Genomic DNA, 110,009 nt, shown 5'->3' on the forward strand with positions numbered 1-110,009 from the left:
ACAAGCACGTTTCAGTAATTATTATCTTTTGGCCCCATAAATTTCAGCGCCAATTGCATCGAGCAGGTAACTCGTTAAACAAATTAACAAATTTTCTTATTTCATCCATACCTTATATGCAATTGATAGAATCAACCTTGTTTTTCAACCCTGACAAACTTATGGTTACTTTTTGGCCTTCGTCTCCTCGATTGTTAAAGTTGTATGTTATTTATTTTTATGCTCAATGCGTGTGCGAGCACAGTAGGATAAAGTGTGTATATAACATTATATATATAATAATATATAAAAATTTCTTAAAAATTTAAGAGAAAACAGATGCATATATAGAGTCTAGGCAGAAGATAAATAAAAAATAAAATTAAAATTAAAAGAAAAATCTAAGTTTAACTAAAAATTGTAAGTTCTTAAATACAATTATACCTAACTGCACCCATATAACAGTGACAAATGTACTTTATCATAGGATTGGGCATCGGGCCGGGTACCCATCGAGTATCCCATACATGATCGACTCGGGCCTGAGCACAGGCTCGAACCCAAAAAAAATGTATCGAATTGGCCTGGGTTGGTTTGACATGACTCAATTCAGCTCCATATGTTATTTTTAATATTATTTTTATTAATTCATATATATAATTATATATATTTTGTTATGATTAATTGTACTTATGTATTATTTCATATATATATATATATTTTTTATTTTAACGGGGTTGGGCTGGGCTCAGGTTTTGGGTGTCATACCGAGCTCAGGCCAGATTTACAACCCATGTGACTTGGTTTGTTATATTAAATTTGACAAGTGAAGCTATTTTTGTTAATAAAATGTTACAAAGTATGGTATGTGTGACTTAGTTTGTTATATTAAATTTGATAAATAAAACTATTTTTCTTATTAAAATGTTACAAGTATAAATTGTCGATACAAAGATATGCAAGTGGCTCTTAGATGACCTAGTACGTCGTTAATTAACATCAATTGTAAGGGAAAAAAAAAACAGCCGTTTTAAAATCTAAACTATTGGAAATAAAAAACACAATAACATATTGGGGCATAAACTTATTATGTGAAAACCAAAATTGTTTATTAAACTAAAAGAGCTTGGAGTATTGAGACTGGTCAGAAAGTCAGGGATGTAAAGTTTAAACGTTAGGTAGACTGTTCATTAAATAGTAGCCACCACCGGACAATTACTTAGGCTGGCAGATATTTAGTTTTCAACTGAGCCCACCACCTGACCATCGGTTCCTAAAACAACTGCTGACCGGACCACCAAGGCATGGGGTGCGGGTCCAAGCAAGCTGCCAAGGCGTGGGTTTTGAGTCCATGCCTGCACACACACACACACTCTCTCTCTCTCTTGGATGGCCCATATTAACTTGTGGATTTCGAGCCCATGCATATTTATAACATCAAAATTTTGATAGTAGAAATATCATTTGCTTTATAAAAATGATTGGACATGATTTATATTAAATTAGTTTTTATAAACACATTAGAATTCATATCTTGTTTAAAACACTTTTTTGCATGAATTTAAAGGTGCCTAGATTTTATCCCTTACCCAAATGGTCTGGTAACTACCAATCAATTATATATATATATATGAGAGAGAGAGAGAGAGATGTTACAAAAAGGGTCTCCATGTTGATAAATATGCAAATCAATAGCCAATTGCTTACACAATACACAGGCTCACAGCACACAAGATGGTTAAACACTGAAAATTCCATGTGTAAAAGGAAGACGGCATGGGCAGCTACAATGCAATAGGCACTTGTGTTTAATGGGATGCTCTTGGATTTCATGGGCTTAGCCTGCATCATTTGTTATCGTGGTCTTCGGCTTAAGCAGGGTTTGTAACTTATTGATGTTCACAAAACGTTTATCTTTGTTATGTTGTTGTACTTGGTCTAAATATCAGTTCAAAACTTAAAAAGTGTTGCATTATATGATATGTCTATGTGGGTAGAATGAAAATATGTCATGGGAGACGCATATGAAGTTTGCCTCTGCTGCATGTGTTGTCATATTGGTGCTTAAAATGCTACATGTGCATGCAGTAGCCCTTGATCTTCCTGCTCAACTTTGCCATACTGAAGCTGATGTGGAAGATTCTGTTGATACACAGGAAATTCTGGGTTAATATAATGATATATTAACCAGCGCAGATGTTGAATTTTGGAACACTTGAGAAAGTATCTATTATTAGCTTAAAAGACATGAAGTATCAAGGGAGCGTGACCAAGATTGGTTCTCATACTGGATGACGGTATCAGCATTTGCACCCATAGCAGCCGAACCAGCTTTTGGGCGAGAAAGAAATGGGAGTAAAACTTTGAGAAATGGTGAAAGAATATTTCCGTTTCTTTTTCTTCAGGTCACCGAGAAAGAATGAAACATACTTCATTTCTTATTCAGAAGATCATGTCAGAGGTAGAAACGCTGAGCAGTGGACAACAATCTTCCAACTGATACGGTCTCTGTTAAGCCATTGACAATGACAGAACGGAATGGAGATACCATATGCAACAGAAAGCTTAAAAGAACTCCAAGTCCCAAGTTCAAAAGCTCCCAAATTTTGCCTTACTCGAACCTGGAACAACATGGTGGATGATGCAACCATCAAACTGTTGATTGATTATCCAACTGCAATCCTCTTATAGAAAAGTCCGGAGAATTTGGCTCTTAGAGCCTGTGCCCATAACAGAATAATCCCAGAATATAAAATCTGTGAGTCACTAGAATTATTGACAATATTATTCCACATCAAAATTTCAGCTAACCAGATGGTACTTGGATATTAATGAGCAATTGCAGCTTCAACCAGCAGATATGCCAAGCGAGCTCAACACATCTTCGAATTCAAAATCACGGGTTTCCCTATTAAAGCGTTCAACTAACTTGTACCTTGTATCATTCATATAAAAAGAGTGGGTTGTCTCCAAAAGCCACCGTGCTTCTGAGTCACTTAGCTTGCTAGTGAATACAATGTCCCCGCGAACAAGAACCACACCTTTTGTCTCTGCGAATTCCTTATAGTAAGTTACAGTAAAATAAGGAGCAGCCTGTGTCCCTCTTGCCTTGTAGTCTTCAAGCCCAGTGAAAAGTATGTGTGGCATTTTAGCTGCAACAAGGTAACACATCCATGATGGTATGCAACAGCAGTAAAGTGCCTTTTTTTCCACCAAAAAACTATTGACACATCATATGATCAGCAGACAAGACAATGCATACATAATTTTGCATGCATCAAGAATAACATCATATATCCAGAAAAAAAAAAAAAAAAAAACAAAGAAAGACACACTTGCCATTGTACAAGCACGTATTTGTTTTCTGAATTTTACATGAACATACACATCCATTTCTGTTTTCTTGGAAAGTAATACTAAATGGGTTCTGCATCCACTTTTGTGATGAGGCAGAAAAATGTTTGGGTTACCTATCCCTGCATCACTTCTCCTTGTACAGAAGTCATACTGTAAATTCCATAAAATTTGTCAAGTCCCCATCTGTGCACCCACATTCATGTGATGTAGGCCCAGCATTACTAGTAATCATGCCCAACCCAGTGTCACCGTTGAATACGATGGGCAGCCCAGGATGGCACAAGTACAGCCTCAGCTTGATAATGAGTGTGCAGGACCAGGACTTTGTTGAGCCCTCTTCAGGCTAACCACTCCAATTTCCATTCTAACAACCGTGACTCCTCAGGCTCGACTACATTTACAAATTGATCATAGAAGGATCTTCATATACACTTCAAGATACTAGTGCATATACCTGCAATTGCACAACCGCTCACAAACTGTCTAGGAATCCCAAAAATTTGTTTCTATCTCCATATCATATTATGTAAGTTTAACAGTATAGACAGGAAGGACCAATTTTGGATTAATCATGCCATTATGCACTAGAATGCAATGGTAGCAATTACTGTCATGGAATAAAGTAATGGCCATAAACAACACACTATAGTTATGCAAGCCGCTAAAAGGATTAAGCATATTTAATTTTTTTAACATAACAAAATTTCTTAACATAACAATGAAAAATGAAGATATTAAATTTGAGGAAAATTTGACATCATACCTTGGCTAAATATTGTTGTATAGCCACTCCCCCTTGGTAAAGGAATTACAAAGTGCTGACTGCAAACACAGAAGACAAGAGGCAGAAGCTATATAAAAAAGCCCAAAAAGAAAACAGCTCATGATAAGATATAACAGTAAGTTTGACACTCACCAAGTGATAGCCCGTTGGTCCAGTAAATGATATAGTTTTTGGTCCACAGAAGCACTTACATGACCTCTTCCCAAGTGGTACTACCAAAATATCATAACAGACAAGAATTTTACATAAGGTTGGAGAAGAACCTTTCACAAACTAAGTCAACATAACGAATGAAAGCAACAACAACATCAAGCGAAAGAAAAGGCAATTTTATCTAAACATGTGGAATCTCCAACAGAGTACGACGGCAGAAAACAAATATTTCTGCTGAAATAAGAATCTTCTAACTGCAAAGTTCTTTCTAGCTAAAAGCACTGATGCAAATACTGTTTTACTTCCAGATGATTCTCATGCAATAGTCTCTAAATGAATATACTACTGTCAAATGTATGGGGCATGTCATGGCAGTTAGGCAGGTGATCGATGGATCAATCTCCATGGGCACCAAACCCTTGCATAAGCCAAAGCAAGTCCCTACCATCGAGGCAGAGCAAAGGAGCAGCACGATTTTAAGCACCTAGTTAGAGAAGATTTTTAACTAAGCTTGTAGTGTGTAAAATAACAAAAAATAAATAGACTAAACAGCAGTGAACAAGAAACAAAACTGAACTTTATTGCTAAATTATAAATAAAGAATCAATGGTTTAATTTAAACAACTTGTTCATGCCTTTCTAAGGCAGCATGTCTTTGCTGCTTCTCAAGCAAAAGCATAACAATAGAACATGTGGAAAAATCCACTATATATAGTCAGAACCTGGCTAAGCATCCATTATACTAATAAAATTTACATCTTAAGATGCAACTAACGTGTCAAGAGAATTGTTTAGACATCCAATTTAATAAATTATAACAAAAGTAATTGTCTTCTGAAAAATTAAAAGAACAACGGTATAATCTAAATCAGTAGCTGGGTTGCATTGCTTTGCAGATCTGGCAGAAACCTGCCTAACCCAGATGAGCACACACACCCCAACAAGAAAGAAAGAAGACTAATTCATGTTGGAAATATGTCCAATCATTTTGCATGCACATGACTAATTAAATAAGCATAACATTGTAACAGCAGTAATACACCACTTAACGGCACAAGTTTGGAAAGCAATAGCACATCGAACACCAGCTTCTCAAACAAAGGCCTAAAAATTTTATCATCAAGTTCAGCATAATAGAGCAGACCAAGTACATTCAAATCAAATTGCAAAAAAGAATTTGGACACCCTCTCACACATATGCACACAATCTTGATGATGGACCACAATACAAAATAAACCAATGGATTCCTTTGTTTTCCAACTTGTTTTTGAGAACCAACAGCACATTATGGAGAAAGGGCAAAATGGAAGAAAGTTCAAAGAGAACGTGATGAAGGGTGTCTTACATCATCCCATATCTTGACCAGCTCTTCAGCACTGTACTGGCTGACCCTCTGGGTGTCAATGATGGAGTCCAATGGCTTGAATTGAAGAGGCGTGAAGCCAGTGGCAAATCTTGAACCTCTTGGCAGACCAAGAGAAACCCACCTCTTGAAATCATTCAGGTCAGATGAAGGTGACTGCCGTGGTGGACAAATTTTCTTGAGCTTCAAGAGCGTCCTACAAACTCGGTGCATGGTGAAGCTCAAGGAGAGAGACAGACCTTGACAGTGTATCTGCACAGAAAGCAACAGTTACACAGGACAAAGATGTAATATCTTGATCTTATCATATGATATATATTGAAATAATGGTAAATATGGTATGTAAGATGCCTTCTCAGGCTAGCAGATGACTGTGGAAAATAATGGCTGGTAGTCTCATGGCCAGTAAACAAGACCCTGGTTGCCATAGTTACAGAAAAGACAAGCTGCTTTGGATTCTATAAATCAGTGTCCTAGTTTAAGGAACTGACTCAAACTGCGACCAACATGGTTTTAGCATACCATGTTATGCATAAATTAAAATTTTCAAAACTAATCTTCCTTTTGTAAAAGTACAATTCGAGGGTCAATTTATATGAAATAGGCAGGTGCTAAATCCATCCAGGTGGCCTACTTTCATTGAAGTGACTTGTGACTCCAATTGTTTGGGCAGGGATGAACAGAGGAAACAATGACAGGGTACAAAACAAAAGGGTTCGGATTCAGGGGAAAAGGGAACAAGGTAGTCCAAATTTGGCCTGCAGTATTTTCCAGAAAGAATAGAGGATAGTGAACAAAAAAGAGATGAAAATGCAAGACAAGCACTGAACAGACTGAAACAAGAAAACTACCTTTCTTCAAATCCCCAACAAAAGGAATACCAACAGAAGTCAACAGGAGAAGGGTGCAGATGATAATGATAGACAATGAGGTAGACGTGAGTGACTTGCAGATGAAGAAGTACCACCAATCCTTCCTTCACAATGACCTACTACATCAAGAAGCAGAGAGAGAATGGGGACCAAAATCTTGGAGCCAGAGGTCCCTCCCTGAGGTGAAAAAGTCGGATCCCTCCAGGTCCCACTTTTGGAACTGGATTTTCAGACACCAATAACTTGGATATGTTTATCCAGTGTTCGAGCATAGCCTGCTGGTAGACCCAAAATCACGGATATTTCACCTGAAATAAAAAAAAAATGTTTAGAATCTAACGATAAAATAGTAGAATATTCAGTGACACAATCCAAACAAAAAAGAAGAGAATTAAATGCTCATTCCTAGACGTAGGAAACAAACCAGCTTAGCTACTCAACAACTAATGAAAATCAGGAAGCCCAAACACGTAGTTCAAACACAAGCACAGTCTAGAAAGCATCTCTGGCCTCCTAACTATGATGGCTCTTATGGAAGAAAAGAAGAATTATGCAGCTGATAGGTTTAGAACTCGATTATTTACAGTGAAGGAAGATAGTCACAAAATCATGAATCCCCTTGCTTCCTATTCATGAGTTTCCATCTCTACTTGCTCTCTTTAGGTTGATCAGTTAGATCAAGGACTGTAACTCCTATTGCATGAGGCTACATGAAAAAAAGGAACAACTTAACCAATCTGATTGGTCATACTGCTCCGGTTATTGGTTTGGGTGGGTGCAAAGCATGTCTTGAAGAAATGCAAATTTTTTTTATACTGCTACACTACCAACTTGCAAATTGGGTTGTATATATTATATAAGAGATTGTTTGCTTCAAACAGTTCAAAGACATTTTCCTTTTCCCAGTATAATTCTCTACCTTTTGGACAGATCCAAATTACGTGAACCCTGTCAGATTGAAATTAGAAACAACCAGTTTGACTGATGTCCAGCCTGTTGAAGCCTGCCTTTTTCTTTTGAGGCCATATAGGTGAACTTTCCACATCTCAACTGTCCCTCATTTGGATCAGAACTCCAGGTAATTAGGAAAAATATTAGTAACTATCATCTGGGCAGAGAGGACTGTGGGTTATGCCCAACAAAAAAACTTTCTGGCGAGAGCGGAACTGCCCCAGAGATGGCTCTGAGAGATCATAGCATCAGGGATTTCTGAGAGTCATGTCCAACAAAAAAAATCCAAAGAGAGGGGAGACAGGAGAGAGGGAAAAGGAGGAAGAGGTTACCGAATGGTGGGTTTCTGGGTTTACTGGCAGCTGTCTGATCCTTCAGCGGACGTGAGCTCTCTCTCTATATATCCAAAAATGAGCTGTTTGTTCCTACAATTTGTTTCTATTCCTTATATATATAGAGAGGGAGTTAAATAACTTCTTTAAGATTTTTGCTTGTGACCCAACCCATAAGAAATTAAGAATAAATGAAAAAGACAATGTTGTTAAACGCAACAAAGAAAAGCGAGGTATAAAACTCAAGGGATTGAAGTATAAGCTTCAGGATCATAGAGTGAAATATATAAAATATACATAAAAATAAAAAATATATAATATACATAAGAATAATGAAAATTTTGAAAAAAACAACTAAAATAACAAGTATATATAAGTAACAACAATACAAGAAACAAATTTAAATTGTTTGTGCTAATCATCTATCAGAAACACAATCGTGCAATTAAGAAAGTTGAGATGGGGAAATTTTGCCACTCAACTTGACAGCTGATATTCATTAGCAGATAGGCCTTAAACCTTCAACAATGTTCAACGAGATAAGAGATTAATACTCCAATTGCGTTTTACTCTTTTGCTGTTCCAAATATAATGTTCATCCTAATCTCCCATGTTGAGGGGTTTGAGGTTCCTTGTACCATGAAGCCATTGCTCCAAATTCCCGGTATCTATGTATTACTAAATGATCAATCTGAGATCATCTGAAAAAGATGACAGCCATTAAAATATTTTGATAACAATAATAGAAAACAAACCACGAATGCAAAATGTACACGAAATGTGATCAATATCATTTGCAAATACCAAATGTGATCTTATTGACTAATGGACCACGACCGTTCATGGGGCACAACTCCACAAATACAACACATAATCTTATGAAGCACAATTCCGCCAAATCAGAGATTCAGAGACGGCGGTGATTAGGATGATAAGAAAGATAAGAAGAATTGACATGCATATGAAAATTACTAGCCCTTCCTCGGCGTCTTTATCTGGCAGCAAGCGTTTATGTTCACTCATATATCCACGAAAATTATGAAAAGCTGTGACTTGCATTTGAGGAAGAAAGGTTCTAAGTGGCCCCGTTTGTCTAGATAATGGGTAACCCACGATACAGCGAGCAACATAAAAATGATCACGGCTTTCTTCTGCCGTGAACGGCAAGCTGCATTCAGAGCATGCTTAAAAGAAGAAGAAGAAGAAGAAGAATAGATCACACAATCTTCCGTTGCGCACCATTATGCAACATTTTGCACCATTGCACAAGATATACTATTAGAGACAACATTTTCATCATTAGGCCAGAATGCGGTTGAAGGAGGGGAATCAGATGCTACATAATTCAAAGACTAAACCAGCCCAAATTCACTTGACATGAAAGCGAATTGAAAGCTTAAATAAGATGGGACCTTGTCGACAGTAAAAACGCGAGCGAACTGCTCGCCGGCGATCCACTGGTAGACGGACCTCGCGCTGGTACTCATTGCAAGTGGTGACCTGAACGGCATTGCCACTGCTTCTCAACTCATTGTCATTGAACCGCCTGAGATTTGATAAAGAAAAAGATACGAGGGAGAAATAAAATCAGAAGCAGTGGCGAAGCAAATAAATGGATCTCTGATTGAGGAGAAACATAAAGATGCCATTGCCAATTGCCATACCTGCAGAGAAGGAGGATCTAGAGAGAGGGCTTACGGATTTCGACTTTTAGGTTTTGGTAAGCGCGCCCCTGCTAGGCACGCCTCATGGAAGGTTACGCTTCAGGTGCTTCGCCATAACGCTTGGATGCGTTCAGGGTGGACTCCGCTTCTCATCTGCCTCCACATACAAGGTTCATATTTTATTTTTTAAGTATGGATGTCAATAAATCTGATTTTAGATCAATATATGACCGAACTACTTAAAAAAATCAGTTATGAAAAAAATTGATATGAAATTAAGAAATCAGATCGATTTTGGATTTCAATAAATATTAACCAATATCTTACATAGACTTAAATAAATATCTTACATAGGGATGTTAATAAGTATGACTTAGATCATCTGACCAAACTGCATAAAAATTTGGATATGAAAAAAAATGACATTTAATTAAGAATTCAGATTAGATTTATGAAAAATAACATCCAATCAGATTTAGAATTAAGTAAATATTACCATATTCAAATTGGATATAGTTTTAAATAAATATTTATATACTCAGTGTCTATAATATAACATGGTTTGGGTTCAATTTTTAAAAACCAGGTTCAGATTCGAACATTAATATAGAAATCAATTCAGATCAAATTCATATTACGAATTCAAATTTTGTTTTCGGATATGGTTTAGTATTTTTTTCATCTAAATGCGAATATGAATTGGAATCCAAATATGTAGAACTCCGTAAAAGCAAATATGGTAAAATGAGTTTTCACAAAACTCATTCAAACGCCCCTAAATCCCTAACGCCGTACGAAAGCACTTAAATAATTTTTGAGTGAGCTTCTTTTTTGGCAGTTGCCGAACAAAATCCAGCTTGAAATTGAGAACTCGAATTTTGTAAAAACCATACAATGTAAAAGTTATCATTTTTTTTTCAGTTTTTTGTTCTAAAAAATGCATTAGAAACAAAAGTTTCAAACATTGAGGATATTCCATAATGAATAAAAATTAGATTTAAAAAACCACTTAACTTTTGAACAGATAACAAAATGTTACTGATTTTTTTAACTATAAAGGATCAACTTTTAAAAAACTTCAAAAAGCAATTTACATGCAAAATATAAAACTTAGATATAAAACTTAGAGTGCCCCTTAGCCAAAAATTTTTTGGCTCTGCCACTAAGGGCAAAGTACTCCTACTGATCATGATTGTGACCCCCTTACCAACCAACTCAGGTGGAAAGTGTTCTTATTTATTGGAAGCACTAAGGACCAACTTGCATGCTCACCATTTAAGATTCAGATGCTACCCTCTTGCCTCTTGGCGAGGTCACATGCTCTTGGTTAGTTGGCCGATCTTCAAACTGTTTTAATGGCGGCTTAGCGACCTTAATCGTCAATTTCCCGGTGATTTTCTTTTTGTTGACATCACGATGAGAATTCACATCCTATCTTAGTTATGAACAGGGGTGGAACCATAAATTTTTCATGACGAATTAAAGTTTATAAATTTTGATTAGGATCAAAATATCATTTTTCAAAACTTTTATACAGACTAAGTGGAATTTTTAAAAATTTATATGTAATTTAAAAAAAAAATTGAGGTGGGTTCAAGGTCCATGCGGGCCCTACCTTGGCTCTGCCCTTGGTGGTGAATGATTTCGTTAGGATCACCTATTGGTGGGTGGCGGCAGTGGCGGTGGCAGGTGGCGGCAGACTGCGGCCGCTTGTCTGATGGTTCCCTTCGGGCTAGGGCACTCACCTGAAGGTTACTTTAGGTTAGGGGCAGAGGCGCCTGAAGGTTACTTTAGATATGGTAGTTAAACCGAATTCCAATACAAAAAAATACATTATATTATTTTTTTATGTAATCATTGGTTGGGGTGGGGCCATGGACTAGGCGCCCCCCCCCTTCCCTTCGCCCTTGGTTAGGGGCTTCATGCTCATATGTTCTTGAACAGGTTCCTGCCGTCACTGAAATGCCATTATATCAAAATCAAGGCCTTCGTGTACATGAATGAAAGGTTGTTATCTTCAGGGAGCATGAATTTGTATAGTAAATTTTGACTAGTTCAATTCAGAGCAGTGGCGAGCGCGAGCTATAATTTTTTGGCTATGGGTACTTTTATACAAATTTTTATTTTTGAAGGGGCGCAACATATGTAAATAAGTAAATAATTATAAGAAATCTATGTAAAAATAAATAAAAAATTTGTTACTGGCATGGGCAACTGCCCCCCGCCAGCCTATATGTAGCTACGCTGGTGCTGCAGAGGTAGGTGTGGGTGTTGTGTCGGCAACTGTTATACAGACCAACAAACAAAAAATGCTTACTTTTATATTGATACTTCCGGGTAATTTTTTCTTTTACATATTAATGTCTTTTAAAATTTTAAACTTTTGCCATACTTGTGATAATATGATGAGTCCACTCTATCCATGCTTATTTGTGTATGGGAAATAAAAAATAACTTGGCATTGATGTCTAGATCAAAATCTTATGCCACGATCAACATGAAACCCTTCATAACATTTGATATAGATATTGAATATTGGATATGTGGATCAAATTTCATGGTACAGTCGATTTGAACCTTTCACTTTCAGCATTTTTCATATCTGATATAGACATATAGGTGACCATAAGCTGCGAAGAGACTGAAGCCTTCTTCCCCGTTCTAGGGTTCCAGGGTTGATTTAGGATTTGGGTGGACCAGTAATAGACCTGTTAACTAATGTGTCATACTACTACCATTTGAAGTTTAGAGGAGTAGCGGTCACATTAATAGAAATGACGACCATTGATCAGACTCTAGCTGACCAATTATGCTGCACTCCTATAGGCATACCTGATATAGATATTCAAGTTTTGTTATTCATTTAATATATATATATATATGTGTGTGTGTGCGTAGAGATAGAGAGAGAGAGAGAAATATGCCATCTTCAAGTCTTCAAAATGGAAAGTCAAGAGAATGGTGGTCTATAATGTTACGTGCCCTCTGCAATATTTTCAAACATTTGAACCTCTCCTTAGTTGAATCTTCCTTTTATTTCACTTTTTTGACTTCTTTAATTTGTGAAGAAAGAAGAAAAAAGGTCTCTCTCCTCTTTCTCAGTTGCCCAGTAGCCAAAATCACATGCTATGTCTTGTGTAACTTTTCTAAGGGACCACGTTGTTTTCATCATTGGTAAACAAAAGTGATTCCCCAAAAGAATGTTGATGTTGAAAAACTACAGTGAGAAAATGTGGCCGGATTTTCCTATGAAAATGACACGACCTATGGAAAATGAGTTCTCATTGAATTGGGTTCTTACATGTTTCCTCGATCCAGTGTTTGTGCAAACCCGTACAAAATTTTATTTTATTGTAAATAAATTGTCTATTGTGGTAAAAATATTCAAATAACAAAGAAGCAGGTATACCCCTCTTACCTTTTGTACATTTGAGCAAATTGGGATTAGATGGTAGGTGAGAGCGATGCCAACGAATTGGATTCGGATCAGATATATCCTTAATCATATCTGCTTTTTCGAATATTTACATATTCGGATTCAAATTCGAATAAAGAAAATTCATATCCGAAATCCGATTTTACAATTTGAATTCGGTTTTATATTTATAGCCGAATTCGAATCCGAATTTTGATCCGGATTTTGCCTATTTCAAAATTTAATAGCATTAGATACAAGATATTTGTCTAAAAATGAATTCGATCCGAATCCGATCGGATATTTATTTATATCCGAATCCGGATTTCGATCGGATGTCATTTACTAAATCCTAATCCGATCCGATTTCTTAACCGGATATTAATTTTTTTTTCATATCTGATTTTTTCAGATCGGTTCGGTTGGATATCTGATTCAAATCGGATATATTGACATCGCTAAATTGAAGCTACATTTCCTTCCTTCTGCCCTCAAGATCCAGGGCTAATTCAGGACTTAAGTAATCATATAATACACCTTTCAACTTTGAGTGTATCGCATTATTTGCAAATCAGATAAATAACACCAATGAGAATCAAATTGAAAGTGCATAGTTTGAAGGCCAACAAACTATGTTATACCCTTCTCGATGACAAGCATGGATTAGATTGGTCTTTAGAAAGTCAAATCAAACTCTTAAAGATATATATAACTTTGTTCTAATGCTATGTTCGTTTATATGTCTATGCTTCTTTTGAGCTTTTCATTGTAAGGGTAATTTGGTAATTGAGGAAAACATATATTTTTAGAGAATTTAAGGTTAAGCATAAACCTACCAATTTATGTCAAATAAAATAATAATTAGAACATTCAACTCTTAGGGCCTGTTTGATGGGCGGGTGAAATTTAACGCGGTAATTTTATCATGGTAAATTTTTCTAGAAAAATTTAGTGGATGAAATTTCACCCTCTTCCAAAACGAGGCCCTGTTTGATTGTCGGGTGAAATTTAACGTGGTAAATTTAACCCTGTTTGATGAACATGAAAAATTTAACGTGGTAAATTTAACCCTGTTTGATGCACAGGAAAAATTTAACCTGCAAAATGATGCACCACCAAACGAGAAAGATCATCACCTCATGGAACCACCACCAAGCCAAAACCAACAAACAAAAAATGGACTGCAGAACCCATATATTTCTTCATGAATCATGCCAAAACAAATCACCATACAACCAGTTCATTAAAGAGACGACCATTCACATGATATATGTAACAAAAAGCAAATTGGCAATACATGAAAGCAGACGCCTCCTTTAGCCACTTCATTTTCAGGTCGGCAATACATAAAAGTAAATGCCTCTAGCCACTTCATTGAGAATAAAAGTAAGTGAATGTGCAGCTGTTCACTCTCAGTTCAGTGGCCACAAACATGAGCTACCAGGAAGCTGCTCTGCTGAGACTGTGGGGTTACTGCACTCCAAGCCTTTGCAGAAGCAGAGATGATCTATACTTCTATTTGGCTTTTCTAGTACATACTTTGTATTCTTGATCGCTTTTTCGATGTTGAAATCATCCAAATCTAATATTTCTCATGATTGATAATCATTGGAGGTTGTTGGTGTGAACGCCAGTGACTCAGAAAACTGTAAGTTACTGTTCAGAATACCTAGGCCAGGCTCTTCATTGAAGGCAATAAAAAAAAAAAACAAAAAAAAAAAAAAAAAAAAAAAAAATCATTGAGCAAACCTGAGGCAGATCTCATAATTTCTATAAATTAAGAAGATGCAACGATACATAACTGTAACATGATATTTTCAGAAACTAGTATGAAGCAAAAAAAAAAAAAAACTATCTGACAAACTGAGGCAGATCTCATAATTTCTATAAATTAAGAAGATGCAACGATCCCAGTTGTCCACCGTTGTGGCATTTCCCAGTAGACAGGAAGAAAGGGAAAAAAAATGGTACGCTTGCATAAAAATGAATAATGCACTCAACTGGGAGAAACAATACGTCAAAAATAATGAAGAAAGGGTTGTTGCAGAAACGAGGAAATAATGAATAATGCACTCAACTTGGGAATGTAAAACTGCTTCTAAGATGCAACGATACATAAAATCAGAACTGATCTAATATGCAGAGATTAAACGAATGGATTGAGCAAGGAAAACGTAATCCCAATAATGAGCAAGGAAAACGTAAATGAACAATGACCGCTGCACATAATCCCGAATACCCTACTAAGAAAATCAAAACGCAAATCCCCAACTCCAAAGAGGAGAAAAATCAGACAACGAGAGCGAGAGAAACAGGGAGACAACTAAAGCAAGAGAGACGGGGAGACAACGAGGAGCAAGAGAAGAGAGACAGGGAAAAAAAATTTGGGCGTTCCTTGGGCGGAACGACGATGTGGTGTTGACGAACCTCCAAATATATCGCAAGAGAGAAAGGGAGAAAACGAGAGCAAAAGAGACAGAGAAAAAAAATTTGGGCGTTTCTTGAGCAGAGGGAGACAACGAAATCTTACTTGGCGGTGACTGTGGGTTGGCGAAACGGTGGAGGAGCGGAGCAGTGACGGCGGAGCGGCGATGTTGCCAGCGGAGATGGCGGAGGAGCAACGATGAGAGGGGCGACGCCTCTGGTGCGACGGTGAGAAGGCAAGAATGCGAGGGAGAAGAAGCTGCGAAGGGAGGACGTTTGTGAAAGCATTGTCGAGCGGGTGAAATTTCACCCGCTCGAAAGTCCGAGCTGCGAGCTCGGACTTTTGAGCGGGTGAAATTTCACCCGCTCCTTTTTACATTAAACGGGTGAAAAATCACCCTGTTTGATGGTTGTTTTGTCGGGCGGGTGAACAAATTTTTACCGCTCCATCGACTTTTTCTCGCCCATCAAACGGGGCCTTAGCCTCCTTTAACCTAAACATCTTATGTCAACTATGCACCACGTGCCTCATTAACTAAAGTTTATTGGCTAGATGACAAGATTTTTATAAATTGTTTGATAAGAAAAACATTAAATTTTCTGAATATATGTAAACAAAATTTATGATCCAAGGAACATTGTGTTTGTTAGAGAAAACATTATATGGTTATAAAATGTTGTTTAGCAAATGCTATACTTAATATCACATTTTCTAAAACAAAAAATCTATTGTCTTTCAAATACTTGCCAGAACATGTGTTCCAATAACACAATGACATATGCATCAAGCGCCTTACCAGTATAAAAGTTGTCAATTCTTTCTCTCTCTTATTTCAAAGCCGAAGTATTCCAGTAGTATTGAGCCCCATGAAAGTATAAAAGGGCAGTTTAGAGATAGAAAGAGAGAGAGAGAGTCACTTGTGAATCAAACTTACAAACTAAGCACCCCATATCTTAGAATAGACTGTCTCAAACTCACTTGAGACCTAATATACGAGGCAAACAAAGACAATCTTATGGTCTACTTGGCATTAGGAACACAATGTGAGTGTTACATAAATCTGTCCTTAAATTAGGGTACCGTTCTAATGTCAAGAGACCATTTAAATTTTTTAAATGTACTTTAAAAAAAATTGCCATAATAACATAAATATCAACTGAAAGATAAATTTGTAGAATATTTTATAGGAGCTTTCGTTTTCATTGAATTTTTTAAGGACCTTATGGCATAATTATTTCCACTATAAAAACAATTCATGCTATTATTAAAAGATGAGTCACAATAGTCACTAAATAAAGGTTAAAGATCTAGTTGAAGTAATTATTACACGTCTCTATTTCGATTCTCAGGATATTCATTTATCCTTTATGATGGTGGGACACCATACTTAAGTCGGGATGTACCGTTGTCATTACTTTATCAATGCCAACACAACCCAAAACCATGGAGATAAAGTAGAATTTAAGTTACTTTTAATAGCCGTGGAATTTAAGTGTGTTTTGAGAGATCCTCTGTATTTTAAATTTATGTTGAAAGCCATTGATTTAAATTCGACCTTAAATCCATGAATTTACGATCTTAAGCCTCTCAGATCACCGCGGATCTCTCAGATGTGCAGTGAAACAAATGCACCTTATAATAATGACACATCGCAGATCTTTTCATAAACTTTGTTGCTACTATTTATATACTCGTTTTATATTAATTAATTTAAGCAGATCCACTTTTTCTTTTAGCATGTCTCTTATGTTTTGTTTAAAAAATAAGAAGTTTTAATTTCAACGATAAAAAAAAAGTTTTGTTGGAATTCGTTTGGTTGCAGCATATTTATTTCTTAAGACAGAAAACTGGATTTCCACCGATTTCGATTATAAAATGGAAGAATCCAAGGTTATTTTGCATAATCAATGCTTAATGATCAGAACCGTTCATCACCAAAATCAACGGTCCAAATTTAATAATGAGAAGTATTTCAGTTTATATTCTCGTTAACTGAGAACAAAGTCTCTTCACTCACTCTGCTATATAAGGGAACTACGTCTCATCCCACACGGGCACATACTCTTCTCTGTCTCTCGGAGTGTCAGAGGGAGGAAGTGGGAGAGAGAGAGCTATCAAGAAGAAGAAGAAGAAGAAGAAGAAGAGGGAGACAAAGAAGAAGAAGAGGAAGAAATTAGGGTTTCAAAGGAGCCGGATTCGGATAATGGAGCTGTGGTGGCTGCTGCTGGTTCTGGGCGTCTCCTTCGCGCTCTGCCGCTTCCTGCTCATGCTCATTCCGCCCAACGTCCCCTCCATCTACGTCGACGCCTCCGATGGTGATCCGCTTCCTCCCTGCAGCTCCATTGCCCTAATTTTTCTTTCTCTGCCCCTGCTTTGCTTGTTCATTCTCTGTTAGAGGTTTTCGTTTGGTTGCTAATTCTTGTTTCTTGACGGCAGTGTTGGATGACGGGAATCATCCCATGGAGGACACTTTCATTTACGTGAGTTTTCTGCCTTCATGATTGAGGTTTTGGGTTTCGGTCTGGTAATGTGATTTTGAGGGTTCTTTTTTGCCAGTGGCGGATTCTTATACCTTTTCTAGATGAGTGAAGGATAAGTGTGCGTGATTCTTAGTTGGTGTTATTATGGCTCTGGTGCCAGTTAGTCGTGGAGTGTGTGCTTCTTCGGTTAAGTGCAGCACCTTGGAGTCGGTAAATGCATGCTTTTTTAGAAGATTTTGTTTTTCCCTTTTTTGCACAATGTAGGTTGCTTGTTGTGATTTTTTTTTTTTTGGTGTGAGGAGGATGCGTTTGAGGCTAGTTTATATGCATTTCGAAGAAGTCAATATATTGTTTATATGCTGTAATCGTCGTGGCGAAGTTGTTGAATGCTTGAGATTTGGGTATAATTTGATGCATGCAACGTTTTTGGGGTTGGTGTGGGTTCTTGATGGAAAAGTTTGTTCTTTGTGTTCTGTCACTATTTTCATTTTCCTAGTAGAATTTGCATGTGATTATGAAACTAATCCTATCATGTTATTTATATTTCCCTAACTATTTATGGCGGGGATCTCAAAGTTTATGTTGGTTGGCCGGCAAAACGAATTATGTTATAGCGTTGATCAGGTCACTTGACCTTATAGGCAAAACATGAAAAGTTCGGTCTAAATGATCCAAGTTACATCTGTTTTCTTATCCAACTTCTTGCTGCATATTCTCAATCTTATGTGTTTGCCTCGTGCTTCAAGAGTAGTGACCGGGATTCTAGGCGAGTTATCATTTTGGAGCACTTTAAGTTCATTATTTTTTTTTTTTTTTGTATTAGGAGGAAGAGATGGAGGTGTTTGAACCATTATGGTTTTTTGATATAATATATTACACTTCTGATCTGGCCCCTTAATTTTCATGCAGATCCCAAGCAAAGGGAAGGCTGCTCAGGCAGACAAAGTTCAATGCTATGAACCTGCAACAATGAAGTATCTGGGATATTTCCCTGCACTGACGGCTGAGGAGGTTTCGCATTTCTTATGGAAGTTTATGGATTTGTTGACTCAATTTTTGATTTTGGATGTCTCTGCTTGTATTGTCCGGTCAAAATATTTGCATTTGTGATTTTTAGGCAGCAACATATATATATATATATATATATATAAAATATTATATATATATATACATATATATAAGTGGTGGTACTGGTAGTTTTAAGTCATTGATTCCTAGTGGATGCCTCTGAATCAGTTGCAGATGCCTCCTTCCATTTTATTCTGAGGACAGAGATTAAATTGAATCTCAGAATTTTCAGGGCTCAAGTGGAATCAGGGGAGGTGAAATGGAAGGTTTGCAGTGGTTCTACAAATTGTTGAGCTCTAGTTTCCTCTTATATATGTATAGTTAGTAAGACTGAGATGGTGGAAAAAAAAAAAGAAATTACAGCAACTGCAAGTCACATTCTCACACATGATTGTTTCCATTAACTCACGTTTGAGTATGAAATTTGAAAGCACTTTCTGACCAATTTTGCCTGTCTTTTGTGACAACTCAGTTTCCATGATTGAGCTCTTTTTCCCAATATTGAAAATGAGATTTAGTCCAACTTATGTGTGAAAATAAAAGCTCAGCTTATTGTTGCTTGTTTCTGTGGAAGTTTACCTCTGGTTCAGCTGGTTAGTTTAACCCGTATTTGGCTTTGGCTAGGTGAAAGAGCATGTCGACCAGGCAAGGAAGGCACAGAAGGTGTGGGCAAAAAGCAGCTTCAAGCAAAGGCGCCTGTTTCTACGAATTCTTCTTAAATACATTATTGAACATCAAGAGCTTATATGCGAGTAAGAACTAGACCTTTTAACACCCAGAAGCTCATAATGTTGATTTGTAATTGGTAACCTGTGAAGTTTTTCTCATTTTCTTCATATCTTGTGAAAAAAAAAGGTATTTTATCATGTCTGGGTAACCTGTTTTCTCTGGCTCCAGTATTAGGGTACAGGTTATCGTCCTAATTATGAGATGCAAATTTGTCTTTGAAGAGTAATAGTTCATCTACATGTTTAATCCTCTATAACATTGCCTTTTATGCCACATTGACAGGTTCTTTTGTAATAGCACCATATTTATGCCTGTTTGTGTTTTATACTGAACAGAACCTCTTCTCGGGACACTGGAAAGACTATGGTTGATGCCTCTTTGGGAGAAATAATGACAACATGCGAGAAGATAACTTGGCTTCTGGCTGAGGGTGAGCGGTGGCTAAAGCCTGAATATAGGTTTGTATTTGGAAACTGTATTTACTTTTTCCAGTTGTTACTTCACAACCTTTCTTGAGATTAGGTCTGCATATTGTGGTTGCCATCCCAGTTTAATCTTTTTGCCATCAGACTCATCTTAATAATTGAATATATCATCTATTTTTTTTCCTTGAAATTTGTGAAAACACAAAAGAATTTAAAGTCCTTCTGAGAACAAGTGTTTTCAGTATGTTCCCTGATATGTTACTGGGATGCCATAACTTCCCTTGTGTCTCATTGTATGCCCTCATGAAAAATACACTGTAATGTCCTGTTTGTTGTCATCAACACATATGACCTAGCACATGAATATACAAATATTGATTCAAAAGCAACTCTTCCGGAGCAGTACACGACTCAGGTGTACATAAACACGACCATGCAGGGAATCCAGAAACGAAAGAAAAAAAGTCGCCATTACTTGATAACGATTGGATCCTGTTGGGGAATATTAAGGTCATTTCATATTTGGAGAAAATCATGTTTAGCTTGTGAAGTTGACTGTATAGTGCAATTGTTTCTGACTGGAAGATGTTGCACAAAAAGTTTATGTTGATACAAAGAAGTGATGTATTTAGCATATATTTTTCAACCCATCCGATTTTGGCGTCCTTATTGGGTGTTTTGTAAGTTCATGGTGTTAGGAAAACCAAGAGCAAAAGCTGCTTTCTGTTTTAAATTCCCAATATATATATATATATATATATATATATGTATATATATGTATATATATATATATGTATATATATGTATATATATATATATATATGTATATATATATATATATATATATACACACACACACATATGTATATATTCCTTGCTTGCAATCATATCGACCTCCGCATGCGTTAGCTTTAATTCTTGTGATCTAGTGACAGGAAAAAATCCTGACATTTTTCTGCTGTTTTATAACATTGTTGACTTTGAGTTTTCCCCATCCAGATCTTCTGGGAGATCAATGCTTCATAAGGTATCAAGAGTGGAATTCCATCCCCTTGGTGTTGTTGGTGCAATTGTTTCTTGGAACTACCCATTTCACAACATCTTCAATCCCATGCTAGCTGCAGTATTTGCTGGGAACGGCATTGTGATAAAGGTATGTACAAAGGAATTTTATGTTTTGAGAGTATGCCTGTCTGTTTGTCATAACTGATGGAACATTCGTCTTCGAGGAACTAATGAGGGAAGACCTTGGTCAAAATTTCCCATTAGTGTGCGTTCTCACGGCTTCTCCTTCTTTGGATCTCTCAATCTTGATCTCAATGTTGGTTGAGCCATCATCTGGTTATGACTACCTACCTGTAAATGAAGGTGTCAGAGCATGCTAGCTGGTCGGGATGTTTCTATCTCCGTATTATTCAGGCAGCCCTAACTGCTGTAGGGGCACCCGAGCATCTGGTGCACGTGATAACAGGGTATGCATGAGATCTTTTCCACTATTTTCGAAGGGCAGTAATTTAGGTTCAAATATTTTTTTTTTCTTTTCCAGGTTTTCTGAAACTGGGGAAGCACTTGTATCATCTGTTGACAAGGTCATTTTTGTTGGATCACCAGGTGTGGGAAAGATGGTATGCCTTGCTGGACTCTTCTGATCATCTGTTCAAGTTCCCTAAGAGAAAATATATCACATCCATTTGTAGCTAGACATGGTTTTGTTTTGATTTTTTTGTTTTTAAATCCAAACCTTTTCTCTAGCAGTTTAGTTTCTCCTGCTGCCTTTGTTTATCATTACATGACAAACGATAATCTGCTCTTGCGGCAGATTATGAAGAATGCTGCAAACAATTTAACACCAGTTACACTTGAGCTTGGTGGGAAGGATGCATTCATAGTATGTGATGATGTAGATGTGCCTCATGTAAGTAGTTCCTATCCATGAATAGATTTAAGAGTAAATTATACATTGTTTCAAACTTGTCTGTCTTCATGGTTTGAATGAAATAACGGTTTTTAACTCAAGAATTTGTCTAATCCATTATGATTTATCAATTAGGTTGCACAAATTGCAGTTAGGGCTGCACTTCAATCAAGTGGGCAGAACTGTGCTGGTGCAGAGAGATTCTATGTTCATGAGAATGTTTATTCTGATTTTGTTGCTCAAGTTGCCAAGATCGTCAAATCTGTTCGAGTTGTAAGTATATTTACCTTTACTGTTGTGTTATAGTATAGAATGCTTCATGTTTTCACGTGCTCTTTGCACAGAATTTCTAGAAATTCTTGATAATCCTATTGTGACAGCAGCCTAAATGCTCCAAGATATGCTGCACCAATACTGAGATAATCAGTGAAAAAGCAATTCAGGACTTTATGTGCAATTTATTATAAAATTGTGGTTTCTGGATTTGATGTCAAAAAACTGGGAAAATCATAAGTTATCAGTGTCCTAGAAATATGCCATTCTCAGATGCTCACACCACAATTCGATTCGATGGGCTATTTGTTACAAATGTTTTCCCAATTATCGGATTATATGAACATGAATGAATAAAATGGCTATATTTCGGAGCACAATAACATTGGTTTGAGGGAAAGGACATCAGCATTTTGTCCAGTGCCTCTTGTAGAACTTTCTAGTTGCTTGGATGGCTATATATATATATATATATATATATATATAATGTTTGACATAAGTAATCCTTGATAGTTTTGAGTCAAAAGAAAATATTTGCTCCCACTAATGGCTAGAATCACCTACAAACAACGTCTTCATATATTTTGATCACCCATCATGAAACTCAGTTTCTATGTACAGTAGATCACTCAGCATTTTTCCAAGTTCTTGACAACCACTTGTGGATGAGAGCATTAATAAGTCCTTAAAACTCAGTGGTGTTAAATATGCTTTCATACTAAACGTTTACCTGATAGCTTATCTATGTGTTTAATGATATTATTTTTGCTGGCATAAAAGTTGCTCACCCTTTTGCAGGGTCCACCGCTAACCGGTAGGCATGACATGGGTGCCATATGCATGCCTGAACATACTGATAGGCTCCAAAGCCTCGTCAAGGATGCCTTAGACAAGGGGGCTGAGATTGTTGTGAGAGGAAACTTCGGCAACCTGGGGGAGGAGGTGGTTGGCCAGTTCTTTCCACCTACCGTCATGATCAATGTTAACGATACCATGAAGCTAATGCAAGAAGAGGTGCACAATGATTTTGGTATTAATCTTGTAGTTTTTAAATGCCATGCTGTAAAAGCAGTGATTTTGAGCTGTTCCCATGCTGCAGACATTTGGGCCTATTATTCCGGTTGTGAAATTCAGCTCTGATGAGGAAGTTATAACAATGGCAAACGATTCAAACTTCGGACTTGGATGTGCCGTCTTCTCGGGAAGCCAACGCAGAGCGAGAGCGATTGGTTCTCAACTACACTGTGGTGTTGCTGCAATCAATGACTTTGCATCTAATTATATGTGTCAGGTATTTCTCATAAAAACTTAACTTACGCACCTATTATTCAAGTTTCAACCCAAAACAAGTCCTCAATAATCAACGTGTTCTTCCTGGTTGATTTCTTGCTAGTTCATGCAAGTGTAAATTTTGAAAAAATGGTTGCAGTTTCGAGTGAATGAAGATGGTAAACTAAGATTTTTCATATGGTTCTTGAAATTTGAAAATTGTCATATTACCTTGGCACGTGATGCTTATATATTAGGCATTTGGCTGTTGCAGTCTCTCCCATTTGGAGGTGTGAAAGACAGTGGTTTTGGACGATTTGCTGGTGTGGAAGGGTTACGAGCATGCTGCCTTGTGAAATCCGTTGTTGAGGATAGGTTTTGGCCGTTCATCAAAACTGTCATACCAAAGCCATTGCAGGTATGCATATGAAAATAAAACAATCGATTTAGGTGCTATTTACCTCTAATTTGATGCGGACCGTGGTGCTTTTACGTTTTGTGCTAGTATCCTGTGGCCGAGAATGGCTTTGAATTTCAAGAGTCGCTTGTTGGAGCTCTCTATGGCTTGAGCATATGGGATCGCCTTCATGGGATAATCAACACTTTGAAGCTTCTTTCAGACCAAAATACTGCAGGGGCAGCGGGACGTGGTCATTAAGCCCGGAACTTATCAGATGAACCGACCAGCTCCATGGATAGTTATGTGCGGAAGATTCTTTTGAAGAAAAGAAATGGACGCTCATAGCTGGAAGAAATCCAAACGCATTCGTTTCCAGACCTGCAAAAGCTTCCTAAGTTTTGCCCTGTAATTTCAATCATGTGGAATTTTGTACTGAAGCTCTGTTTACTGATTTTTTCTAATGTAGATGACACACGCTTCCTGCCTGCTTATGCGGTGCTTCTTGATTTCAATCTCAATTTAGAATGTCTATAGTTTTCAAAAACAGCAAAAAAATGTATTGACTCATGTAGTTGTGACACATCGAAGGAAAAATCTTACCTGTTTCACTCGAAATCCCAGTTTAGAAAGTTTATGGTTTCCATAGACAGCAGGAAGTAATTATTGAAACATATATTTGCATTACAGATCAAAGAAATAACCTAATAATAATCTGCAGTGAGCGAAAAGCTTCAATCAAGAGAAGCAAGAATTCTCAAGGAACAGCTCATAGTTGCTTATCGCATATTTACAACAAATTTTGAGGTCATCTCAGTTATAATCGAAACCAAATGATGTTACAGCTAATATCATATCACTACTAATCTGCATAAGAGAGAAGCCTCACATTTGCAACAAAAAGTTTAGTCGCACTTCAGTGCTCGTACTATCTCCCACCTAACATCATCTTCCGGTCCCAAATTATCTTCAAGCCTATCAAAACTGGGGCGACCGTGCTCCACTATTGCTACCATGAATTTTTCATTTTGGAGACTGTAAAGGTACATAATTTGTTCATCCTGAAAATTTAAATCAGAATAAGAGAATTAAACGGCTGAAAATATAATAATCAAATCTATGAGTCCTAGCATGTGCCACAATTATCTTGTAAACATGAAAAGTCACAACAATATTTTTAAGTTGAATGTTATTAGGAAAATAAAAAACCGTATGTATTAAGGTTAGAAGGAAGCATAATCGTCAATATCTGCAATGGTTTGAAACATAATGGTTAACATTGCCAGCTTGAAGCTTCCAGATAACATCTCGAAACTCTTGAGAGAAAATCAAAATATAGTGAAGAGAAGCTTCAGCATAATATCAGCGGTCACAAAATCAATTTGAAATATTTAAGCATAATTTTTCTCAAGATTTATTTGATGTGATGCCCTAAAATTTCCAAATGTCGCTCTTTGAAATTTTCTGACAAAGATGCCAATAATACATTTTTTAAACTTTCTGAGATAAGAACAACGGCGGTATGCCATTAAAATATTGATGCTTTAAAAGGTGAAGTTCTAATAGTTGTTTGGGTCCCAGGAAAATCTCGAAATTTAAGAACTAAAAAAAAAAATGCTTATTTGCTCTTGAGCTTTCTAGTAATTTCCTATCAAGACATTCAAAATTGTAATAATTTAAATGTTAATATTAAAACTGCTTAAAAATATCATGAAAATAATGTGATGAAAATGCAATAAAAATACGATTCCTTTGTCTTGACAATATTTTCAAACGTCACAGTTTTTCCACAATTTTTTGTTCCACTTTATTTGTCTTCTAATGCAATAGATTGAACAAGGAAAACGGCAATATTTATGACAATGCTTTGGACACTGCCACCTTATAAAGTCGGGCATCAAAGCCAAGATTTCGCGAGTTCTCAAGCATCTGTGCAACCTATGTTCCGAAGGCCATCACGCAGGAGGTCAAGCCACCACCCTTTTATTGGATCAAGGAATTAAATAATCAACAAACAATGATGATCAAGAAATAACGGTGCAACCTATGTTACAGAGACGCTTCTATAAGCATGAAATACCTATATCGCAAAATAAATGAAAAAAAAAAATAGAGACACACACGTAAATATATAAAGAAACTGGTAAAACTGGTAAATACCAGTACATAAAAAGACAAACTACACCCATTAAAAATGATTATTAAAGTATTTTTCATGCAATCTACCCTTATGGATATGATTTAAGAGTGGTTTGATAAGGAACATGTATTAAGCTAATCGTTTGTTGACTTTTTAGTAATGTTTTTCTCTAATAATAAAAAAATGAATGGCCCTTGTAGCATCAAAATTTTGACAGTAGAAAATCAATATTTTTTGACAAAACTAACTTGAATTAAAACATGATTACATTGAATTACTATTTACGAAGATATTAGGATGTTCATATTTTGTTTGAAATAGTTTTTAACACAAAATTAAGAGGCATGGTTTTTGTCTCTTACCTTAGTGGTCCGATATTTACTACTTCCTAATTCCTATATATATATTAGGGTGATTGGTAGTTGTCAGACCACTTGGGTAAGGGATGAATCAGACCCCATACATACCTGTTAAATAGTATTTTGAACAAACTGTGAATATAAACACTAATTTCATACAATTTATGCTTTAATTCAAGTCATTTTTTTTAAAAAATGATATTTCTACTACCAAGATATTGATGTTATAAGTAAATGATTAAATACAATAAACAGCTAACTTAATACATGTTCATCAAATCACTCTTAATATCATATCAATAAGGTTAGATTGCATAAAAAAAAATATTTTAATAACTGGTATCTGCCAATGACTGCTAGGGCAAGGATAAAAGCCAAACCCTTTAAATTTTTGTTGGAAAAATATTCAAACAAAATCAAAACATCCTAATAAGTTTATAAAAACTAATTTGATATAAAACATGCTTTTGTTTAAGGTGTTCTTATGAAAAGGGAGGATTTCTCCACGATCAAACTTTTGATATCATACAGACGTTCAGATTTACTTGTTATAAAAATATGATTAAATTTAAAAATGATTAACTTAATACATGTTTTCCATCAAGTTGGTCTTTTCATATATGTAAGATTAGATGGCGAAAAAACACTTTTAAGCGTTGCATTTAAGCATGCTGGTTTTTGTCCCTGACATAGTGGTCTGGGACCTACCAATTATATATATATATATATATACGCACACGTGTTCTCATATCAGCATCCAGGCAACTTAGCGTGCAATAAGTATACCCTTGTATGCATGGAGAAAATGAAAAAACAAAAGTGAACCTTAGCTATAATAATCACATACGATGACGTAGAATTAGAGAAGTTACTAAGTGGACAATTATATCTAGACATAATATTGGTCATATGACGACCACGTATTTTAAGACCAATTACAGGAAACATCTTTATGCCTTTAATATAATTAATTTACTAGTCCTTCTGGATCTTTTTTTAAATGTTTCTAATATCTATAAGATATTCAAATAAAATTCATTTCAGCTCTGATGGCGCCACTCCCAGCGCAAGCCTAAGCTGTAGTGTGCTTCCTGAGCCAGAAACGCACACCCAGGTGCAACCATGTGTTCTGTTTGAACTCGTTGATACTATTTAGAAGATTGTCAAATCAAACCGCATCAATGTCCTGCGGCTATATTATCGTGGCATAGCGTCAGATAAGCTCAACGAGGTACTGAACATGTAGAAGAAAAAAATACCTCTGGTAGTCCGAAAAACTCATCAGGGGAAATCTGTAGCAACTCCGTGGCAGTGCGACCAGAACACTGTGCGAAAATTTTACCACTGTCGTCTGCAAGAATCCCCGATACATGGAAGGCATGCAAAGTTTCTCCTTCACAAGCACAAAGGCAGAAACTACATTGGGAAGGTCCACTTGGTGTGCTGCACACGTACTGACCACAGAGGGAATGCAAAAGTTTTGACTTCACATGATGAGTTTCTATTTGTTCAACCCAAATGCTGCAGATCTGTAAACAGTAACCGTTAAGCATCCCAGCATGCATGGATGCCAATTTGGTACAATTGAAAATGAACAGAATTCAAAAGCATATGGGCAGTCATGGTCCGATTCCTGTGGGTAAATCCCTTTGAGAAAGCCAAGGCTGCGTATTTCTCCTGGGCTCAGGGATGACTTCTAGGGTCCCTTCGCCTCTACTCTCACGAAAAACCTAGGACTGGGTTTGCCCTACGCCTTTCTTGAAAAATGTTATAGATCCTAAGCTACTGAGGAAATGTAAACAAAGATGCATACACGAGAAACTGAGAACGGGTGGTTGAAAACATTTTTACGGTGACAAGGAACAACTCAAAGAGCGACAAGCCGATGCATTAAGCAACAATATGCACACATCATCAGCTAACTTGAAGCAAGCCCAGAACGTTCGTCCAGAATTTGAAAGGTCAAGAGGAAGAACAAAACCCACCAACTATAAGGCAAACATACCTACTGAATGACCTGTAAAGTTTCTTCCAAATTCTCTAGCATGTCTACGATGACGACCACTTTAAAGCGAAATGGTCTAGAGAATGAACTGAGACACGCGGCTTCCACACTTTAGGCTGCCTAGATGGATATTATTCTAGTTCATAACAGTAGTCAACGCAGTGAGTAGAATATCGAAATTGTTTCCACCAGTCCAATTGACCCGTGGACAAGGCAAAGCATTGAAAACCTTATTCTGTTCTTTCTGAGAGAAAGACAAATCACGGAAATAACTACTGGGCAGGATGACATTTATAGTAAAGGCTCATTTTTGTACTCAACCAGGCCGAAGAATAAGGTCGAGTTCAGACTCCAAGAAGAGGCACAAAAAATTGAACATGCAGCCCTGTGTTCAAGAAATGTGAAAAAAGATGCATGTCATAGCTGGATAGCATCTCATGAAATCAATGTGCATTGAAAATCAATTATGTTGAAAATTACATCTATCGTTGTTATACAAATATCAGCTATCATGCAACCATGAAACTAATGAAACCATTTAGATAAAGAAAAGGATGTCGCTACTCAAGATATAAGATGTCTAATTAATAATATTCTCCAAGAATTCACGCAGTCATGTCTGAAGACTCTAAAACTTTTTTTATTGCCTTGAATAACATATCTAAAGTCTTATGAAACAACTGAATGCTATCTGTGCCAGAAGGTACATACATGAGTTGCACTGCCCTGATATTGAAGTTCTGAAAGGCGTGATAACTTATGGAGACAAGTTGAGTTCAGCAAAGCGGGCAAGCAACTGATATTTACCAAAGAGGTTCCTGTATCCTTCTCGAACCACAATACCTCAAGCCTTTCAAGCAACAAAAGCAGTTATAAGACAAAGTACACACAACTATAACAAAGAATATTCTTTTTTCTTATCCGAATTCACCTCCGTACATGAAATTCATTTTTAAGAGACATGATGCCCCATTTTGTTATACGCATGAAAAATGGAATTACATAAACACATAATAAAGGAAACATGAAACTCACGATTTCTTTGGTGACATTGAGCATGTCAAGCCAGAGATGAATATTGTGTGGCCATGGCTCAACTTCCCTAATGACCTGAAACACAAAAGGTAGATCTTAGGAAAACCAACAAAAGAATTCTAGCATGACCTCAAAGTGAGAAATATCAAATTCATGAACGATGCCTCATAGCAAGCAGACACCTTCACAGATAACTGTGAAACCACAATGAACACAATAGTTTTCAAACTCTTAAACCTAAACAGCCAAACTGGATCCATGTCCCTTTGATGCTTAGCAGTGAACAAGTTGAACAAAGGGGATAGAAACTTTAATGATAAGATGATCACATGTTCTTAGTTCTTACCAAGATCTAAGAAAATGTAGCTTCACAACAACTCTCCCTGTAGCATCTTCAATTGTCATTGAGAATGTGATGCTGGGGTTGTCAATTTCTCTACGAATACTCTTAACAACACCATAAAGGCAGACATGGTTCATCTTGTCCCCAAGATCAGCCACAAATAACTGCAAAATGGTTATGCATGCAACCTTAATAACCAAAGATCTGCAACAACAGAAAACTACACTACAATATGAAAAATCAAATAGAAGATAATTAGAAGAAGAAAAATATTAGCACTAAAACAAACAATCTTGAGACCAAGGTTGTTAGTACAAAAATCATACGGATGGGCATTCAAATCCCAGCAAACTTTTCTCTATCAAATAGAACGCATATAGAAGTCATTGGACATGGCAACCATTGTGTGAATCAGATGAAATTCCTCACAGCATCACGAAAATTGTAAATGTGAAAAGATTGCATGTCCAATGCTTTGGATGTCTGAGTGATGCATTACAGTACCCTAATATATGAAAATTGTCAGCACAGTATTCTGAAATTTTTGCAGTAGAAGTGCAAATATTCATCGGTAAGGTCACATTTGAGTGATTGGTGAACCTTATCCTCCCATTTATCTCTTGCACTTGTGAAAGAAATACTGAAAAAACCCATATGTTTTCATTGTTCTTCGACACCTTCTACTGTGCTTGAATGGGGAGCACCTGGTCAAGTTAGAACGTTTCTCAGACTTTCCTCCCTTCAAGTGCACCTTAACTGATGGATTCTCCGGTTCTCTTTCACCAAAATAGATTAATAAAAATTTTGAATTGATTCCAACTAATGGATTCTCAGATTCTTCTTTACACACATGGATGAACATAATTTCATAGCAGTTATTTCTTCTGTAACCAATAAGCAAATGCCAAAGTAAAAACTAATATAACTCAAGTACAAGCAAAAACCAGAACTGGATTCAAGAAGATACAAAGTTGTTTCCAAAATGAAACCTACACTATGAAAACCTACTGATTCCCAAGACGTATTTGCTTCTATTCCACAATCAGGACCATAAATAAATTTTAAAAATGAATAAATGCACACACACACAGACACACACATATAGGCCTCCTTACACTCACAAATTCTAAGTTAACAACAATTATTTGAAAAGCATTAACCCATTACCATGTTCTTTTTTAGATATATGTACATGATTGGGGGACTTAAATACTTGAAACAAGCTTTTTTCCTTTCGGTATCCAATCACTGATTCCTACTGCACATCTAAAGTGTGCAATCTACAAAAAGAAATAAAAAAGTTGGAATCTACAAACAAAATAAGCTTAGAGTAGCATACAAAGATACACAACTTCATTAATAGAGTAAATGAAAGAATCTTTTCCTGGTATACTCACTCGTGAAGGATAGCTACTGAAATCAATAGATCCTTGAAAATCACAAGGTAACGTCACTTGGGTAACTTTAAACTCCTGACTGTGATCAAACAATGTATCTGATACCGATGCTTCTTTAAACCTATTTTGAGTGGGCACAACTACCTGGTATAAGTGATGAATGAGCATTAAGTCACATGTCTATAATTCAGCAAAAGTGTGGGAACTTGCAATAAAAACATGGAGATGCTTGCCTGTTCTTCGTGCTGGAGAAAGGGAAACAAATATAAATGTGTTGCACTGCCATATTCAAGGCAAATTTCTGCAGTTGTTTCCACATTGCTTTCTAAGGCATTAGCAACAAATGGCCTATCCAACGCCAGCATACTTCCAACACTGCAAAAGAAAGAATGATGATTTCGAAGAACAGAACGAGCAACGTAATCAACTTGAAATTAAAAATATGTACATATATATATCCACCTGAAGAGATCAGCAAGAACAATCTGCTCACCCCACAAAAGAAATTTTAGTTCATAACCCTCATTATCAACAAGAGTAATCTGTCTCCTTTTAAGCCCGCCAAACTTGCCATGACTCTCTAATGGCCCAATTGCTTCAATCCTGTCAAATTACATGTTTGTGCCTTAAATATGTATCTAACCTTGCCATTCAAAAAAGCACATCATAAGCTACAAGATATATCATGTCTGAATTCAAATAAACTGAAGATATGTGAGTGCTTCAATTACCGTTAAAACTCAAACATGTGGATGATATGCCAGCATTACATTAATGAAAATTTAAAAATCAAAGTAAATAGAGGGGTCTATATCCCATAAAAGAAGGAACCTGAAAGAGAGGAAACTATACTTCCACACAAAAATTCCCAGAGTAGCAATTGCTGGAACAAGTTGGTTTAGTTTCCTTGGCCCTTAACAACAAAAGAGACTGACATCTCCATCATATACATGAATTTTTACAGATCATGCCTTTAACAATACAAGTTTTCCAATGCAATCTTGCAGAATTGCATTCCTTTTAGTCTTCCAGTTTCTATTGAAGGGAACATTCACCTGCATACTGCCATCTTATTCTCAAATGGAAGATCAGAAGACTTCGGGCTTCTTTTTCTCATAACCACAAAAAATGTGATAATAGAATTACCAATAGCTGAGATTCTGGCTGGTTGATAATTGCAGAAAAGGAAGCATGGTTTTGAAACCAAGAAACTCATAAAACAAAGTGGCCAATTGGATCACCAGTTGAGTGCATCTAAAGTCTGAACGTATAAAAAGTTGGCACAACAAGATGGGAAAAGTAGTATGAGAACAATCAAACTGTGAAGTAAAATAATTGACCTAATATAGGCAAAGAATTTGAAGATAACCAAAACTCAAACACTTTGGTTACAATTGAGAGCTTAATCTGTTCAACACTGTACCTGCAAAAAGTTTGGCAAGATGAGCAAAAGACACTTTATAGTTTATTCATAAAATACAGCACTGTGATAATTTAAGGGTACCATAGGGCAGCGTGACATTTTTCTTGGCTATTGATCAACAAGGTCACTTTGGAACATTAAATGTTCTCTCATGAAAATCTGAGAAATTAAAAATTTACAAATATACAAATGATTAGTCGATAAAAAATATTAAATTTTTATTTATCCATTAATTTTCTTACAAAAGATAAAGATAAGGATTCGAATTAGTTTTTAAATTTAAAAAGAAGAAAAAAAGCTGGAAATCTACACTTAGACTTAGGGTACATAAGGAAAAGGACTTTTTGAGAAAATGAGAATCTTGCAATGTTTTTAAAGATATTTTGAAAATATTGCAACATTTCCCTGGTAAAAAAAAAAAAATTGTTTTTTGGTGATAATATCATGATATTTTCAAAATTTACTCCTATTTGTGACAATGCTGTAAGTTTCCCGAGGAAGTTATGCCAACAAAAGCAGATTCCAGTCGTCAAAATTTCATCTCGAAAGCACCTTCATAAATGCAACTTCGTCATAGTTGTCCAGTGTATATAGAATATAAATAACTAATGCAAAGTAACTGTGCTAAATAATCAATCAATTAATTTGTGTAGCTCACATTTTTGGTGCAGGTCATTACAGAACTTCAGTATAAGAACTGCAATAAAGTACAATCAAGTTCCATATTTTGAATGAAGGATTGAACTGGGATGTATTATTCTTGCCTTGCATAGAGTGAGTACATGGTCCCATGCATGGCTGCATCATAAGAAAGAGAACAGAAAGAATCATTGCAGAACTGAGCTCCTAGAATTAATGCATCTTCATCTTGGTCCTAAAATACCATCACATGAAAACCTAACCTAGTATTAGTCCTGAAAGTTTGCAAACAGGGAGAGACCATAATATGCATATATAAATAGATTGCATTTACTGAAGCAGGAACAAAAGCAAATGAAGTGTTATAAAGAACTTAAATAAGATGTATCTATTTGAAGCAAGAAAAGTAGAAGGATTACATAAAGTTATATCAAATTACATCAACTGTAAGGGGCAGCACAAGGTAAAGCAAGTTGAGAGGGAAAAGCAACAAGGTGATTGTCCTCTCAGAATATGATGTTCAGTCAGTACATGTACTCATTAAGGCTTCATCCACTTCTATTTGCAAAGTTAAATGTGAATTTTAAAGTGATATGAGCTCACATTTTCAAACTAAATAACCAATATTCCCAATATTCTTTGCCATTTGGAGAAAATCAACGACATAGCAATCACACTGCAATATTCTCAAAGTAAGTTTGCCATTAGAGAACGTTTTGCATAGTGGGCAAAATTTGTAAATGTGCCTATTTTAACGTTCACAAAATTTTCACCTGTTTGCAAAGATATATGAAAGTTAAAGTGAAATGTTCTCCATAACAGGGACATTCATGGAAATGATGGGTTCATTTGTGAAGGACTTCTAAGCGGTCCTCAATGCTTTGGCATCGAGATATATCTTATGGAAGGCACCTCTGCCCAGATATTTTATAATTAAACCTTAAAATGATCCTCGTCTTTCAAGTTTTCTTCAAAATTTATGCAGACATGATAAGTATCCTCATAACAACAATTACACGAAGAATGTTAAGGTATTCAATGCCTGGTGATGCAAGATGCAACTCCTGGATGCTTGAAGTTAAGCACCAGTTAATTTGAAAGGAAGAAAGAAAAACAAGAAATGAAAAACACAGTAAGCCCTGAGTCTATCACTTCTTCAGTACCTCACCTTTGGGTCATTTCAAATGGAATTTGCAATAACAAAGGAATTTTGCACCTTAATACCAAACAACAAGTTTTTTTTTTCCTTCATTTAGTAGTCATACTCCATAAATGCATCAAATCTACAGCTATGCAGAAGAAAATACATATAAATGATTATTGCAGTAAGAGGAAGAATAGAATCATTAGATACCTCGTCCAATATAATTACTAGATATTCTGTGGGTAATAGTCGCAGATGGCCAGATCCTTGTCTAGTATTACGAAGATGGCACCCTGTGAGATAGATTTCTCTACCTTTCTTGAGTAAGCTGTTCATAGGATCAACCAAGTCGTAGAACCTTGCACAACCATGATATTTGTAAATGCAGTAAATGCCTTGTTCATTTTTATGCTGTGTTTTGCAGACAAGCAATGAAAACAAAACAGCTTAGATCATAAGGGCCATTCATTATAAGCAAATCTGCACAAGGTACCTCAGCAATATTTTTTTAACAAAGGGCACTGACCTTATTAACATCAAGCAGTTTTGCTGACGGAAAAACAACAGAACTTGCCCCCATCTACATCAATAACTGAAATAAGTATTATTACCATGTATTTGATTGAGTGTGTTATGGTTATGTGGTAGATCCAGGTTTCATGAAGTGGGCTGTCCCGTCAAAACTGGGAGTAGTTAAAAGTGCTTTAATATGACATAGTTGTAAACCATTTCCTCTTTTTTTTTTTTTCAGTTGACATTATGTACTGATCAAGCGTTGAGCTGATAGGGCCTGCTGCAAGTTTTCCAGTTCTTTTTGTCCTTCATGTTCCACCATTTTTACGTACATGGCAGAGCTTCATGTTATTGTACCTTCCAAAGATACCATCAGATGAATAATTATGTAGGCAATATATATTTGCAGGATCACAAAATTACTTGCAATCTTCTGCTTAATTATTTTTCACACATGTGAAGGTAGCTATTTTCTTGTCCCACCACTTCTTTCCACCTGAAGAATCTTTGATGACATAAGAAGAAGTTTATTCTTGCAAGTGTTCGATCGCACTGATGAAGTTTTTCCAGTCACACTCACATATCAAGAAAGAAAAATTCACACAGTAATGGGTTGAGAAAAAATTATCTGATGCCTACAAACAGCTTTAGGATGCCGGTTTTGTCTTCATTTCTGGCAACTACTTTTCCAAACTCCTACTACATTATCACCCTAAACTGTGCACACCGACCAAGATGCACTGGAATTTCTGCTTCAACTGATAAGGATCTTGAGTCCTTGACTAGGCTATCATCAGGGATGAGATAAAAGGGAAAAGACTCAAAGAGAAAAAGAAATCTTCTACAGTTCTGCTTTGAGGCAAGTTTACCTAAATGGTCCAAGGAACTTATATAACCAAAAGCACTAGGCGGAAACATGCCTTAGGCAGGCCTAAGCCATAGCACCTCCACCCCCCTTTCCTCAAAATAAAAGCAAGGAAAATAACAAAAATAATAGTTGTTGAAATCATGAACTGGTATCGTTTATGATTTATCTTATATCATATATGTTCACAACAAATCCAAAAAAAAAAGAATAACTTGCATGTAAATGCATGCAACAAAAATCAAAAAGCAAAAAATGGCATGTCAAGAGAGTAAAATAAACAAAAAAAAAATTGCAAATTCACAGTTAGCCAGAGCCTACATCTGCTTTCCTTGAAAAGATAAAACAATGACAAAGTTTAAGCGAGGTACAAAAGATACCAAGATATTTACTTGTGATGGAGGTATAGCTCAATTGTGTTAGAACTCCATGCATCTCCCAATCTGAGCATATGTATGTTGGTACCTAACCATCAGACCGGAATGTCAATATGAGAGATAATGGTCTAAATAAAAACACTTCATTTCCCACCACTGACTTTTCTGTCATGACAATACTTTGCAGAAATTTTAAGTAGCAACCAACAGAAATAATCACAGAGCAGCTCAGAAAATTCCTGGCACCAAGAAAGCTGGCAGGATAACTAAGATAATTTAGTTTCAAAAGAAGAGGTTCATATGTGTCCATTTCATTACTGGTAGAATTTAATTTTCCTGAAGGTGATATCTCAATGCGGCAGAAGAGAAACTGGTAAAAGTACCTCCCATTTTTACATGAGAGAGAAAATAACAGCATGATCATCATGACAAGTTTGTTTGGTACTCTAAATCATGAAGAAATCTATGGCAGAAAAGATTTTGAATGAGAAGCTACATCTTAGATAACATAGAATCAATCTTTCAAACTGATCAATTAAGCTGTTGCAAAAGGAATTGAACATGAGTCCAAGTGGTTCCTAGAGAAAAAACTGATATCGTGAGCGATTAATTAACACCACCAAAACAATGAAAGAAATATAATACTACTCGCTGAAGGTGCATATTCAAAGCAAAAAATTTTGCCAGCCACTTGCTGAAGCTAGACATTCACGAAAGAAAAAGGAAATGTTAATTAAACCAGATAGACATAATTGGAAACTACATATAGCTAGCAAAACCCATTGTGCTATGCACATGCATGCATGTATTCATGTATATGTGTGGATGCTGAAATGAAGTTGATGAACATAGAAAGACAAGTTTCAGAATGGAAAAATAAGATACCAAAGGAGGAAAGACGGAAGAAACTGAAGCACAAAGTGGAGGTAGCATCAAGATTAAATCAACAGCATATTTTTCTTGACATACACAGTTAACAATGCATTAATGTGGAAGAAAATAATCTTGAATAAATTGGTCTGATTGTGTTAAATTTTGAAGGAGCAAAAAAACATACATATAGCAAAATGATCTGATAAAAGTTCTATGTTTCTGTATTACTATCTTTTTGGTGAATTTCACATCTAAATCCTGTTCGTAGGCTTTGGGATTCTGAAAATACATATTCAAAATGTCCAGAACTGATGACCACAAATTGCAGTCGCCTGGTGTCCTGGCATCCTTGGTTCATGTTATTATGTTTACATGCACTAAGATTCAAAAAGTCACTCAATTAGCCTCTTCTGGCAAAGCCATTTAATTAGTTAGCAGTTGTTGGTTCAAGAACCATGCTCAAGGTCTGGCATTGTATAGTAATACCTGTGAAGTGGAAGGATCAATCATCAAATACTAACATAAAAATAAGGACTTATACATGACAGGGGCGGGGAGAATCCAAGTCCATTCTTCACTAAACACTATCTATGTGCGGACATTAATAAGTCTCAGAAACAGACAACTAATCATCTATGATCGAACATGAGCAAATTAGTTCCAATGCATACGTAGATCCACTACATCTTCCTGCACTTACATTGTAACTTGATTTTCTGGAGAAAATGGAAACATGTTAAAAGAATAAATGTTTCCCTATTAGTTGATCATTACGGTTTATTACATACAAAGCCTTGTAAAAATTTCAGACATTAGCCCTTTTAATGGCTCCAATTTTTGGGGGTCAAGTATTGGTTACACAAGCTGCTGCCAGACTCCTATTTTTCTCAAGTGGCTAGACCACATAATCCCTATTTTCTCTTCCAATTTTGTCAGTTTTCATAACTTAAAGATGGTTATTGAAAGTTGAAACCCACTATGCAGGTTACTAGAGAAGAAGAAACGAAAAAAGAAAAAAGAAAACTTGAGGAACAAAAGTGAACCTAAAATGTGATTGAAAGGTGAAAACACTCATCATGAAATTACAATTTACAAGTTCAACATAAATCTAATATGAGGATCAAGGTCTTTTCTTTATGTCTGGATCTGGATCCATTGAGATTTGGATTTTCAATTTTGGGTGCCATGTCTCATGTGGATTTGGATTTTTATTCTATCAGGCCTACACATTTTATCATGTCCAAGCCAACAGTTCTGAACCAGTTCATCGCTCTTTTGAACAGATCCAGATGCTTATGGGACATTTTGATGTTTTCTAGAGTAGCTCGTGGGGTATTGAAACCGGAACTCTCACTTTTGAGTCAATTCATATGTGTTTCGGACTACGTAACAATGGTTCACGAGATGGTGACATACTCATGTCGGTAAGGCAAGGGCACACCAGACCATTTGAACATTTTTTGGATTGTATTTGGGTCAATGCCAGTCCAATCCAAATTTTTAAGAAATGTGTCAACTTTTCATTTTATTTTGTCATCATTTTCAACTTTAATTGAATGAGATTATATGTATGAATTATTGAACTTATAAAGTATGTTGTTTGATGCATTACACGTGAACTTGTGAATTTTTTTGCTTCAATGTTTCAGATCTTACATGATGTTATATATAATATATACATACATATATGCATGTATGTATATCATGTCCCCACATACTCATACTTTTAAATTGCCACATCCGAACCCATATTGTCACACCTCTACTTGCACCCATGTAACTTAGGTTTGGACCAGTTCAAAGGCATCTGGAAAGAGCTTTCAACGTTTAGGAGCCACTTCACACAGTTTTAACAACAATTCATAAGGTTTTTAGAATCTGCTCTATGTTCTTCAGTCTGGCATTCTGGGTCATATGATTTTCAGTTGTTTTGGAATGTTTTGGGCTTTTCTCCATTTGCAAGAGGCACCTGAAATGGCGGCTGACTGTTTGAGAAGGGCCAGTGCTGACTATGTTTCATATAAATCACCTCATTTGGCACATCAAACTCAATATGTCCAACCTGATTACTTGACGGGATCAGTTTAGAATCCACAACTGCAAAGGCACACCATCCTGGATGTATCCAAAGATGTTTTTTCTGGCCAAATGCAATAGTATGCCAATGCTACATCATAAGATTGATGTTGTGAACACACAATACTCAAAAGCACCTTAAAATTTGATAGGTAAATAAGTACAGAAAAAGAAGCCATAGAGGTCCAGGAGATAAAGATCAACGTGATCTGAAGGAGTTCATTATGACTATAAAAGCATGTATTTCATGACATACAGTCTTGGTCATCAGGCACTAATCAAGATCAGGTTCCATAAGGATTTGCAATCCACATTTCTAGAAATTTCACTATAAAAGAGTGTGACCTAATAGTTGTTTCTTCAGCATGGAAATTTCTTATCGCACAAGCAAAAAAAAAATGTATGGTATGGCTACTGAATTTGATCATGGTTTCTTGGCATATAAGAGTCCCTGCACATAGGAAAGCTTTTGAACATATACACCTTGCCCACAGTAGAACAAAGTTGCTTCAGATTGCATTTAGCATTAGGTAGAGCAAAGAGACCAGGAATTACACTCTCTTAGAGTTCATGAGACCCAAGGACTGGAACATCGTGCTAAAGAAGACATGAGAAATAGCAGGTTTTAAGATCCAAACAAACATAATGTGTAACAGTTCATCTATATTTATCAGAGGAGAAAAAACTATAATCCATAACCAAGCAGAAAAAGCTGATGCAACTATAAAAGTTAAGGCTTTTTTAAAGTGCTGTGAGAATGATAATGACGGCAGAGAAACTGTTCAAGCAAAATCCCGTTTCCAAGTTACCTGGAAGAAGGAATGCTTCGACTACAACAACTTCAAGCGTACTCTCTAAGGAAAGGAAATTCTTTTCATAAATGGTGTCAATGGTGATGGTCCTTGGAAGCCTTGCTCTATTTTGCTTTTTCTTGTCAATCTTAAATTCCAGCGCTTTAGTCAAGTCCCTTCCTTTATTCTGCTCATTCCAGGCCTACCAAAAAGTCAAAATAATTATTAGTACACAAGACTCTCTAGAAATAACATCAATGACCGCGTGATAGTAAATGCAGTTTATTTTGTGTTACAAATGACAGAGAAACATAAAAAATGGTGACAGTTTCATCGAAGACAATAATAAATGGTGACCTACTATATTTAATATTTACTTTGTAGATCAGTCAATCTGTTAACCCATCCTCTCAAAAGATTCAAATACTCGACTAAGATACCAGCCTAATCAGATAATACTTTTACCGCGTAATGTGTGCATGCCTCTGTTATCTCAGAAACATTTTGCATAACTGGAAACAGTTAAAATACATTTTAACCATAAAAATGATTCTGGTTCAACTGATTCTTGTTTCTAAGCGGCACCTGGTCCTCGTGTTTAGGTGGGAAAAACGAAACAATATTATATCAAAATCCCGTCAGATAACCATAATAGGTATCATCAATGAACGCAGTAAAATAGAAGAAGATAAATCAGGAAACAAAAAAGGAACAGAATTCCGAGATACAGACTTAAACTGCACGACGTGTCGTGTGAAATAGATAATATACGCTTAAAGCATCGAGTCCGATTGCTAAGTTAGGTTTGGATACTCAAGAACTTCAAACACATAATAAAATTTTTAGTCGATGAAACAAAACGTAATTCTACGCAACATAAGGTACAGGGGCGAACCAGAAAGAACAGAAAGTCTGGAACAAATGCTCACTAAGTTAAGAAAACGTGAACGATATCTGCTTTATGAAGGGAAGACAGGATTATAAGGACAGATACAACAGCGACACAATAACAGAAAGAGATTATATACGTGTCGCTAAAAAATAAAGCAAACACAAACGAGAATTACTTCTACGTTTCTATCCATAAAAATAATCAATCGTCGAATTCGTACCAGAAAGAGATCGGATAGAAGGATTCCGGGAGTCACGCCGCTCGAGTAGGCGACGCAGGTCTTCAATATCCGAAAGAAGACCCAGCCCCACGAGGGACCGAAGCTTTCTGTCTCGGAGTCGTCCGCGCCTTCTGGTCGGAACTCCTCCGCCAGTGTCCGTCTCGCGGAATCGACGAACCGCATAATCTCCTCTTCTTCTTCCTCCTCCGACACGATTCCTCCGCCAATTGCAAGGTGAGAAGAAGACATCCTGAAAGATTTACAGATCCTGGAGGCAGAAACCCTAGTTTGTTGGCATTCCAGGAGGCCCCTGGATGAGAAGTTTGGGCGGGAGAGAACGAAAGAAGCACAAATGAGAAAGAGCGACATCGAGTGGCGGGTTTCCCGCCATTTATACGTTTCTTTGAGATGAATAATTTACCAAATTATCCCTACTGTTTGGAACGGGACGACCGTGGCAACGGTTCAATTTCAGGGGCACTAAATACTCCACCGTGCAATTGCATTTTTTTTCTCGTATCAGTCCTGTCTTTCAGGTTATTGACATATTCGTCCTTTCTCACACTCAGAATTTTTTTTTCCATTCTCAGGGGCTATATTTTGTCTATGATGTATTAAAAAAACGCTTTTTATGTTCTTAGTCACATTTAAAAATATATATATATCATAAAAGTTTCAATTGAATTTTGGTTATCTTGAGAAAATAAGACATTGGCTGCATTTCTTTTTCAATATTACTTTATACCATCAAATTACTTGCTTACCATTTTAATTAGCAAATTTCTTCTAATTAAAACTTTACAAAAAATTAACATATAATTAGGAAATTAGGTCGAAATTGGATTTAAAATTAGACATCTCATCAAAATCGGGTTTGTATTTAAACAAATACCCAGTTAGAATTCGGATTTTGATTGGATTTAGTTTTAAGTAAATAATTTATATCTAATGTCTTTTGAAACATGGTCCTATTCGGACATCAATTTAAAAATCAGCTTCATCCCGGATTTGGATTATGAATTTGGATTCATGCATGGTATAGACTCTTCTTTATTCGCTTGTAAATATGAATATCTAAATATTTGCAAAATAACAGAGGTTGTAGTTGAGAGTATGTTCAATTCAAATTTGATCCGTTGACATTCATATATATGATATCCTATAATATGAGGAGATGTTGTAATAGAAGTTTGGCATTTCAAAATCACCATGAATCGCATATCGCCTTGACTGGATGCATTGATGTCAACGGATCGGACTTTAATCCGATATACCTTGAACCATGTTTGCTTTTTTGGATATTCAAATATTTGGATTCAAGTAAGAATAAAAAAAAGTCACATCTGAACTTGAATCCGAATCTGATTTCACAATCCGAATTTAAATACAAATCCAAATTTTGGACTGAATTTAGCTTAATTTCACAGTATAAGAGTATTGGATACAGATGCTTATTTATAACTAAATCCAATTGATGTAAATCCAATATGATTTCTGAATCTGATATTAACTTTTTATTTCCATGTATGATTTATTCAAAACGGTTCGATCGGATATCTGATCGAAATCATATACATTGACATCCTTAATTTATCATAATGTTATAACAGATATATGAAACACTCACGTATTATTACTACAATACTGCCAAAAGACCCTCAATTTTACAATGCCACAGTCTATTTAAAATTTTAAACTAAACACGGGCATGCAGTTTATTCACTGTCACCTCAATGCAGTTACCGAGTAACTTTCACTTCGTCCAACTAATTATTTAGGGGGCGGTTGGTGGCTTGGAATTTTGACTTAAAAAATAGAAATTTCATAATCACAATTTATCCTCAAACTATAATTAAATAAAAGATCCACATTTTAGTTTCCTAGTTTAGAAAACAAAATATCATGTTTGTTTAATGATTATATTTTTTTTTAATAAACATTTTGATTATAAAATTTTATGATTCTGGATATATCAAACCGGGCAAGCTTTCAGTACATTTACTATGTTTTTTTTTTTTCAATATATAGGTTAGAGACTATCTTAAATAGCTATAAAACAAATGAAAAGGTATAAAATAATGTGGAAATGATACCAATACAACAATAGTGTACGAGATTGGTATAAAAGTGTCTAGAGTTCAATTACGCCTGGGGCATCGAGTCGGTTCAATAAGAGTTGAGTTTGGGTTAGCCCGATGTCCAAAACCTGAGTTCAGACCCGATTGGGCTAGATTAAAATAAAAATACATTTATATATATATAATAAAATGTTATGATCGACCTTCTCTCGAGAGAGACATAGCCTATTAAAATATATTTTAACAATAAAACATATATTATTAATAAAATAAACTAATATTAAATAACTTACTAAGCCGGATTTTTTAAGCTTACCTTGGCTAACAAAATTGATATGAAATTGACATGAAATCCCTTCTATCCAAAACCTACAAGGTAAAACAACCACCAAATTTCACCACTATATAAAAACGGAATAAGAATTTGTGATCCTCAACACGCAGTCAAAACTTGAAATTTAATGTCAGTTAAGAAAAGTTTTAACCTCAAATTATCTGATTCAAATTCCCTAATTATGTAAAATCATCTCAAATCCTAGACAAACAAACACCCTATAAAGATTAGCAAGTTGCTAACAATGATTGAGCTGTTTGCTAACATTATTATGAACAATTTGTCTAAGTGGTGGAGCTTGCTGCCTAGCCTACTAGAAAGTTGTTATGTTTAAAATTAATTGTTTAATTAGTTATAGTGCCCCTTGAATATTTTAAGAAAAACAAAATGATTTCAAACGGACAAACGAGTTACTCAATTTCTTGTAAGATCAACGTCATAAATATTATTTTTTATAGCCAAAACTTTATAGCCCGACTTAAAAATGATAATCTTAAGCACATGTTTCTGAAAACGAGTAATCATTGAACAAACTTCTATAGTTTGTAAAACTAATTATGCACATTTACATTTTAAAATATAATTTTTACGTCAAATTTCACAAATATAGAAATAAACAACGCAAATGCGAAGACATTTGGATATTCACGAATCTATTAATTTCACAAGCCCACGTATATAAGAGAGAGGGGGGAGGGCAACCCCTGGACTCGAATCCGCCCGCCTTTTCTGCACCTCAAGTATGTCACGAGAAGGTTTTTGATTTCGATTTCAATCTTCTCCTCGTTGTTGGCAGTCTGAATTTAGAATTCCCTCCCTTTAATCCCTCGGAAATCCTTGTTTTGGCCGCGAAGGATCGCCTAGGGTTTTTGGTATTCGGGGTTTTCGAAGGATATAGGGTTTTGTAAGAGTTGGGGTTGGTAGATTACAGGTTTGAGGTTGCAGAAAATCGAGAGGCGTGGAAGAAGATGTCGAAGAGGAAGTTTGGGTTCGGGGGGTTCGGAATCAACAAGCAGGCGACCTACAATTTCGAGCGCTCACAAGCCCCTCAGCGCCTCTACGTCCCGCCATCGTCGCGTGGTGGTGGGCACGACCACTACGACGATCACGATCTCGATAACATCGAATATGCTGAGAGGGACGAGCCCGGTAATCAGGACAACGCTGGCGGCGGCGCCGGAGACGATGGCGAGATCGACCCCTTGGATGCGTTTATGGAAGGGATTCAGGAAGAGATGAAGGCGGCACCGCCCCAGTCGTCGCAGAAGCAGAAGGTGCGAAAGTTTGAGGAGGACGAGGAGGACGACCCCATGGAGAGCTTCCTCAAGGCGAAAAAGGACGTGGGTCTGACGCTTGCTGCGGATGCTTTGCATGCTGGGTACGATTCGGATGAAGAGGTTTATGCGGCTGCGAAGGCGGTGGATGCGGGGCTGGTGGAGTATGATTCAGATGACAATGTTGTTCTCGTTGATAAGAAGAAGATAGAGCCAATTGCTGCGTTGGATCATAGCTCCATCGAGTACGAGCCCTTCAATAAGGATTTCTACGAAGAGAAGGAATCCATCTCTGGTGAGTTTGTGTTAAAAACTTAATATATCTGCTTGGTTGGTAGTTCCCTGCTGATTATTGTGTTTCTTTCGTGCTTCTGATTCAAAATTGAAAATTCTGCTTATGGTGTGAAGGGCCATTATCGGCTGCTTTCTGCGGAAGCTTTGACTTTCTATGTTCCATGTATTGATACAATTTCCTACGATTTTGTTTGTCAGGAATGAGTGAGCAGGAAGTGGCTGCTTATAGACAAAGTTTAGCCATTCGAGTATCTGGTTTTGATGTATGCAGGCCAATAAAACAATTTGAGGATTGTGGATTTTCTCCTCCATTGATGAATGCTATAGGAAAACAAGGTTACCAGAAGCCTACGCCTATCCAGTGCCAAGCTTTGCCAATCGTACTGTCTGGAAGTGATATAATCGGGATTGCTAAAACCGGTTCTGGAAAGACTGCAGCATTTGTTTTGCCAATGATAGTTCATATAATGGACCAACCTGAACTCAGTAAAGAGGAAGGTCCAATTGGCGTCATATGTGCTCCTACAAGAGAATTGGCACAGCAAATCTATCTAGAGGCAAAGAAATTTTCCAAGTGTTATGGATTGCGTGTTTCTGGAGTCTTTGGTGGCATGTCCAAGCTTGATCAGTTCAAAGAGCTTAAAGCTGGATGTGAGATAGTTGTTGCTACACCAGGAAGGCTGATTGACATGCTAAAGATGAAGGCGTTGACAATGTTTAGAGCGACTTACCTTGTTCTTGATGAAGCTGATAGAATGTTTGACCTCGGATTTGAGCCACAAATAAGGTCCATAGTTGGTCAGATAAGGCCAGATCGTCAGACTCTGCTCTTTTCAGCTACCATGCCAAGAAAAGTTGAACGTTTGGCCAGGGAAATACTTACTGATCCCATACGAGTTACAGTAGGAGAAGTTGGCATGGCTAATGAAGACATCACACAGGTTGTTCATGTAATGACTTCGGATGCCGATAAGATGCCTTGGCTTCTCGACAAGCTACCTGAACTGGTTGATGAAGGTGATGTTTTAGTGTTTGCTTCTACAAAGACCAAAGTGGATGAGATTGAAGTGCAGCTACTCCAGAAGAGCTTTAAGGTTGCTGCTCTCCATGGTGATAAGGACCAGGCCTCCCGTATGGAGGTTTTACAGAAATTTAAGTCAGGGATTTACCATGTTCTTGTTGCTACTGATGTTGCTGCTCGTGGTTTAGACATCAAGTCTATAAAATCTGTTGTAAATTTTGATATTGCAAGAGATATGGACATGCATGTTCACCGAATTGGTAGAACAGGTCGTGCTGGTGACAAAGATGGAACTGCTTATACACTTATTACACAGAAAGAAGCACGCTTTGCAGGCGAGTTGGTTAACAGTCTGGTTGCTGCTGGTCAGCAAGTATCTCCTGAACTGATGGATCTTGCTATGAAGGTAAATGCCCTTGCTGACTACTGTGTTTTGACTTGTAGCACTCTTTGCCTCTTGATTCCACTATCGTCTCCCACTCATCATTTGTTGGTGAAATATATGTGCATGTATAGGTGATTGTGTAAATGATTTTGGAAAGATAACTAAAAGTACTTCTTGCCATGCAAGCAGTATTTTCTCTGGATATGGATGTCGTCTATAAACTGGACATATAACATGGTCTGTGTATAACATTGTCATGTATTTAACCTGTTAACAATAGGTGTTGAAACCGTATAGTCTTTCCATATCCAAAAATATGTTGCTGTGAACATGATGAGTTGGGCACCAAGGCTGTAAATGAATACGGGGAGTTCGGCTCCAAGGCTGTAAATGAATACGGGAATGCTAGAAGGGTGGTAAAGACACATTTATTATGAAATAAATAGATGCTTTCCTCAAAGTGGAAAATGAGGTCGGCAGATGTTTACCTTATCATGCAGATAGTTAATGGTGTGTAACTCATTGCATTGCATGTTTGTGATGCATAAGGTCACAAAGTACTTCCTGACTAATATTGTTTTAACCAATCGACTGTAATGTGACATGACATTATCAGCTAAGAAACTGAAGTGATCTGTATATTTCATGAGCCAATACAATAAAAGGTGAACATACTGCTAGTTGAGAAGTTGCACAATTTCTCTTCTTTAGAAAAGAAAATTTTCCTCTTAAAGGCAAAGGAACCACTGCTTGCGATACCACACGAGTTTAGGAAACATTCCTGATCATATGTTTAATTCTTGTTCAAGCAAGATGCTCAGATCCTTTTCACAATATACAAAACGTGGCGATGATGGCAGTTATGCATGCTTGTCCAAGAAACATATTTCGGCTCTATTGTTTACTTCCTGGAAGTTAATGATATTTACTAGTCTTCACGGTAGCATATGAATAAACTAGTTCCTGCTTAAAAAAAATGCTGTTGTTTGTATCTCCAAGCTGTCTGTCATGGCTTAATTTTAGACGCAATTGAGATGACAGGACTTGAGGTGAAAAAGTGGAGGATGAAAAGAAAAAAAAATTACTTCCTACAAATCAATTCCCAAGGGAAGAAATACGACTCAAGCTATCTGATAATTTCATTTTGCTATGTAGTGAATCCCAGGCAAACTGGAAAACATACTATCAAATATTCTCTTTGAGATTCCTACCTTATATACCCCTAGGCTAAAAGATTCAATTTCCAAATAGTTGCATCTTTTGTTTTTAGCTCCGGTGATGGGGCGACAGCGATCTGCTGTATTAGTAAAACCCATTTCTGACGTATCCCGAAATTTCTGCCTGCCCCACAAGTTGGATGGAGTTGATTCAACATAGATGGTTTTCAACTGCTCGTTGTTGCTGTTTTTTCTACACGTTTCTTCCCTCGGTTTTGTGGAAGAAACATATTGTCTGAACTGTCTGGAGTTCTTTCTTTCTTGGCAAAGAGTAGCTTTCACTATCTGTGCTGTTTTTGCATGATGAATTTTCTTAAAAATCTTAATTGCAATCTGTTGGAAACCCCTAGGATGGGAGGTTCAAGGCCAAACGGGATGCAAGAAGGGGATCTGGTACGTGCAATTATTTCATAGGAATTACAAATTATATAGTGTTGCTTTATGACATGCATGGTGGTGGTAGTCATTTGAAGCATTTGGGCAAATATGTATCCACCCACTGATGCACGCTTCTCTGTTTGCAGCTGGGAAAAAGGGAGGAAGAGGGAAGGGTGGGGGTGGAAGAGGCGTGCGAGGGGTGGACTTTGGCCTTGGTATTGGCTATAACCCTGATGCATCATCGAAGCCACAATCCCAATCGGCTCCCAGTCGGTCCGCTGCTGTCAATTCATTGAAAACAGGAATGATGGCTCAGTTCAGAAACAGCTTCGTTGCTGCATCATCTAATTCTGAAGGGAGCAGTTTTGGTGCTTCAAATGCTCCTGCAATCAAAAGACCGACACTGCTTGGTTTTGTTTCCGGTGGCTCAATTGGTGGGGAAGCCCCAAAAGCACAGTTGAGTGCTTGGGATTCTAGTTCCAAGCCAAGCAGGGTTACGGATGAGAGATCCGGGGAAAATGGGAGTCACAATTCATCTGAAAGGTGAGGAATCATCTTCTTGTTGCATCTAAACTTGATCAAAGTTTCTGACTATTGTTTTATAACTTCATTGACCAAATGGCTGTTCGTTATTGGTTGCAGTTCCAGGGAGAAGCCTCGTGAAAGACGGCGTCCATCAGGGTGGGACCGATGACCGATTGCTCTTCTATGATGGAATATGAATTGCTTTAACTAATTATCTGGTTGAAGTCTGCAAGAGATATTGTATTTTATGCCTAGTAAGTTCCATTTTGTATCATCTGCGTCTTCTAGGTTGAGTTCGTTGGCACATTCTTGCATTTTTTCCCCTGATCCTTTCGACTAACCTATCTGGTTGCCCTCCCGACTGACAATTGATCTGTTAACACGACATGGTTCATTCTCAATGTATTGCCAGTGATATTCTCATTGTGGCCACTAGATGTTGCACGTAGATACCCATGCGAACCTTCAATCAGGGCTAGTGTTTGCATAATCCTCGTTTTGTTGTAGGGGAAAAAGGAAGCGGAACTAGTGTACTGCTTTTCCTTTTCCTGTTGGGTCCTACTGGGTTGAAGCAAGACGCGGAAATAAATAAAAGTGGGAAAGTATGCCTCAAAGACAGACAATTAACTTTCATTTGGGCAACACCGTGGATAATTTTCAGCGGTTTTCTTTTTCCAGACATTTGGAAAAAGAAACGTAAATTAGTTGGTGTGGGTCGCTAGAATGCTATGTGAATTTCTCTCTATGCTCGTTCTCCAGCTGATCTTCTTAAGTACAGCCGTAAGTACCCTCAGTTTTAATCAATAGAGGAGCGAGCGCTATAAGCAAATTTGAACCTGAATGTATGAAAATTCGATCCACCCTTGGTTAAACAGATAGTAGTTTTGAATTTTAATGCATAAAACTGCGTTCACGCCCATCGATGACCAAAGAGCTCTTCTGGTGGAATGGAGTTAACTGGCCTATATTTTTCGTGGACATGGCATTTTTATACGTTTAGAGTGCTATAATGCATTTAATCAGCAAAATTCCGTTAAAACAGGCACAACAGTTTTCAGAACGATCTGGTTCGCCCTAAGGAGGTTCTGCTTTATGGATTGACGGGGCAGGGCAAAGCCAAGGCTGCTTAGTGTGGGCTTCACAGGCAGCAGGCCGCTGAGAAAGCCAAAGTATGCCGAGGCACTTGGGGCGTCCGAAGAATGCCAGTGGAAGCCATCTTGTCACTGTTGTGTTGAGTTAGTTCCCGTTCACTACGTTGATTCAGTTTGTTAATTGGGGCGACGAAATTTCTGTTCTTTAAAATCAAACCTTCTTACTTTTATCACATCCCTTTCAGAAAAATTGCAGACCCTAGGGCATGTACTCCTCCGACTCTAGCTTCAGGTGCTGGCAGCCTAACCAATTGCAGTTCTAAACATACCAGGAGACCAAACATAACTGGTTGGGTTGGTAGACCAGTGAAAGCCTTATCATCAGTTCAATTCTCTTATTTCTGTCAATTGCAATCTTATTTCTGTCAATTGCAAATAGTGGCAGACGCTAGTTGATGGGAGTAGCCATACATTCACCCAAACCCCAAGGGCCTAAAGCAGTCATGAATCTTGAAAGAGGGAAAAAAAGGAAAGGGCTTCAGCTTAAGTCTTAAGGCCTGACTGGTTGGTCGCCTTTCAATTTCTATAAACCTCTTTCTATGACCCATTTAGCCCAAAAAGGCTCTCTAAGTAAGCCATGGGGTTCCATGCAGCAAGTCTCTTTTTTCGAGGTCTGTCTCCATTATGATACCAAAAAGGGTAAAGCTGGCTCCCGCTGTTGGTCACGGGCTCAGCTTGGCCCACAAGCCACAACCTATTGGCAACAGGTTCGAATTTTATCGAATGACGGGTTCGGGTTGTTGCCCTTACAAAATGAGACCATGGCGAGGTCGGTTCAATTGATTTGCTCAAACTTGCAGTAATCAAAAGAAATACTATACATTACGGAGAGGCTACATGGACCTGGAATGGCCGCAGCAGGTCAAGGGCTTTTGCACAAGGAGGGAAGACCATGCGCATGACGCTTCATTGTCCACCCAACGTAAGCCCCGGCGGGAACTTTATGGTTGTATCGACTTTCATATTTTTGGGCAGGCGACCGTCTGTGTGACTTGAATATTGCGCATCTTTCGGGCCGATGCTTTTGGACAAACTTCTAGACAAGGCTCCTGAAGTATTTTATCTTCTTCTGCTTGGGAAGGAGCAACTCCATATTTGAACTGCCCAAGAAAGAGAAGAAGAAAAGTTGCTCAGTGTGATTTCTGCCTAACAAATCTCTTGGGGGAACCGAGAAGATGCTGCACAAGAGGATATATTGAGATGTACAATGAAAAAGCAGTGTGATGAAGATTCAAGCAGAGTTGTATCTAAAATCCAGAGAACAGAGAAACTCTTTCATATGATTTCCAGCAATAGGTCTCTTGATGAATGGTATAAAGAACGTATAATTGTAAAAAAGAGAAGTGGATTAGCAAGTCACCTGACAACTGAAGTCGGTGAATTTTGGTTCCATTACCAATGGAACCCCCATGTAGTCACTTATGAAAGTCTGAAGAAAGGAAAAGTTTTAGGAATGTTCAGATTACTTTATGATAGAATGGTAAGAAACTAAATCTGCCGACTTGGAAAGTTAACCTACTGACACTAGCGCAAACTTTTCACAGAACATCATAGCTCCATAGACCATACGTCTGCAAATATCCGTGCATACTTAACCAGTAAAGTAAATAACCAGTGAACCCTTTTTTATTTAACAAAGAAAACTTCCATGTAAACAGAATCCAAAACACCTTAGATAGTCTCATTTTTTATCAACACAACCGGAGACATTTCTTATTATTTAAGTATTGCTAAAAATTACAATATAAGAAAATTAGCATCTGAAGTAAAACCAAGTTCACAACAATTAACAATTGAGAATATAGACAATTTTAATATGAATTAATAAAATAAGAGGTGACTGAGAAAGGGAAAGAAAATACCGCTGCAGAAAAAGTAAAAAGATAAGAAATTGTAAAAAGACAAAAAGTAGAAGAAAATAAATTGAAAATGTCACAATGGCAGTCTACAAGTTCTTGATACTTGAAAATACAACGTTTTGAACTTTTTCAAACTCCCCGCATTGAAATTGTAATCATACAGACACGTGCAAAAGCATAATACAGAGCAAACTTGAGCAAATACTATAACCCAGATCACAAAGAGAATCAACAGACCTGTGTTGCCAGTTTACACGAGTGAATGCAGGTACTAACACATTTGCTCTCTTCTAAGTATCTGCACTTTTCAACCAAAACCTACGTTGCAATAAGGGAGCCAGCATTAAAGAACAAAGTAAAATCACAACAACTAGATGAGCACTAGGAAATTTTGGTGCCCCTGCAACAAGGGGTTTGACTGGTGGGACGAGCACCTGCAGCTCTAGTGATGATTTTTTTTTTTCTCAAGATTAATGCATCAAAAGGACATCAAAAGGCATTTCAGACTGATAGCAAGATGAATAGATCAATTCCACAAATTTGTTTTAGAATAACTTAAGAAAGACAATGCTTTTCCTCAATTTTATGTGGAGAACCCACAATCTGGGTTCAGAGGCATTGTTACTCGCCCAGGTGTGTAAAACCATGTGGATCCATCCCTCTAGCAGCCGTGCCCAGGCGTACTCAGGCAACATAAACAGAAATTCAGCATAAAGATTTCAGAATACATGCAAGCCACTGGCAAGATGAAGAGACTCCTATTAGCAAGACTTCATCTTGAGTGAGACGTAAAATAGAAAAACAGGGACATATATTTTGGAAAAGAAAATTGAAGCTACCGGAAAATTCAATGTAGTCAGCACAAAGGAGACTGCCTAGAGGAAATTAGAATATGTTCAAGATCTTACCCCACTGCTGCAAGAAGAACCGTCTGGAAGTTCGATGGAATTCACTGTGCAAGGTCCCAGAAGCCATTGACATGTACCTGCTGTCACCCGTGCTACAAAGAAGAAAAAAAGGAGCTCTCAACGGGAAATCAAATGATGAGCAAGAGAACCATGTAGGCACTAAAGATAAGAATACCAAGCCAAGAAAGCATTACTTTTCTAATAGAAGAAAACTAAAATAAAAAGGAAAAATAAACCATCAATCTCTGACCCTCATCATAAATGAGAAAAAGGGCCGAAGAGATTGGACCTGACAAATGATAGAATCAATTTTCTCGATGATTGATAACAAGCCACATGAATAAATTGTAAACATCTGTAATGCATGCCAGAGAAGGCAAACAATTGAATCAAATTTTTTTTTTCTGTAATCAATAATAAGCCACCTGAATCTATTCCAAACATTTGTAGTGCAGCCAGTCCAGTCTGAACAAAAGGACTTGGAAACTTTTAGACAAGTTCAAGCTGGACACAAAATATTATAAACAAGTAAAAAATGCTACCAATCATCATAGCAGCCAGCTTCCCTCCTCCTATTGGTGCAATAAGCTGTTTGAATAGATCTAGAATGATGGGAGGAAACAATGACCTAATTATCCGTACCTGAACAACATAAGAAGTATGAGATACAATCTCATAAGCTTGTTAAACAGTAATCTCCCAATAAGCTATGCAATTGCTGGAGATAATATGCTAATGGAACTAACACCAGCTTCAAATGGATCATACGTGCATATAGTTCTCAGTTGCCAAAGTAATAATAAAACAATAGCAGTTACAAATTCAATAGATTGTCTGCAGACTGAACCACATTCCACCCATCAATCTAGCACAATTTTGTTGTTAGTTCAACCTAAACTTTTGTTCTCTTGACTAATCTGACCTTGCCATAACACATAAGCTGATCAGAATGGGACAGTGTAATATTGGCCCTTGAAAAGGTCATAACTAACAGACCTAATATGAGCACGCTAATCTTAAGCGAACATGCTAAACAGATTAAATTGTAGGAACATTGTAGGAACAACTTCATTTTGGAGTAAGAAAAAGGAAGAACTGCAGTAAACCCAAGCCCTATGTTGCTTAATAATAACTTAATGAAAGCTTCATAGAATCACAGAAACTAAACAGAGGAAAAATGTGAAGCCCCTTTACAGAGTTTTCTCTATCAGAGAAGCTGAACCACTCCATTCAGGAAATAATACTTCAAGCTTTTAGCGAAATAATCCGTAACAACTATAGTGTAGTTCTAAGTTCTAACTTCTAACCAATGAAGAACCCAAACAGGATTGTACAATCATATAATTGCCTTCCTTGATATTGGAAGTAACAAACAAGCATACAGCTCCAAATTGTGACACACGGAGTCAAGGTTTGACATTACAAGCCTAAGACAAGCTTAATACTACTACATGGTGAGGTGATGACTTAGTTCTATGTGATTAACAAAGTACTATTGCATGCATTAACAAAGTACTGTTCCATGCAAATTATTCTTTTCTGCAGCCAGCTTCGCATGTAAAAAGCCTTCAAAACTAAAGTTCTAAACCTTTCTTTTTTATAGCTACAACAGAAGGAAGTTTACCGATGACTGCTGGATTGCTGAGTTGGATCCACCCTTTGTCATAAGACGATTGACAACTTCCATCAAGCCATCATAACCGGGCTTCTCTGAATCCCATCCGACCTCCTACAACTCTATTTGTGAGACCATGCTAAAACTGGTCAATAAAAAACCAAAGGATATGTGCAAGTAGTTATTTCATCATATGCATCTTCAAATAAATTGGATAAAGCAATTTGCACCCAAAGATATCAGATAATCCTAATTTTCAATTGATGTTTACCTAAAGCAATCAATCTAATAACAGGTTGATGATTATACAAATATTTGCACAACTTGGTCACCATTCATCACAAGAGAACGAGAATCCAACAATCACATGATAAACACTCAAACCATGTTGCACATTGTGCCCGTCCAATCCCCACCGCTCAGCAAATACTGCACTTAAATATCTGCTCAAGCCAGGTTCTATCTGTAGCTAATTAAAACTGGTGTCTCCAAAAAAAAAAAAAACCTTCTAATTCAGCTAACCGCCTAGGTACTTGGGTCATTGGTACAAGTGGATATACACAGATACTCTAAGTCACATGGCTTACTTGGGAAACTCTAGGGTACCAGTACCTCGGTTATGCAGGTAGGCAACGGGGACACTTCTGGGTACGTTTTGCTTTTTCAACAGTTTACTTTTTCATGTTTAAGCCAAATTTGCTGTGTTGTTATGTTTCTGAACTGTGGATGAACTATGAAATGTCATAATTTGAGATATAACAGAGTCTTAGGTTAATTTTGAATTTTCACACTGCCCCATGGGGAAACAAAACACAATTCCTCGTATCTCTAACCATGTTGCCGTCCTCGATGCAACATTCACGCCCATGAAACGAACATCCATTATCCATTATCATCTCGCCTCACATTTGGAAACGTTAGAAATAATCTGCAAACCACCAGCTTCAGCATGTACGAGAAGATGAACTGTCGCACAAATAGACGCACTATACCATCCCTACCTCACTTAACTGATCGCATGCCAAGAGATTCCCAATTGCAAAACTACGAAGAAACACATCAATCATGAAACCAAACGGCTGAACCGTAAAATCTGCCTCACCTGAACCATATTATTCCTAAAAGCGTTCAGGAAAAATTCGTCAAGAACCCCTAACCTGTAATCCTTCTTCGTTTCACCGCCTTTCAGATCGGCCTGCATAGCGATCCGTAAGGAAACTGAAGATCTCAACATTTTTTTCAAATCGAATCCATGAAAGAAAAGAAGGATCGCAATTCCCCGAACCGAAACACATATCGAAGATGACATAAAAGAAAAACTCACCGTTTGAGCAAGGACTCGAGTCGTCTTTCGACGGCAACGACAGCGAAAATTAGGGATAAGGATTGCGTTCTGCGGTCTCGAGACGAGAGGGCGGGGAGGGGAACAGCAAGGGGAAGGCGGGAAAGAGCAAGGGAGAGAGAGAGCCGCCATTTCGACAAGTGGACGCCAAGAGGATCAGGCGCAAATCGTTTAAATAGTGTGGGGAGCTGCTGTTCGTACAATCTGGCGTATCACATTCTAAATAAGATCTGAAATCTCTACCTTCAAATTTGGTCATGATAAACGGTCACCGCTACGAGCGCTCATCTCCCTTTAAGAACATTTCCAATTCCGCACCAATTTTGGACATAATGTGAAAAAAGAGCTTGTCATGTATAGATATTCGTCAACCTTTAAATTTGGAAATTTTAGAGAAAACCATCACTAAGTTTTGCTATTTACATAACGGTACTTTTTTAATAAAAATATAGCTAAAAGCTGCATTCTTGAAACAGTTAATCAAGCGAAGTTAAGGCCCTTAACAAGGGACCATGCGTTTATATATTAAAAAGACCAAAATGGTCATATTGGTTAAATGGAGAGCAAGTTGCCTGTGTTTTTTAAGAACTGACGTTTGCCCCCACTCATAAACATCTACCTTGTAATCAAATATTTAAAATAGCTTTTAAAATCTAAGTTTTTAACCAGGTTTTCTTAATCACTGGTTTTTACAAAATCAAGTTTTTTGAAGATGTCATCCAAGTGAAAATCTTTATATTTGTTGCTACTTAGAAATGGAACCAATTAATGGCAATACGATATGATGAGAGGTTGAAACCACCCACTTTTCACTTCATTTTCAGAATTTGGGGCTATTTAGGAACACCCATCAACTAGAGTGCAGTGAAAAATAATTATTAGATGCATTTCATTAAACGTTTATATAAAAAAAAGAAGAAGGTCACTATTTTCAAGGGCGGAGGGAAGGAGGGCCCGCCTAAGCTATGGCCCCACCTCAGCCAATGATTTTTTTTTTTTACATTGAAAAAAATAATATTTTTTAATTGCGTAAGGTATTTTTTGTATTATAATTCGGTTTGGCCCTACTCGGATCCAGAGGTCGAACGGCCGGCCCGCCCCTGAAGAAAATCTTGGCTCCGCCCCTGAGTTTATTTCCCTAGATCGGCATGATAAACTATTAAGAAATGGGTTTTCTACAAAGGTTGTCAAGCGCTTCCTAGCTAATTATATTTTTCACAATCTAAGTTCAATTTCATATCAAAGTTGTTAAAGTATCCATACACATTAAAAAAACCCACATAAGAATTGATTAGCAAAAGCATATGTGTGGGAGATAAGAGATGCATATACATTTGAGTTTGTAATCCCTTAGCTGCCCATATATTTTTTTTCATTTTGGGAAGGAAATTCAATATGTCAAATTTAATTTTTATTTTGTAACTTTCGCCACTTCTTAAAGGCCGGTTGTCAAGTCATGTGAAATATATCCCAAAGTCTACTTTTGCCATTATAAGAGAAAAAGTCTACCATTCAACAAACAGGGCTATTTTGGTCTTTGTAACCCATAATACATTACCCTTCATTAGGTTCCTAGCATATGGTCTGCTCTCTGGTGAATTATCCAAGAACGTTACTGCCCTTGCATTTTGTTGCTAAATGGTGGACCGGAGATGAAAACATCCCCAAGCCGATGCCTCGTCCAAAGCATAAACCCTGAACCCTGGTCTTCACTCCTCGTCCCAAATACTAAAGAGAGAGGCTTCACTTCTAGGGAGAGAGAGAGAGAGAAAGATCATGGGGAGTTTGGGGAGGGCATTGAGCAAGGGCAGCATCCGGTGCCTGACAACGGCTGCGGCGGCCCGAGAATCGGCGGAGGGTTCTCTCTTCCAGCGGCTAACCGCCCTCGCCGGAACCGACGGCAGCGCCGGTGTCGAGCTAAACAAGTGGCTGGAGGAAGGGAAGTCCGTCAAGAAATGGGAGATCGAGCGGTTCATCAAGAGGCTGCGTGGTTACAAACGATTCAAACACGCTCTCCAGGCGAGTTCTTTTAGGTCAAACTCGTCGATTCCATACGTCGTTTCCTTCGTTCACATAGACCGAGGTTTTGTCTTGGATCATTTTATATTGTGTTTTTTTCTCTGCGAACAACGCCCATATTGGTTTAATTTAGAGGATAAGTAGAACATATCTAGCTTCCATTTTCCATTCGTGGTTAGTTGTTTTCCACACGTTCCCCAAGTAGTTTTTGGTAAGTGTGATCCACATGATACGGATAATGAATGAAACATCTGGAACATAATGTTAGATTTTACAGGTTTCTTGTTGGTTAAACTAGGTTTAGTTTGTTGGGCGTTGTTCAAATGTTATCCAAATCTTATTTAGGCACGTAAAAGATCACGAATCCTATGTAGACATGTCAAAATTTCATTAATATCGTGTAAAGCCCTCGATTGAGTTTGAAAGAACATGCAGTAAATACACTATTGAAAACGACATTTATTGTAGAAAGAAAGATGAGCAAGAAACAAGCAAGATTTAACTTAGTTCGGTCTGCTCAGACCTACATCCACGACAGAGGCTCCACACCTCCCTCTGTATTTTTTGATTGTTTTTTTTTTTTTAGGCCAAAGGCAATACACGTGATATATGAGAGCTTCCACCAAAATGCCTAACGAATGAGGAAGGCTCACTCACAAGGCAATACAATAAAAGAAACTATAATAGTTTCTAAAACATGTACAAGGAGAGAACGACAATATGCCCAACAGGTGGGAACAAGAAAGGAAATTGGATTCTTCAACATTTATGCATGTTAATAGAGTATCCAGCATGCAGACAACCGGCGCTGTTGTGGAAATCTTTTCGACGTGCAGTCAGTTCGTTCAACATCCGATTGTAGCTCAAGCTTGAACCAGAGGTAATTAGAAAAGGGAATTGTGAGCTTGTTGTCTGCCAGTGGTCTTGATCACTGCTTGGGGTCAAACGCTTAGTGGTTACATTCCCTCCCTAATAAAAACTAAAGGCAATAGTCGAAGAAAAGAGAGTTGGACGGATTATGTACTTGAGAAAGCAGAATTTTGCAATCCTGGATTTGAGGCCGACCTTTGGGAGGTGGCAAACTAATAAATTCATACTTCAGCGAAAGTATAAATGGACGAATGTCTGAGTTTCGCTTTCCCTAAAGGGATAAATCGTCATTGTAGCTACCATCTTCCAAACAGCCGTTATCAAGGCAGTTTGACCAAGGTTCCATGAAATGTGTAAATTCGTATCCTGTCCACCTCCTTCCGGACAGAACCCAAATCAGGCGATCCAAGTGGAACACTATTGATTCTGAGTTCCTAGCTAGCACAAGCTTGTTTTGATTGATCAAACTTGAACGGGAAGTACCGGTGTATCTGATGTTGTGCATGATTTGGAGGGGACGAGTATGTGGAAAGGGTTCGAGAAAAATGGCACGATTTAGAAGGTTGACTAAAATAGTGAGAATGTGATCAAGTATTCTCAATTGTAAAGGATGATGACATTTATTCACAAGCAGCAGGTAGGACTTGGTGGCAATTATTGGAGAGATATCCTCAAGAGGCTGAAGCCCTTCCCCCTTTGCCCTGGAGGCAATTACTGGAGGTGGATGCTGTGAACAGGGGAAGGAGTATCTCAGCACTCATGATGACCTATACGATATTGGGTTTTGCCTATGAAGATGTGAATCTTATGGTTTCTCGGCAGAGAGAATAATGATGTGATTATTCTGTTATTTGCTCCAAGTGACAACTGCACTATTTAGTAGAAGAATGATGGTTTATATGAACGTCAGTTTATAAACCTTGTGCATGCTGATTATGCGCAATTTGTTGTTAAAATGTTCCCCGTCACGTCTCTTGGGAGCCTTTCTTCACCTTTGTAGTCTTTCCCAATTTTGGTTTTGGTGTTTCAATGCCACTAAAGCGTCATTTTCATAGTTGAGTAAAATGCAGTCTGTGAGATGAAACTTAAAGATTGTGTAGGATTATGCCAAATAACTTTCACTTATTGGTTTTAATGTTGAAGAGGAATACTTTGTGATGGAGCATCTTTCCATGGTGTCCTGGGTTTGTCTTGTTGATTTTTGTGAGACTTTCTTCTTCCTCAAAGAAATTGCTGCACTTGTTTCGTGCTTATCTTGTTTCAACAAAAAACCCAATTCTAATTGACATGCAAACCCCTCGTTATGCCTTATTGAATACCTAGCATAAAATGGCTATAACCTTTGGCATGTAATTAGTTATTCAGATAGATAACAAACTAACCATTCTAAATGTCATTCATCTGCTCATTTATTTTTGTTATCTAGAGGTCTTGCCCCCTTCCTTTTAGCAGCTCTTAGGTTTTTTTGTGTGTGTTTATGCAGCTTTCAGAATGGATGGATACCAAAGATATGAAGTTGTCTCGTGGAGACTACGCAGTCCGCATAGATCTTCTAGCAAAGACTCAAGGAGTGGACTCAGCAGAAAAGTATTTTCACAGCCTTCCTAAAGCAAAAAGGAACTGGGCTACCTATGGTGCCCTGCTGAATTGTTACTGTGTGAATAAAATGACAGAAAAAGCAGAATCCCTCTTTGGGAAGATGAAGGAAGAAAAATTTGCTTGTACCTCCTTAGTATATAACAACATAATGACCCTGTACTTGAAGATAGATCAACCGCAGCGCGTGCCTCCACTGGTACAAGAGATGAAAGGGAAAGGTCTGAAGCTCGACATAGTTAGTTATAACCTCTTGATGAACAGTTATGCAGCCATGAATGACGTTGAAGGGGCAGAGAAGGTTGTTGAAGAAATGAAAGGAGAAGGCAAGGCTGGTGGCTGGTCCACATATAGTAATCTGGCTGCAATTTATGTCAAAGCTGGGTTGTTTGAAAAAGCAGAATCTACTCTTAAAGAGGTAGAGAAAACAGAAGGCACCAAGAGTCGAGAAGTTTTTCAATTTCTTATGAGCCTGTATGCAGGTACAGGTAATGCTGCTGAGGTTTATAGAATTTGGGATGCTTTAAAATCTGCATTTCCAAAAAGTACAAACTTAAGCCATCTTGTCATGCTTCAGTCCCTCGTGAGGCTGGGTGATATTTCTGGTGCCAGAGTATTTTTTGATGAGTGGGAATCGAAATGCCTACACTATGATTTTAGGTTGACAAATGTGATGATCTCTGTATACCTCAACCGCAACATGATCAACGAAGCAGAGTCAATTTTCGAGGGAGCTAAGAAGAAGGGAGGCATTCCCACTGTCAGAACCATGGAGATATTCATGGACTATCACATGAAGAACGCTCAGTTTGATTTTGTGCTGAAGTTCCTGGATGAAGCCATCACTAAATCTTATAGTAACAACTGGAAGATGAGCGTAGAGAAGTTTCAGCCACTGAAAAAATACTTTGAAGAAAATGGCAATGTTGATGGAGCTGAGGAGTTGTATGAGAAATTTAAGAAGACGAACAGTCTTGAGGCTGCAGTCTATGACTCACTACTACGCACTTACATTGCTGCTGGAAGGACGGAGCCAACTATGCGACAAAGAATTGAGGCTGACAAGGTCGAGGTGAATCCAGAAATGGAGAAGCTGCTTGAGAAAGTTTGCCCATTGTAGTTTCTGGAAGACGGTGGAATACAAAATTCTGATCCTCAGGTGTTCTGTAACTTGGTCCCTCTGTGGAGAACAGCACCTGGGAGCTTTGGCTCTGAACTCACTGTGTAGTGATGCAGGAAGCTATGATTCCAAGTGATCGCTCCCACCTTGGTGTCATTCCCTCTCTCCTCTCCCCGCATTCTAAATTCTCTTGGAAGTACTTGGCCAACAATTTATTATAGCAGACGCAGTCTTGTCCTATGTTTTTGGGCAGTCGTGATTTCTCTGCTTCCTCCTTTATTTTTCCTTTCTGTTCATGGTGGTTTTAGAATTGGACTTGGTTGAGTTATTTGGGCCACTTTCACCAACTTTTTTTTCTGAAACAACCACAGTTATCTTTATTACCATGTTCCTAATGGCCTTTTGGAAAGTTTGAAATAAATCTTTTTAAGTATGAACGAGTATTTTTAGTAATATTTTTGTAAATTCCTTGGATTCTCTTGTAAATATTTGAAAATTTTGTTAAACAGGCAGAAGCAGCAGCGGTGATTCCGTTCGTCTGAGCGGTGAGCAGTGCCATGATCTCGTCGCTTAGCAAGCTGAACACGAAGGGTAGGAGCTTTTATCAGGTTTTTTCAGACCACAGTTACGGTAAATGATTAGGATTCCCAAAACGAAGTAAAGTTGCTTTGAGATTTTGTTAAGTTAGTGCAGCATGTCAATGAATTAGATTCAGATGGGATATTCGAACGAAGTGTCTCAAAAAATTCAGATATAGAAAAAAAAAATTGCCATCTTTTCAGACGCTGATCGGATTCAAGTTTGAGAATTGACATCCATCATACCCAACTTTGGTTGTAAATAAATATCTGCAAATAAATATCCGATCCGATTCTGATTTAATTTTAAATAAATATTTTATATTTAATATTTAGTCTGGTTAACATGTCAAAATGCGGTTTGAATTCGGATGCATTTAAAAGTTTGATCTGGCCAGGATTCAGATTGTGAATTTGAAATTCTGACAGAGTTTTCTTTGCTCTTATTCAAATCTGAACATCTCAAGCAGTAAACGGTACATCTGGTTCGAAATTAAAATATTTAAATTTATTCTAAAAATAAAATGTTGACAACAAAAACGTGTATCGGGCAAAGGCCGACACGCTCGGATGAGGAGTGATATTAGTAACATTGAGGCGTATCAGTAGGGGCCGTACCATGTGAACCAGAGTACCGGAACATAGAGGTTTGATTCAAAGAAGTTTCTTATGAACGTCCGAAAAGTGTACCGTTCCGAGACAGAGATCTCCGAGTCGTACTTTTATAAATATGGGAAATTTCCGGCGCCACACAGGCGAGGCGGGAGTATAAAAACGGAGGGAACCATTGAGAGGGAGAGCGAGAGATGAGGACGAGGGTGAGGGCGACGAGAGATATTATTTCGCTGGAGGAGTACGCCTCTTTCCAAGCCAATCTCGACCTCAATCTCAACCTCACCTCAGATCAACTCAACCAGGTCTCTCTCTTTCTCTCTCATCATCCTCACCATCACCACCATCATTTTTTCACGGTCGCATGAGCTACTGAATGCGTGTTTTCCTGCTATGGAAACACCGGCATTCATCAGCATTGTCGTTGCCATCGCCGTCGCTGTCCTTGACGCTATCCTCATGAACCCAGAGAGGAACGGAAAATTCATCAATGGATCGCCCTCTCTTTCATTGTTCATGGCTTTCTATTGGAACCAGGAATCGTACGTCGACTGCAGACGCTTGATGTCCTTTTCGCATTCTGAAAAAGTTAGGGCATCACGGTTGTGGAAGCTAGGATTTCGATCATTTCTTTTCCGTCTTAGGGTTTCTACGACATTATCCATTTCAGTTTCAGAACTCAGCGTCTTGGGTTTCCCATGCATGCCCGTCAGATGCCGTCGTTGATATTCTTTTTCCCATCTCCTGAGATCCTTGTTTGGTTTGCCTTCTTCCCTGTTCAGATTCTGAGCATGCATGGATTCTGCAAACTCTATCGAGCAAAGGTACGCGATTTCTCTTCTTCCTTCGATTTTTAAGGGGACAATGAATCGATCGCTTCGATTTTCCTCCATTTTCTTTCGTTGTTTCTTGATTTCTCTTGTGAATTTGTGGTCGCGATTCTTGGTCTCACTGTGGCATATCCAGACGTGTTTTTGTTCCCATTATTCTGAGTGCCGTGAGCTATCGGCAATTCTGCTGTGGATATCTCTAAACAATTGTTGGGATTGGCTGTTCGAAGAAAGTTGGAAGTCAGGAGGCGGGCGGCAACAGACGGCACGGCGAATACGAGGGACGCAGTCTAGACTGTAGTGTTACTAAAATCGGTTTATGTACCGAGTCGGCGGGCATGCCCCCGATCCAGTTAATGCGCCGATACAATGATTCGGGCGAATCGGTCTAAAGCAAAAAATCATTGCTGTTAATTAAACAAATGAAAAACCGTATAAAATATAAAAAAATTATAATATACTAAGAATCTACTTAATACTTGACACATGTCCCTTTTACACAACCGAATCAGTTTGCCACCGTTTCAAATTGAATGGGCCGATTCATGAAAAACAACCTTGTAGTCCTTAAACGGATCAGATTTAAATCAGATGTGTAGTTTATGATAGCCGTTTTTTCATATATCTATATATTCTGATTGAAATTCATATTTGGGTTTTTTTGGATTAACTTTGGATTCCAAATCCAACTTTTAAACCAAATCCAAACCATATTAGATACATTGAGTATAAAATATTTATTTAAAACTATATCCAATCTGAACCTGAGTTCAGTTAATATTCACTTAAACCTGAATTTGAATCTTACCTGATGTCATTTCTTGTGTATGAATCTGATCTGAATTCTCAAATGGACATCAAAGGGACACTCTTCACTGATTTTCGTGTCCGAAGGACACTCTTATACATAACATAGAAAATATTTAAATATATTAATTTGACAATTAAAAAAAAAAAAACCTTGAGGGGCTGGGGTCAATAGTTGTCCATATTTGAGTGGTTTATCTCTGTTCTTCTTCCTTGAATTGGAATACGCATGGAATCCACGACAGCTCAACTTGATTAGAATAAGCGTACTTTGGCAGGTTAGAACTCACCAAGAGCAAGCAATCATGTTGGCATTTCAGCTCAGGTGAAGATAAACATATTCTTCAATAACATAAAAGACTATTCTTAAGGGATGTTTGATACCAAGTACAAACCCACCAAGATATGGTAGGTTTATTCATGGTGTAGAGAGCCGGGGGATCCCTTGGACTCTGTCATTTTCTTTTCGCATTTATTTCAAAAGATGGGAACCACAAATTAACTTCACTTGTGTTTGATGTCTCTTTGTATTCCAAAAAGATAGATCATCAAACACCTTCTTCGGTTGGGAGAAGTAGCTGCAAGCAGGAATTTATCAAAGAATTTAGCTGAAATTACTGCTTGCAATTTCACTTGCATGGGAGTAAATATCCAAGTCATTTGGGGAGCCTTTTAGGTCTGAGACCTGATAGTTAGACTTGGGGTGGCCATAAAAAGGAGTTTTGGGTCGGGCCGAGTTTAACTCTGCCCTACAATATACATGTAAAAAAAAAAAAAAATCTTTTTATTATATTTTTACATATTTTTATTATAAATGTATTTATGTATTAAATTTATATACTTCAAATGCTTTTATTTTATATAAAAATCGGCGTCAGCTCAGGCTCCCGGTCGGTCGCATATTTTCAACAGTTTACATCTCTGTCACACGATCACTTTTCTTTACAGAATCGCAGTCACACTTAAAAAGGGAAACAACGATGCAAAGAGACTCATATGGAAAAGGTGAATTGTGAAAAGTTCTTTATCTGAAAATATATTTTGTCACAAGTGAAATAGTCCTTTAAACTTAAGTAATTACAGTGCCCCGATCTCTTCTCTTCTCGTGCTACTAAGTTTGCAAGAGTGCAGGTTCACCTGCTGGAGGCGCTGGGCTCGGTGCAGCTGGTGAGCCCGTTCAGGTCCACGCTGGTAGTGGGTGCGAGGCCCGCGCCATTGACGCCTGACGACGTCGCCCTCGACGCGGCGGACCTCAACTGGAGGGAATGCCCCATGGTGTCCATGAATTCCTTAACGTTGGGCAGCGCTGCGATGGCAGCGGCGGCGGCGGAGGTGGAGGAAGTGGGAGGAGCTTCACATTTGCTGCAGAATGTAGCGGAGGCCAGGCGCCAGCGGTCGAGCTTTGCCCTGGGGCCACCCCTCCACCGTCAGGCCATCCCCAAGAAGAAGCGGACCAGGCGCGTCAAAGTCGCCGAGGCCGAGCTGCTGGTTACCGCCTTGTTCGGCAGCAATGGCTCCCCCCCCATGGTCGACGACGTTCTCGGCCTAAGCCGCTGAAGACCCAACATACACACTGACAAAAGAAGAGAGAGAGGGAGAGAGAGCGCGACGTTTGTTTGGACAGCAATGGCTGCTTCGCTCCATATGTGGCATCTGGCTCGGTGAGGATGAGGTGCAACGCTAATTGAACGAAAGTTGTTGAAAATTACATTTCACAAATCAATTTTTTTGATCATTTTCCCTTATAAAAACTTAACTATGATCTACATGTTGGCACTTAGAATTGAACAGTTAAATTGATTTAGTTGCTATTTTGGTCAGACGTTTAAAAGATCCAAAATTTCAGGGCATGAAACTTTTGAAATGTTCTAAGTTGCAAAAATTTTAGTTGCCCAACTGGAAAAATCCAAATGCATATTATGTGTGGGACTCAAGAAAGGTGTGACACACAAAAGGCTCCAAAAGAGCCTCTAAAGCGAAAGATTCAACACCGTCTTTTAATCTGCCAGTATAATATTTCAGTCATTAACCATCAAAATAATATCATCAAATGATGTTTAAGAAAACTATATAAAATAAATAAAATAAAATCTGAAATTGTATAAAAATAATGGAAACATGGAATAGCCATTATAGATGGCACTTTTGTATGGGCAGGTGAAACACGATTTGCCGCCTAAGTTGGGCTATTTTAATTTTTGCAACGCGGCATAGAATATGAAGCTTCTTAGAGGGCGAGATCTTAGTGGCCCTACTTGGGTGTATCTATGATCATAAAGAAATTGGAAACAAATAAAATGAGTGTGTTAAAAACATTAATCTGCTTATTGATTGTTGGGCGTCGTGTGTTGTATAAGCTAAAACCGATATGCTTCTAGTTGATTCAAGGGTTGAAGTGGGTATTTACTAAATCCAAATAATCAGAGTGACATGATAACATCCACACTGATAATTGGATAAATAAGATATATTTGGCATTTCTGACCACCTACCAGATCTGTAAAGGAGATATAGAGCACCAAAGCACCTCACAATTTACAATTTTTAGCCCAACAATAAAATTGATAAGGCTGCATGAGTTTGGGAAACTAGATCCGGCATGATTTCTTGATATTTTTAGGTGAGTAGGAGAAGTATTTCATCTTAGTGCTTATAAGAGAGTCGAAACTCTCACCCAATTCATTGTCTTAGTAGCGTACGCCATTTGCTTTTGGTCCATCGAGGTGCCACCCTCGCTGCACTTGAACTTGCATAACAGTGACCTTCTTTTTGCGAGTTGATGCTATGGGGTTTCGAAACAGAAACTAACCACCTACTAGCCCCTCCTCAGCCTGTTGCACAAACCCCTTCAGGAAGAGTCTCTTCATATTTATTTATTGAATCATCACTGAATGCTAGTAAAAATAACAATTTGATTTACTTTCACATTTCATATTTACTCGAATATAAGAACATAAAAGCAAAACTAGTAACTGTGATCAACCAGTGAAAATACTGATTTCTGTTCAGGATTTTGATATCCAGGTTATGCAAAACAAGGCAGTATGTTGTACTTATAATGAAAAAACAGGATCAATTTTATGAAACAGTTATTCAGGAAGATCATTATTCTTTTGCTTTTCTCTAGAAAAGTAACATCGAGTGGACCTGATGGCAAGGAATCTCTCATGCATTGGTCTTCAAAAAAGAAATCCCTGCAATCTATGGTTTTCTCAGTCTTTCTATTGTTCTTTTAAAATTTAGTACGACCTTCAAAAGGCTATTTACTTTTCTCATTCTGCAAGTTGAACTTAGAATTGTGCACGCCACAGCAACAGTCTTTTTATCATTTCCAAGTGGACAACTTTGGTCATAGCAAAAGAAAAAGATTCGAGAACTTGAGGCTTAACAAGACAAAGGATTTTCGCTCTTGGTTTTTCACTTTTTACCTCAGTCATTTACCCTTGCCCAAATAGAAGCCCTTTCTTCTTCTTCTCTCTCTCTCTCTCAATTACTCAGTAAGTGAAACCAAAAGTGCAAGCTTTTAGAAGACATATTCACAATGCACACCATGTTGGCAGCTCTCTGCACCACTGTAATAGCTAGTAGTAAAGATGCAGGTAGATGTAACTAGCAATTTGACAGAAAAAGGAAGTATGGCAGTAAATGAAAAAGTTGGTGGCTTGGTATCTAAGGTGAAAATCACCTTTATTGCCCATTAAATATCTTGCAAGAGATTTAAAAAGAATTCAAATATTTCCACATGCAGTCAGGCATTGTGGCAGGTCAAAACTCAGCAAGTGTCCCAAGAATGCACGAGACAGTGAAGTGATTGAAAGCCTCTCAACATAAGAGGAAAGCAGAAAGGAATGAAAAAGCAATCCAAGTTCAACAAACCCCAAAAAAGACAGAAGAAATATGGGAGGCCCAGTGAGCCTGTGAAGTAAAACCCTAAGAATTGAACTGGAACCAAGGATGTTGGTAGAGAAGAACAAGTGCCCAACTTGGAAAGGAAATAAATGGTGTTCTGCCTTTATAGTTTATGGTTATGGCAGAGGAATGATAAAAGGGGCAGAGGGTTTCACATGAGAGCCATTATTCTTCCTGCATGCTGCTGCTTCAACTAATTTCACTTTGTCATGTGGGTTCAGTCAGGAATTTGAGATGACTTGAGGACTAAGTTACAACTAAGAAATAGTAAGCCTGCTCACAGATATTGCTGACATGTTGAAAAATATCATGATTTTATCATTATATCATGTTTATAACTTTTTCAATAATGATATTATTTTATTTTGTATGTATGTATGCGTGTGTGCACTGATTATGAGTCATATGACCAAATTTATTATTGGTTTCTAAGGTGCTTCTTGTTAAAGCTACACTTATATATATACACACACACACACCAAACACTTAGGACATGGATAAAAACCAGACCCATTGATTTTTTTGTTTAAAAACTATTTTAAATACAATATAAACATCTTAATATATTTATAAAGACTATCTTGATATAAAACATAATTTGTTCAAGTTATTTTAATGAAAAACGTTGATTTTTTTATTATCTTTTCATGGGGGCCATTCATTTTTTCTTATTATAAAAACACCACTAAAATCTAATAAATGATAAACTTAGTGAATGTTTTGCATCAGCCCATTCTTACGATCATATCAATAAACTTAGATTGCAAGAAAAACACATTAAAAAATAAGAAACAAAGTTTGGTTTTTATCTCTGAACTTCTTGTAATCTTGTAATCTTGTGTGTGTGTGTGTCTATGTATATATATATATAACTTAGAATTCTTTAAACCTCCTTGTAAATGGGATTTGTGACTACGATGGTGGAGTGAGAGGATCAGTTAGGCACGAGGGGCGAGCGTGTGGGCGGACGGTCACACGAGTGGTTGAGCAGCAGGCTTTGGGCGACGCTACGATCCATATGAAGCAAAGAAGTAAGGTGGGGATGACATGGTATGGCATCTGAACTCTGATGCCGACTGCTGGTATGTTATTTGTTGGCCGTAGAACGTGGCCCCATTGATGGCCGTCGACAGCTCTCTCTCTCTCTCTCTCTCTTCCTGTTTTAGAGCACTCTGCCATGGAGTATGGAAAAGTAAACGCTTCTTTCTCTCTTTTGGGATCATGGGTTTTGGAAAAGCAGAGCAGAAGGGGCTGGCAATGGACGTTCAGAGAGAGAAACACAGCGGAAATGAAGCGGCTGACATTCGACGTTTAGAGAGAGAGACCATCACGCTCTCCCTGGCTCTGTCAGTCGTTTGCTTTCACCATTTGAATTCTTCATCTTCAAGTTCTGCGCTCTTTTGGCTGCTGGTTAAAGTCCAGATTGCCTTGCCATGATATTCTCTCTCTCTCTCTCTCTCTCTCTCTCTCTGCAGGAATAACTAGAACATGTAGATTTGCTTTGAATTGTTTCTTTGTTCATTTTTTTAAAAGAAACTAGCGGCACATTACACTGTCGATTTTGGAGCGAGCAAATCTTGGACAGTGCAATTAGGGAACATCGATGGGTTTTTAAAGCTTGAAAAATTAATAACTCAAAAATTTGAATGCGAAAAATCATATTTTATAAAAAAAAGAAGACATGCAACAACTGGTTTGAAGCATTGGACTTCACTGAACACATCTAGAGCTTGGGATCTGTCAAAAAGGACATATAGGGAGCCCCCAAAACTTGTTTATGTGAAAATAAGTTCTTTTAAGGAAATTTTAAAAACTGATTTTGGAGTTTGGGTGAACAAATCACGGTTTTTTATTCTTTTTCCTTTGGTGGTGGAGGAAGGAGGGATTAGGCTGTGACATCTCTTCTTCTGCAAAAGATTCTCTACCCATATTACTCTCAAAACCAGGTTTTGTCAAACTTGTGTTTTTCTCTTGCAGTTTTAATGTCACCTGAACACTTCAAGAATATTGTTTTGCTTCCAAAACTGCATTGTAGAATGTTATCCATTCGCCTACAGTTTCTCTTTCTCTACCCATATATATATATATATCTATCTATATATATATATCATATGTGGTCCTGCTGAAACTTAAAGACAATTTCATATATGGTCCAAGCCAGGAGAACTAATTACATTAAGAGGCTGTTTGGCATGACAAACGTTGTATAAGTGTTTCATGAATCTTCCCAAATATTAGGATATACTCGTTGACTACTTGAACAAGTATTCCATAAATTTGTCCCAATATTTATGTTAGATTTATGGAACAGTTACACAGTGTTCCTCATGCCAAATAGCCCTAAAAATCAGATTGGAAGTGGATGAGACACAAAGAAATGAGAATCTTCAAACCAGAACTGCACAACCCCTATCAGTAACACACAGATCAAATTTATGTAAAAGATTATGGTTCCTGAATTGCACATCTATGATGTTATACCATCAAAACAACACTTTTTGTTCTGGTGAAAAGAATTGCTGGCTGAAGGAAAAACCCTTGATCTGTTTATCATCAGTCCTCCAATTGCCAAAAACCTTTAGATGTCTCTGTTCAGCTGGGTAAATGAGTTTCTCAAGTTGGAAAAATTGATCTTTCCGCAGGCCTTTTCTTGTCAACAAAGTCAGTTTCACCAGTTATTTTTGCCATATAGTTGTTGTCCTTATAGACATCACAATTTGAATGCATTCCATAACTTGTGACAGTGTGCAATCAATTTGTTTCCAACCAAGCAAAGTCATAATCTGAGAAGCCTAATCGTTTTTGCCAATGGGAGGAGGAAGAGGAAGAGAGAGAGAGAGAGAGAGAGAGAGAGAGAAGGAAAGAGAGTTGATTAGGCTAAGTAGTTGATAGATGACAAACAAATGTCCCGTTCCTAGACATAGGGCCAAATTATGAGTTCATATATGACTAGTCGTGAACTAAAATGAAAAAATGCTCATCAAAAAGAAAGAAAAAGTTCACCATATCCATGTATTTGTCTTATGCCTGGCATAAAGGCTCATGGGGCTCACAAAAAAGTAGTGAATATTCCTACAAATTAATCCATGGATAGATTCGACCATGCATATGCAGCAAGGGTTCATCATCTGGACCACCAACCAATTAACTAACCAATTCTAGGCTTGGCCTTCATCTATATCCATTACATGATCCTACAGACTTAGTTGCTTGTGTCCAAAAGTTGGTCAGGACAACTTTTCATTAGGGTTTTTCTGGTTTTTCTGATCAAATCATACCCATTTTGAACTAAGGGGTTTGATTCTAGAGAGAGAAAGATACCTCAAAGAGAACAAGCCAAAATCTATCACATTTCATGCCTAGAATGTGATTTTCTAAAGATACTTGTACTGAAACTAATTTTAGCTTCATTGGTGCATGGACAGAAATAGTGCAATTAATTGTGTTAAGGCCCAGCCAGTTCTATTTTTCCCTATCTGCACAAGAATAAAGTAGCAGCAAAAGGCTCCTTACTAGAGTGGAACTATAAGGAGTGGTCCTTCTGCTGCTCTTTGAACCAACCCTGCCTATTGCCTATGGAATCCCTTATCTATTTTTAGGAATCAAGCCATACCTCATTCCTCCTCCCCCTAGAATCCATCTCCAACACTACATTTACCTCCTTTTCCTTATAAGTTACAACCATCTCTGCCCCTAGAATCTAGCTCCAACACTACATTTACCTCCCTTTCCCTCTTCTTACAACCTTCTCTCTCTCTCTCTTCCCTCTCTTCTCTCTCTACGATACAAGCACAAGGGAGGCGTTGTAGTCTTGTAGAGCTCAGGACAGATGACAAGCAGCCATTAGTGAGGTTTTGAAGCCTTTCATCATTATGAGAGCTGCTTGTGTGCTCTTCTTCATCTGCTCAATCATGCTTACATTCTTCAGTGGATCTTGTCTCGTGGGTATGCAGCCAACAACCAACTTTCTCTTTTCAGTTTTTCCGTCCTCTTTACTCGTTGTGGAACTCTATGTACTAAAACCACGGATTTTTCTTTCTTCTTCACTGCACAGATACTTCCAACGCCACTCTGAACAAGAAAGAACCGAAGGAAACATCAGAGCGTTCAAGAAGCAGGAAGTTGGTCACATATGGTAGGCACCATGACTGTAATCTCACTACAGTAACTCCTTTTCTTGTTGATTACCAATTTTCAATGCATTCCATATGCCATGGTATGAAAGCCTCTTAACTTCTCACTCTTTCTTTGGTACAGGAATGTGTACAAACAGAGACATCAGCATCTCACAGGTCAGGGAGTCGTCAACAGGCATTCCGCAGTACATAGTTCAGATTGTGAACACCTGCATGTCTGGTTGTGCTCCCTCAAACATACATCTTCACTGTGGCTGGTTCGCTTCTGCCAAGATTGTGAACCCCAGGACCTTCAAGAGAGTCTCATATGACGATTGCCTTGTGAACGAGGGCCTGCCCCTTAAGAACAGCCAGATCATTAGGTTCACATACTCGAACTCTTTCATGTACCCACTTCAATTGAAGTCTGCTAGATTCTGCTGAAAACAATAAGAAAAAGTTGGGTTTCTTTAGGGTTTCTGGTAAAATTCTTCCATCTCCAAGATACCCACAAAGGGAAAGAGGATACCCACAAGCCGTATATACTTTTTTTCTGCTTTTTGACAGGCCTACTTGTGTAAAAACGCACCTATGTGTGCACTCTGACCACGAATATCAATATTTATTGCTATTGTTTGGTATCATAAGAATGTTAAAATTCTGAATATATCTAAGGTCAAAAGCTGCCATCTTGCTAACTGGACGTCTTGAAACTTGAAAGAGTAGGAAGATTAGTTTCACTCTCAGCAGACAAGCAGGTGGCAGGCTTTGCAGATTATGTTGGCTGATGAATTATTCTTCTATTTCTTTTCTTCAATTCGTATTTCTTTCTTCTTTCTTCTCTTTCCCTGTCTGTGTTCTAGAGTTGAATTGCCGCCCAGTGTACTGGCTTTTGTCATGGGTGATTGAGGCAACACAGGGACTTTGTCAGCATGGATTGGTCGGCTAGATTCACCAAAACCCTCATTCAAAGGGACAAAAAAAGAAAAGGGAAAAAGTAGATTTCCAAGTTGATAGAAGGCTGACTTCATGAAGCAATTACTGGAATACCAACTTAGATACAACTGCCATTTGCGAGATCAGTGTCTTGTTTGACATCTCCTGTTACAGATCCATGGTACACATATCACTGGCACTGTCGACTGTACGATGCTATCTAATTAGCAGACGTAGCCTCATAAACATGTTATTTTGTTGAGTCTTGGGCAGAAGAATGTTGAGGGATCAGAGTATGAAACTCCTGACCTCTTTCAACTCTAAGGCAATGTCATAACCAGGAATTATAAAGTTCTTTACTTCATCAGTTGTGTTATTTTCAAGAACACTTAATCTTTCGGCGGTGAAAGTAAGGTCCTTCTTAGGCCTTCAATTGTATTCACACTCTAAAAAAAAAAGGTAGTTTAAAAGAGTGATGCTCAGTAGTACATACAGTCGACAGTGAAATAAATTTCAGAGAGAAGGAGAATGTTCATGTTACCTCTAGAACTCCACCAGAAGGAGTAGGGCTGTAGGGGGTGATACTATTCACTCAAAGCCAAGAAGAAGGGCACAGCCACCAAGACAAGCAGACAACCCCATCCAAGGGTCTTCCTCCACTGCATTTAATAAGCAGTAAAGTATAACTGTAAAGTCTTTTCCTTCCTTTTTCCTTTAGAAGACAGCATTTCTTTTCTGTTTTTTTCTTTTCAAAACTGATAAGTTTAATGGGTAACAATAATTATTAACAAATTCATGAAATCTCAAAATATCTCTTAATTTCTTTCTCCAACTACCCGGATCATTGTTGCCAGATATGGAATAGGAAGTGAATCTAGAAAAAGTACAAGAGTTTTCATGTTTCAGTATTTTTCAATTACTTTTTCAACTTAGATATGATAACAATAATATTTTTTTATGTCAAACAAGACAAGATGTAAATCAACGCCATTCTTCAGGAAATTATCAGTTTGTTATTTCCTTCTACTGGGAGTTTTGTAGCCAAAGGATTCAGTTTATGAGTTTAAATTTTAACTGTTTTGTGTATAAGCGGATCGTCTTAAGAGTTAACGATGTTCATCATCTTTGAAGTCAAAAAAGCTGCGTGTCTGAATAAAGCAACAATGATGTTGTCAATAATGAAGCCTTTGGGGACGGGTTGGTGATTCCAACGTGCAGATAAAGAGTCTGAACTTGGAAATCCTTTGGTCTTTATGTGGTGACAAGTCTCATCCTTGGGAGGATAAAATTTCTCAATATTTTATGAGTTTTTCTAGAGAAAATCTCCACACTGATCCATTGTATGCTATATAGAATGCATAAGAAACATGAACAATCTATTGGATTTTGCATATTAGTACTCATAGCAGCATGACATTTACAGAAAAGGTTCTTTGAAAAAATATAACGTACTTACACGTTATATAGGGATAAGATTTGTTTTTTTTTAAAAAAAATGCTTTAAATTGAAGTTTTTGCTCACTTTGAGCAGAGTTGTGACCTGTGAGTAGACAAAAGTGGTTTAATGATTTTGATATTTTGGATGTTTCTAACGATGTTAATATATTTATTTTGTATTGGATATCCAACCGAATCGTTTCCAAAAATTAATGTCCGATCAAGAAATCAGATTGGATTTGAATTCAGATTTGGATGTACATAAATATCCGATCTAATTCAAATTCAGATTGAATTCATTTACTCTATATCTAATGCTCTAGCCAAATTCGGTTCAAACTTCGAATTCAGATTTAGATATGAATGTCACAATCGAATTCAGATTCAGATTTAAATTCTGATATGAGATTTCTTTGTTCATATTGGAATTTGAATTCGAACTTGTGAATATCCGAAAGAGTGGATATGTTAAGAGTATATCTGATTTCAATTTGATCCGTTGATCAATTGGCAACCCTTGTGTATAAATTATTCCAAGACCTCAACCCAGAATAAGAGAAGCAAAAGAAAAGGAGCTGGTAGGGTTTTAAAGGCTACATTTAACGCTGCTAATGGAAAGGGAGGAAATAATTGATCGCGTGTCTAAGGTTACATTGTTTATGCAAAAATTAAGAAAGCACTTTAGATTTGTTAATTATTCATTATAGGTATATGATTAACAAGAAGTATATTTATTTAAAACATGGGGACAATCTGCTGTACTGAATGAAAGAAAAGAACAGTTCCTTTTCAATGTTCTTTTTCCAGAGAGAGAAAAAGCAGGTTAGTTTTGGTGTGAATATCAAGGAGAAACAAGAGAGAGAAAGAAAAAAAAAAAAAACACTTAGGTTGGGTTTGAAATTTGATTTTAACATCTATACCAAAGCGGATTTTAGAAACATACTTTAATGTAAAAAGTGTATATTTGAAATAAAAAAAAGGGAAGGTGGTCGCCGGGGATCTCGGATCCGCAGTGATAATCTTAGATCCATGTTAATCAAAGACAACCTTGTCTTTTTTATTATCATGAGATATCCTTGTTTTTAAACTTCAATTGGATGTTGGAGGAGATGAAACTCTCTAGTCCTTTTGAGTTTCGTTACTACTATGCATTAAGCGGGTGTGATTAAACACACCACCCAATATAAATGCATCAAGTAGTGTGTGTTGTGAGATGCTAGAAACTATGAAACCTAACTCAATATATATATATATATATATATATATATATATATATATATATATATATATTAAGCAGGTTTGATCAAACACAACACCCAATATACATGCATGTAGTGTGTTGTGAGATGTTAGAAACCACAAAACATAAAGATTCGACTCATTATTATATATATATATATATATAGAGAGAGAGAGAGAGAGAGAGAGAGATAGAGAGAGAGAGAGAATCTCCATGATTTGAAGCCGGGTACTTGCACATTTTCTTAGCCTCAATAATGATTTTAGGACGCTTTAATGGGTTGAAGGAAGAAGGAAATGTTTTGGAAATGATATGTGTCACATTGGTCGGACCCTGAGAAGCACAATCACGGAGTTCTACAAGGAAACGTCAATTCCAATATGTCATTCCTCGTTATTGGTCTCTTCAACTTACTCAAATAGAGATGTCGGTAGTCAAAGAAAGAAAAGGACTTCTCAATCCTTTCTTTTGCAGATGGAACAAGTCGGTTTTACAAAATATATATATATATATATATATAAAGTAACTTATCAATTTAATTAAGATTTATATATATAAAGTAACTTATCAATTTAATTAAGATTAAGGCTGGTTATCGAGCCCGATTGTTGGTGGATACCTAGAAGGCATCGAGTTGGTTCGATAATTTTTTTAACATTTATTTTATTAATATTTATATATAAATACAATATTTTATTACGATTATATATTTATATTATTTTATTATATAAAATATATTTTTAATTTAATCGGGTTGCTGGGCTCATCTGGTTTTAGCTGGGCCTGATGTCCAAACTTAATTAAAACCGTCTCATCTATCATAATGAACGGTTATGAAAAACAAAAAAACAAAGTAAAAAAGATAACGAGTAATTTTTTTGTATTTTTTTTTGGTCCACCATTTTATTAATGAACTTCGTTCACCACCAAAGTCTCATATTTTAGATCCAACTTCATGCTTCCATTTTCTTCGTTACCAATATGAGATAACGTAGAAGTGGGGAGAAATCCTATAGAAAATTCTCTTTTCTAGAGAGAGGACAAAAAAGAGAAGAGAGAGAAACAGAGGTTTTTCTCCGAAATATGAAGCGCGAAAGAAAAAAAAAAGTGGGATGCTTTGGGCTATGAGCATCCCTTGAGCGAGTTCTAGATCTCACATGATCCAGATCTCCTTCATTTGGATCTAGCTCTTCATTTTCAGATCTGTTCTGCTCCAATCACTTTCTGTGATCTGATTCAATATCAGAACTCGCGTCTCCTGTATTTTCCCTAAATTTCTATCATACTCAACTTATTCATCTGAATTCAAACTTTGGATGCTCTCTTGGAATGAAATCTTACTGCATATAAAGTTTATATATTTTGTTTTTTTTTTCTCTTGCAGAAATGGACGGAACAAAATATAAGATTTCCATTTAATATAAGTTGAACGGTCGACACAGCCAAACTTTTAGAAATTATATTTTCACGTCTGTTTAAGAATTAAATTCCCAAATGCATGTCTCTTAAGTCACTCTTGTTTAACATAATTTGACTGTCGTTAGACGATATAAAATGACTTGATTTTCAAAAGCACGTTTTGTCTGTTTTTTGCCAAATTTAAGCAGCAAACAAGTGCCTTGAAATATGTAATAGCCTCAAGGGGCATAGCGTAGCTGGTTGAGCTAGGAGCCTGTACTAAGGCAGGTCTCTAGTTCGATTCCTGTGGGCGTTATGTTCTTGTGTCTTAAGGCGGTAGGGCACGGCATCTAAGCTGAAGGGTGCACCGTTGCTATCGCTGACACCGACGCAGCTCAGGACCCCGGAGGCAGGGGGAATGGGGGGGCCTTCGGGCCTTTTTCGGGCGATGGGATTAATACCCCTTGCTCACCCGAAATATGTAATACTAATTCCCAAGCCTCACGACACCCGAAACCTGGGCTCAGGCTTGCCCGACTATTTAAACTTGAACCCAACCTGATTAAATTTAAAAATTTATTTTTTATATAAAATAATATATAAATATAATTAATAGTAATAAATATTATGTATATAAATTAATAACATAAATATTTAAAAAATTATAGAGTCCACCCGAGCTTATCGGGCCCAACTAGGCCGGCCTGACGGGTACTCGCCGGGGGCCAGCCTGGTGCACAGCCTTACTAATCTCTAAGAGGGTTGATGCAATGGTTGGAGTGAAGGCTGGCAGTAGGTCGGATCCTATTTTGAATCCATGTTGCATCAACCCTCTGTGTTAAACTTATTACTCACATGCAAGTTGAAACACGACAGGGGTGGCACCCCCGAGGCACCAAAATTATGCCTTATACCCTATGAGGATAAGGGGTTGAGTGGGACCTTTGGCCTTTTGTCGAGCGGTAGAAAACCCAACTCACTTGAAAAATAAGTGATGAAATTCGCGAAAGAAATTCTTGATTCTACTTTCTTTTTTGAATCAATTGTTTTTATGCCAAAGCTCCAAGTCATCGGTTTGATTACTCTGGGCGTTATTCCTCTGAATTGTAGCATGGTAGCATTGCAATACTACGAGTTAACCGGTGTCTACAGGTTCACTTAGGTTTTGAAGCAGCCCTAAATACTGGAGGAGGAGAATGGGGAGTCTTTGGCCCTTCTTCGTGTGGCTTTTGCGCACTCGAAGAATCTAATGGTCAATCAGGCTAGACTCATATAATATTTGGTTCTAACTTTGGAGTTTTACATGTTCAGCGTGACCTCGACTTCTCGGTGCCAGTGGCGTAGCCACATGTGGGCAACTGCCCACATCAGCTCTTTAAAATTCATTTATTTTTTACATTGAAAAATTTAATGTTTACTTCTATAAATATATAGGTGCCCCTCCAAATATAAATGTTTATAAAAAGGTGCTCCTCCAAATATAAATGTTTATAAACAGATGCCCCTCCAATTATTTATTCCGACTCCGCCGCTGCTCCGTGCTTGAGTTCATTTGGTTTGAGCTCGTGAATTAAAACCTGACTGAGCATGAGTGGTGATATTTTATAAGTTTGAATTGGCTTGACTCATTGAACAACCCTAGTTCTAATTGTGTATGCTCGAGTTTAATCAAGTTTCAGTTTATGTAACTGACAAGTCAAACTCAAATTTAAGCTCGAACTCGATTTATGTAACTGACAAGTCAAACTCAAGTCGAGCTAGCTCAAGTCATGCCCAAGCTATCTCTAGGATGTCAATAGGTCAAGCTCGAATGAAAAACACTTCTTATGATGTATCGTTTTCCAATGTTCATATATTGGATTTGGATTTGAATTATAATTTGAGAAATTTGTACCGTTGTCCAAATCGAGTCTGAATTTACAATCTGAATCCAATTCGAATGTAACTTTTAGATTAACATCCAAATCTGAATCAGACTTTTAAACTGAATTCAAATTGCATTATGGAGATTGGATACATGATGTTTATTTAGAATCATATCTGGACTGAATTGGTGATCATTTACATAAATTCAAATTCAAATTCAATCGAATGTCCCTTCTAAAATCCGAATTTGATCTAATTTATGATATTTGTGCATTGATTTTTTTTTTTCATACCCGATTTTCTAAAAAGCGGTTAGATCCAAAATCTGATTCATTCACATCCTTAACTGCTCGATTGTTTGAACACCTCCTCAGAAATTCTTTCCACCATGGAATCCTGGGCATCGGGCCGGCCCTGCCCGATACCCAACATCCTAGCTTGGGGTAAAATAAAAAAATATTTTTAAATGTAAAATAAAAAAGTAAAGTATATTTTGAATAATAAAATATATATTATTATTAAATAAATAAATAAATAAATCGACCCGGATCGAGTCCCATCAAACCGACCTGACAGGTTATCGGACCGACTTGAGTTGGATTTTTTAGGGTTTGAACCTGAGTTCAATCAAATTGAATACTAGGTATCAGTCGGTATCAAACCCGATGCCCATGCTTATCCCAAACGAGTCCGTTTATAAAAAAAAAAAAAGTAACTTAAAAGTCTCGATCTGAAGTTTAAATTACCCGCATCGAATCAACTTGTATTGATAATTTTTAAATAATTTTTTTTCGCTCGAGAATGTAAAAAACAATTTATTATTATAGGAGGTCCGGGGCCAGAGGAACTCAGATCCCGTTAAGTGGGATCGGATTTTGACGCCATATAAAAATTCAAACATGGGCAAAAGTGGAATATTTCATTTGGGGGTTTTCTTTTTTGTTATAATCGCAAATGACACTTTATTTTTTTCAAAGTTCATGTTAAACCGTCGCCTTTTCTTTTGGCAACTCTTCTTATCTATTATAGAGAGCTGCACACGGCAGAGTTTAGCTCGAGCTCAACTCGACTAAGAAAAGCTCGAACCTGAGTCGAGCTTTGACAGAACAAGCTCTATGAAGCCATGTTGAGTTCAAGCTCTACTCGTTTAACTCGTTTAGTTGCTACTCGTTTGATTATGTTTTCGTTATAATTTAATAATCATTATATAGTCGAGTGGAATCAAGTTTAGATGAATCGAGTTTTTACAATTTGAGCTCCAGTTGGGTCAGCTCAAACTCGACTCAACAATACAACATCGAACTCGAACTTGATTAATTTAACTCATTTAATTTTTACTTGTCTAACTATTTTCTCAATATAATTTAAAATTTATTATGTAGTCGAGCTGAATTGAATTTAAACAAGTCGAGTTCTTACAATTAGAACTTGACTCGTTTAACATTTCAAGCATACACTTAAACTTAAGCTTGACTCATTTATAAATGAGTTCGAATTTGAGTCACGTTTAGAGAAACAAATTCGAGTCAAACTCGATTCATTGTGCAGCCCTTGGCAAGTCTACTTTTGTGATTATGATAAATATTTAAGCCCTTAAAATGAAAACAGTCAACTCCATACTTGTAGGCATTTGATAACAACATATAACAACCCTTTGGAAATAAGTCATTTGGAGAAGAGGGCATGCCATATAGATCATATTGCAGAATAAGAGGGCATGCCATATAGATCATATTGCAGAATAGTCCTCATTCTAAATGGTTTTGCAGACAAGTTCCTAGCTCGTAATTCAATCTGTGTTAAAATAGCTAATTTAGAACTTTATTCGTGAATAAATAATTCACATGTTTTTTTTTATTGTCATATTCTTTAGTTGGCAGAGCTACATGGTGACTGGTGTGGGCAACTGTCCACACTAGTTTCTTAAATTTTTGTTATTTTTGAATGAGCATCTTTATGAATCTACTTTAAAATTGGGGTAGATTCATATAACACTTGTTCTTGTATTTCATGTCATGAAACACTCGCACATTGTTCTTCCTGCTAAACAATCTTAGAGTATTTGGTCAACTTTTGATGCTTTAAGGTGGAACCCTACTATACTTTAACTTATATATCGATGAACCATTATTTACAGCCGATGAAAATGATGTTCTTAGGAATTTAGATGGAGATTGAATGCCTACCAACTCTTGTCTTGTCCATTGGATCAAACCCATCATAGATCCCTCGCATTTTTTTGTTTTACAATACCCCATAGGAACATTAGTTTGAAGAGCATATTTTTTTAGTTGTGCTAAAAAACAAATTATTTAGTTAGTAAGTATCATTAAAAAAATTGCCACATATTTTTTATGTAGTTCACCATGTTTTTTTTTTTTGAGGAAGTGGAAAATATGGTTGGACGGTTGTGACTCAAAAAATCACACCACTTAAATTCTTTTTAAAAAAATTTGAACAAGGTTATGTTTATGAATCTTTTTTTGCTCAAATTGTTTTTGAGAAAAATATTGATCTTTTATAACAAAATTTGGTACTACAATGTACAAGATATTTTAATTAAAACACATATTTAGATTCATTGTTTTTTTATATTTTAATTATATATTATCTCAAGAGTGATTTGATAAGAAGCATATATTTGCTTAAATAATATTTGTTTAATAGTCAAAAAATAGACTGGCTCTTCTAACATTAAAATTCAATAGTACCAAGTTGTTTTTACAAAAATGATTTGAATTAAACTTGATTTATGTTGAATTAGTGTTTATATACACATTAGAAGGATCAGATTTTATTTAAATACTTTTTAACATCTCTTATTCAAGTGGTATGACCTTTATTAATCACTTTAAGGATTGATATCTCAAATTTTCCTTTTTAGTGAAGTGTATGAGTTCTTACTTGGCATGTCAGTTTATTTTCTTATGACCGCTCGTGCGCTTTAAGATAAGATTGGAAAATAATTATTGAACTGAATTCCTCAGAAACTATTTTCTGGAAGCGGCCAAAGAATCAAGGGCTTTATCACTCAAAAAGGTATAACATTGGGGCTTTTTCTGCAAAACTCAAGAAGAAGTGCTGTGGCTTGCTCGAGTAGACCCTCCTCTCCTTCCATGGCGGCTTTCAAGTATATCTATCTGTTGATGTTGGCCACCACAGAAGAACTCCATCCTTCCGCCACCTTCAAAGGGAATGAAGAGATTGACCTCCATGGTGGTTAAATTGGCCATGATGGGTCGCATGATGATGATGGTGGTGGTGGTGGTGGTGATGATCAGGAGAGTTGAAGGCCACAACGATGCAGGTGACGGCGGCCACTGCGATTCCAATCCTGAGTACCGGATACAGGCGGAGTATTGGGCTGGAGGGATGAACATCGACGGCCACGCTGACGATTGGAACGACGTTGATGGGTTCTCCTTCCCTCTCCTGCCTGCGTTGGATCCAGACGAGGATAAGCAGTATCCGGGAGGATCGGTTAACGTCAAGGTAGGTCGCGGGGAGAGAGAGAGAGAGAGAGAGAGAGAGAGAGAGATTCTCTCGACCACTTTTTAACTGGACTTGATCATTCTATTTGTTGATTTAGGTCTTTCTTTGGCTATCTTTTTAATTGCTGGCGTTGAAGAGATTATATGTCTTTTTCTTTGAAGTTTGATTTGCTTAGTTCTTGTTCTTGGCTTTGATTGGTGTCCTTTTGACGGTCTCTGATTGAATGCTACCAGGCTGTGCACGATGGTAGAGACGTTTTCTTTATGCTGCAAGTTAATGGCGATTATGCATATGAGAAAGGGTGAGTCCCCTCGATGCTTTCCTGTATTGATTTCCACACTTTATGACTTTGTGTGTTTGTAAATTGAATCTTGGGAACTTGTCTTTGGTCTTTTGTGGCTTTTGGGTTGTACATTTTGGGGACAAGTAGGTGTTTTAGAAATTATACTTAGTTGTTCTTGCAAGAGGAAGCCGAGTTGCCAACGAATTCCGAGCACTCCACAAGCTGGGCTTTCAAACCATAATATAGTGTACCTTAATGCTTAAATATGGTAAAGAAAATATTACGGGGCACGATAATATTGGGGAGCACAATTACCTTTGATTCTTACATGCTTTTCGTGGTAGCTATAGCTAGGATCTGTAAGTTGCGTGACCACCCAAGATTCTGAATAGAACGTATTTGCTCTGTTTTATCATCGTATTTCCTTCAGGAAGAAGCAACGCATAAGTGATAGTAGAGTAGTTTTTTGCTTGGAAAGAGTTTGTGAATTTGTTTGATATTTGTCTGCTAATGATTTTTTCTTTTTTATGCCAATTATTGGTTAGAGGCTTAAAGCTTCCGGAACTCACTCTTTGTCCTTGATGCTAATCCTGCCTTATGGATTTGAAAACGTACTTTTGTTAGCTTCCTGCAATATTATTGCGAAGGGCATTTAGCATGCAGTTCTCTTGTCCCTCCTCTTTTGGTTTTGACAGTACTTGAGCAATTACACAGGTTAAAACTATTGATTCAGGATAAAAGCTAGTCTTACTTTGCTTGTTTCTCTATCAAGCTGGAAACCAAGAAGGATTAGCTGGCTTCTGTTGGCCTATCAATTCAAGTCCATATTTTTCTTTTGTTCTGTAATTGTTCTGAAAATGAATGCTTGAATACTTGTCCATCGATCATTTCAAACTTCACTTTACTCAGTTTTGTTTCTTTCTATGGTTGCATAGTTTCCAGTTGCAATTTTACCGTCTATGTTTGGTTCTGATCCAGTTCCAGTTGAAAGTTCTCCAGGATCCTGGAGAAATCTCGCAGCTTCCACAGATGCTTCTGAGAATAGGGATTAAAAGTAAAAAGTTTAAACTTGAGAAACAGAACTCTAATATATGGAGCTCAACATGGTGGAAATTAATTCTATTACATTAGCCTTCAAAAAAATAACTAATGAGCTTAACGTCTCATGCTGAGAACATTGACTTGCAAGCTTATATTATTTATCTAATGGGTTCTTAGAGGTCAAACGTTTCATGTGTCAATACTGGGTTTGAATCTACATGTGGTAAACCTCTTGCTTTTCATTTCCTACAGGAGGTCAACATTGTCTATAAAATGGTCTTATAAATCTGTGTTATATTTCTTATCACTTTTTAATATGTATGTGCATGAGTGCATATTGATGCTGGCGAGACTATATACAGGTGAATTTACTATCAGTTTTAGCTAATTTTTCTTGGCATGTTGATCTAAAACATACTTGTTTTGACGGCAGTGACCAAAAACGATGTCCATCTGTTGCTCTCATGTTTCAAATTGGAGAAAATGCTACATACCACAACGTAAGCATCATTAGTGGTGGTTCTCACTTCTGTTTTCCTTGAGTTAACTATTACCACATTTTAGTTTATTTGTTTCAAAAGGTAGTTCCAGAAAGCTTTTTATTAACCATGGTTGTTTGTCGTAGTACTTTCTTTTGGAATATTAGCTGACAAAAGTACCATTTCACAAGATGGGTGGCTGTGAGGACATGCCAGGCACTTGTACCAACAAAACATGCCGGGGACATGAAGTTGACATCATGCACTTCTCCATTGGAACTGCTGTACCGGGACGTCTCTATGGTGGCAATCATCTAGATAACAGTGAGGGTTCTGGGGGAGACAGGTAGTTATTATTACGTTACAAAGCATTTATGGTTGCAATGCTTAGTTCAATAGTTATTTCATCCTATCACCTTTTTCCTGTCCTTCCAACAGGTTTGGTCATTTGGTGGACCTCTACTCATGGAATCCACACTGTCGATATCTTGATGGAAGTGGTCCTGCTGGTAGTCTTTCTGGTAAATGCAACAGGTTTTCTATTCATTAATAGTCATGGCACTTTATCACTTTTATTTGCCATCCTGAATCATGTTTGCTGTTCCTCCATCATTCTTAGTTTTAACAAGTCATATTCACTATTTTGCAAATGTCCTAGTCATTCTGAAACTTTGGGATGGAAAAGCAGCTATACCTTTTCTTTAATCTCCAAAAGTAGCTAGCTCCATTTACGTTTCAATGAACATTAATCTACTTGTGATATGGAGCAACTGTCTTTGTCCAAGCATAGAAAAATGATACTGGGGGATATATTTTAGGGGCCCTTGAAATTTTTTACCAAATGATTTGCGAACTTGATTAGCAGTATCACCCCAAATATACTGATTGCTTTTTATTCTTTTAAATGCTAGGAAATGTTTCTAGTGCACAGAATGACTGGAAAGGAGCTTGGTGGCATGATAGTTTTACCACTCACTCTGGTAAGCATTCGTTTTGAGCTTTTCTCCTTTTTGGTGCGTACTTATCAGATATGTCAAGGTCTATATGAGATGCTAGTATAGTTTGAGTTCAGTCGACATATTAAAACTCTTGGAACTTTTCCCTGATTGCTCATTTTCAACCTTTAGGGCAAAGAAATTTCTGCACATGCACTTTTACCTCTGTTTTTGTTATATAATAGAATGTGATTTACCCTATGGATTTGTAATTTTCTGTATCTATAGAAACTGTGAAGAAAATTACCCGGTTTTCTGAATCTTGTTATGTTTATTCCATTCATTAGAGGCTGCTTTAAATTTGACAAATATGTATCTCCATATTTAATCGGAAAGGCTTAACTGACCTTAAACTGACCCGAATTTTCTTTCAAAGTAAACTAATTCTTGGTGCCCTTGTTTGATTTATGGCCAGTTGGTTTGGTGAATGATTGTACTTTTCTTCTTTCTGATAAAATAGCATTTGCATCCAGAATTACAGAAATATGTTCTACATTGGTCGCTAATATGTTTGTCCCTTTTTCCATGTAATGAACCAAACCGGTACGTTTTTATGTATACCCGTTTGTCAGTGGTACTAGCTTGCATAACTTTCACAACATAAATCTGCATGTTAGAGATCAACGCTGGTCAGGGGCTAAATTTGAAATGATTTATCCAACTTGTAATTTATTTGATGCACCTATATCAACCTTTTTCTTCAACGTATGAAAAAGAATAAGTCAATGATTACATTGATTTCTAAAATTTAAAATCATGACTGGCTAGAAGTCTAGAAGTTACAGCAATAGACAACTACCAGTATGAAACTTGAGCTGTTGCTGGTGGTACTCAATCAACATCAAGCTTCCCGCAGTTCGTCTTGGGATTTGGCTTCAGTATCAGAGCTATTCCTTCTATATACTTCTTGGTTACTGGTTCAAGATATCCTCTGAAAGTCGATAAATTTATTCTTATCCTTGGTTAAGCATCGCTTGAATTTAACTGTACTGCACTTCCCTATTGCAAAGCATGTCCAGACATTGAGTTTATATGCTGATCTCAAGATGTGCATCTTTTCTCCCTAGGTTTTGTGGAGGAAGACAGCCCATACTCAACAAATGGTCAAAAAGGCACATATTATTTTGAATTCTCAAGGCCCCTAAGAACGATGGACCATCTTCAACAGGCAAGTTCTATGCATGAAGTGTGTGCGTGTGTGTGAACCAACCAACAAGAGTAGGATGTTATGTGCTTATCATGTGATATTGCAATGAGGACTGCAGGACGCACAATTCACAATGGGTCAGACATCAAACTTCGCAGTTGCATTCTGGTATCCCATGGACGGGAAACCATGGAGTGGATCCCAACACTATTCCGCTAATTGTAACTGGATGCCACTTGATATTGCCCAACCATCTACTAGCTCCGCTACAAGACTCTCGTCAGGTCACTCTAACTCGGAAGATGCAGTGAACATCTTTGCCATTCTCTTGTCGGTGGCAGCATTCTGCATTTCTGTTTTTATGGCATATTGGATTAAGAGGTCTAAGGCTGTTCCGTTCACACCAATCGACCATCTTTAGCCCCCCCCCCCTCTCTCTCTCTCTCTCTCTCTCTCTCTCCCTCTCTCTGTTGTAACTTACAAATTTGAGATATACGATTTGAAGTGACATTTATTTGGATTCATTTAGCTGGATTAAGCATGAGAGAATCTTCTACTACAAATACCTCTTAGTCACATTTTTGCGTGAAAATTCAGATTGATGCTTGATAAAGCTGGAAATGTTAAAATATCAGGAGCTGTTCTTTCAACAATATCTGAAGTCTACCGTCTGTTACTGTCGTGAAAAGTCGGTCTCATCCACTTCAGGATTGTTTTGTTCCCTGACAGAGTGTACACAGGAAGCAGTGGGTTTTGCAACTGATTATCCTTGTGCTTGGTAACAAGTATCCAGACAGACAGAATTCTATTCCAACAAAAAATCTTGTGTTTGATAGAAGATTGAATTTCTATACAATAAGGGCGACCATCCCCCAAAATCAAATGCAATTTACCGAACAATTTTCGCCAAGCAATTGAATCATATGGTACATATATTCAGATCAAGATGGATGGAATGCCATAAGGTCAGATCACGTTGAGACCATGGGTTACAGTAGTTCTTTCAGACTGCTGGACTCATCTTTTGCTTCCCCTCATTGTTATGGTACAGACAAGGTGGATCACCCTGCATACTGGTTCTGTTGCCACATGCTCATTGGCAAAGAGAGTGCCGAAGTCTGCAATGGTGTGTAAGCATCACAAAGTGCCACTATGATACACTCCTGAAAAAGAAGCCGGCAAATGTGTGAAGTTATTTCCTATGGCAGCCTTTCAAGTAGTTCTGTAAATGTTGAAGAAAAAAAATCACTGCAGAGTATAAACATTTTCATCCTACGTTGAACCAATCTTTCTACTGTAGAATATATCTTCAACCGATTAACAATTAATCATCACCTGATTCATCTAAAGAGAAAGCAACCAGAGTGATAAAGTCTTGCAGTCCATACATATGGACTGTTCACATGGTTGTGGAAACATGAACTTGTAAACAAAAACAAAGAAAAGATAGCTTAAACTAATGATATTTTCCAGTTGTAGAAGAAAATAGCAACTTAGGATGGTATTCACTGTCGACAGAACTAGTAGGTGAAGAAATTAATGATATGAGAATCAACACATGAAGCATTTTAATGAGAACTTATAAATCACCAACAGGCAGCATAGGTGAAAATTAACAGGAAGTTACAAGGAGGAAAAACATTGACAGCACATGTAATCTTTAAAGTGCATCTCCATAATGAAGAGAGTTTTTACTCGATGAGGAGCATTTCGATGAGAAATAAAAGACAAGTATATGCAAGCAGCAGAAAATAGAAACTAGAAAGTGGACTTACAAGTTCAAAATTGAGGATCAAAAGAGAAAATCTTTTTCTGCTCATCTGTTGGGTTCATTAGCCATGTGCAGAACATCCATGCTGCACCAACAACTGACGAAAGAGAGAGCATTGCAAGAAGACCAAAATGAGAGACGTCATTTGCTATTATCACCAAGCCCAACATCATAAGCTCTGCAAGGCTTTGCATGGAGACCTCAGTAGTGCCGATCAAATTAGCTTTAGATGCTGGTATTCCTGTTTGAAGTATTTGGGCCCCAACTACATCATATGACATATGCCCTAATCTTGAGATCACCTGCCAAACAAAATGAAAACTATAAACATTAAAGTAGAACCACAAAAAATGGATTTAAACGGGTCTGCTATCTGCCAAAATCTCTCAGGCTTTGATTTCCTTCAAGAAGCTTATTGATAATAAACCTGAGAAAGCCTCATCTTCTTACATTGATAGTGATTTGAGCCCAAACAAGCAACCTAGTTTTAGCGCCAAATCGAGAAAGCTGGGCCGAAACAAAAAATACCGAACAATAAAATTAGATGCTTTTTCTTACAATCAAGCAGAGGAAGAACAGCATGGGAGTTTGACGTGAAAGAGAACCACTCCAGTATACAGCGACGGCAACAGTAAGAAGTGCAGCTTGGAAAAGCAGACCTGCTGCACCTGCCTGGTATGTTCAAAGTAATAATGCATTTCAGAATTGCCAATAAATCTTTTCATTGACAAGAAAAGAAACCAATATCTACGGATGTGGTAGACTACAGAAGTTGGTCAACTCAAACCTTTAGAATGCCAAGGCGCTTCACCAGGCCTGCAGATAAAAAGGTTGCAGTAACGCCCATGAATGAACACAATCCACTGAATCCACCTATTATAGATGGATTCAAACCTGTGGAAAATCATGGAGGAATCAAATAGATTGATCATGAATCAGGACTAGATGGCATTATTGCCATGAACTGGCCAACACCAAGATATTAAAAAGATAACAAGATAAACACCGAGCGTTTATTTAAGTAGAAAGAATGTTTCAACAAAAAGGAATAAAAAAACACTAGAAAGTGCAGACTTGATTGCAGAAGCAATTAGTTCCTTGCAATTGGAACCAGAAGATCAACTCAGAAAAAAATGGGTCAAGCATTTAAGCTATAGTTTATAATAAATGTTTACAGGCAACATCAGAGAAGGCTTTATGACCAAATTGTGCATATTTACCAAAAGTTTAATTCATCATATTTTATTATTTTCTAAAGCAAAACTAGTTTAGTTAAAGTTTTCAAGGAAGTACAGAATTTTGGAACATGGAAAAATAAATATCTGGAACCACAAAGAGTATGGACAAGTTTAAACATGGCATTCTAGTACTTACTGGTTGACATCATAGTGTTGAAGTTCTCCCGGGAAAGAAAGCCAGCTCAATCACATGGTGTAGATACAGAACATTTGTTGAAAATTTTGAGTTTAAGGCCATAGCTACATATATTCCCACAGCTCAAAGTTTTTAATTCCATAAGACATCTCTTTCTCTCTCTGTGAGCAATACATCATCCCATTCTTGTCTTCCAGAAGCTTGGCACAAATTAATGAAGATTTGGAATTTGGATCCTTCCTCTGTTTTTCATATAGGGACAGAGTGGACAGAACTGCTTATCAGGTCAGGTACTATGTCCATGCATTAACCTTTTTGAATCCCGCATAAACAGATAAATGAACAAAACGTATAGATGTGGGACTAGCTACTTGTATATTTCTACACGTTTGGGGATCTAGGAGAACATTTTGTAGGTTGCATTAAAAATATTGAGCTCAAGTTAAATAAGATTGAATCAGCAGGATCAGCTGTTAAAAATTGGAACAGCAGTTCTGTTTTCATAGATGTGATTACTGATTTCAAATCCAAGAGGTGAAATAATTCAAATAAACAGAAGTCAACATGCACAATGCATGTTAGAAAAGAAGAACAAAAAGGTCATGCAAATAAAAAAATTTCAATCAACTAAGATCCAAAAAACAGATGTAAGTAAAGAACTGGTTCTGCAAACTCTACAGCTTCACAAGTTAATAACATACCACGCTGTGTTAAAAAGGATGTCATTAGGCCTCCGGGTGTCAGGACAACATTGAAGCAAAGCAGCACATATGCTAGACTTGCAGGAAGAACAGACAAGTTCATGTAATCCAGCCAACCATGCTTGATTGCATCTACACCTTTGGTCACTAGAAAATAAGAAAAAGAGTAAGATCATTTCTTAATGAATATCTATCTAGTTATCTTGCAATCTATCCACCATACCATCATTTATTGGTGAAATAACATATTGCAAAACTGAAAGCGCAGTTTTACCTAAACCCCTTCCATTTTGCGATTTGCTCTTTTTGCAGGCACGCTCACATGTTAAGCAGGATTTTGGGCGATCAAGAACTCCCCTTGCGAGCTTGTTTGTTAACCATACCAACAGAACCTGAAGCATAAACAAGTTGTAGATTATATATAGCAACCAACCAATATATATATATATATATATATATATATATATATATATATATATATATATATAGAGAGAGAGAGAGAGAGAGAGAGAGAGAGAGAGAACAAGAGAGATACCAGAACAGGCAATGTGCATATCATTAAACCACATGCAAGTTTTAAGCAGGTAATCGTATCATATTTGGACAGAAGAACACCAAACAGTGATGCTCCTGCAATCTGCATGTAAACCAGAAAAATTCTAGCTATTAGAAACAGGAGAACAGGAACATGCATAATTAACGTCCATGTCCAGCACCAACCATATCCTACAGACACATTTGACCACCATGCACCACACCATAAAGAGTGCTGGAACAGTGGGACTTGGACATTTATCTACCCCGTGTTACTTTGGGAAGCAGCTCTAGGGTAAGGACATCTTTAACTTGATATAGCATATTGAATATGATTGCATTTTACTTTGAACAATAAGCAAAGTTTGCTCTTTCTGTTTTTCTGTGCACTTCCACTAATCTTCACATTGCATCAATCCTATGATAAGGGCACTTGATAATTGAAATAATATATTAAGTATGAACACATTTTACTTTGGGTAAATATTAAAACACAAATTTCGCTTGCTTTGTTCTTTTACACACTCAAGCAATTTTCAAATTTTACTGGAATTAACACGATTTCGTTAGTTCACCTCCTTCCTTAAACATCTCCCACATCTTTCTTTCCCATCCTCCACCTTCTTTAATGTTCTATAGGTCTTAAAATTAAATCTATCTTAACGATTGGAAGTCAACCATCTAAAACTTTTACAAATTCTACAGCAAATAAATGATGCACTTTCCGCAGATTCAAACAAAACAACTAGTTGATTTGTAGGTTTGAGACAAATGCCATGTCGAGTCTGACCCACAGAATTCTGCCAGGACATAATTTTTATCAAGCCCAAACCTCCAAAGTCCCTTGCATATACAAAAACAAACTTTTTTGCAATTTTTTCGTATATACTTAAACAAATATCCAAAATCACAAAATTCTTAGATATCTCAAATAAAAAACCAAATTTAGTGAGATATCAATGACTATGCATCAAGCTTCTGCAGTTTATGACTCTTACTCTTTTTTCCTCATGGTTTTCATGAGAAGAGTGAACTTTCAGAGTTATACATATCTCATTCACCAAGCACAAAATTATAGAAATTGTAATGATAATTATATGACAATCACAAACAAAAGAAAGAGAGCTGAGGAAAAGAAAAAGCCAGAACTCTTACCTCACAAAGAAGATCAACTCTATTAAGCATAGCATTGGCTTGGGCTAATGCAATTGGCCTATTTGAACCAGCCAACTGCAAATAAGCAAAACAAACAAGTGCAACATCCTTAGGGAAACAACTTACTTTAAGAAGAAAATGAAGATTCTCTTACCAAAACCACCCAATCACGTTCAACAGCTATCCCAGATGTGAGTCCCATAAGCCTCTCAATAGCTCCAGCTATGACAAGTACAACAAACCAAGGTTGGAGTAGCATGGAAGTTGCAGAAGCAGCATGGCTATGTGTACTGAGTGCATGAATTATCATTGCTGCTGATACTAATTGAGCAGCTGTCTGACAGAAAAAGAAGTATTAAAGACTCCCCAAAAATTTTAGAATGAAAAGAAGACCTAAGACATTGTCCACCTCCAACTTCCAGTAGAAAAACAAAGACACCTAAGCATACCTGTACCAGGCTCAGGTAGTTAAATGCATGGACTCGAGGAAATGTATCCATAAATTTCCCAATCAATGGGCCTCCAGAGAAAATTGCTATCTGTATATATTAAGTATTAATAGATGACTATTTAAATGATACAAGAAGCATTATGTAAATGACCATAGTTGCATAAGCTACCTTGGTGAAGAAACCCACTACAGCAACTGGTAGAAGGCTTGGATGTAGAAGTGCAACAGCTGCAGGCCAAGCAAAGTTCCATATTTGCTCCACAAAGTTTCCGGCTAGGAAACTTGCATATAAAGCTGACAGCAGATATCAACACCATGTTAGATGAAAGACAAGAAGCAACAACTGACAAAGCATTGCGACATCTAAAATAGCAACAAAGAAATGGAGTCCATATTCAGAAGAGCATGACCCTTCATTCAAGCTTGTAATAGCTAGCCTGCAGTCTAGTAGCCTAACTCATGATATGGCTCTGAGAAGCAAGGAGAAACCTGTATTAACAACCGCATGCTACTGAATGTATATGATTGAATTGTCACTTATAACTCCTGTATTTAACAACCGCATGCTACTGAATGTATATGATTGAATTGTCACTTATAAGAATGAGAACAAAATCATCAAATTCATGAAACACAAAAACAAACTAAGAGAACATAACTACGACCTTATTGGTATCCAATCAGGACCGAAATAACAATAACTAACATCCAGGAAGCATTCTCTATGTCCAAAAAACAACATGAATGTTCCCGGCTCTACCCAACTGTAAAATGAATATATCGTGAAAGAGAAACATAAAATGAGAAAGTAGTTTCCAACTATAAGGACGAAGGAACATAAAAAAGATGTATGGACTTACCATACAATCCTGCAGGATGAGCTGGAGTTGCGGCTAGAGCGTGTTGTTCTTCTACAGTCAGAACCTGACAAAAACACAGTAGTTATTACGGCTGTAACTGTAAACCGTACTCAGCACAAGAAAACAAATAGTGCCGCCAACATTCATTAAATTTACCGGGACACTCATAGGAATACGAAGAAGAGGTAAACTTTCAGTTACCGTTAGAGTTGACAGGAGATCGTCTGCAGGGGTGTCTTCTTCCTGCAACTGCAAGCGTTCAGCATTGAAAACCTCTGCATCCACCTGCACAACAGGAATGGAGCACCCACTTGGAATGGATGGGATTTCCTCCGAAGTCGAGCACTCCGAGGACAGCTGGTCATATCCGGTGTTTAGATTGTTCACGTGAGGCCTCCTTGCAGCAAGCCTGTCCCACCTTCCAAGAATCTTGGAGTCAGCCATGCAAAGAAACTAAAGAAAACTATCTTCTGTCTCAAGCGAAACACTAGTCCTCAATCGAGTATCCGGTTCCAACTACGCTATCATAGCAGGAAATCAACGAGCAAAGAACAATTATCGAATATGGCATCAACCGGTTCCTTTTCGTGGGCCTTCCCTGTCACTCCCAGGCCCCAGCATACTTAAGGATCCGATTATCAGCCTCCATGAAAATCCACTAGAGTTGCACATCTTGATAAGTAAACATCACGAATGGCAAGGTCGCCAACAATCGGAAACCAAACGAACCACAGAAAACCTCATGCACACATAAGCACACGATTTGCGCAATTTTAGACGTCAGCAATCACCACACTAGAAAAGGCTACATAAACACACACACACACGGTTCTTGCAATTTTAGACGCTACCATGCACCATCATTCGAAGTAGCGACAATCCCCAAAAGCACCGAATAACAAATACATAGCAGATTAATTCCGAAGCCATTAAAAAATGAATGAAAGAAAGAAAGATGAAAAATAACAAAATGGGGACAAAGAAACCGAAGTTACCGGCAACCGGAGGTCGAGAAGATCGGAGGGCGGAGGAGAAGGCCGGCAGCCGGCGCTGGCTGCGGGATTCTGAGGGACGGGACCAAGGAGAATGGCTGCGGATGGAAGGTCTGGGAGAGGATAACCATCCCCATGGGTGCTTCAAGAATCTGGGACTCGAGGAGACGGCTTCCAGACTACTCATGCGGCCTTGGGCAGAGGCGGTGGGCGTTCCCTTGAGAGTCTTCTAGTCTACGGCTTCTCCGCCGATGGCTCTGCTATGAGATTCGAAGTATCCGCAGAAGAAAAGAAGAAGAGGAGGGGTTGGTGAGCAGGAGGCCTTATCCTCCGAAGCAACGTTTCCATGGGAGACGCCGGATGGGGCTGCTGGTTCATTTTAAATAGAACTGAAGGCTCTGGTAATTGGTCTCCGAAATTATGAATATTACGGAAACAACACTCTGGTATTTCACTTCGCCATTTTTTTAGTGTGGTTACTTTCCAAATTCATCACCAACTCATATGTAATTGACAAATTCGTCCTTACTTTGTTCGATTTGACAAAGCCATCCTAGATATTTTTCGTTTTTAAGAAAAATTCTTGTTGTTACAGTTTCATGAATCTATCCTAAAACTTAGATTTATGAATACTTTCTAAGGTGTTTCATGAATATAACCCAATTTTTGGACCATACTCATAAAACATTTATATAATAGTTTCTTATAACGTTTTGGCAGAATAAGTTTGTCGTTTAAAAAACAATCACACATTGTTTCATGTGTCTTTTGTTTTATTTTTTCAAGGTAAAGGTGCATATGTTAATTTATAAAAGTGTCTATGTGGTTGGTGGCAGCTCAGCCATAACAAAAGAACAAAAGAGGCTGTAAAAGCCCAACCATGCCTTCATCGGGTACGCAAGGTCCTTTCTTTTAGGGGTGAACACGAGCCGAGTCGAACCCGAGTTCAATCAGCTCGATCTTGGCTCGACTAATAAAACATCAAAATCAACTCGGCTCGAGCTCGAGAATCACTCAACAGAAGCAGCTTGAGCTCAACTCGATTAAAGCTCGACAAACTCGTTTGAATATAATTGATATTCATCGTTACATGTTGAACTCGAGCTTTACTCTATTAAGGCTCGACAAACTCGTTTGTGTATAATTGATATTCATCATTACGTGTTGAGCTCAGACTCGACTTGACTAAGGCTCAACAAATCGTTTGAAATATCGACTTGATTGAGGCTCGAGTTCGACTCGACAATTATGTGGTAAGCTCGAACTCAACTCGATTATTTGAACGAGTCGACTCATGAACTCAAACTCAACTCATTAAGCAAATGACTCAACTCGAATTCGTTCACGAACCGAGCTTTAACGAGTCGAGCTCGAGTAGTTTGCCTCATTGTTCACCCTTATGTCCATCTTATGGCTTAACATATAACCCGCTCGGTCACCGGTGTTTGTGTAGAAACACCCCTTCTCCATGTTTGACCCCTAGAACGATACTGCATAAGGGTATTTATTTATTTTCTTTCTAGTTTTGTGGGCCTCCATTTTACACATAGGGGCATTTTTATCATTTTGAGCATGAAACGTATAACCTTCTCCACATAAAAAGATACTTCTTATACACATTTAACATTAAGAGTTGAATTTGAAATAGTTGAAAGAACAAGGATGGACTTGTCTATAGCTAAAAGGCAAGACTAAATTTGTCAATTGCCTATAGATAAGGAACTAAGTGCAAAAAAGAGCTCTTTGGGTTCAAATTTTATGAGCCACAACTACAAGAATTTGGCTCAATGGTCATAAACTTTTTCAAATTGTCATCAAAATTGACTCATTGTGGCAAGTTGCCCTAAAGTGTCTCAGATATTTTACCAATTTGGTATATCTGTTTTTCAGCTTGAAAAAAAAAATTAGAGACTTTATTTTTATTGAATTCCTGAAATAAGTTTTTGGGAAGTTATTTCCAATTTCATATTTCCAATGCATCAAAAGGCCCTTTAAAACTTGGTTTTGTGAAAACCTAGTTAAAAATCTATTTTTATAAACTTGGTTTGGATGTTTAGATGACAAGTGAAAAACTTGGTTTAAAAGCAAAAATTAGTCTTACTTGAACAGTGACTTTAGTTATTTAGAGTCGTCTAGTCATCTAACCAGGGCCATCTATTTGATGCACATAAATGGTTGATAGAAAAAAAGTGAGAACGAATACTAAATGATGAAAATGTCAATCATTTTTTTTTCTTTGTTTTTTCATTTTAACACAAATCAAATGACTCTATTAGATAGTTGGTTTCCAAAGGGACCATTTAATATATATATATATATATATATATATATATATATATATATATATATATATATATATATATAGAGAGAGAGAGAGAGAGAGAATTAGTTTTTTTATTGTAAGAATCATTTGTTTGAGTGGTGAGCTCCGGCTAGGTGTGGATTCGTCGTCACATGAATTATTTACTTTATATGATCTAAAAATTTCATTTCTCCTTTTGCATTCCTTACATGATTGATAGTCTTTGTCAATATTTTTGTATCAATAACAGGTAGGAGGAGGCCTAACATCCAGCCATTGGTTTTCTGAATTATTATGGAAAAACAACGCTGCACTTGGAGATACGGTTGTCGGATCTGGATCGTGAAATGCTACGATCCAAACCACGTTCTCAAAACATATGCATGCTTTGGCTTATGACTTATGAAGAAGCTGACAAACACCGATGTTTTTGACACTATTCACTTACCTTCTTTTATATGTTAAACATGGAGAGATCCCGTGGTGTCAACTTTTTGTGCAAGCCAAAACATTTTGAGACAGGATCATGAGTCAGGAATTTTTTGTCGCAGGGGCTAAACTATAGTTTCAAAATTTTAATAGGGGTTAAAATAGAAATTCTCAAATTATATATATATATATATATATATAAAACTATTTTTTTTAGATTTACAAGAACCTCGGTAAGTGGCGGAGTCCAAAATTTTCAGTTGCGGGACACTGAGCCACCAGTGCCCTGAGACTGGAGTGATTATCCCATGTAATTTTTGAATCATTATAATGTAATTTCAAGGTCTTTAATAAAACAAAATCTTGATTAGCTAGTGTGAGCTGCCCACACCAACCCGCATGTATGTTGGCTGTCTGCTTAAGTTTATGTGTTGGGTAAGCGACAAAGTCTCTTAAAAACCCGACTTCCTTGGCTATTTATTTTTTTATTATATAATATTTTGATACTAGAGTGACCTGTCATATATTGCCACATAGGCAGCTCACACATGTGTCAGGTAGTTAGTGACAGGGCTTGATATTTAAACACACCAAGCTTTTTGTACCCGCAAAAGGATGAGCACGTCAGGCCCATGCTCAGCCACGTCTAGGCTCAGTGGGCCGTGAGCTAAAAGAGAGGGTCATATCTGGCTGGGCCGACTGGCCAAGTCGGTCCAGAACATGTAGGTCTGAAACTGGCCACTTTCATGTCAGTTTTCTTCTGATTCCCTCATATATTATGAGGAGGAGGAGGAGAATAAAGAAGAATTTGATAGGGATGTGAATGGATCGGATTCGAATAATTTAAGTACACAAAAAGCAAAGTTCCGGCGAATTTCGAAACTGCAGGAAAAGCCAAATTCTTAAAGCCATATTTGAACCATTTACAACATAGGCCTAGAGCGGCTTTGGCTCGAACCAATGTTGGACCGAGTCGTGGGACCGGCTGTGGACCTTGAACCATTTTAATGGACCCAGTTGTAGGACCTGGCTCGAACTCGGACCAGTTCCATCAACTAAGCTCAACCACACATCACGTCACGTCCAAGTATCCAACAAAGTGGTTTGTCTTCAAGTTGGTCACTTTCAAGGCCGATCACCAGTGACAAACTGTGATCGCAAAATCTTGTCAAGATTTTGAAAATGCAGCAAAATTTTTCAAGCCTGGTACATAATAAAAAGCCTGCAAATTTTTAAAGATATTTATTGGTTTGTGAATGCCATCGGTTCGTTCTTATTATCAAATAAAGATAATATAAAAAAAATTGAAGCTTTCTTGAACTTTGAAGGATATTTGTCCTGAAAGCTTTTTCTTGTATTTTTTGGGGTGCGTTATATTCAATTTTAACAATATTTGACCAAGTCGCAAGCCTATATTATGTAAATTAAGTTGTTGTTTTTTTTTTTATTAAAAAGCAAAAAATGCACCTAACAATTTTGGAGATAATTTTTCCAAAACCATGCCTACTTTTTCATATTGTTTTTTTAATGCTTGATTAGGAGAAAGCATGTTCTACGTGACCCTAGATGGATTTATGGTACATTTTAATGGGGAGCATTGTGTTTGTCTGTTTAGATCTCATAAAAGTAACATACTAGAACTTAACCACGAGCCGAGTCGAGCCCGAGTTCAGTCAACTCGAGCTCAGCTCGACTAATGAAGCCTCGAGCTCGAGACTAGCTTGATGGAAGCAACTCGACTCGGCAGTTACGCGTTGAGCTCGAACTCGGCTCGACTAAGGCTCGACAAACTCGTATGAATAAAATTGATATTCAAAGTTATGTGTTGAGCTCGAGCTCGACTCGATTAAGGCTCGACAAACTCGTTTCAATGGAATTGATATTCAACGTTACGTGTTGAACTCGAGCTCGACAAACTCGTAAACTCGTTTGAATATATCAACTTGATTACAGCTTGACAAACTCGATTAAGGCTTGAGGTCGACTCGAAAATTACGTGTTGAGGTCGAACTCAATTCGATTATTTGAACAAGTGGACTCATGAACTCGAGCTCGACTAGTTAAGCAAATTACCGGCTCTAATTCGTTCACGAGCATGAGCATTAACGAGTCACCTTGCAGCTTTGAAAGAAGTTTTTGTATATTGAAAAAAGTATAATTAAGTATTGCATCACCAATAAAAAGGAACAAGCTTCCATATCATGATTTACTGCTCGACCAATTTGAATTAGCCTCTTTAATCGTTCCAAATAACAGTATAACTAATCTCCAAATTTACCTAAACTAGCGTTTTTTATTATCAAAATTAATTTAGGGAATACTTTTTTATTAACGTTGGAAAGTCATTCCAAAAACACTTAAAACGTTTTTAGATACATTTTTCTATACTAACTTAAATTAACTCAAATGAATAAGCACAGGGGCCTTCTTAATTTTCCATAAAAAAAATTTACGCATGCTTTTTATTAATAACTAAAAACTAGAGGTGTTCTAATTATTATATATTCCCTAGTTGCATTTTGAATATTTATTTAATCTTTAGCTGTATTAGATATAATTTCAACCCAACCTCTCATTTACTTAGCCATCAGAAATCCAAACCATTAATTAAATGCCGTCTTGTGGTTTCTTAAGAGACATCCAATAAAATTGGAACGATATAAAGAGATGCAGTGATTGCTTTAGATCGGAGATCTAAAACCACCATAGATCTGCGAGGGTCTTAAATCCATAGATATGTGGTTAGAACCCCCCTACCATGGTTTTTATAATGTAATGTGGATCTCAAATCCATAGTTGTGAAATCGGATTTCACCAATTGTCGATCCATGGAACATGACAACGACCATTCTTCGACTCGGCCTGACTCGCCCCTACTCGACCATGACTTGCAGATTCAGCTGCAGTGATTTACATTATGGTTATCTAAATATTCAACTGAGTCGAGGAGCCAACTCAGTGGCCCAATGACCCGGTCATCTTTCAATTTGAATCCGAGTAACGGGTTTGCCAACTATGATCATAATTTCAAACATCACTAGTTCTTAATATCGCATAAAGCTAAAATCCTTTTTATTTCAATATAAAAAATATTTTAATAAAAAAACTTCATATGTGTGATGAAAGTGGACTAAAGCTTATATTAAATAATTAATATAAACTAAAGATTGAATACTCACTTCATCAATTTCTTGGAAAAATGTAGACATGTCATTGGATTAAATTGAGATTGGATATCTAGCTGAACTGTTTTAGAGCAGCTCGATTTGGAAAAAAATTCAAGCTAGATGAAGAAATCAGATCAGATCCAGATTTGAGAAATGGCATTGGATTGGATTCTGTTCGGAGTTCGTTTTAAATAAATATCGAATTAAACTCGGTTTCAGTTTCAAATAAACAACATATATCAATATCCATACATTTTGAAAGTCAGATCTCAACATATTATATGTGGTCTGAATTCAGTTGTATATTAGAAGTTGGATTTAGATGTGGATCCGAAAAAATCAGATTTAGATTGGATTCGTATCATGAACTTAAATCGAGGTATAGGCTTTTATTCGTTTGTACTAATCCGAATCCGAATCTCAATATGTAAGCATCAGATAAATTGGACACGGTAAAGAATATTCTGATTCAAAACCAATTTATTGAAAAATATTTTTCGGCATGAAAAATTTTCACTATGCATTTTAATGTAAGTGTGCTCACAGCAGAACATATGCAAGAATTATTTGATGTTACAAAACGAGCAACATGAATCACCACAAGAGCATATAACTCTTCTAACGTGAAAGCACTATAGTTACCATGAAACTATACTGGAAAGTGGTAGGGAGCAAGTGGACGTGTATTTCCTTGGGATAAAACAATTATATAAATAAAGAATATATATGAAAAATGGTAGTACAGAAAAGCTAAATTAATTTCAAAAAATGAAAATAAGTAAAAAATAAGACAAAGTTAAGCCTGGGCATCGGGCCGGCTCGGCCCGATAACGAGTCGGGTCCATGTCGGCCCAACATCCAAAAACTAGGTCTGGGCCCGGCCCGACTCGAAAAACCCTAGCCCGAGCTAGGGCCGGGTTTGGTACAATTAAATTTAAAATATATTTTTATATAAAATAATATATACATATATATATATATATTAATAAAAAATTTAAAAAATAAAATAACGTGCCCACTTAGGCCGGCCCGATAACGAGTCAAGCCGGCCGGGTCCCTTTTTCCCAGATCCGGACTCGGGCCTGAGTCGGGCCCAGTACCGGATACCCTTTGGCGGTCCGTCCTGGTGTCCAGCCTTAGACAAAGTCAATGAAAAAAATTAATTGGAAGTACTGTTCTAAAAGAACAAAGCTCCTTGAGGATTAAAATATAAAATTAAAATTATTTTTTTGACATAAATATCCTAACTTGAGCCCTTGGCTACGCACACAGAGCTGCCTCTCACCATATACTATAGAAGGTGAATATGTAAATATAAAAATTTTATTAGACTATGTGGGTAATTGCTCACACATGCCCACATGTGTCTCCGCCCTTAAATGCATGTCTGATGTATATAGGGGAGTCCAAATTTGCCAAATGCCGAACGTTACTGGATGATTAAAAGTTAAAAATTTTTGTCGCTTTTAACAACAATTTACGGTGCTTTCGATGTTTTTTTTACTTTTTAATCACTGGGCAGCATTCAAAATTTGACATACTCCAATTATCTTGCTAACTTTGTATCGGACAAGTGGACTGGCTATGGTTGCTTCCTCTTCCTTGATTGTGACACTTAAACTCTTTGAAGGGAAAACCAGACATTCTTGCCATTTTTATCTCTCTCACATCCTCCTCAAAGGCCGTACCTTAGTGATGGATTCTCATGAGCACTAGACTTTTGGATTGCAAATAATAAATGCACGACTTTCTAGTTGATGAGTGTCCCGTTCATGTCCCAAAGTTGCCCTGAACCCTAAAGACATAGGGAAAAAGAAAAAAACTCTGGTATCTTCTATATGTGTGCTCTTCTTAACTCATATTTGAAGGAAAAACATAACATATTCTTCTCATTTTTATACCTCTCTCTCTTTCTCTCCCACCCCTCCTGGAGGGGCGTAATGTATGATGGGTTCATAAGTTCAATTCTTATGGGCAGCACTAGACTTTTGAGCCGCAGATAATAAATGCACGACATGCTAGTTTATGGGTGTCCCGCCTCCTACTCAAGTCCCAAAGTTGCCATGGACCCTCAAGACATAGGAAAAAAGAAAAGGATTTCAGTTTCTTTTATATATATATATATATGTCATCTTGACTTATGTGTCAGAAAGAGATCATTTAAGACTCTTCTTATCATTTACTATAGCCCTTCAGAGAAAAAAAATGTTATTTATGGCATGCAATCTATGTGTGTAAGTGGAGTTACTAGATCTAAACAATCTCTTCATTAAAAAGCTCATTGCAACATTGAGTGAAGGGAACAATTAACTCAAAATTTGGCATGTCTAAACAACTAGTTGTTGGGATTTAGTTTTCATGCGTACATGCACATGTGTATAGAACTGGTATAGAGAGAGAGAGAGAGAGAGAAAGAGAGAGAGAAAGAGTTGCAAGTAACAGCAATTTATCATTCCTCAATAAATGAAATTGCTGGGAAGCATCGAGTGATCTGAGAGTAATGAATTTGAAGGAAGTCATATCCTGGGATAGATGCCCCACAATATCTCCACTAGTGGTGGAGAAGGGAGTCGGCATAGAAAATACTTTAAAGAATTGCCTTTGGTTGTCGAATTATGTGGACATACTCATCCCTCTACCCATGTTCCATTGTCCCCCACCTTTGGGCCACAAATAAATGAAAGAAAACCAGGTACATGCCCTATCTGTTTTTTTTTGAAGGAAAACCAGCTGCAGCACATTGGAATTATACACACAATATATATATATATATATATATATATATATATATATATATATATATATATATATATATATATATAGAGAGAGAGAGAGAGAGAGAGAGAGAGAAGATGGGTCCCCATGAATCGTGGGGATCCCCTCCACCAAACTCTGCCTCATGCATTTCATTGGGCGGTTATTATCACATGCACAGACGTGCTACACTTGCATTGGGCCGCATGTGAGAGGCTAAGGATTGCTAGTGCCAAGTTATATATATATAACGCAATGTATTGCACCAAGTGGTGTACATGATAGATTGGATCACTCTCATGCACACGACTTGGTGCAATACATTGTGTTGTGTGTGCGTGTGTGTATATATATATATATACACAATGCAATGTATTGCACCAAGTGGTGCACATGAGAGATTGGATCACTCTCATGCACACTACTTGGTACAATACATTGTGTTGTGTGTATATATATATATATATATATATATATATATATATATATATATATATATATATATATATATATATATATATATATATATATATATATATATATATATATATATATATATATATATATGAGAGAGAAAGAAAGAGAAAGCAAATAGAGATTTGGGATCATGTTAGATACCTAGATTCAACATTAAAAAACTAGCTTTAAATGAGTTCCTATCCAAGTTTTAGTTTTAGCTCATGCACTGATCTCGTATGAACATGAGGAGTTTAAATGTGAACTCTTCTTTTGGTTTCTCTTATGTAAAAATCTAAAAGATGTGTGTGCGTGTGCGCTCGTGAGAAGGAGAGAGAGAGAGGGAGGTGAAAGGAGGGAGAGGGGGGCACAACTACAACCCTTATCAGCCACTTTACCTCACCCATGGGCATTGAACAAGAGATGCAAGGGTGAAGCTAAAAATTTTTCATGAGGAGGGTCAAATTAAAGTTTTTAAATTTGATTGAGGATGAAATATCATTTTTTAAATTTTATATAAAACAAGTGAATTTTTTAAAATTTACATATAATTCTTTTAAAAAAAGTTGAGGTGAAGCCCGAGCCCGTGTAGGTCCCCCCTTGGCTCCGCCCCTGGCGAGACGCATTGTGTATTGTGTATGTGCTACAGGTCCGACCAGTTATGCTATAAGAGAGAGACTGAGCTTATTTATTTATCACATGAAAATTACTTTTCTTTCATGGGAAAGCGCTCAATCTTCTTTCCGGATGGAGAGAATCAACTCTTTTTCTTATCTACCTGCTTTTTTCGCGTCATTTTCCCACTTTGATTTGTGCCTGGAAGCATCTGCCTCGTTCCCTTGCTTCCCGAGATGTCCACATATAACAATGAAACCTTACAGAGCACTCTGTGATTTAATGGTGAATTTGCACCCAATTTGTTTAGTTGCTGAAAGTGAAATATGCCATTTTTTCATTAATCTTCCTGCTTAAGCTTGGAGCTTTCTAATACTTTATAAGTTTTCTTCCAAAATTTTACAAAAACTTGGCCAACTTTTGGTGATAGAAAAACTTTCTCAATTGCATCAGCTTTTTTATACTTTCCAAAGTGGTTTGGACCATTTCTCTATTTGCACTTGTCATCCTTGCACAAGAACCATGCTAATCTTCTCCGTATCGTTCCAATTTTATTGGATGTCTCCAAAAAAGACATACTTTCCAAAGTGATTAATGAAGTGTCTATTAACCGTGAATTTGGACAATAGAGGATCTCATATCCATGGATTTAAGGTCTAATCCTTTCCTCTCGGACCTCAAACATGCGGTGATATGCCCACACCAGCCAATATCTGGCTCTGCTACTAAATAACCCATATATAAAAGGAAAAAGAAAATTGATGTTCTACATGTCAAGGAAAATTTCTTTTGTTGGTAAGGAACATAGCCATTAGTCCTTACTCCCTTCCCAAGAGTGATTATTTGTTGTCGGAAAAAATGAATCTTTTCACTAAGCCAATTTTATGTTTTTGAACATGTAATTTTTACCCAGTGTCACAAAAAATGCAAAAAAAACGTGATAAATTAAATTGCCTTTTAAAATTTTAAAAAACATGTTTTTTCTGCATTTTTTCACTTTTTTTAATGCTAAATAATTTTTTTATTTGTTGCAAATCTACTTATCTTTTGATATTTGTGTTATTAGTTTCTCGCTTATTTTTTTCTTCATTTTTAGTTTTTTTAAAATTTTAAAAATTTACCTTATTTTTTCCTTTTTTTCAAGCTGACAGTATTATACCCTATACAAACTTTGCCGTTTAAAACTCTGAAACGTTATTTCTGACTATGTTTTTACCCATTATGTTGCTCTAGAGATTTAACAGACATTATATTTGTTTGAAAGTATCCCTCAATGTATATGTATATGCGTACCTAGAATTTGATGTCAGAAGTCATAGAATCTCGTAGTATATTTGAAGTAATTTGAGATCATTGAGGATGATAAATATGCGGATCTCAATATACTTAAAAGTCCAACACTAACAACCTAACATGCAATTAAATGTATTTGGCGGAGGTCTCATCAAAATAGTTCAAAAATTTTTTTTGAGATATATTTTTTTTTTCTTTTTGGATTTTTTATGGATAAGGATCATTGGTGTTGGGCCATCAAGAAAAAATGGGGGGTTTTGATGTTTGAAATGTGCAAGACATTGTGCTCTAAAACAATGAAATGTCCACATAAATACATTTGGCCCACCATTATATTCACATGCTCAACCTATTTTGTCACTTCATCAGCACACAAAGCCAGGACTCTATAGAGAAAAAGGTGAAAGTAACATGTCCTTAGCTGAAATATGAAGAAAATTTCATTTGAGGTCATCTCCTTTCACCAAAAACTCCCAAACAGTCCTCATATTCTTCGTCACGTGCTACATGGCCCACCCTGAAAGGCTGCATATTATCATGCCTCCTTATGCGACGCAAATGCGTAGTTATGTCAAAGTTCATCATCTTAGAACTTTAAAAATGTTTACAGCTTCGTGTTCTCATTTCAAATTGCAAAATCCTCACGTCAAATTTCAATCTTAATTATTATCTTAACACTATGTATTTAAGAACTTTATATTCTAATTATAGGAGGGATCTGGTTTCATGACTTAATTATCTTCTTTTTATTTACTAAATTCAAGCAAACTAATATCCATAATCTTAATAAAGTAGGTTGTTATGACATTTTATAAATACACAAATCGCTTAACAACAGGTAGTCAAAACTACTTGTTATTAAGTAATTTATGCATTTTACCATCACAAGTAAAATGCCATAACACCAAAGTCACCCTTCAATCCTAGTTATAAAGATAGACTCCTAATTAATAATAGTGTTTTAATGTCGGTAATTTATGTGTTCAGCATAAAGTCTGCCCTCCTAACCTTGTGTCGAGATTTTGGGAGGAGGCGAAAGCCACGAGCAATAGCAAAGCCACTTGTTGGTTGGGGTGGGCCACTGCCCACACCATTCCAAAAAAAATAATTATATTGTGTTAACTTCACACTGTTATGACTCTAAAATTTTATGCAATTCCCACACCAAAATTGTGTCACAAATGCAAGTGCCTGAAAAATCTTGGCTCCACCACGGCCATGATGGGCAGCCTTTCATGCCAAACCCTCTTACCTTTCAATATCATGTTAGAAAAATTGAAAAGGAAATGTGTTTTTTTTAAATATAGCCAAAATACGGAGACCAAAATTAAAATTTCTCCAATAAAATACTCTCTCACGATCTTTATCTCTCTTTTTATAGGTGGGATGCATATCTTATCCGTAGGACAATAATTGGCCCATGTCACGTGGGCATGAACAAATCAAAAAGATTTTAACTTTACATAGAGAAACATATACGATGTTACATTGGAAACCTTCAAAGGTTACTACCTTGGCTTATGCATTATTGTACTAAATACACAAGTTGGTACATTATTCTCTTATCTTCTTCTGTGGATGAAGTTCAAAGAGGAAGCATAAACCTAACTCTCTTGGAAGAAGTGGTAAAACCCTTTGGATCTACTTTCTCGACCTTATATAATGCCCATATACCTTCAATCGCATAGAGCGATATGTATACGACAATCGAATTGAATCAGAGTGCAACTTGCTTAGCCATGTCTGGGGTGAACACGAGCCGAGTTGAGCCCGAGTTCAGTCAGCTCGAGCTCGGCTCGACTAATAAAACCTCAAGCTCGAATCGACTCGATTTCGAGAATAACTCGATGGAAGCAACTCGAGCTCGAGAATAACTCGATGGAAGCAACTGGAGCTCGACTCGGCAGTTACGTGTTGAACTTGAGCTAGACTCGATAAACTCGTTTGAACAGAATTGATATTCATCATTACATGTTGATCTCGAACTCGACTCGATTAAGACTCAAGAAATCTGGTCAGATTCGGATTTAATAAATGGCATCTGATCGGATTCGTATTCGGATATACATTAATATCTGATCGGATTCAGATACAGATTCATATCAGATTCATTTTTAGACAAGTATCTTGTATCTAATGCTATTAAATTTTGAAAATTGGGAAAATGCGGTTCAAATTTTGGATTTGGATATAAATATAACAATTAGATTTAGATCATATTTGGATTGTAAAATCAGATTTCGGATTTGGATTCGGATATGAATCTTCTTTAATTCAAATTCTGAATACCGAAAAAGTGGATATGATTAAGGATATATTTGATCAGAATCCGATCCGTTGTCATCCCAACATATTGCTCGCGCCTAATTTTAATTGCACAAAGAGGGATTTATACAACAATCTCATCCATGGTCCAACCATGGTATGGCCTATCTAACCATGGTCACCAAGGCCTTTGCAATACCAATGGTCTCTTCATAATTTTAATAAAGGAAGTGCTCTTAAATGGTTCTAGTTTTTTTGGGCATTACTGCTTGCTTAATTAAAAGCCAATCATACAAGCTTGTGTTCTTCCTTTGAGGTAGTGGAAGCTTCTTACAAAAAGTAGAAAGTTTGGTTTTAATCTATAAATGCTAACTTCTATGGTACTAAAAAAAGGTTGCCCATACAAGAATGATGCCACTTTGATGATATGTCAATGTCATTGACAGTGTTTGTTTTGTCATTGTTATCTCCTTGTTTTTTGAATATTATGTGTCAGTAGTTTTGGGTTTTCAATACCATATTTTTTATCTTTGGTATTAGTTTTACAAAAAATTCATACCAAACATACATAGGAACTGATTTTAGGGGTGAACAACGAGTCGAGTTACTCGACCTGGAGCTCGACTCTTGAAAGCTGGGCTTGTGAACGAGTTGAGTTCGAGTTCATGAGTCGACTCGTTCAAATAATCGAGTTGAGTTCGAGCTCAACGCGTATCTGCCGAGTTGAGCTCGATCCTTAATCGAGTTTGTCGAACCTTAATCATGTCGATATATTCAAACGAGTTTACGAGTTTGTTGAGCCTTAATCGAGTCGAGCTCGAACACAACACATAACGATGAATATCAATTCTATTCAAACGAGTTTGTCGACCCTTAATTGAGTCGAGTTCGAGATGCTTCCGTCGAGCTATTCTCGAGCTCAAGCCGAGTCGAGCTCGAGGTTTCATTAGTCGAACCGAGTTTGAGGTGACTTAACTCGGGCTCAACTCGGCTCTGGCTCACCCCTAACTGATTTTGCGTATATATATATATATATATATATATATATATATATATATATATATATATATATATATATATATATATGTATGTATATGAAACAAGTGAAGTCAGTCACAAAATGTGATTGAATTTCAAGTCCCTCTTTCATGGTAGGATTTACACATCTTAGAGTGGAGTGGATGGCTGTTAAATGAAAAAACAAAAAAAGGTAGAAAGATAAAAGATGCAAAAGGAGTAAAAGAGAAAAAAAAAAAACATTGGAGTGAAAACTATTTCCCAGATACATCTAGCAAAGTTCTTTTCCTTATACCATAAGCTTTCCATTTTCGAGAATATGAGTTTGCAAAAAATTGACATGTATATGAAAAGTACATTAAATTCCAGTACAAAGAAACAACAACAACGACAAGAATAGCAACAACAAATAATTGACTTTAAGGGGCCGCCCACGTGGCCTCAACGTGACTGATGGAGATGTTTTCGTTCACCTTTGGCATGCACACTTTCGTTCGAAAAGCGAAGCAGAGACTCTCTGAAAGTGGATGGGCCCACAAAGGTTCGCATTGTTGACGCAAAAATGATCATAAATTCGATAAACAAATATAAATATAATTATCCTATATCCTAATTTATTTTCTTTTCTTTCAGACCTAATTAAAACAATACATATAACAACAATGAGATCAAATAAGATAATTAAATGTTAATTAACTCACACTCTAACATGATTAGAAGAGTCACCCTTTGGATCCCTGGGAATATCCCTAAGCTTGCCTATGAAAAAAACAAAAAAATGATGAAAATAAGTCCGGGACATGAATGGCTCGTCATGAATTATTGTTTTGTCTTACGGATCGTTTGGCAGCAGAAACACTTAATTACATTTGAACTATTGTTTCATGAACCTGCTCTAATATTTGACGCAGATTCATAAAACACTCACAAAATGTCTTTGCCGCCAAATTATTGTTTAAGTCTCAATCAGCCATGCTATCTTGAGCGAGCCATCTTAACACATGGTTCTTTGTGGTGGGCTTCACTTTGGATTCCATAAGTGGGCCTGTTGACTTTGGTTGGTCAACTAAGAGTTCATGCAATGAGGTCAATAAAATTGACCTGGGTGTCAACTGCTGTATTAAGTCGTGTATTTTTAAATGTTTAACTAGATCGCAAAAGCAAATAGTTAAGATATGGTCTTCAAATTATAGTGATCTTGAATTTTTGGGTCTTTTCATTATTTTGAACTAGACAACTCTATGTATAAATATTCTACCTACCAGATATTGTGCTAAATATTTATAAAGTCATAGTTAAATACAACAAAAAAAACCACCACAATTATATATATATATATATATATATATATATATATATATATATATATATATATATATATATAAAAGCAAGAAATTGTTATGATAAATAATAATACATACGTAACACCTTAAGAATGATACACCTTATCTGGATTTGGATCCATACGCAATTGCTTGTAAATTAAATTTCTGCAGCCAGCCAATCAACATGACATCCAATCCCGACGTAGCCAAAATGGACAAGTGGATATGGATCTACTGCAAGTTGCCTTCCAGCACTAAATCCAATGACATTAATATGATATCTCACGTATTTAAATATTTACTATTTAAATCGACTCATTTGTCAGAAGCACTTAACCTTCATAATACATGGTGTCACACTTGTCCCACCAAATAAAAAATAAGTATTAAAAATGTGTGATCTTCAATAGGGTTGGCCTAACGGTCTGAACAAGAGCAAGTAGGTGGCTTGTT

General features: G+C 37.1%; 10 protein-coding genes, 1 long non-coding RNA gene and 1 other non-coding gene across 17 annotated transcripts; 6 read left to right on the plus strand and 6 right to left on the minus strand.

Moving 5' to 3' along the window:
- Positions 1-2,413: 2,413 nt before the first annotated feature.
- On the minus strand, positions 2,414-9,605 carry LOC116253933 (uncharacterized). 4 transcript variants are annotated; one of them, XM_031628932.2, is made up of 7 exons: positions 9,457-9,605; positions 9,205-9,338; positions 6,489-6,817; positions 5,620-5,889; positions 4,253-4,332; positions 4,100-4,158; positions 2,414-3,131 (listed from the first exon to the last, which is right to left on the minus strand). In XM_031628932.2, the coding sequence occupies exons 4-7, from the start codon at positions 5,848-5,850 to the stop codon at positions 2,827-2,829; spliced, it is 675 nt and encodes a 224-aa protein (XP_031484792.1). In that variant the 5' UTR covers positions 5,851-5,889; positions 6,489-6,817; positions 9,205-9,338; positions 9,457-9,605; the 3' UTR covers positions 2,414-2,826. The 4 variants fall into 4 exon arrangements, with proteins under 4 accessions (XP_031484792.1, XP_031484793.1, XP_049933674.1 ...); XM_031628933.2 differs by having other exon boundaries at positions 9,491-9,604; XM_031628934.2 differs by lacking the exon at positions 2,414-3,131 and adding an exon at positions 3,188-3,790 and having other exon boundaries at positions 9,457-9,604.
- Positions 9,606-14,050: 4,445 nt separating this feature from the next.
- On the minus strand, positions 14,051-15,593 carry LOC126410092 (uncharacterized). Its single transcript, XR_007573485.1, has 2 exons — positions 15,402-15,593; positions 14,051-14,552 (listed from the first exon to the last, which is right to left on the minus strand). It is a non-coding gene; the product is annotated as an uncharacterized LOC126410092 (long non-coding RNA).
- A 1,748-nt stretch (positions 15,594-17,341) lies between these two features.
- LOC116255316 (aldehyde dehydrogenase 22A1) lies at positions 17,342-24,463 on the plus strand. The gene is made up of 14 exons (XM_031631113.2): positions 17,342-17,611; positions 17,733-17,776; positions 18,686-18,787; positions 19,469-19,596; positions 19,909-20,031; positions 20,998-21,151; positions 21,367-21,470; positions 21,545-21,623; positions 21,818-21,913; positions 22,049-22,186; positions 22,985-23,200; positions 23,286-23,477; positions 23,730-23,873; positions 23,961-24,463. Exons 1-14 carry the CDS (start codon positions 17,500-17,502, stop codon positions 24,111-24,113), a joined length of 1,785 nt encoding a protein of 594 aa, XP_031486973.1. The 5' UTR covers positions 17,342-17,499; the 3' UTR covers positions 24,114-24,463.
- Positions 24,464-24,512: 49 nt separating this feature from the next.
- LOC116254782 (uncharacterized) lies at positions 24,513-41,282 on the minus strand. The gene is made up of 13 exons (XM_031630356.2): positions 40,945-41,282; positions 39,851-40,034; positions 36,108-36,180; positions 34,548-34,695; positions 33,319-33,428; positions 31,594-31,734; positions 31,365-31,506; positions 31,132-31,275; positions 29,738-29,898; positions 29,392-29,466; positions 29,068-29,206; positions 27,611-27,880; positions 24,513-24,913 (listed from the first exon to the last, which is right to left on the minus strand). The coding sequence occupies exons 1-13, from the start codon at positions 41,191-41,193 to the stop codon at positions 24,758-24,760; spliced, it is 1,992 nt and encodes a 663-aa protein (XP_031486216.1). The 5' UTR covers positions 41,194-41,282; the 3' UTR covers positions 24,513-24,757.
- A 2,754-nt stretch (positions 41,283-44,036) lies between these two features.
- LOC116254559 (DEAD-box ATP-dependent RNA helicase 24) lies at positions 44,037-48,724 on the plus strand. Of its 2 annotated transcripts, XM_031630016.2 has the most exons (5): positions 44,038-44,925; positions 45,123-46,351; positions 47,898-47,940; positions 48,072-48,468; positions 48,568-48,724. In XM_031630016.2, exons 1-5 carry the CDS (start codon positions 44,325-44,327, stop codon positions 48,617-48,619), a joined length of 2,322 nt encoding a protein of 773 aa, XP_031485876.1. In that variant the 5' UTR covers positions 44,038-44,324; the 3' UTR covers positions 48,620-48,724. The 2 variants fall into 2 exon arrangements, with proteins under 2 accessions (XP_031485877.1, XP_031485876.1); XM_031630017.2 differs by lacking the exons at positions 47,898-47,940; positions 48,568-48,724 and having other exon boundaries at positions 44,037-44,925; positions 48,072-48,366.
- Positions 48,725-50,296: 1,572 nt separating this feature from the next.
- Positions 50,297-55,468, minus strand: LOC116253876 (beta-carotene isomerase D27, chloroplastic). The gene is made up of 8 exons (XM_031628851.2): positions 55,308-55,468; positions 55,086-55,178; positions 53,993-54,097; positions 52,911-53,010; positions 52,369-52,460; positions 51,698-51,778; positions 50,962-51,030; positions 50,297-50,701 (listed from the first exon to the last, which is right to left on the minus strand). The coding sequence occupies exons 1-8, from the start codon at positions 55,455-55,457 to the stop codon at positions 50,561-50,563; spliced, it is 831 nt and encodes a 276-aa protein (XP_031484711.1). The 5' UTR covers positions 55,458-55,468; the 3' UTR covers positions 50,297-50,560.
- A 1,565-nt stretch (positions 55,469-57,033) lies between these two features.
- LOC116255325 (pentatricopeptide repeat-containing protein At1g02370, mitochondrial) lies at positions 57,034-61,363 on the plus strand. The gene is made up of 2 exons (XM_031631129.2): positions 57,034-57,344; positions 59,698-61,363. The coding sequence occupies exons 1-2, from the start codon at positions 57,102-57,104 to the stop codon at positions 60,928-60,930; spliced, it is 1,476 nt and encodes a 491-aa protein (XP_031486989.1). The 5' UTR covers positions 57,034-57,101; the 3' UTR covers positions 60,931-61,363.
- Positions 61,364-62,321: 958 nt separating this feature from the next.
- Positions 62,322-65,518, plus strand: LOC116255263 (uncharacterized). The gene is made up of 3 exons (XM_050078005.1): positions 62,322-62,662; positions 62,791-62,944; positions 64,889-65,518. The coding sequence occupies exons 1-3, from the start codon at positions 62,514-62,516 to the stop codon at positions 65,312-65,314; spliced, it is 729 nt and encodes a 242-aa protein (XP_049933962.1). The 5' UTR covers positions 62,322-62,513; the 3' UTR covers positions 65,315-65,518.
- A 5,717-nt stretch (positions 65,519-71,235) lies between these two features.
- Positions 71,236-72,598, plus strand: LOC116255077 (protein TAPETUM DETERMINANT 1-like). Its single transcript, XM_031630823.2, has 3 exons — positions 71,236-71,611; positions 71,721-71,801; positions 71,924-72,598. The coding sequence occupies exons 1-3, from the start codon at positions 71,539-71,541 to the stop codon at positions 72,223-72,225; spliced, it is 456 nt and encodes a 151-aa protein (XP_031486683.1). The 5' UTR covers positions 71,236-71,538; the 3' UTR covers positions 72,226-72,598.
- Positions 72,599-81,750: 9,152 nt separating this feature from the next.
- LOC116254263 (uncharacterized) lies at positions 81,751-86,623 on the plus strand. Its single transcript, XM_031629526.2, has 8 exons — positions 81,751-82,150; positions 82,384-82,451; positions 83,908-83,974; positions 84,145-84,299; positions 84,392-84,474; positions 84,865-84,933; positions 86,016-86,116; positions 86,214-86,623. The coding sequence occupies exons 1-8, from the start codon at positions 81,854-81,856 to the stop codon at positions 86,514-86,516; spliced, it is 1,143 nt and encodes a 380-aa protein (XP_031485386.1). The 5' UTR covers positions 81,751-81,853; the 3' UTR covers positions 86,517-86,623.
- Positions 86,624-86,870: 247 nt separating this feature from the next.
- LOC116254262 (solute carrier family 40 member 3, chloroplastic) lies at positions 86,871-94,293 on the minus strand. Of its 2 annotated transcripts, none has more exons than XM_031629525.2 (14): positions 93,937-94,293; positions 93,143-93,350; positions 92,942-93,005; positions 92,251-92,375; positions 92,080-92,169; positions 91,785-91,967; positions 91,631-91,705; positions 90,477-90,578; positions 90,216-90,333; positions 89,942-90,088; positions 88,654-88,760; positions 88,425-88,538; positions 87,871-88,168; positions 86,871-87,258 (listed from the first exon to the last, which is right to left on the minus strand). In XM_031629525.2, exons 1-13 carry the CDS (start codon positions 94,068-94,070, stop codon positions 87,875-87,877), a joined length of 1,761 nt encoding a protein of 586 aa, XP_031485385.1. In that variant the 5' UTR covers positions 94,071-94,293; the 3' UTR covers positions 86,871-87,258; positions 87,871-87,874. The 2 variants fall into 2 exon arrangements, with proteins under 2 accessions (XP_031485385.1, XP_031485384.1); XM_031629524.2 differs by having other exon boundaries at positions 93,143-93,359; positions 93,937-94,292.
- A 9,834-nt stretch (positions 94,294-104,127) lies between these two features.
- LOC116255344 (U6 spliceosomal RNA) lies at positions 104,128-104,231 on the minus strand. The gene has a single exon (XR_004172848.1). It is a non-coding gene; the product is annotated as a U6 spliceosomal RNA (small nuclear RNA).
- Between the last annotated feature and the right edge of the window lie 5,778 nt (positions 104,232-110,009).

Source organism: Nymphaea colorata, chromosome 5 (genome assembly GCF_008831285.2).
Source record: "Nymphaea colorata isolate Beijing-Zhang1983 chromosome 5, ASM883128v2, whole genome shotgun sequence".
NCBI classification, from domain to species: Eukaryota; Viridiplantae; Streptophyta; class Magnoliopsida; order Nymphaeales; family Nymphaeaceae; genus Nymphaea; species Nymphaea colorata.

Bases quoted from the DNA above. Each gene is read 5' to 3' on its own strand.
- LOC116253933 (XM_031628932.2), bottom strand. From the start codon at position 5,850: ATGCACCGAGTTTGTAGGACGCTCTTGAAGCTCAAGAAAATTTGTCCA. The intron at 4,159-4,252 runs GTGAGTGTCAAA...CTGTGTTTGCAG, and splicing joins GACCAACGGGCTATCACTTG to TCAGCACTTTGTAATTCCTT. The intron at 3,132-4,099 runs GTATGATGTCAA...ACCTTGTTGCAG, and splicing joins TACAACAATATTTAGCCAAG to CTAAAATGCCACACATACTT.
- LOC116255316 (XM_031631113.2), top strand. From the start codon at position 17,500: ATGGAGCTGTGGTGGCTGCTGCTGGTTCTGGGCGTCTCCTTCGCGCTC. The intron at 18,788-19,468 runs GTTTCGCATTTC...GGCTTTGGCTAG, and splicing joins CTGCACTGACGGCTGAGGAG to GTGAAAGAGCATGTCGACCA. The intron at 23,201-23,285 runs GTGCACAATGAT...CCCATGCTGCAG, and splicing joins TGAAGCTAATGCAAGAAGAG to ACATTTGGGCCTATTATTCC.
- LOC116254782 (XM_031630356.2), bottom strand. From the start codon at position 41,193: ATGTCTTCTTCTCACCTTGCAATTGGCGGAGGAATCGTGTCGGAGGAG. The intron at 36,181-39,850 runs GTAACTTGGAAA...TCTGATGGTTAG, and splicing joins CGAAGCATTCCTTCTTCCAG to GTACCAACATACATATGCTC. The intron at 31,507-31,593 runs GTGGATATATAT...TTTCTTTTGCAG, and splicing joins GTTCTTGCTGATCTCTTCAG to TGTTGGAAGTATGCTGGCGT.
- LOC116254559 (XM_031630016.2), top strand. From the start codon at position 44,325: ATGTCGAAGAGGAAGTTTGGGTTCGGGGGGTTCGGAATCAACAAGCAG. The intron at 44,926-45,122 runs GTGAGTTTGTGT...TTTGTTTGTCAG, and splicing joins AGAGAAGGAATCCATCTCTG to GAATGAGTGAGCAGGAAGTG. The intron at 48,469-48,567 runs GTGAGGAATCAT...TATTGGTTGCAG, and splicing joins AGTCACAATTCATCTGAAAG to TTCCAGGGAGAAGCCTCGTG.
- LOC116253876 (XM_031628851.2), bottom strand. From the start codon at position 55,457: ATGGCGGCTCTCTCTCTCCCTTGCTCTTTCCCGCCTTCCCCTTGCTGT. The intron at 53,011-53,992 runs GTAAACTTCCTT...TATGTTGTTCAG, and splicing joins CAGCAATCCAGCAGTCATCG to GTACGGATAATTAGGTCATT. The intron at 51,031-51,697 runs GTCTGTTGATTC...TCCTTTCTTCAG, and splicing joins CGTGTAAACTGGCAACACAG to ACTTTCATAAGTGACTACAT.
- LOC116255325 (XM_031631129.2), top strand. From the start codon at position 57,102: ATGGGGAGTTTGGGGAGGGCATTGAGCAAGGGCAGCATCCGGTGCCTG. The intron at 57,345-59,697 runs GCGAGTTCTTTT...GTGTTTATGCAG, and splicing joins GATTCAAACACGCTCTCCAG to CTTTCAGAATGGATGGATAC.
- LOC116255263 (XM_050078005.1), top strand. From the start codon at position 62,514: ATGGAAACACCGGCATTCATCAGCATTGTCGTTGCCATCGCCGTCGCT. The intron at 62,663-62,790 runs GTACGTCGACTG...TATCCATTTCAG, and splicing joins TTCTATTGGAACCAGGAATC to TTTCAGAACTCAGCGTCTTG. The intron at 62,945-64,888 runs GTACGCGATTTC...GCAAGAGTGCAG, and splicing joins GCAAACTCTATCGAGCAAAG to GTTCACCTGCTGGAGGCGCT.
- LOC116255077 (XM_031630823.2), top strand. From the start codon at position 71,539: ATGAGAGCTGCTTGTGTGCTCTTCTTCATCTGCTCAATCATGCTTACA. The intron at 71,612-71,720 runs GTATGCAGCCAA...TTCACTGCACAG, and splicing joins CAGTGGATCTTGTCTCGTGG to ATACTTCCAACGCCACTCTG. The intron at 71,802-71,923 runs GTAGGCACCATG...TCTTTGGTACAG, and splicing joins CAGGAAGTTGGTCACATATG to GAATGTGTACAAACAGAGAC.
- LOC116254263 (XM_031629526.2), top strand. From the start codon at position 81,854: ATGAAGAGATTGACCTCCATGGTGGTTAAATTGGCCATGATGGGTCGC. The intron at 82,151-82,383 runs GTAGGTCGCGGG...GAATGCTACCAG, and splicing joins GAGGATCGGTTAACGTCAAG to GCTGTGCACGATGGTAGAGA. The intron at 83,975-84,144 runs GTAAGCATCATT...CCATTTCACAAG, and splicing joins AAAATGCTACATACCACAAC to ATGGGTGGCTGTGAGGACAT.
- LOC116254262 (XM_031629524.2), bottom strand. From the start codon at position 94,070: ATGGGGATGGTTATCCTCTCCCAGACCTTCCATCCGCAGCCATTCTCC. The intron at 93,006-93,142 runs GTAACTGAAAGT...TGTTTTTGTCAG, and splicing joins ATCTCCTGTCAACTCTAACG to GTTCTGACTGTAGAAGAACA. The intron at 88,539-88,653 runs GTTTGAGTTGAC...TGAACATACCAG, and splicing joins AGCGCCTTGGCATTCTAAAG to GCAGGTGCAGCAGGTCTGCT.